Source organism: Lontra canadensis, unplaced genomic scaffold (genome assembly GCF_010015895.1).
Source record: "Lontra canadensis isolate GAN:19392208 unplaced genomic scaffold, GSC_riverotter_1.0 scaffold237, whole genome shotgun sequence".
NCBI lineage: Eukaryota > Metazoa > Chordata > Mammalia > Carnivora > Mustelidae > Lontra > Lontra canadensis.
The window spans coordinates 316,619-460,797 of NW_022631231.1; the positions used below are offsets into that span (position 1 = coordinate 316,619).

At 43.7% G+C, this 144,179-nt stretch overlaps 1 protein-coding gene across 3 annotated transcripts; it reads right to left on the reverse strand.

The window, feature by feature from the left end:
* Positions 1-9,994: 9,994 nt before the first annotated feature.
* Positions 9,995-119,524, reverse strand: LOC116862374 (protein MB21D2). 3 transcript variants are annotated; one of them, XM_032849652.1, is made up of 2 exons: positions 118,771-119,524; positions 9,995-11,541 (listed from the first exon to the last, which is right to left on the reverse strand). In XM_032849652.1, the coding sequence occupies exons 1-2, from the start codon at positions 118,979-118,981 to the stop codon at positions 10,277-10,279; spliced, it is 1,476 nt and encodes a 491-aa protein (XP_032705543.1). In that variant the 5' UTR covers positions 118,982-119,524; the 3' UTR covers positions 9,995-10,276. The 3 variants fall into 3 exon arrangements, with proteins under 3 accessions (XP_032705543.1, XP_032705545.1, XP_032705544.1); XM_032849654.1 differs by lacking the exon at positions 118,771-119,524 and adding an exon at positions 118,431-118,450; XM_032849653.1 differs by lacking the exon at positions 118,771-119,524 and adding an exon at positions 83,870-83,889.
* Positions 119,525-144,179: the final 24,655 nt, after the last annotated feature.

Genomic DNA, 144,179 nt, shown 5'->3' on the forward strand with positions numbered 1-144,179 from the left:
ATGACAATTAATGTTTGAATTTCAAATACTGTCTAACTGCTTTATATACTTCCCATGCTGTCAAAAATTAAAGCAAGAAGTTTCCATTTCCATACAAATTTGCAACGGATATATTTTCCAAGTTCAAATTACACTTCCAGCAGCGCTTTTCAGATCTCAATGTGTGAAAGAACAGAATGATTTGGATTTCTTTATCCTTTATTCCTATATGTCGCCCCTCCCTACCTCCCTTCTAAGAGTCTCCCTCATTCTACACGTTCCCTGGCATCTCCATGGTTTTATGGATCCTCTTATCCTTCGAAGCGTTCCCTAAATGTCTCAGCCTAGGATTCTTAAGCCCAACTCCTGTGATAATTATTATCTGGTCTTTCATTTGACCTTCCTGTATACTGCTTTTTCTGCTAATATATATCCACTATGCAGTTAATATCTCCCTGTATGCACTGTAGGTGCCTTGAGTGGAGAAGCTACAATTCAAAGATAACCCACAGTCCCTGTTGGCAAGATGTGAAACTTTAGAAAATGTTGGTTGATTACCTGCTTGAGCAAGTATTTATAGTTACATAGAAGTGCTTAGTGAAGGGCTATGAAAAGACTCATCGACACTTTGTTCTTACAAATTTAATTCAGCTAATGTTTCCTAGGTATTTACTTGCTTTTGGCTAGTAATAGAAATGAACCTGAAATTATCTCTATCCTCAGGAAGTGAGTGGTAGGGTTGAATTATTTACTCCAGTGGTTCTCCACTAACAACAATTTTGCTCCCCAGAGGATGTTTGGCAATGTCTGACGACATTTTGTCTTCAGACAAAACCGAGAGGGTCAGGATGCTACTGGCATATAGTGAGTAGAGCCCAGGGGTACTGCTAAGCATCCTAATACACAGAGAAGTCATTCACAACACACAATTGTCTGGTCCAAAATGTCAACACCGAGGTTGAGAAACCATAATTTACTATGCCAGTATGGGCTGAAATATGGGAAAATAGTTTTTAATATTTGTTTTCTTCATCTTCTAAATTATGAAATTGTCATAGGGCTTTTTTAAAAAATATCTGAGAATCTAGGGTTGGTGTCTTCCTCCTTATTCATCATCATTTCACTAGGCTTAAAACTTCACAAGATTGGAAACCAGTTCTCTTTCTTTGAAGGGTCCAGTAAATGTTTGATGAGCCTATGCGCTCAATAAATATTTGTTGAATGAATAATTAAGTGTTGAGGTGTTATCTGCTCTTCCTTCACTCCCCAATGCATTGGTCTAATATCTGCTTTCTAGAACTACTGTGATTCTTCATGGATCTAGAAGGACATTTAGAGATAATCTCATCACACACTTTTTACTATTCATTAAGATGGTGACACTTTTTCTAGAAACACTTTCTCATGGAAAATTCTAACATATGAGGCAGATAAGAATAGAGATGTTTTAAAGGTGAGGAATCTGGAGCCCAACCACCAGCAGCACATTGAGGTGTCTCCTAAGGTCAGCATTGAAAAACCAATGCAAATTACACTCAAATGTCAATAGACAAAACTGAAGTAGGGAGAAAAAGTAACCAAAATAAAGTCACATAACTAGGTAGTGGTAGGTCGCTAGTTAAAGCCGCATTCATTCATTAGGTACCCTGAGGTGTAGAGGTGTAGAGCAAAAGTTCCTAGTTTGTTGAATTAACCTAATACCACACTATACTAATGTGTGTGGGGGGGGCAGGGGTGATTAGGAACTCTGTTGTTTATATCTGATCATCTAGGGCTAGTGTTCTCCCCACCAACTTCTCTTCACAGCAGGAATTCAATACTTAAAACATGTGGATTAACTGGGCTATAGAGATATTTCTTTGTGAATCATCTTCCCCTCAATTAAGATAGGTTCTTCAATTAGGTTAATTAAAGCAGAAGAAATTTAGGAAAGTCCTTCAATATCCACTTACCCTTCTATGTAGAGAAATGATTCTTAATGGAAGAGGGTTGTTGCATAATGGTATTTTGGTATTAGGAGAATGTGTAGTTTGAAAAAGCACTGTCTCTAAATTTATTTTTAACACCCCCCCATACCTGTAATTTTCATAATACAAACCTCAGAGAAAGCTTGTCAAAATATTTTTGGCTGGCTGGTGGGAATACTTAGAAGATAGTCATTCTCTAATGAATAATAGAAAAGTGAAAAGGAGGTGTCTACGGATCTTACAAGAAAAGGTTGAAGCATGAGGTTTTTGTGTTTATCAAAAGATTATGGGATATTTGGGGCACCTGGGTGGCTCAGTGGGTTAAGCTTCTGCCTTCGGCTCGGTCATGATCTCGGGGTCCTGGGATCAAGCCCTGCATCGGGCTCTCTGCTCGGTGGGGAGCCAGCTTCCCTCTCTCTCTCTGCCTACCTCTCTGCCTACTTGTGAGCTCTCTCTGTCAAATAAATAAATAAAATCTTTAAAAAAATTTTTAAAAAAGATTATGAGATATTTAAAGGTGGGAGGTAGAAAACAGGGCATTTTATGTAATGACCTAGGGCCATTCAGTGTCCTACATAGCCACTGTTAAAAACAATATAAAGAGGATTGAGTCGGGGCATAGAACATAGAGGAAATAGACAGGCAATGCCAAAGTTCTGAGAACTTCCAGGCTGGGAACTTCATGGTAAAGATGAGGAAACCATTCTTGGATAATGTTATTTTGTTCTATTCCCTGTTATGCTTTGCTATGATCCTTCTCCACACTATCAGCTTAAAAAAAAAAAAAAAAAAACCTACAAAATGACTGGAAGGTCAATATGAGAGCAAGGAAGGATCCCGCTGGCTGGAGTCATGCTGGGATCCTGTCAGCGTCACAGGGTTATCCTGGGAGACATTGCCCCAAAAGTTTTTATCATGAGGTGACCATGCAATAGGTGGAGATCTACTTTACACAGATTATATACGCAATCTAGACTTACCTTCTTTGCACATGAACCACCAAATGTGTTCCTTTCTCTCAGAACTTTTGTATCAAACACCTGAAGACAAAACTGATGTGTGCATTACCTCAGGTCAACGCTTGAGCTACATTTAGTGATCTGAGAGTCAAAAAAGGTTTCAACTTCCCAGGAAAATCCTTCTGTCAGCAATAGCTTTATAAAATGCCACAAACAGAGCTTCGTGGAGGACCCAAAGGGATCTGTACCTATGAATGTGAGATGGGCCCTGGGGAGCTCTCAGAACAATGATGTCATCCAGGAGAGCAGAAGGGAGAAGGGAATAACCAAAAGAATGTTCTATCATTAGTCTCGCCTATCTGAGCACTCTCTGCCCTTTCCGTCTACCTCAGCTCAACCCACTGCTGATCCTACTTACCCGTCACAAACTGCCATTGACTAATCTTCCCTTGTGTCCAGCTTCTGTCTTTATGTTTTTTTTTCTTCCATAGCCAACAGCTCTTCACAGAAGGAGGTGTCCTTAGAAGTCATAGATCTCACTCCTCAATTTACAAACAAGAAGAGCCAGAGTAGGGATAGCCTTTGCCCAGGGTCACACAGCAAATGTTCGAGTGAATCTAGGAGGTTCAGCTCTTGGTCTGGTGTCCTCACTGTTGGTGCCAGTTGTCTCAGCCTGATCCTTCCCACCCTCTAAAGCTTGTTGTTCTTGCTTCACCAGAGTCCTCTTCAGAGGACAGTCATTCGGGGAATTTCAGGAAGCATTATAGAAAGTAGCTGCCAAGCACCGTGAAAAGATCAGATGTACTTCATTTTATTATCACATGAAATGAAAGACTTCTTTGTGTTTATTTAGTCCCATGAATAAGGAAGAGCTTGGCTCATCATGACCAATACTTGCTTCAGTCTATGAAGCACAGCCCGTGTTGAGGCTGGAAGAAACAAGAATCGGAAACAAACGTTTATGTCGTGACTGTTATAACCAGAAAATGCTATCTTGTCCCTTGGGTCCACCACTGAAGTCATCCTTAAAATCATCTCACAGTCTCTAATTTGGTAATAGCCTATAAAAGCTGGTTTAAGAGTTTGGTTACTATGAAAAGATTTATAATTGTAAATGGATAGCGTATTGATTTTTTAAAATGTAAGTGGTGAGATTTTGTAGTAAGTTTCATCAACCGAAGTTCTAGCAAATGCCCAGAAATTTTTACAAACACCATCATATTACAAAAACTCTAAAATACAGAAATAGTTTTAAAAGTACAAGATGGTCTATTTACACATATATCTTTTTCTCAATGCCAACTGACAGATTCATTTAAGTTGTCAGTTGTCACTTGTAGCTAATTTTTAAATGTAACTGAATTCCTGACTTCATATTTTTTTTTTTCTTTTGTGAAGACAATACCTCTCTCCCTACATCTGGGTGGGGGGGGTGGCGGGGAAGAGTAGTATTCTGCTACTGGTAACAGTTCTTCCACTGCCCAGCTGTGAGCTCAGGAATGCAAATGGTGGGAGGGACATTTGTTCATTCCCTACCTCACTCATCCAGAAACTTCCGCAAAAGTGATTATCTCTCTTCTACCAGGATCTGTCGGTGACAGAAAATTAACTTTCTCTAAATAGTCTGTTTATTCTGCTCATAAAAAGCTCTAAAGGAAAGTTTGCCCCAGGTTCTGTTATTTAAGGCTTAACCTTTTATCTAAAGGCTGGTCCTCTATAAATGCACATAATGGAATTTATCCTAAGTGATAGACTCTCAAATGAGAGCAGGGGGGAATCATAGAAAGTTCTTAATTTTAGAAAATGACAATGTGTTAAATCCTGGCTCTGCCCTACCACTCAATTATCTACAGAACTTTGAACAAGTTGTCTGATTTCTGAGTCTTGGGTTCCTTAGATGTTTAGAGACTTAAATAGGTTCATGAGTACAAAGCACCTAGCAAGAACATCTGTACTGGAAAGTACTCAATACATGTTTGCTGTGTCCCACTATATACATGAGTAGAATTGACAAGATTTTTAAAAATAATATTCTGCCAAAATGAATATGCCAGGTTTGTAAACAGGTGGATGTGCCAATCCAGAACTGAGATTATTTCAGAAACAAAGGCAATCTTGGATTGAGAAACCCAGAAAGGAAGAGAATATCTACCCAATTCTGCATGTTACAGATTAAGATACAAAGTCAAAGGATGTAAAATCAAAGTTTAAGCTTCACCCACACTTACCACCCTTTAGCTTCTGTGATTAGTTGGTAAAGAGGATTGTATATGAAAAATGTGTCAATGTGTCCAACCTTACCAAGGTCACAGTTAAGAGTCCGCTCATCCTGAAGAGAGGGAAAGTGGTCTAGAAATAAAACATCCTCATCTCAGCTGCTATACTAAGGGAATATATATATATATATATTTTTTTTTTTTGAGAGGGAGTATGCAAGGGGAGTAAAGCAGAGGAGGAGGGGGAGAGAGAGAATCTAAGCAGATTCTGAGCTGAGCTGGACATGGGGCTTGATCCCACAACCCCAAGATCAGGACCTGAGCCAAAATCAAGAGTTGGACACTTAACTGAGCCACCCAGGTGCCCTAAGGGTAAATATGTCTTTAAAGATGGTTGCACAACAGCACTTTTATATGGGGGGATAAATTGACTTCTCTCAAATTTCTCCATTATTCTAAACCACAAAGGTATATGGCCTCCCTGATGTTTGATGAATGTTGGGACGCCATTGTGGACTGCAAACTGTCAATCCAAACTTAGACAACCAGGATCATGCTATGGTAGTCTAAAAGTTTTGTGCCATACAGCAAATGGTGCACTTTATGAACCAGAATGCTTTTGAATGTACTGCTAATAGGGTATGAATGCTATGATATGGGCATAGAGAAACACAATTATTGTAGTTAAATTATTATAAGCTTGATTTGTACTCTATATAATGTATGTTTTCTTAAAAAAATAAAAAGTATACTTCACCAGCTAATTAACGGAAGGTAGAATTTTAGACATGTTGCCAATAATTCTCCAATGGCAAATACCTATTCTAAACAATGTAGATGTCTTTGTTTACCTATTGAAGAAACTACACACATTCCTAAAACTATTTTTCTCACAGAGGAACACTAATTACATTGATTCAGTTGGTTAAAAAAATACACATTATTTACCTGATATTAATGAAGTAACAGTAACAGAAATGATCCCCATCCTTCTTTGAGTATATGTAGTCATTAGTGCTCCATTTAATGGCAAAAAAGCTTTCATCCTCTGGATCAGAATATGGGATGGAAAGTATGAAATAAAAGCCTTTCCCTGACCCCTAAGAATGACCGGTGGGCAGTCGCCCCCTTGGGTGACTCAAGTTAAGAGGTTTTGGAGGAGAGCAAATCAGGTGGGAAGTTCAGGTACTTCCCCAAAGACCAGCACAGAGATTTGAGGCAGCAGGAAGCCACCTAACCCCAGGATTCTACAGCTGCTGCTAAGTGCCAGCTTCCTTTTCCTTCCCAGCAATCTCTTCCAAGGCTGAACTCCAAGTCAGGAAATTTTTCTCAGCAAAGTAATGATCTGATCCAAAATAATCAACACTTAGCTGTGACCAGCCAACGGGCTCAATCCTCCCTGGAAGTGTTACAAAATAGTCTAGAGAAATTTCCAGTGGATGAAGTGAAGGCAATCCTGTGTGCGTGTGCATAAGGGGGTGGTACAGAAGTCACTCGGAGCTCTTCAACTAGCCCCAGGAGCCTCCCCACTGCTTCCCCACATCCCCACCTGAAAGTAAAATTAGCCACATGTACCCGCCACTCCTTTCTCCGGAATAATTCTGTATAGTAATTTCAGGGGTATTATTTTTATAATTTCTGATCCTAATTGGCTCCTTCCACTCTGAAACCAACCCTTACTTGCATCTTTGGATCATCCATGTTCAAATGAGAAAGGCAAAGTTTAGAAAATAACCTACTTTGGGAATATGTGAAACCAGATCTCATTAGGGAATTAAAACACTATTGAGTTTCAGCTTGTAAATTCCCACAACCAAAAAAATCAGTTATAAGCTATGTTGAAGTTATGACTCGTCTTAATGCATTTTCTATTGTACTTGAAACAGAAGTGATTTTAACCAATCCTCTGGGCTTCAGAAGGAGAGTAGGTTAGTAATTCAATGATTTACTAAGTTTCAGACAAGAAAGGGTACCTGACTACATTCCATTTCTATCCATTCTTCAACAATGTCTGACCTAAGTCCTAGATTTATGGTGCTGATGGAAAATTCCAGAAACTAAAAAATATTTAAGTTTTAAAATTACTAGATCTCGGGGCACCTGGGTGGCTAAGTGGGTTAAAGCCTCTGCCTTCAGCTCAGGTCATGATCCCAGGGTCCTGGGATCGAGCCCCACATGGGGCTCTCTGTTCAGCAGGGAGCCTCCTTTCCTTTCTCTCTCTCTGCCTGCCTCTCTGCCTACTTGTGATCTCTGTCAAATAAATAAATAAAAATCTTAAAAAAAAATTACTAGATCTTAGGGGGCACTTGGGTGGCTCAGTTGGTTAAGCGTCTGACCCTTGATTTTAGCTCAGGTCATGATCTGTCACTCTCCCTCTGCCCCTCCCCTTTCTCTCTAATTAAAAAAAAAAAATTACTGGACTTTTTTTTTTTTTTAATGACGTTTAACCAATACCTTGGAGAAAGTGTTCTTACTAGGACTAGACATAGCAAAAAGAAAAACATGCCAAAGGGATCACTGAAACTAGGTTTTTATCACACCTGGAATGAAATTGTGTCTGCAAACACAGCATCTAAAATATTGTAGATGTTGTTAATTGTATTTGAGAGGCCAATTCAAAGCACAGTTATGGCGGTTTATAGGGACATTAAAGGGAACCAATGCCTTTGAATATGCTTGCTACTTTAGTGGTTGATAACAGTTTCTTTTAATCAAGGAAGTGTACACAATGGTCAAAGTATAATGAATTTTAACAGTCTCTACCAGATGCATATTTATTAGTTACAGAGGCTGTGATACTCTTTGGACTTAATTAAATCAGATAGCATAAATCAGTGTTTAGATAAATTATATAGACATTCCTGATACCTATCCACAGAAAGAAAAGAGACACACAGCAACTGAAATAGTTTGGTATGTCAGTTTAAATATTTTGGTGAGTTGGACCAAATTTAAACTGGCTAAAAGAAATAAATGTTGACTCATTTAATAAGAAAATTCAGTGTGGGGTGGCGGGAGAAAGGAGGGGTGTGACAGTGTCTGATGGCTCATGGATTTCTTTCTCTTCTCTCCAGAGTATCACACAATGTCAGTTTCATCCTCGCGCTGGCTCCAGTCAAGATAGATCTCAGGGTGACAGAGGCCAAGTGCTTCGTCTTCCACATCCAGAGGCCTGCATCTTCCCCAGCATTCCAAGCCAGAATCCTGAGCACGTCATGATTGGAACAGCTCATGTTTTATGATGAATCCCTAGCTAATCACTGTGGCTAAGGAAATGGTTATGTCAATCAGTTCATACCACATCTCTGGGAAGGGAGTCATTTCATGAGAAGGACATAGATCATGTGGAGGATAGGTAGATACTAGGAGGAAAACTGGGGAAATGGACAAAGGAATACTGGAGGTTCACCACAAATAATACTGGATGCTACTGAAAGACAACAGCAAACCCAGCGTTGTATTTACTGAAAATGATTATTGGTTTCACTAATAAGAAAATAGTTTCTGGACCACAAACTACCAACAGCAACAACAACAAAATTCCAAGGCCAGTATGTTTATTATTTTGTGTTTGACTTAGATGGTTGAATGACTTCATTTTCAGTTATAAGCATTACATTAATTCCCATGCAAAAACCCAAGACCGCATATGCCAGATTTCAATTGGCCAAAATCCAACCTGTGAGTCTGGACATTCGAGATCAAATCCAAAATGTTGCTTGACCTTTCCAATAGTAGATATCATGGTCATCCTTTGAGACATCAGCAGGGCCCCTGACCTCTCAAACACCACAGTTTGCCATGAGTCCATACCAGAACAAGGAGCCAATGCCTTGCGGCACCTAAACATGGCAAACGACTTCATTCATGAAGATAAGACACCTCCACACGAAGCTACCACCCACAGATATGTCCTCGTTCCTGCTCTGTAGAAACACCTGCTTTTGAATAGGCATGCTATCTTCTGTTGGAGATTATAAATTCTTTCTGCCAGTTTTCCCCACAACTCCCAGTAGAAGCAAAGAGACTTTACAAAAAAAGCTTACCTCTATAACCCCCAAAGCAGTACATACAAAGACAACTACTCTATCAAGTATACATTTTCTCCGGCTTCAGATGGTCATTTAGCAGGTGTAAAGCTTTGCAAACCTCTCTCAGTGAGACAGGAACCAGGAATATCAAAGAGGGCAAAACAGGACCCCACAATTAAAGGAGAATGAAACAAATGCAAAGAATCATTCTATTGATTGAGAAAAATGGGCTAAATTAAAAATAAATGATAGCATTTCAACAGTGGATGTCAATTTATATTGAAGCACATACATCGGAAACTCTGACAATGGCCAAGATTTCATTAGTGCAAATAACAATTATAATGGTATGTTCTTTAATAGGATTTAAATAAGGCTTCAAATAATTACACACACTAAAACTGCCATTTGGAAACCTTAATTCTGTTTGGAAAGTTGTCAAACACAGCCTCCAAACCATCCAAAGTTCTGATCTGAGGAAAATTACATTCAATGAAGTTGCTCCAAAACACAACTGGTAGCATTAGCACTTCCAAAGTCTACGTTGTTTGGTGGAAAGAGGGAAACTACTCTGGTCACTGGTCAAAAGAAATAAATCCAGCTAACATACCAGGTAGTTTCCAGGTTCAGATGATTCTCAAATATCTGTAGTGATGAAAGCTCATTGAAAAAAATTAAAATTACAAAAAAAAAAAAAAAGACAAAAAAAAATAGCATCCTGAAGCATCAGAAAGGTATCTGTTGCCCTACCCTCATTAACAAATTTACACAAAGCATGAAACAGTAAAAAAACAAGAGAATTCATGGGCATTTCATCTATGGCTCAAGTTCTCCTTAAAAAAACAAACAAAAAACCCCAAAACAAACCCGAACCAAAAACAATGTGACAATAACTACAAAGAGTAAACAACGAAATCAGAGGCAGAGTATGAAATAGTAATATACTGTTTCAGAGCCTGCACCATCCTGCAGAACCAGGAAACTTAAAACGTGTTCTTAACAGATCCAATCTAGGCTGGATATGTAAAAAACGGCAAGTCAGCATCACAAACCACACTACACATTATGAGAGTTTTAGAACCTGGGAAAAGAAAAAAAAGAAAAGAAAAAAGGCAGCAGAATGCTCAGAAAAATTTATCATCAATTCTGAAATGGGGCCTCGTGACATCATCAGGGTTAATAAAGACAGAGATGGACTTCCCCGGGTTCTCAGTCACCAGCTGCTGCAGTTTTTTGGCCAAACGGTCGTCGGGCTGGTTGGGGTCCCCGCCATCGGACTGCGGGGAGGGGATGCTGGTGGTGCTCCCCCGCCTCTGCAGCTCCAGCGTCAGCCGGTTGGCCGCCTTGACGTGCTCGATGGCGGTGCGCAGGTGCTCGGCAGGATCTGAGCGCACGGAGGAGAGCTTCCGCGCGTGGAGCATGACGGTCTCCTCCGACAGGTGCTCCAGCATGTTGCACTGAGGGATGAAATAATTGGGGCACATCTTGTTGACCAGACAGTGTTGTAGGTCATCAATGAGGCCCAGCAAAAAGTGGGCTGCATAGTCTTCTTGGGCCAAGTAGTTAGCAGGAAGTCTGTCACAGGCCCAGAGCATCATGCTCCGCAGGTGATAGGGGCTGATCGCCTTGGGCCGGGACAGGAGTTTAATGATGATGGCTTTGCAGGCCTGGTAGGCCTGCATGAGGCTACCAGAGATGCATTTCTTCAGCTGTACCTCGCTTCTGGCGAAGGACAGCCGCCACTCATTGTCCTTCTTGCCCTTGTAGGAGCAAGCAGGCACCAAGTAAAACCCACTGATGACCTCTTCCTCGGTGATCTTCCCATCCCAAAAGTGGTTCTCCATGAGCCAGCTCTGGGCCACCGCGGGCCAGCCTTTGAAAGAGACCACGGGGACAATATCATACAGCATGCGACTGCTCCCCACGCCCAGGATGATGGAGATGATGGTCCCGTTCTTTTCTACCTTTTCCACCTTGGGCATCCCTCGCTGGGGTTTCTTCTGGATCTCTGACAGGACAATGCTGATGGAGTCATAGAACCAGTCGGCCACTTTGGTTGGGGAGAAGAAGTAATTGGTGGCACCATTGATGTGATCCACGATGGTGCAGCAGTCTTTCCACTTACTGATTGTCCCCTCATCAAAGAGCCGGAGGCTCAGCCAAGAGTGGCACAGGGCTGAGTGGCGCATATCGAGTGTCACAGGCTGATTACGGTCATGTAGCTTAAGGGCTGGCACCAGAAGAGTGAAGTCCATGTCATAGTCTGTCCCTCGGGCATACACATTAAGCTCATCTAAGTCCAGGTCCACCACGCCTTCCCGGACTCCCCCAGAGAGCAACAGGTACTCATTGGCCACTGGAAGTTTTTGGTCCAGCTTTTGCACCATTCCTACAAACAGAAAAAGAAAACACTATTAGAGGAAACACAGACACCAGGGTCCTTTGCATCAGCACAGAACACGCTGAGTTTCTAAGACCCACTGTTTGTTAGAAGTACAAAACCAGATCTTGGCCTGTTGCACGGGTCCAGCCAGCAGCATACTTTGTTCTTGCTCGTCGGTGACAGAATGTGTCCTTTACCAAGTGGGAGAATTATGATCCTTTTTTCTCTTGTGGCAAGAGCCGTATCTTTTAATTTTTTTTTAATTTTTTATTTTTTTTAAAGATTTTATTTATTTATTTGACAGAGACCACAAGTAGGCAGAGAGGCAGGCAGAGAGAAAGGAAGGGGAGTAGGCTCCCTGCTGAGCAGAAAGCCCGATGCGGGGCTTGATCCCAGGACCCTGAGATCATGACCCGAGCCAAAGGCAGAGGCTTTAATGCACTGAGCCACCCAGGTGCTCCAGCAGTATCTTTTTAAATTATAAACTGGGGCTCTTCTTCCCCCAGTCATCACCTTGGTTAGTGGCATTGCCATCCACTAGGTCACTTAGGCTGAACACCTCAGTAAGCTTTGAGTCTTTGTTGGCTTCTACTGCCAGATTTCATCTGTATAACCACTGCGACATTTCTCATTCCTTCCCTGTTCTCCATCTCTGCTGCCCTCATATAAAGCCAGGCTCTTCTATCTCTTGCCCATGCAGCCTCCCACCTTTAGGTTCTTCCTGCTTAAACCTTCCTCTATGCCAGGGATTCTCAGTGTGGGCTATGGGCACTGAATGTGAGACACTGCAAGGGGGTAGTGAGATCACAACTCTCCCCATAATAACGCTAATACATTATTTGCCTTGTTTGCTGTCTTGACACTTGAACTGACTCTTGATGGGACGAAAACAAATGGCGGGTCACAGTGCTAGGCGTTCGTGAAGACAGTGGCACCAAACCACAATGGCAATCACTGGACTCTTTACTGCTGACATGTACCAGCATTTAAAAAAAAAAAAAAAAAAGTTCAGCCACACTGAAGAAAAATCCCTCATGGAAAAGAAAAATGGGTTAATTTTTCTTAAATCCCAACTCTAGAGCTACCTTTCTAATGTTATGTGCAACAAAATGGCAAGTGACCATACAGCACTTCTGCCTCATACTGAAATACAAGAGCTGTCTTCAAGAAAAGTGCCTGTGTTGGAGCTGTGGGCTAAGTTAGTGGCTCTGTTCATGGAAGACCATTTTTACTTTAAAGAACAACCGATCAACTATGGGCATCCAGACTTGGGTATCTGGTAGACATTTTCATTAAAAAATGAACAAAGTTAGCCTGTCTTTGCAAAAACAACTAAAATATTTATTGCCAATGGGGGAAAAAACAAAACAAAACTGGAGATTTCAAAAAAAAAAAAAAAAAGCTGAATTTTAAGAAAACTCATCTCTTGCACCAGGAGCTTAATATCTTCCCAAATGGTCTAGTTTTCTGGTAAGATTGGTGGTGACATAAAAAATGTAATTTTTGGATGTTAATGTGAGCTCTTTAAGAGTGCAGACCATGTCTCAAATCTGTAGTAGGCATGTACTGGGCTCTGCAACAGTACCATACAGCCGGAGCTGTGACTGGATGGCAAAGGAAGAAACAGATGGAATTAATGGGACTTCCCCATGAAGAGCTGAAATAATTAGACTAAATGTACATGTAATTTGATGTACAAATGTCCCCTCCCTGCCAGCTCTGACACTGAATTTAATCTTTTCTCCAAAGATTGCAAAGAACTATCACAAACTAAAATTCCCTTATTCACTGCAATTACTTTTAATCAACATAGTTTATTATTCATAGGACAACTCCAGTGCAAATCAATAAGCCTTGTATGTGTGTTTGTGCTACCATTATATTTCAGAATTTAATACTCAAATGAAATAAAAATGTGTTCTTTTCATTCTTTCAAATCCTGTTTTCCAAACCATACGAACCATGAAAAACTCATACTTAGTACCATTTCCTTACATATAGATAGACAAACATACAGCAAGCTATCACTTTTGTCTTAAAGCAATCAAAAAGTTATCCAACTTTAAAGAATCCACAACTAGGTTGCCTGGGTTAAGCTTCTGCCTTCGGCTCAGGTCACTGTCTCAGGGTCCTGGGGTCGAGTCGCACATCAGGCTCTCTGCTCAGCAGGGAGCCTGCTGCCCTCTCTGGTTCTGCCTGCCTCTCTGCCTACTTGTGATCTCTCTCTCTCTGTCAAATAAATAAATAAAATCTTAAAAAAAAAAAAAAATAAAGAATCCACAACTAGTCAGAAAGAGAATCCAGCGTACTGGACTTTTGAGGCTGTTTCTCACATGCCTTGTGCTGTGCCACCCAGATCCCTTTCCAGTAAAGGACTTCCTGTCTCAGCTGCTGGGAATCTGTCAGTGTAATCCCTTAAGGACTAGCTGCAAAGAGCCAGCTCAACCAAAGTGATGTCCTGTGTTTGGGGTGAGGGTAGGGGGGTACACATCAATGTGAGAATACAATGTTTAGGATACTCTGAAGAATTATTCAAATCCAGAGTTCCCAGGGGGGTTGTGGCCGCAAAGAAACTGGACTTCTCCCTCTGCCTGATCCTGCTTTGGGTCCCTACTTTCTACCACAGTGGCTGATCCTAGAGGGGCTTCTTAATAAATATCCTAGGGGCACTTGGGTGGCTCAGTCGGTTGAGTGCCCAACTCTTGATTTCGGCTCAGGTCATGATCTCATGGGTTGTAGGCTGGAGCCCGGAGTCTGAGATTCTCTTTCCTTCTCTCTCTGCCCCTCCCCACCACCAACTCGAACATGCTCTCTCTCTCTCTCTCTCTCTCAAATAAATAAATCAATCTTCTAAAATAAATAAATAAATATCCTAACTCCATTCGAAGGCTGCTTCTTGAGGAACCCAATCTAAGACACTACATTCTAACCAAGCAAAAACAGCCTTCACTTTAAGTCAGCATGGAAAATTTATCTTCCTTTTAAAAGCGGTTTTCAAAAACCAAATTTAGTAACCAAGGATTGGAAGTTATGGTAAACACCAAACCCAAGATTAATTTCTCAACTGTCATGTTTCAGTATTCACCTCATCTTTATGATGTAACAAATCTTACCACTCAGAGTTTTAGCTATAGCTATGAACAGATAAGATTTGTTTCTCAGAATCCAGGGTAGGTTGGGAAAATCATTTTCACTATATTATAAGTTCACAGGCAGGTAGTTACCTTCAAAGATAAATGTTTGATAATGAAATAATTTATTCATCATTCATTCAAATATGTTTAAATTCTAGCACTTGGTGCCATAAATACACATAGGAACCATGTTGAAATGTGTTATGATTAATAAGTAAGAGCTGAATAAATTAGAAGTGGTATTATAATTTGGATACCAAACCACTGTTCCCTCTTAGGTATCCATGATTCAAAACTCTGTACATTCTATTTTGTCCTAGACAGAATCAAACTGGTTCTGAGCATACTAGCAAGGACTTGTCTAGACAACCAGAATAAGTTGTGCATTAACAGGCTGGGTAGAATTTGTTTACAAACATGCCGCTGAATTTTGCCTTGGACTGTCACTTTTGGTTTGAATAGTCATAGGTAAGAAAAGCTAAAACTCCTTTCTGCCCTCTACTGGATTAAAGAAGTTTTAACATGTTTTTCACTCCTTAGCATATACACTAGAACACTCCTGCTGGTAATAAAATATTCTTTTTCCTCCCAGATGTGACTTTTGCACCTAGTTAAAATGTCGTCCCTCCTTTCGGAAGTCATGAAAGTATGTGGCTAAACTCCATTATCAGGAGTTCGGTTAATTTTGGACACTTACTCCTTTAAAGGACAGAAAGAAGTTTCGCAGCAAAGAAAATATTACTGAGGCTCTTTGCTAAGTTCCTAAAAGGTAGAAAGAAAGTCCCTAAGGCCATGTATTTCTGGAAGCTGATCCCCTGTGACACCCACATTTACATTTAGGCCACCGAAGCCCATTAGTCTGCAGTTTCACCAACGATTTGGTAACACAAACCAGAGCCTGCCCAGCATTCTACTCAAATGCCCTTCTTGAAAAACTTTTCTGGCCTAAGTTTAAATGAAAATGAGCTGACATCAGCTATCATGGCAGATGGGTTGCCACGCAACTAAAACACAGCCACGGGCTGGAGGGAAAAAGGCAGAGGAGAGAAAAAAATTCAACCATATACTCTGAACACAGGCACCAGTTCCAACAAGTGCCTTCTCAGAACAGATCCAAGGATTTCTGTGTAATTACAGGAGGGTGAGAGCAAGCGACTGGCTGTTTAGCTATTACCAATTTATCCAAAACCATGAGTGAGAACAAAAGGAAGAATCACATATAACAATGACCTTGCTAGCCTGAGAAATGGCTTCTTACCCTGGTGGGTCTCTCCTTTTTCATGGAAGCAAGGGCATATGTTTGCTCTTAAAAACACAAAACTGCCTCCCAGTCTCCCCTCCTGTAATGGATTCTTCGATTTTGCTTTATTTAGTTTATTAAGTTTCTACTTAAGAAGACTTTAATATTACTGGTGAAACCGGTAACTAATGAGTTAACAGGGCATATAAGCCAAGCGGCAACTCTTTTACCCAAATCTGCTTGTTCTCAGGAATGCTGTCTGCCACCACGTTTCTGTAGCCTAATATTCTTGCCTGACACCAAGATAACCAAGTGTTAGTTTTGTTGTTTTGCAGAGACTCAAGATTTCATCAAAAAGCCAACCAGACCAGTCAGGACCCTGGCCTCCTCTTTCAGTGTAAAGAAAGGAAGTTAACACTCCCCTGCTCAGTAACTCCCTCTGTCCCCTCTTGACATACCATAGCTCCTCTCCCCTTTACCCAGCACCTTCTCCACTTGCCTTTAGAAATCCTGGCACCTGAAGTGGCTCAGGGGGCTAAGCCTCTGTCTTCAGCTCAGGTCCTGGGATCTAGCCCTGCATCGGGCTCTCTGCTCAGCAGGGAACCTGCTTCCCCCTCTCTCTCTGCCTGCCTCTCTGCCTGCTTGTGATCTCTCTCTGTCGAATAAATAAATAAAATCTTAAAAAAAAAAAAAAGAAAGAAATCCCGGACTCTCCCCCATTTCCCCTCCTCCCTGGGGAGGTGGATTTAAGGCTTGCTCTCCAACCTCCTCACCTGGCTGCCTCTTGAAGAGACCTCTTCCTAGCTGCACACTCCATGTCTCAGTGATTGTCCCTCCCCTGGTGCAGGGGACAGAGGGACTTGGGTTCTGTTTACACTGTTGTGTCACGTTTAAGGAACGATTTCCATGTCATCCACTTAGTCCTTTGCTGATTATCTTTAGAATATCAAGTGAAAAATGGAACTCTGGTCCTGACACCCTTATATTCTGGTGAACAAAATTTTATCACATCCAACCAAATTCAAATTACAAGCCGCCATCACTCAAGCCCATAATGCCAGATTGTTAAGCACACATGAATCAGGTATGGTTTCCAGACTCACAGCTTCTCTCCAGGAGGTATGTGCGGGAGGTAATTTAATAAATATTAAGTAGACACGGGAAATTGGTACTTGTGCAAATTCTGTAAAAACACAAAACAAAACAAAGCTGTCACCTATGTTGGGGGTGCGGAGATAGGTCAAAGAGCTAAAATGTTTATGTCTCATTATTAAGGCTACAGAATTAGATAAATCTTGTCTCTGTATCTTTGACTATGTTCAGCAAAGATTTTTATGTAGATTAAAAAAGACTGAAGTATCTTGACAATATTCTTTTCATTAAAAAATGTTATCTTTTCGGGGCACCTGGGTCGCTCAGTGGGTTTAAAGCCTCTGCCTTCGGCTCAGGTCATGATCCCAGGGTCCTGGGATCGAGCCCTACATCAGGCTCTCTGCTCAGCAGGGAGCCTGCTTCCCCCTCTCTGCCTGCCTCTCTGCCTACTTGAGATCTCTATTTGTGAAATAAATAATAAATAAAATCTTTTAAAAAAATGTGATCTTTTCCACCCAAACTCATGTGGCACACTAATGACAGTGCCTTACTATAGTGGTAACTCAACAGTAGGAAGGGAACAGGGGTAGAGCGATGCTGACAAAGTGCTTCTGTGACTGATATATCTTCTTGGGGAACAGTCTATTGGTTGTTAATAAATAATATAAAACCTTCCTATAAAAACTGATTTATACTTCAAAGAAAGAAATATTTTTGTCAAGCTTATTGACATCTTGAGAAGTAGGCATGGCCACCTTCTAAGAAAGGCACCAAATCAATGGGATTTTTTAAGGACTCCTATTTGGGGAAGATTTTAGTATTTTCTTCATTTGTGGCCAGAAACCATATATGTGGAGTCCCTCACCTTGCAGGTGAAAAATTTGAGGTTGAGAAAGGAGAACTAACTCATTCACAGTCACATAGCCCTAGTGAGAGATTAACAGCATTGTCTTATTCCCACAATTGTTGCAAAAGTCAGAATGGCATATACCTACTGCTTTCCTTAAGACAACAACCTAACTTGGCATAAATGTAGAACGGTCTGAAAGGGAACCAGCAGGGGGTCTCAAGGCCAAGTGTCATCTTCGTGCTTTCATTGGTCAAAGCTGTGGAGTGACCTTGGACAAGCAGCAGCACAGGTCTGAGCATCCACAGTTATCATAAGGAGAACAGACCTTATCTGTCTTGCAAGAAGCTATTAGTATTCTAAAATAAATTGACTGTAAGACACAGGAAATAGAGAAGGAAGACTCCAACAAAGTTCTCAGCTTTTTTAATAACCTGCTGAGTGATCATTAATATTAATAGTTTCAGCAATAATCTTAAGGCAAAGAGCCCATTTTATTTGGCATAATTTCTGAGACAACTGCATGTAACGTTATCTAAATCTTTTAGAAAACTGATTAACTCATATATGGTAATGGCCCACTTTTTTTTTTTTTTTGAGATCTATTTATTTGACAGAGAGGGAGCAGAGAGAGAGAGAGCACACAAACAGGGGTAACGGGCAGAGGGAGAGGAACAGGCAGACACCCCGCTGAGCAGGGAGCCTGATGCGGGGCTCCATTTCCAGGAGGCTGAGATCACTACCTGAGCCTGAGCCAAAGGCAGCCCCTTAACTAAATGAGTCACCCAGGTACCCCTGGTAATGATCTATTGACCAAATACATATAGTCACGGGTCTGATTCAAAAGATGACTCTTCACAAGATGGTCTCTCTTGCTTGTTCCTTCCTTGTTTCTACCCAGATATGTGTGCAAGAGCGTTGGAGTAAGACAGGCTTGGGTTTAAATCTGGCCTTGTCATTAAGTAAGCCAGACAAGTTATTTAACCTTTGAGCTTCCAATTCATCATATATATATTTTTTTAAACATTTTTTTAAGATTTTTTTTATTTTTATTGATTTGACAGAGAGAGATCACAAGTAGACAGAGAGGCAGGCAGAGAGAGAGAGAGAGAGAGAGGGAAGCAGGCTCCCTGCTGAGCAGAGAGCCCGATGCGGGACTCGATCCCAGGACCCTGAGATCATGACCTGAGCCGAAGGCAGCAGCTTAACCCACTGAGCCACCCAGGCGCCCCAATTCATCATATATTTAAAACAAACGAACAAACAAACCATAAAACTGCCCACTTGGAGTTGACAGGAAATGCCTAAGCACATGGTAGATACTTTGTTCATTTTCCCCATATGTTCTTCCCTTCCTCCACCACCTCTAAAACTGGAAGAGCAAACAACACCTATTCCACAGACTTATTCTGAAGACTTAACCAAACCTGTCTAAAGCCTCTAGCACGTGCAAGGTGTACAAAACACGCTAGAGGAAGGGAAGCAAACGGAGTATTCTCTCCCCTAGCTGCACCCAGGCTGCTGCTAGCCTCCAGAGGCTTCCTCTGATGAGTGCCATCGTGTGGCATGGCGCACAGTTTGACAAGTAAAGGGCAGGTGGATTTCAGCCCTTTCTTATTTCTTCTGAAGGAGTGCTCTGCAGAGTAAATAACCTGCAGGCCCCCATGGAGGACCTCGATCTGAATTCTTACATTAGCACTTTCTATGCATATTGAATAGTGGGCCCTGCTCAAGGGTTGTTTTCCCTCCTGAATAGGGTAACAATATAAAGCGTTCGACACACTAATTGGCACAGAAGCTCAGCAAATGGAAGATACTGTCACAGTCGATCATCCATAAGCTTCCGTTGTCAGGTTTCATGACCTCAGTGACTAACACAGATCTTGGGATCAGAAGGCAACTGCTTGTTGAGTGTATGAATGGTTTCCATCAACTCCAATGCCCCAATAACCATTATCTTGGAGATCATAGAATTTGCCACACAATATAATACGAAATACTGTCAGCACATCTATAAGATCACTTAGTAATAATTCAAAAGTCAGAGTGGGAAAAAAAAGCTTAATTTTTCATTATTTTCTTTTAAAAAATTAAAGTTCTAAAAATTGATGAGATTTGTCAAAGTCTACTAAGCTATTTTGAACATAATGAGCATGAGTTAGGCCTAGGTTCAAGTCCGATCCACCCATGACCAACATAATTAACCCACTCTGGGACTCCACTGGGGAATGAAGTTGGGGAATGACAACGAATTTTAGTGGGGTGGTCACAGGGATAAGACAAGAAAATGCACACTAAATTACTCAGCATGTGCTCTGATACCTACTTGGCAACCAATAAAGAGAGGGTTCTAAGCACGCGCACACACACACACACACACACACACACACACCCCATACAACATACATTATCAATATATTTTCCCTATCTCCTAAGTCTTGCCTTTTTTTTTTTTTCTAGTTCTTAAGGTAGTTTAAAAACTCATGGTTTCTGCCAATCAGAACTTAATGGCAAAACCCAAAGGGACATCTTATTAGTCCCACCTGCCAGCTTCCCAGCTGCAACAGGGCCTGAAAGCTACGCATTGCTAATTTATAAGGAGTCTTCACTTTAGAGGGCTCATCCTTGAGAGAAAAACAACAGCCACTAGAAAGCAAGTGTAATGCCAATATGGTATTAAATGGCTATCTACGGACACAGAAACGCCTTAGTGATGACCATATCACCTTTCTCCTGATCTGCAAAAGAAGCAATAAGCTTGCGATGACGTTCAGAATCAAGTCATCTGTAGCCCCCTCGCCTCTGCCTGTGATCCCCGATGGGGGTGGTTTGCACACCTTTTCCCTCTGAGGACGTCTATGCTATGAAAACCACTGAATTTCTCTGAAACTGGAAAGCTGGGTTGGATTGGGGGAGAGGGCTGTCTACATTTTAGAAGAGAAATGATGAAGTAAGCCAAGTTCAGGAACTGGCAGAAACGATGGCGATGGGATTCAAAACTCAGGTTTAATTTATTCATGCATGCAGCACACAGTCTTAGTGTCTCTTCTGAGCCAGAACTATGCTAGCTGGTGAAGAGAAACACACAGCCTCCACTGCATAATGCTTATCATGTAGTGAGAAAGCCTGATATAACTGTATCAGTCAGGAGAGAGGTAGTTAATGTTGAGTAACAAAGTTAAAGCCTCAGTGGCAGAAAGCAACAAAGTCTTCTTTCATTCAGGCTTTGTGACCATCAGGTGTTGGCTGGGGGAGGGGGGGCTCTTCTTTTCTTAATCCAGGACCCAGGTGGATAGAGGAAGCCTTATCTAGAACATCACAGTTACTCTAGAGCAGAGAAAGAAAGCCCTGGAGAATCTCTTTTCAGCATGTAATTTTCATTTCCGGCCTAAAAATGACACCGGTATCATTTTCATTCATAAATCACTGGCCCAAACTAGTCACATGGTCTCACTCACCTTACAGGAGAAAGTCCAATTCTACCTCTGGCTGGGAAGGTAGAGAGCCAGAAATATTTGAAGAGCCATGTGAACAACTCTCACACTGATCAAATAATCACACACTAATGAACATATAATTATAAGCTAAGATAATAACACTTATGGAAACAAATAAAGGTCCTAGCCAAAACATAGAAGAGGAAGAGGAGTGCATATCATTAAGCCTGAAAAATAGAACATTCGAGAAGGCCACGGGATCTGCCTTCAAATATTTGATGAGTTGCCCTGGTAAAGAAATGGGCTTTACCTGTGGGATTCCAGGAAGCAGAAGACAAAGAGAGAGAAATATTCTGTCTCATATGTCAGTGAAAGACCCATCTTAGAGTTTTCTGACAATGCTGCCAGTGGAAAGTGGGCATTTCCTGTCCCAAGGGATGATCAATCAGAATCTTGGGGGGCGGAGCAGGAGACCCAAAATACAAACATGTGAGGAAGCTACTACTGAGGACAGACAACGACAGAGTCCCAAAGCCCACCTGTGGCCATGCCACGGGGGCCCCAGAAACAGTGGCCGGAACAAATCCAAGGCGAACATCATGCTCGACGCTGCTATGGTCTCTCACCGAGTTTATTCATCTGTTTTTAACCTGCAGCCCAGCTGTGATCATATCCTCTGACCTCTGCCAGTGTTAAAAGGGGGAGAGCACAGTACTAGCAATAACATAAGGGCAATGGAAGGAATGACTTTATAGAGCACATTTTCAAAGCACAGCTCTCTCAGAATCAGCTCTACGATGCATTAAGGCATAGGCAGAATTTTTTTTTTTAAGATTTTATTTATTTATTTGACAGACAGAGATCACAAGCAGGCAGAGAGGCAGGCAGAGAGAGAGGAGGAAGCAGGCTCCCTGCTGAGCAGAGAGCCCGATGCGGGGCTCGATCCCAGGATTCTGAGATCATGACCTGAGCCGAAGGCAGCGGCTTAACCCACTGATCCACTCCGGGCCTCTAAGCAGAATGTTTTATCTGTTATCTCATCCAATGCTCTTGGCATCTTCAAGTACATGATATTGGCCCCATTTTACAGACAGGAAAATCAGGATAAATAACAGTCAAATAAGTTGTGGTCATGACAATCCAGCTGGGATCCAAATTCAAGTTGATTCCATAGTCTTTTCATTATCCTATGCTCCTTTCCACCACTAAGAGTGCTCTTCTAAGAGAACAAACAATTTAATATCTTCAAGCCTTTAAAATTGCCATGTACGACACTACAGGAAATAGTGGAAGCTTATTTCTCTATCTAAAAATAAAATGGATTCTATTTTGGAATGAAATGATTTCCAAAGCAGATGAATAGCTGATTTTAGCCATCCCTGAGGAATGAGTTATATGAGCAAAGTGGGTCATGGATCATAGGAAAGGCATGATTAAAAGTGACTAAAAAAAAAAGAAAAGCTACCCAGTGCTGTGACACCTAGCTACATGTGCACGCACGTGTATGTGTTGCACACTTTAACTCTTAGACCATCTTCAGAGAGTATCCCACAAGTGTTTTCATCACAACAACATCCATGGCATTCTTCGAGGACCCCAGGACAAACTCTGAGAACATTCCAACCTATTTAGATGCACAGTCCAACCTACATATTTTAATCTAACAGGAAGCCGTCATTTTAAAGTCAAATCCCCTAAATTTCTATGACTAGATTGGGGAGCCCAATTGATAGTCGCTGAGAGCGTCATGACCAAAGGAAATCACAACCACAAAGCCGTAAGCTCTGAGTTCTGAAGTAGGAAAATCCTTCTCCTCTGACACAGTATCTATAAGAGTCACCCCTCTTCTCTGAGTAAAACTAAGCTCAGACACACTGAGAGCCAGGGGGAAAGAAATATGAGGAATTCTGTGCCTTCTCTAAACACAGCCCCCTCCCCTACCAAAAAAACAAACACCAAAAACCATCTGGTATCCCTGAGCCTAAATGGTATCTTGCTTGTGACCCAGTAGCCTAAGAAAATACAACACTGGGGCACCTGGGTGGCTCAGTGGGTTAAATCCTCTGCCTTCGGCTCAGGTCATGATCTCAGGGTCCTGGGATCGAGCCCCACATCAGCTCTCTGCTCCGAGGGGAGCCTGCTTCCTCCCCTCTCTCTGCCTGCCTCTGCCTACTTGTGATCTCTGTCAAATAAATAAATAAAATCTTTAAAAATTAAAAAAAAGGTCTTTGGCAGTTAGTCCTGAAGTGTTTATGGGTGAAATGGTATGGGATTTACTTTAAACTATGACAGGAAAAAAAAAAAAAAGAAGTGGGCATAAGTGGAACAGCGATGGCAATCATAATTGTTGAAGCTGGGTGTTGGCTACATGGTGATTTGTTGTTTTATTATCTCTACTCTTGTGTATGTTTGAAATTTTCAAAAGTAAAGACCCAAAGACCTTTTTAAAACTGCAACCACCCATTCTCCTATCTAAATAAAATTAATAAAAATTCCTTACTTTTACTGACTTCACTTCATTTTATCTCTCTTCTGACACGTGTAATAGACGAGTGTGTGGTGTGCGTGCTCATGTGCACGCAAGCAGCAGACACTGTCGACACCCTGCCCACTCTCTCGGCTGCAGGAGGCAGTTTCCCGCAAGCTGGCAGCTTCCCTCCTCGGCCAGGGAGTCTTCTCCTTTGTCTGAGTGCCAGATCAACTCTGGCATGACCAGAAAGTCCCTGGGACTTAATGCACAAGGTTGGACACCCCCGGTGGCCGTCCTCACCCACTGGAGGCCACGAATCCATAAGTAAATGTCCCAGCTTCCCCATACCTGCTGGGACAACTCTAAAATGGGTTCTATACAACTTCCCAGAGGGTCTCCCAAGATCACTCTGCTCGTTAGCTCAATAACAAACACTTTATTGGCTTTTCTCTCTCCTCTGTTACAAAGGCTCTATTCCCTTCCCCGTGCTTCTCAGCACTATACTGAGGCAGTTCTGGTTTCTGGAGTGGTGTGTGTGTACGTGCGTGTGTGTGCAGCAGTGCTAGACAGGCTCATCTCTGATAATTCTGGGTGAAATCATAACACGTCAGATGTGTCCATGAGAACAGAAGCATAAGCCAATGAAAATTCCTTGTTCTTTCTCACAATCAAGGTACAGATCTAGGATATGTGGCTTATAAAACTGCATCTGAGCATAACTCTCCGAGTTCATCACCTTTCTTCACTCGACAAGCCTGTTTTCCACTGCATTTGCAGTTCATACCCTGCCTATTCATTTACTGCTCTGTTGATACTCCAATTCTCATTTCCCAAAGGACACACTAAAACCTCTTCTAATTCTGGAAACCTCTGGAGAGATGAAACTTTATATGTTATTTTGAAATAGGCCTTTCTTCCTCAAACTACAAAGAAAATAATGGGGAGTAAGGTTTGAGGAGAAAAAGCCTGGCTTTCCAGTATACTGCAGGAACCAATCTTCAGAATGGAGCTTTGTTCAAGTGTATCAGCCTTATTCATATGGAAAAGGTCAAACCAAATTCACAAACCAAAATAACCTTCTCTTTCAGCCTCCACCTGGGATTATTCTGCCTCTGTGCCTCTAAGTTGTATGGAAAAAATTGCAAATGACCTATTTAGTCTCTCTGTTCAATGACCTTTGTCCACACTTTCTTTAGTGTAGGGCTTGGACCAGTTATCAATGATTTGTTGGCCTGTCGGCATCCCTCCATCTGAAGACCTGTGTATTTCCTAAGCTAACACAACAGAAATTCAACAGATGCCACTTGAATGAAGAGATGGTAGAGACTAAAGACGGAGTTTATAAGAATCTTCCAGGATGAAAACTGCCAGGGTGTTATGCTTAGACTGATAGAGTCAATTTGACATTGTCATTTCTAGACACAATGAAAGACTCCAGAGCCACTCTATCAGCAAGCAAAGGAATCCTTTATCACATCCGCAGAAGAGATGGAAGGGGGAAGCTAGGACCCTGTTAATGAGCTGGCCATAAACTCACTATGCTGTATTTACACAAAGGCATCTCTCATTCTCCAAGAATAATTTAAGTCGAGGACATTTTCCAAAGCACCAGTTTTTAGCCAACAATCAGCCAGAGATTAGAAGAAAAGCTACTATGTAATTACAGTGTGCTCTAAGATCAAAGTCTAATGACTGCTTTTTAAAAAATGAGAATAGTGCATTCTTCTGATGAGCAAGAAAAAACTCCATAAATAAATGGATTGTCTTACCAAGCAATTTCTAATAACTGCCAGGAGATGGCGCCCATACCCTATTCATCTACCAAGCACATGCCACCGGGACCCATCCTCCAAAAATCCGAAAACAGAGGCTTAGCAAGGGGTAAGATTTGATAAGACTGTATTACAAGCAACCCACCGCGGGGCGGGGGGGTGGGGGTGGGGGGGGCTTAATTCAAGATACCACCCAGGGACTCTAGTACCTTTGCCTTTTGGTTTCCCGGAGAAAATCTGTTGGTAATTCAAGAGCTCACAGGCTCCATCTAGGTTCAGCCAAGACTAAAAAGATGCTTTGTCTGGGCAGGCAATGTGATTGACAACTGACTCGCAAAGTATATTGAAGACCTCGCTGTAAGGTACAGGCTAGCAAAGCACAGCTCCACTAATACAGTTTCAGGTGGCAGGAATAAGGGGTACAGAGAAGGTAGAGGAAATAGTCCTTGATGTTATGAGGTTAAGGCCCTCCTCTTTCTGAAAATGGATTCTGTTCTTATTATATGCTTATTCTACGAATAAATAAGTACCCTAAAAGATTTAAGAACAGGTTATTAATAAAAAGGAAACTGATATTTGAACCTCCCTTCAATCGATAAAATCAAAACAAATACCGATTTACACTATGTGTACCATACGCATGTATGTTTTGCAACTTCCAGAGAATGGCCTGTCTTTTTCTCATTTTTTCCCAGCAGTCATTCTGGGAAAAGCATTGTGCAGACATGGGAACTGAGGCTCTTGGCGGATAAGTGACCAGTAAATATAATTGCACAAAATATCTCCATGGTTCTCTGGCCTAAATTAGGTGAAATCTCATCTGATCACCCTCAATAATCTTCAAGAAAGGGAAGTTGTGTCATTTGGATTCCTTACCAGGTTACTAATTGGTTTGCTGCAGGTTGGGCAGGAAGGTCAAGAGAGGTTTTGAAATGTAAAGCCTGTTCTGTTAGGGGCCGTCTACATACCATAAGCCTAGAGGTCTTGGTTATGCCTACACTGGCTGGGTTATTGATAACATGCCCTCTTTCTTTATCTACCAGCAAAATAAACTTAGATCATTCTTAGGAGATAACTAATCTTTAAGTGCCAAGTTAATAGTTATTAATCAATTTTCCATATGGCTTGTTGCTGTAATGCCTAATATATTAATAGTGATGACCCCTTGCCTACATTGCCTGTATCTTCATTTAAATAAATCTTATTTCAAATATTAATACCCTCAATCAAGTTTCCAAACAACAAAGTAGCAACATCCTAAAAATCTGCTATTTAAAAAAATAACTCCGTTAATAAGTCTTAAAAGTTTTCCTGTTATATAAAATCAGAATGTTCCACACCAAAGTCTGCATTAGTATAACTACACCCATACCTGTAATTTAAGGAAGAATATTTCCAAGCAAAACAGACACAGAATAAAAGTACTGACAGTGTGACAGACTCATAAGGAGCAGAATCTACTTCAGAGCCACAATTGTCTACCTGATAATTACTTTCAGTATCTGGGTAAAAACATACTTTATTGTTCGAGCTGGAAAACGTTCACATCAAAAGAAGCCAGACTTTAAAAACAACCAGTCAAAGCCTTGTGCGGAGGTTGAAATTTGCAGTTTAAAAGCATGAGTAGATAATTTGAAAGAGGGTCAAATTGTTTCAGTGTTTTTAAATCAGTGCCTACACAATAAAGAAGGGAAAGTCAAAGAGAAAGTCAAAAAGTGAATCTCTTAATGATGAAGTGGGAAAGTGATATTTGGAGAGATAGCTTTTTTCTTCTACTTCTACTTGTTTTCCAACAATCAAAAAATGGAGCAAGAGTCAGCGGTGTGGGGCTGAAAAGGGCGATTCAATATTCTAGCCATTGTGAACTAACATGGTGGCTATTAAGGGAGAAATTAGGGTTTGTTTGTTTTTTTTAAACTTTGTAGTGTTAAAGATTATTGTTTGAATTGGTTGCCATTTCAGTAACTCTTGGACTCCTGGAGACAAAGTTTTAGCAGTATAAATGGATCACCGATGACTAGAACCAGAACAGACTTTCAAGGTTATATACTGTTATGGGATAGAGCAGGTTGCTGAAGCCCAAAAGGCCAAAGTGACACAGCAGGACACCTGCCACAGGTGCTAGGAATGAATCTCAAGTCCTTATCCTCAATCCAGGGCTCTCTCCACTCCATAGGTGGATCCCTAACCAGGAGTTTGTGGAAAATATGGGTCCCCAGTCCCCACTCGGGACTGATACATAATCTCCAAGGATACATATGTGTTTTAAACTAGCAATATTGAAATGCTTTTAAAAATTGAGACTGTCTGCTCCGTCCCTCAATTTCACGGCAGACAGTTTAATTGCATGGATTCAGGAAAGACAAAACTGGCAAGACAAAGGAGGGGGTTTGTCGTCCCAGTAATTCTCTAAAATCTTTAAGAGCTGAGGTTACCTGTTCTCCAAATCAAGAAAGACACAACTTTGATGAAACTTTTGGAAACATGACAGTATTTGAGATTCAGGAAACAGAGGACATCTCTCATTCCTCACGTCTGGGGGATTCATTAACGCCTGCAACCTCCCACTTGTTCATTTTGCTTCGAATGAAAAAGATCTGGGTTTGGGGGGCTAGATTTCTTCCAGTTTCTTTTTTCACATCCTCTATCTCTCTCTACCCATGAGAAAGTGGCTGATTTTGGTCCTCTACTTTAATCTTAAGCTTGGACAAAGCAATTGTGTAATCAACCGAGAATCCTTGAGGGCTCTTGGCACATGCCTCTCCTCACTTGGGAGCACATATGTGGGGCAGTGAGTATCTGCTGTGGGGCCGACTTGGCAGCCAAGCAGTAAGACCTGTGGTGACGGGCACGATTATAGCTCAGTTCCCGAAACCAAAGGTTACACAGTTCGGATAGAAGTGTACAGTTTCCAAAGCTATCAACTGTCCCAAAGGCAAGCTGAGACACAATGGATTCAATACAGACACTCATATTCATACAGTGGCCCTTCCAAAAAATCCAGTCAGATTAGGATTTATAGGTAAGTGGGGAAAAGACTAAATAATAAGAATTCTTTTTAAGAGATGGTGTGTGCTTGAGAAAGGTCATTAAAAGACTCAAAGCCAAGTGTAGTGTGAATTTGAGATGCAGAAACCCCATTTTTAAGGTAGTGACAAAAACGATCTTTGTGCACAAACCCAAGTCTTATCACGAGAGGAGCTTTCAGGTCAGAAATTCCAGAATTCCATTTTAAACATGGCAAGGAGGTGGTCTGGAGAAGCCCTCCAGCAAAACCACAAGAAGTTTGCAGTGTTTCCACTAGAGGTCGGGCATTCCTAAGTTTCATTCTTTTTTTTTTTTTTTTTTTTTGAACAGTTGGACTGATTCCAACAAAAAAAAAAATAAGAAAAAGGCCTGAAGATTGGATATAATTTTTAATTCACACTTGATTTTACGGAGATGCTTTCAAAGTGAGTCATAAAATGGATTTGGGTTTCAGAACAGCACTAGGCACTGATGAATCCGAAATGCCCACATGCTGTTTGCAGCAAGCCTGTTCAAGTGGTGGGATATCACACATCCACTGACAAAATTCCTTAGCTTTAGGATGAAAAAGGCACACAGAAAAGAAAGATGCCTAAGAAATAATGCGAATGATGTGACAGGGAGCTTATGAATTTAGGATATAGAAAAGGTAGAATGTGAACACTTCCTTCATGATTTACTAGCTATGTGACATTCGGGGAAGTTACTTGACTTCCTGAAACTTTAGTTTCCTCACTTTTTTTTTTTTTTTTAAATGAGGATACTACCACCTCTTTCACAAGACTATTATGAGGCCTGGTGGAGAAAAAGTTTCAAAAAGATTTCAATATAGTTTCTAGAAATTTGCAGATGTTGAGAAAATGGAATTTTTTTTTAAGATTTTATTTATTTATTTGACAGATCACAAGTAGGCAGAGGGAGAGGAGGAAGCAGGCTCCCTGCTGAGCAGTGGGGCTCGATCCCAGGACCCTGAGATCATGACCTGAGCCAAAGGCAGAGGCTTTAGCCCACTGAGCCACCCAGGCGCCCCTGGAATTTTCTCTTTAAAATAGCATCTTTTCACACTTCTCTAAGTCAGTAAAGAACACTGGTCTTACCTGAGCATGTGACTTTTTTAAAAGAAATGTAACAGTATTTATCTATCTATTCAACCATCTCCCTCCCTCCTTGTTCTTTTCTTTTGATTTTAGTTTCCCTGTGCTTTTTAAGTGTCAAGTAATGTGGGTTGAATGAATGAAAGCTCATGACAAACTGTGGCAGTTGTGTAAGGAACAGAGGACACTTTAAATGAAAAGTTACCACAGTGTCCTTGGTTGATAGGATGACAGAGGAAGGGACTGCGGGGTGGGGTGGGTAGGAAATGGAAGAGAAAAAGACAGATGTACTAATTTTTATGGTCAGTTTTAACTTAATACCATCCCTCCTGTTCTCTGATGACTTGGATATACAAGCAGAAGGTGGTGAAATCACAGATGCCAAACAGATTCTGTCTTGTTACCACAGTGGTTTTCTTTCTTTTTTCTTTTAAATTATTTATTTGACACACACACACACACACACACACACACACAGAGGGACAGAGAGAGAGCACAAGCAGGGGGAGCGGCAGGCAGGGGGAGAGGGAGAAGCGGGCTTCCCCCTGAGCAGGGAGCCAGATGCGGGACTCAATCCCAGGACCCTGAGATCATGACCTGAGCCAAACGCAGAGGCTTAACCCACTGAGCCACCCAGGTACCTACCACAGTGGTTTTCTGACGACTATGGAGAATCATCTGGAGAAATTATTAAGACACAGAATCCTGGACCTTGGCTCTCTGGGTTCCTACTTCATTGCTCTGGTGCAGGGTTCAAGAATTTGCTTTTCGAGGAAGCTCCCAAGTGATTCTGAAGCTATTGGTCCGGGACCACACTTTGAGAACCAGTGATTTAGCACAGCCACAGAATTTATAATCCAACTGTGGGAAAGAGAAGGGACGCATGGTAAGAAACCTAGGCTCTCTAGTCCTGGATCTTCCTTTAATTCCCCATGGGATAGGGAAGGTCATTTGCTGTCATACCTGCATTTGCTCACCTGTGAAAGGAACAATGTTTGTTTACCAGTGAGGTCAAATGAAGGTCAAAAAAGAAACAGGTAAATTAAAACTTTGAAAAGTTAGAAAATACTCTGTAAGAACAAAGTACCATGATCAACAATTCCAAAAAGCACAGGGTAGCAAATCTGCCTTTGTGTCAACCTGAGATCATCAGGGAATGCCCGCCCGGATTTCTGGTGGAGTGTTTGTGTGTGTGCCCCTGAGGGTGTTTCTAGATGAGATTAGCATTTGAACTGGGCTAAGTAGATTGCCTTTTCCAGTGTGGGTGGGCAAAGACCAAAAAAAAAAAAAAAAAAAGTGGAGGAAAGAGGAATTTGCCCCTTTTTTCTGCCCCACTGCTCAAGCTCTCATCTTTTCCCATCCTCGAACTAGGATTTACATCATAGACTCCCCCTCATTCTCAGACCTTCAGAGCAAATTGCCAAATCACACCACCATCTTTCCTAGGCCTCCAGCTTATAGGCGACAGGTAGTGGGGCTTCTCAGCCTTCATAAATGTATGAGCCAATTCCTCATAATAAATCTCCTTTTATCTTCTATCGGTTCCGTTTCTCTGGAAAATGCTAACACACAGCCATTACTTCAGAGGTTTTCTAAAAATTAGTGAGTGACAGTCCTAGGTTCTATTCCAGGGTTAGCCTCTGACCTACTCTGGATACACACTTGACCTTTCTGGGCCCTAGTGTTCCATACAGCAAGGGATTTAAAGATGATTTCTAAGGTCTTCCAAAATTTAAAAATGTGTGGTTCTATGGTCAGAACATGAGCAAGGACTGCGGCTCCGGGCAGGTCTCAAAATACGGAACATCATGGCCCCTCCCAGAGCTGGCAGAGATCGCCCAGTGGTAACCCAAAACACACGCTTTCCCCACACTTCAGTATCAACCCATCCCAGAACCCAGGTGCACCCTAGCCCCTGCCAGCTCTCAGCATGAGCTCTCCAACATCCCAGAATTATGCTCCATGCTAGCTATCATTATGATATAGTAAACGTCAGTCATTACTGGAGAGGTACTTAAGTACTAAAGAGGTACTGGATGGTACTAGACCATCCATCCACTCAGGAGATCAACCCTTGAGATTCTGCTGTAAGATGTCTCATATCATGCCCTCCCTGAACGTCCCACTGCCACCATGGGTCAGCATCGTCACCGTGCAGCTCAGGCCCTCACATCTCTCACAGGGACTACTGCCATATCTCTTAATGGGATCCTTCTCCCCAGCACCATCACCCAGCATAACCTGCCAAAAGGACATTCTGACGGGACAGCTCTAAGTCTATCATTTACCTGCTCAAAATTCTTTGATGGTGCTCCCATCCCTCTCAAGGCCTCTGACATTCAGAGGCCAACCTCTATTTCAACCTTGTCCTACTGTTCCCTTATGTTCCTCACCAGCTCCAGCTCCAAAGTGGAACCCCCAAACTATACCAATCCCCCAAATATGTCCTATGCTTCCTGGCTCCCAAGCCTTTGCTCATTCTCTTCTTTTTGCCCTCTGTCTTCACCTGGTGAAATCCTGCCAATTCTACTCCCACAAGCTTTTGCCTCCTTGCCCCCCACCCCCAGACATATTCTTTCCTCTCTTTCCACAGCCTTTGATTCACCTGATAGGAAAGTTCACGAGATTTACGGTGTGACGGGTATTACGGCTTTCTGTGCTCATTCACCTCCCTGTCTCACACAAGATCATGAGGTGGATCTTGAGGACAGGGGTGGAGCCTTATTCATCACCTCTGTCCCTGAGCTCACTGCCCAGGGGTGAGGCTACTGAGCCCTAGAACAGTCTGTCTGGATACAGAATGCATCACTGTAACATGAACTAGCTTGTACAGCCCTGGCATTATGTCCGCACAAGGAAAGTAGTGTTAGGTTCATACGCAATTTTCCAAGAATGTTAGTATTTTGTACAACCAAGGAATAGCCACTAAACAAAACATGCTCGAACACAGCAGAAAGCAGCCATCCCGCAGAAGAAATGATGCTCACGTTCCCCTTCACTCAGACTGGAGTGTGATCTGTCATGGAAATGCTTTTCTTTTGATTATTATTATCCATGATTTTAAGGGCATTCTATCTTTGTCTCCAAAATTCAACAAATGTATTCTTTTTTTTTTTTTTTTCCCTAAAATGCTCTTTGTCAAGCCTTCAACCTTTTTTTTTTCCAAGGTAAAGTCCTATACTGGAGTGATATATATTTTTCAGTATTGCTGTTGCTCTTCTGAACGCCTTGGTTACAAAGTCAAATAGGTCTTGAGAGATCGGCACACAAGCCGATTTGGAAGGCAGTTTGGCAGCATGCGAGGATTTTAAGGAATCCTCCTTATCCTGTCACTGCACTGTTACATAAATGTCTAGACTAGTACTCAACCATGGACAGAAGTCAGACTGCTGTTTGTAAAAAAGGAACCATTACCAAGTCCCGCAATACAATTCCTCTGCATGTCAGTTACTGGGCCAGCTCTCAAGGAACGGAAACTCAGAGAGGCAGGAATGGAGCTGTTCTGCTAGAATCCAGAAATGCCAAAGGAAAAGCTCCTGGGGATGACAGAGCCATCCCAAGCAGCCACTAGAATACAAGTGACTCAGTTTTCCTGGAGAGCTGAGCGTGTCTGGCAGACTGCTGGTGCCAGAGGCCTCTGGGCTTCTGAAGAAGGAGGGGACATCTAAGGGAAAGCAGCATAGACAATGGAAAAGAAAACAAAATTAAAAAAAAAAAAAGATAAAAAGAGAGGTGGGAATCACCACTTACAGTGTATCTGCTATGAACCAAGTTGATTGTTACCTCAATATTTACATGAAAAAAATCCTTCAGTCTGAAGCTTTATACTCAATTTACAAGAAAAGAAAAATCAGGCTCTGTGGTTAAAGGATTTGCCAACAGTGACCAACGCAGGGTTGCCTGACTTGCAAAGTTCACTGGCAGTTCACGGCAATGGTAGCTTCCAAACTGAGCAGGGGTGGGGATGGGGAGCAGGCGTCCCACAGAGTAGGTGAGAAGGGTAAGGAAGCGTCCTCCACCCCAAGGACAGAACCTGGGCCTCCAGCCCCCTCTTCAACCATCTTTTATCTGTTTTATATATCGGGCTTCCTCTGCCACCTCTATTTGAAGTAAGAATACTGCAGCTTTAACAGAGAGGGAAAGAAGGTTTGAAAACCCCTGCATCACATCCAGCTGGCTAGTCCCCAATTCTGCCTGAGGCTGGCCTTCAGCAGAAAAATAAATCAGTGCTTACAAAAGATCTACTCTATACAGAACGCTGTTGGGGGGGGGGGGCTCCTAATTCCCTGCTCTAATCATTCTAAAACTGTCTAAAAAAGACTTCACTTTTTGCCAACTTTACTCGCTCATTTGACTATTTCTACCCACCCCTTCGCAGACCCTGTGAGGCAGGTCAGGGGCTTGGAGAAGCATAGGCAGAATGCAGAGTGGACCCTCCAGCCTCACAGCAATGGGGGAGGGGGTTGGTCAGAGAAGCCGGGGATCCCCAAAGAACTCTGAGTGTGAACCCGGACACCTGACACTCCCGAGGTGCATCAGGGGTCCTCTCTACTTCTCTCCAGCCCACATCCGCACGACCAAGTGAGGTGGACAGACCAGACGGTCTTCACTGCTTTTGCGGACTCTTGGGAGCCCAGACAGAGAAAGGGTGCTATATGCCCAAGTGGAGGGAAAGCAGAGCTGTAGGAACAGTGAGTTTGTAGCAAGGCAGAGCGAGCAGGTGGTAAGCACACGCCTCCTGGGTCTGCACAGAGGCAAACACAGACCCTGCAGACAGATGATTTCTCTCCAACTCATGCGTACTAGGGAACACATGGAAACAAAAAGGAAACAGAGACATACTGAGTGCTGATATAACTTACATGCAGAATGGAACAGAATACGTCTTTAATTCGCAGGAAATAACAACTCCGAACAACACAAGAGGTAATTTCAGACCATTCCAAAGTCCTTTTGAAGTCTAGAGGTGAGCGTGTTGCAGGGAAAAGACATGTGTGGAAGTTTCTTTAGAGCAGTCAGAGAGAAAATAGCAGGTGCTGGATTTACAGACAGACTCTGGGCAATGAACGATCTGGCACCTTCTCTTTGGTATTGATTCTCGCCTCAGACAGGCGATGAAGGCCTGCCAAAGAAAGCGTGTGGTCCCAGGGGCTGCTCAGGCTGGGCGCGAGTCCTCCTCCAGCATCCTGCCCGGGGCTTCTCAGCCGCCTCTCCCGGGAGCAGTCTAGCTGGCCTCATCTGCACACATCTGGAGGTACTACCCCTGGGCTACCTGCATGGCACGCGGCCTCACCACCCGTTTTCTGTTCCCCGAAATTGGTTTAAAACAATCAGAGGGGTCTCTGACATTAGGCACCCTTCAAATAGCAGCATCTGAAACAACAAATCACTTATCTGAAATCTCTAATCGAGGCTGCCTTCCAGGTGTTGCTCAGGCCTCTAACCACCCCTGGCCTCCTATTAACATAACCTATTTACTGAGCAACTTCTTCGGGCCAAAGATTGTTTCTGTATTAATTTTTGTAACGTCCCTGGGTAGTGTGAAGAAATGGACACTCTGAAGTTAAATAATGGCCCAAAGTTTCATAGTCTGTGAATCTGATCCTTGAACCCAGGTACGGGACTTAAAAGACGAAATTGACTTACAGATGTCACAGGGGTAAGTGGTAACGACTGACCCCATCTGCCTTCCCCGTTCCTCCAGCTCATCCTCATAACACACCCTCTACCACTGCCTGGGAGAGGGCTGAGTAACCCAAGCTTTCAAACACTAGGGGGTCCAGAAATGAAAGAAACTGGAAAAGCTAGGGGCAGACAAGGAAAATTTAACCAGGAGACAGACTTCCAGGCCAAAATTTTCTGTCTTTTCCCTCTCCTCTTGCCGGAAATTCTACCAGTTAGGTTCATTTTCACAATTACAAAAAGACAGTGGAATAATGCTTCTTGGGAGTTAAGGCTCAAATTACCCTGTACTCCCAAGTATAAACATGTTCAATCAGAGTGTGACCTTCTCACTGCTGTGGTGACCACCTGCCCTGTCCAAATGGGAGTTCTGTTTCAGAGGGGACAGAGCCATCTGTCAATTAACAAGATACCATGGTGGGACATCAGAGTGCTGGGAGGCATGGAGGACAGAAGTTAAGAGACAAAGAGGCTGCAACAGGGGGTGCCTGGGAGATGACTCTTGTCAATTTCCAAACTGCTCCCTTCTTTCCCTCTCCCTCCCTGCAGAACGAACTCCAGCTCCTCAAACAACAAGCTGGTCAGACTAGAATTATAGTCTGGCTGCAAATGGAGTTAACATGGCACTCGTGCACCTAGGCGCTACTTGGGATGTTTTTATATAAAATACATAATTTGAGGGATGCGTGGATGGCTCAGTCGGTTAGGCATCTGCTTTTAGCTCAGGTCATGATCCTAGCATCCTGGGATCAAGCCCCACATCAGGCTCCCTACTCAGCAGGGCATCTGCTTCTCCCTCTTCCTCTGCTGCCTGCTCATTCTTTCTCTCACTCTCTATCTCTCTCACATAAATAAAATCTTGAAAAACAATAAAATACGTAATTTGATTCTAAACAAATGAATACATACCTATCATATTGTTAAATGTGAGGCTACTAAAAGACATCATTAGTAGCAAGCCATAAGATGCTAATTACACATGCCCCAAACAAGCTTGATGGTATTAATCCAAAGGAAAATAGGGAGTGGAGAATCTGCTTAAATTCTTCTTTTTTTTTTTTTAAGATTTTATTTATTTATTTATTTGAAAGCAAGAGAGAGATTGAGAGAGAGCGAGCGAGCACGGGCGGGTTGAAGGGCAGAGGGAGAAGCAGACTCCCCACTGAGCAGGGAGCCTGATGCAGGGTTCAGCCCTGAACTCCCGGATCATGACCTGAGCCAAAGGCAGATGCTTAACCTACTGAGCCACCTGGGTGCCCCTAAATTCTTCATTCTCAGTAGAAGTTGTTTCTAAATGTAGTTGAGAAGAGGAAGAACCCTGAAGAGTGGCTTCTACTGCTTCACTTTAATCTCTGGTTTTTCCCCAAAACAAGACTCAATAGAAAAAGTATACAGGACCCTAATTTTGATCGCGTGGTGGGACTATTAAAATGGGACTTTGCCAACTGACTTCACTACTCTCACACTTTCAAATGCCCACTAGAAGTTATCCTAACAGACACAAGAGCAAATGCAAATGACCAGGCTTCGTAAACAGTAAAGGGCCACCCCAGGGAGGTGTTCCCAGCGTGGCCGTGAGGACAGCATGAGGTCCAAAGGGATGTAGAGCTCCCAGCCAGCTGAAAGAGCCTGGCCACTCTCATTGAGCTGGTGACTCTCCCAGTCATCGTTGAGGGCTTTTCCTTCTCTGCGTGCATGACGGAAACGCTCTATCACTCACATTCATCTGTCTCCAAAGTGCGTGGGTCCTGAGAAGTTCTAGTGTAACCACTTCATCCAGCACCCATGAAAACTGAATGCCCAACAGGCATGGCAAGTAAAGGAAACTCACAAAGCTAGTGAGTATCTAGATGAAGGTTTCCAAATTCTTCAACCTGTGCTCTGCCATCCTGGTTTAAGAGTCAGGCACTACCATATGGAAGTGGTGAAATGGGCTGTAACTGTACAAATATAAATCCTTTCATGACAGCCTGGCCAACATACTAATGCCAACAATCAGGTGACATTCGACGTCTATACTTTCTACTAAACAGAGATGATAGAATATGGTAATATAATATGATAGATTTTTGACACATTTATAAACTAGTAGTCGTTCAAAGTTAAATCTGCATTTTTATGCATAATATTTTCACACTGAATATTCTGAGCTCTATTTATAGGTGGCCTTAACCAAGCACATTTAAAATGAAGAAAATCAATATTACCTGCAAAGAAATTCTGGTTAGAACAGCTTTAATATTAATTAATGCCATAAAAAATAGATCCAATTGGCTTTAAAAACAGAGTAAATAAATGTCTGATAATCTCTAAAATGACTTGCAGCTGGAGAATGCCTAGCTGCATCTACTCACAGCTTAACAAAATGCATTTCTCCAAGATAAATCTACTCTTCTGACTAAGAGATGAAGAGAAGGAAAAAGATTATTCATGGCTGGCTTGGACTTCAAGATATACAAATTCATATATGTAAAAGGTTAATTTGGAAAGTCCAGGACTCATGCCAACCTATTTTATTCAAATTGATTTCTGGTTTTGAATAAATTAACAGAGTAAGAGGATGAGAAAATATAAAAATCATCGAAATAATAACAAACATTTCTACTAGCAGGGTATCCCACAGACATGACGATCTTTGGTGCAAAAAAGACAAAAATCACCCTACCTCCTCTCTCTGCTGACATGTATTTAGTAGGAATTTGTTTCTGTGGGAACTCTGGGAGTAAAAGTAGCAATGTTTTATGTTGGCAAAACACCCAGCTTCATCAAGAGAATCCTGGACAGTAAGAATAGGGTCGGATCACTGAGGGACTTGAATCCCAAAGGAAGAACTTAAGAGTTCATCCTACGAAACCATGTCATCCACCGGTCCTCAGACCACAAGCTTGCCCAGTGCAAGAATAATGCACCCCAGTACCTAAGGCCCGTGGTATAAAAGTCCAGTGGAGATCTGTTGGGATTAAAGAAGAAAAAATAAATTACTAAAGAATGTCAGGATGTGTAATAAGACTTCAAATAACTTGACAAAAACTATGAGGGAAGGTTTACAGTTGGAGTTTGTTAGCCAAGTGGGAAAGAATAGTGTATGGGAGAAAACTTTCTAGACAAGATAGTATCTTGAGTTAACTTGTGACAAAAGAAGGTGGTCTGGTTATGTGGGGTGATTTCTAGAGCTACTTCTGCTATTAAACTATCTGAATTCTGGGGAAAAGAAACAATGAACTTTTCTGTCCATTAATTGCCTTGTGTATCAAATGAGAAGAAACAACATAAAAAGGATTTTCAGCTCTAACAATTGGACTAAAATAGTTGATGTTCGTAAAGATGTGATCAATCACTTAATTGCAGTACACAGACTACCTTTAAGGAGGGAATTATGAAATAAATATTTTTAAGACTGTCACTTATAATTTTTAACCTTTTAAAAGCATCGGCGCTTTGTTAACTTTTGCCCTCTCTGCTCCAAAAAAATCATTCTTTTTTCTCTCTACTTTGTGTTTCCACATCATGCCATGCCGGTGTTTTAGGACATTCTCAAAATCCCCTTCTAGGAGCCACATACAGAAAAGATGCTCAGGAAGTCCTGGGAGAGACTCAGAAGAAAGTTCATGGAAATACTCCTTCCTCCCAATCTTCACCTTATTTCAAGGGGCAACTTAAGATATTACACGCTCCGAACAGCTTTCCATGAAGATGTCCAGCTTAGGGACCCTCCTCTGTGCCTGGATACTGCTGTGTGCAACCCCAGGATGTCCCTGACCTGCTCTACTTACTTATCTGTCTCCCTGTTACAATAGAAACTCATGCAAGAAGGGGCCTAGTGGTGCCCTGGCCCCCTTCCCACTTTACCAGTTCCTCGCACTGTAACTGGCACATCGTAAGCATCCCGAATGCTTTTTGAATGAAGAAGAAAATGAATGGGAAAACAGAGGCCTGGATAAATGTGTGTGTAGGGGAATGCAATTCATTTCGGGCAGATTCTCTTGCCAAGGAAGGAAAAAAATGGAGCGTGGAAGGGACCTCAGAGATCATCTGGTCCAACCCCCTCATTTTCCAGAAGCCAAGGAATCTTGGCAGTGTGCCCCATGAAAGAGAAAAGAATATTTCAGGAAACATGCAAAAGAATATTAGGGAAAGCAAACATTCTCTCTAATGAATGAGGAGACCAGCCCACACAATCTGCAAGTGGAACTTAAATAATTAAAAAAATGTTCCCGGTGCTAATTTTATTTGGCCTTTATTAGTGCCTTCAGTGAGTCTACCTACCACCCAGCGGTGTCAAGTCTCCATCATGCAGGCTCAATTACTTAGTATGTAGATCAGGCAAGATTCTCCCTTGTCTCCCTCCTGTGTTTCTCCGGCCTTTCAATGCTCATTAGCACCTCCAACAGAAGGCTGAGGAAATGAAACTCCAATTTATCAATGTCAACTGTTGAACCAGCAAATTGCATCAATCCCGCCCCCACATGGAAGTGTTTGGACAATTCTGAATCAACAAGATGTTGGCAGCTGTGTTCCTATGGTTCAGTAATTGCATTGTTTCCTACTGTGCTCTACGGGTTGTGAAATGAATTTATTAAATAACCAACACAAAGGGGATGTGGTGTGGGCTAGCGGAAACAGCCCTGGGCTGGTGTTGGGATTCTGTCTTCAGAGTCTCCCACTTTGACCACCAGCCTTGACAATAGCTTTTCTGGTCCTCAAACTCCTAACCATTTAAGAAGACAATTCTCCCCTAGGGAGTAGAGAAATCTATGGTACCTAAAATATCTTGTGCTTTTCACCCCATGTACAGATTTAACATTGATCATATTCTCTGTCTGTTGGAACCTCGTATGGTTACTTTCAGCTAGGATGATGCCCATTGTGTGTAATACCCATGACACGAAAACAGTACATCATTCTTAACAGGATATACTAGGATCCACACGTCTAACTGGCCATGTCACACTGGAAGACAATGGTTAGAAGAGGACAACCGAGTCCAGGCATGCGAAGCACATAATGGAGGAATCTCAACATCCAATTCTACAGTCTTTGGTAAGTTTGCCAGTTGGTATTTTGCTAGTTGTCTTAGGTGATTAAAACTAGTTGATGTTTTGTAAATCTATGCTGATACTTGCTGTGTGACAGACTGAGAAATATTTCTAAATGAAGATGGAAAGCTTACTTGGTATATTATCTCAGCTATCAAAGAAGAAAAACAAACAAGTTTAATAAAATCAACCCTATTCAGTTCGTCTTGAGCTAGCCTCTGACTCTCAGAAAGCAGGCAGGGTTTGTGAGTCCTGAGAATGTCCGCAGAGGGTCACCCTGCAGAGAAGCAGATGGGAAGTCTCCTTGGCTCTCTGGTTTGAGCTGGGCCCTAACTAGCACAAGGTCTCCTGGGTTGCTGGAGTATTTTTTTCTGGACAAAGAGAGGAGGCCAAGTGAAGATGAGACCAGGGAGGACACCTTCTCTTCAAGTGGGAGTTTCACACTCAGGGCCCTCATTTTGGCCTTGTTTTCCTGTTCTTTCTTAAAAAGGAAATAATAATAACAACGACAACAATGCCTTTTAACAACAACAACAACAATACTTTCTTTCAAACTAAGAAGCAGAATTTCACTCTTCCCAATCTCCCAACCCAGTTATTTTATAAACAGGGCTCAATTCAGATCCGCCATCACTCAGTGCAATCTGCACACAGCGCAGTGGTTCTGGCCAGGTGGTATAATTGCTGGCAGATTATCTACTGTCGGCTGATCATCTCCACAATGGGGATTGTGGCTGTTAAGGGTTCAGATAATTTATGTAAAGCACATGGCCCAGTGATGAATGTACTAGAGAAGTCTATCACACCCAGGCCTGGAATTCTATTTCCCAACCTCTGATTTACACATCGTAAAAACCCTGTGAAGTAGGAATTATGGTCACTATGCTGCAGGCAGAGAAGTTAAGTGGCTACCCAAGGACACGATGTTAGAAAGGAAAAGATTTAGGAACTAAAATCAGGACTGTCTTCACTCCGAAGTGCACCTGCTTTCTGCAACAAGATGGTGTAAATCTCCAGGATATTTTGTTCTTTCTGGACTGACTCGGTGGTGATGTCCTACAAGGCATGATTCCAAATACATTAACATCCTGTTTTGCCATTTTCCCCCTTTCCCAAAAAAGTGGAATGGAATAGACACACAGAGGTTTATTATTGAAGTTATATATTCTTGGATTCTGGCTAAATGCAACGTACTTTTTTTTTTTTTCCTAATTAGGAGCCCTCCAGCCAAACTGCAGGTCAAACAGCCGGATGAGCCTCACAGTAGAGGTTGAGTTTTTGAAAGTCACCCTCAGTGCTGCACTGAGCGCTGGGGATCAGCACTCCCGACCTCTCTAGAACATGCTGTGGTCTATGACAGGAGGCCAAGGTTCCAGCTCACTTCAGCCTCAGGGCTGGGGTGAGAAACCTGTATGCCCAATGCACTTCTACTTAGCAAGTCATTTCCTCATCTGGGCCAAGTGTTCCCATCTGGAAAATGGCAGGTGTGGACTGGTTCATACCGTGTTTACAGAGGTATAACTTACAGGCAATAAAATTTATCCCCTTGATACAGTTTGATGAGTTTGACAAAGGTTTACAGTTTTGTAACTATAGCCACAATTAAGACACAGAAAATTTCCATCGCTCTCCCCACCCCCATTTCCTCATGCCCATTTGCAGTCGATTCCCTTCCCAGGTCCCAGGAGTTCTGACCTGACTTCTGTCCCTATAGTTTTGCCGTTTCCTGACCCGTACATAAATGACAAGGCATATAGCCTTTCATGGCTGGCTTCTCTCACTTAGTGTGACACTTTTAAGATTCATCTGTATCACTAAATCCATCAGATCAATAGCTTGCTTCTTCTTATTGCCATCCATTGCATGGCTATGAGGCTTTGTTCATCCACTCAACAGCTGACACACACTTGGGTTGTTTCTATTTTTGCTACTATGAACAAAAGTGTTGCAAACATCTGTGTACAGGTCTTTTTTGTGGACATACCTTCCATTTCTCTCACAGAAACAGGAGTGTGGTAGCTGTGCCATTTGTTAAGTGAATGTGTTTAACTTTCTTACAAAGTGTCACACTGTCTCCCAAAGTAGCTGTATCATGTGGCATTCCCACCAGCCACATATGGTCTGGTTGGTATTTCATGGGCAGCCTCAGCTAATGACTGTGATGTCTACCCACATCCCATTGGTGTGTGGATTCTTGCATCTCAGTACCCTGCACAGCACCAAGGGCAGGTGCAGACTAAGTACACAAAGTCAGTGTTGACAGCCCTTCCGGCTTTGATAGCATGCCATTCTGTTGTCTTCTCTGGACATCTTACTCTGCGATGGTGGGTACCAAGTAACAGCCCTAGGTTGAAATCACCATAATTTGGAGACAGACTCCACAACTACCACCTACTAGCTGTATAAAGAAACCTCACAGGCTTGGTTTCCTCTTTGCAAACTGGGCGTGATCATTACCTTCCTCTCAGGTCGTTGGAGGATTAATGGTATACATGCTTGGCGCATAGTAAGTACGCAGGAAACAGCAATTTTCAGCTTCTACAGTTATAGACTGGCATGGCTGATGGGGAAGTGGTAGGTGATACACTTGATCCCCTTCCCAAGGTCCCCAGCGACCACTAGATATGTGAAGACGGAGGTCCCTGTGTTCCATCGCAAGTTTCAAGGTCCCCCTTACATGTTAGTATGGTTTATTCACCTCCTATTCATTTATAATGTATGTGTATGTGTGTGGTACGACATAGAGATGAGCAAAAGAAAGAAAAAAAGACACAGCTCCTCCCTTGGAGCTTACAGTCTAATAAGCTCCTCTTAACTGATGTGTAGAAAGACACCAGGCAGGTTTGCCTTGGGCAAGAAGAAAGGCAGAGTGCCAGGACCAGCATTCCAGATCACAGCAAAGCAGCTTAAAGTGGGAGCACTTAGGGGATTTCAGCTCTGATTTTCAGTTTATTCAGGGAAATACATTGTGGGTCTAGAGGTTTCCTGAGTGCTCACGTGTGTGCATAAGAGGGAGAAGGGAGAGGCGAGAAAGGAGGATGAGGAATCCACCGACGGGCATCTGAGCTCTGAATAATGCATTGACACGTTTCATTTCAAGCACTGTTTGTGTTCCATCCCACCCCAACCCCCCGCAAGCTAATTACCTCGCCATTTTGAGCACCCAGCTGTTGCTGTCTGAAACCTGACCTTCACAGGGAAGAAGCTCACAGCTGCAGTGAGCGGTCTACCTAATAATGCAGGGGCTCACATCGGTTTTGTACCTCTCCTTCCCTCCACCAATTTAGTGAAACAGGCTGGTTCCCCTAGTTCCTTCTCCCTAAACTATCTGCCTCTCAGACAAAATGAAAGGAGGAGAGCCAGAAGCAAGGTTATAGGGGAGCTGGTCAGAATGCAGACTCTCAGGCTGTCTTTAAACCTACTGGATCAGAGTCTGTGTTTCAGTAAGGGGCCCAGGGAATTTGTTAGGCACATTAAAATTTCTGAAGTGCCAGAATAGGACATAAATCCCAAAGAGTTTTCATTCATTCCACTTGAGAACCTGACCTAAGAATACGAGAGGGCCAAACTGATCAGGATAGCACGATATTGGAAAAGGAGTGTGGCGTGAAGGCAAGAGCCAGTCCCCAGTGAGCCTCACTTTCTGATATCCGTGCCCTTGTGGACACCCCTCGAACAGTCAGGTCCGTGTGGCAACCTGAACGTGTAAGCGTTGACAACATGCAACTTGGGAAGTTAGGTCATAAAAGGCACTTAACATTTTCTCACCTTGGCCCCTTGGATCACCTGCTCTGGGGGAAGCTGGTCATTACATTGTGGGCACTCTGAAGAACTCACGGAGATGAACTAAGGCCCCCCTCCCATACTGGCATCAACTGGCCAGCCATGAGAGTGAGCCCGCCTGTATGTGGAACCCTCCGGCCCCAGTCAAGCTGGCAGATAAATGTACATCCCAGCTGGTTACTTGACCATTAACAACCACAAAAGGACAGAGCGCTGGGTCTGCGACTGGGCTCCCCCAGCTGGTGGTGGATCTCCAAGGTCACATTACCTTCTTGGTGCCTCAGGTACCTCCTCTGGAAAAGGAGCAACTACAGTTTATCAGACCTTCGACACCTTTGACTAGAAAGATGCAGTTATTTTATATATTTTATATCCCTAAGACCAAAAAAACAAAGTGCCACCAAATTCCTACATCATCAATTCTAAAATGCATACAGATTTTAGAGACGTAAAATGGATGAAATATGGTATACTTGTTTTGCCTACCACGGGGAGATGTTTTCAGGATCTAGGGTGTTACAGATGACGAGGCTCCTGGAGGGGCTGACAGGCAGCTTCCCAAAGCATCGTAGCTCGAGGAAGGGGAGTGACATTAGGGCTCCAGACCAGCAAATTGAACAGGCTCTGCTGGGCTTCGTCCCCTCTCTTGCCTCAGGCTCCTATCACCGTTGATGCTCAAAATGACTGTTACAAAGCCCACCCGAGAAGGAAAAAGTCAAGGAAAACCATTTGTGGCAGTGCTCCCTAAATTTGCTTGAGTATAAGAAATCACCTGGTGCATTTGTTAAATTTGCTTGAGTATAAGAAATCACCTGGTGCATTTGTTAAATGACACCTGGGCCCTTAGCAAGAGACTTTGATTCAGCAAATCTGGAGGAGCATAGAATCCATATTTTGACAAGGGCCCCAGGCCGTTCTTGTGAACACATGGGTTTTCAAACCCCAGTGGAAACAGGGTGATATCTGTCCACTTACTGATATTTTCTCCTTGTATCAAATCATAATAGAAAACTGCAAACCTGGACTGCCTTAGCTATGTCCCCATATAAGAAATACCTTCAACCAAGTATAAGATTTTACCGAAGGTCCACGTAAAAGAGCTGCCTCACCAAGGAGAGTTTGCCATTGGCTGGAAAACTTATGGAAGCTATGGAAACTTCTATGCTTTAATGTTTACAGTATAAAAATCGGTGTAATACATATATTAAAGCATAGATCTCCTGACAGGCTGACCTGCTTTCTTTTTTATCAGTCAATGCAAGTTGCTAGGCAACCCTTCTCCCCTTTTTTGCTTAGACTTCCAGGGATCTTTCACCTAAAATTCATGCCCCCAAACAAGAACAATATTAACAATAGTTCTATACCTTGGTCAAAAAAAAAAAAAAAAAAAAGGCAAACAAAAGTCCAGTTGCTGTTAGACAAAACTTGTGAGGTTTCAGCTTTGTCCTGTATTTTAATGGTGATGTATATACTCGGGTCTTTTTTCTTTCAAGACCTTCAAGTCCTTTTCAAAGGTAGGAAAGGAAACACATTTTACAACCGATCCTGTTAGTTTTGTTCCATTCCTCATCACATTTAGACTGAGCGACTAAAACCCAGTTTCCAGCACTACCCCAGGAACGCTAACTGTGTCTTGGCAAAGAGATTCTATTTCCTGTTCAAGCCAAATACTTAAGAGAATAAACCAAATAATTTTAGAGCATCTCTAAAAAAGCTCTTCTTGTCTTTCTCTGGTGGATAACAGAATATTCTGACAATCTGACCCAACTAGGGAAGCACAGAAAAGCCAATAAGATCCTTCCCTACAAAGACAAAATGAAACAAAACCAAAAAAAAACCCTTTAAAACAAAACAAAATACCCCTTGTACTTCATTTTTAAACGTCTTACTTGTGTGCCTTCAGTTCTGCAACAGAAATTTATCCTTGACCTGAACTTCCAAATATCCCACAAACAATAATTAAGTGGCTAGAACCCCGCTGTGTAAAGGGCATTTTCTGACAGATGGGCAACCAAGCCCGAGCCCGAGAACTGTTTCCTCTTCCCCAGCCTCCCACAGCAAGGAGATTAGGGGCAAGGATTTCCATAGCCATCCTTGGAAATTGGGGTGCATGCCGAATCCCAAAAGTATTTATAATCCCTACATTATAAATACTTGAGAGTACAGAGTAATGTTACTGAGTATGGTCCCAGTGACTATTTCCAGCCTTCATGGATTGTTTCCTACCACGCCGGCTGCCCAGGCTGACATCGCCCTGCTTTCTGGGGAAAGGTCTTTGTACCAGGTGAAGTCCTTCAGGTTGCCCTTCTCCTCCCACCAGGGCTAATCCCGCTGTCATGTGTCTTCCCGTGACACACACAATACAGCGCCACAAACGGCTGCCTCATCGGTCTCTGTGGCTGGGTCGAGCGGCTTCAGGTCCCTGATTCCAGTTAACTTCACCTTTGCATGTCAGGACCGATCAGATTATCTGGTACACAGTAGGCGCTTGGGCAATTTGTGTATATAAGACAATCTAGTTCAGGGACTCTGAGGTCCCTCAGATTCTCTAATTGATGCAAATAAGGCCATGGGGCCCAAAGAAGTAAAGTGATTTTTCCCTGATGTCACGCCAGAAAAAGAAAGAAGACACACAAGAATCCAAATTCTCTCCTTCCCTACCTGTGGTTTCCCATTCTTCCTCCTGCCCCGTGGGACCCTTGCCACTCAGGTGTCCCAGCTGAGCCTCCCCCTTCCCCACCATTTCTCACCCTACAGTGAGGTTCCCAGGGAAGCCTTCCAGCCCGGGGCAGGCCCCTTGGATATCTGCTCCTGGAGCTCCTAGAATCAAGTTCCTTTCTTTTGGGAAATTTAGCCCAACTTGCAGTTTTACTTTCAAAAGTAAAATTATCTTACGAAGGCCTCCCTAAAATAAAAACTCCGAGAGCAGGAGCAGGTCTCTGTGGCAGCTCTTGGCTTCTCTATCAATAGTGCCCCACGCAGGAAGCATCTCTAAGTATTCTTTGAATGAATAAATATTTTTGGAACCCTCTGAAAACAGGGAGTGGGTCTGTGGTGCAAATATTGTGTCTCATGAACAGCAGACATACAATAAAAGTGGCAAATCATTCTTGTACAATACTAAAAGATATCTCTATTTTTGCATTCAGATGATTCACTTTATAAATAATAGGTAGCCAGTGCTTAAACACAGCTGTCCCTGTTTCAGACTCTGGGAAAAGCTGGCCGCCTTTCTCTCAGTAGGTTAACAAGGATATATTATCTTATCATGGGAGTAAGACAAATGGGGACCACCAATGGGAGGCTCACAGAATTCTTTCACAGAACAAATGGAAATGTCTGTTGAATTAGGTAAATGATTGGTTTCTATCACAGAGACAGATACTTGACAGGATTATTCTTATTTGATTTACCCATGATCTTTAAAAAAAAAAATAACTCCTAAAAGTATAAAATGGTATTTGTAAATGTTATTCCACTTAACCCAGAGAAGGTGCCAGGTCACATCTCCGATTCCCAAGCCACTTATGGATTCCAGAAAGAAATAATAACAAATTGATGTAATTTCTTAAAATATTTCAACAGTCTGCTGGATTCTAAAAGTATTTGACATCAAAAATTGTTCCCAGTCCTGACTCCAAAATTAAGCTAAAAAATTTGGTGGATCACTTCTATTACCGTTTCTCGCTCTTCTTCACTGGTTTAAATATAACAAGACTCTGCCATTTTACAGATTTACCACCCTTGATCCTAGATCTCGTGGTGAGAGACCGGCCCCACTCAGGAGACCAAGAAGAAAGTGTTGAAAAAAGCCCTCTCCTGGACAAAAAGCTTTTGATTACAGAATGTCACTATTTTTGGAATGTTCTTAGCACATCCCTGTGAAGTACCATTATATCCTCCCCTCCTTAGAGCTTGGAAAAATGTCATACTGCTCCTAATTTGGGGTGTCTCAAGAGGTACTGGAGGGAAGCACCACTGAGGACAGAAACTATGGTTATGGACTCTGATTTGTCTTTCAGCAGAAGTAATTGGATTATAAATCAAGAGACCTAATTATAAACATAATACAATCCCTTTCTACCCCTCCACCTCCTCTAATGTTAAATAGGGGCATTACTTGAAGGTCCTCTTTACTGATCGCATTCTGTGACTTTGACTCTTCTGACATACAGAGATAATCTCAGAACTTGCTTCTGGAAAAGCCGGGAAAGGACCAGATGTCTTAAAGGGGTTTCCTCTGTTCTACCTCTGCCAAAGACACCCAAGGGGCCCCACACCTACCCCCAGCCAGCACTTCTCTAATAACTGTGAAGGTAATCTGGATGCTTGTTATGGACTGAACTGTGCCCCTCCCAACTCATTATTTTGAAGCTCTCACTCCCCAGGAACTCCAACTGTGACTCTATTTAAAGATGGAGCCTTTAAAGAAATTAAGTTAAAATGAGGCCACTAGGGCGGTTTGACTGGTGTTTGACTGGTGTTCTTGTAAGGGAAGGAAATTCAACACATGACTAGGCATAGAGAACCCACATACACAGAGGAAAGGCCAAGTGAGGATACAGCGAGAAGCAAGCCATCTGCAAGACAGGGAGCGAGGTCTCAGTTAAACCTGCTGACACCTTGATCTTGATTTCCAGCCTCGAGGAATGAGAGAAAATAAATCTGTTGTTTAGGCCACCCAGCCTGCGATATCTTGTAAGAGCTGCCCTAGTCAACTGCGATGATGCTGAACTGATTCCCCTGTTCAGAAGAGAACTTGGATCATCTGTCTACATCTCTCCCTTCTCCAATGAAAAGACTTGAATTGTAAAGCAGGAAAGGACTTTTTCAAAGCCACACACTTACTGAGTGCCAGGTGGGATTTTCAACCAGAGCTCACGGGGGAAATAGGTACACTCTCCCTTTGAAAAATGCAGATCAGACAACAAATATTGACACTTGGCATACACATCCAGACGGTATACATCACAGAAACAACACCCAGGGCACAGTAATAATGTTTGAAGAACTAATTTTATTTGTTTCTTTTGTTTGTTTGTTTTTTGAGGATTGGAGTCATATTTAGGATCTCAGTCAAAATTCACATTTTCGTACAATAGATGTTGTCTGCATTATTTCTCCTCAGCTGTCGTCCATAGGAATACGCAGGTGCAGACTCCAGGCCCAGCTTCATCTCCACCGTTGTGGCAAAGGCCTGTACATCACAGGGCAGAGCCCTACGCTCCCCTAGGGCTCCTGGACCCAGGAGCATCTACGTTGAATGAACAACTGATTTTATATTAGGATTAGAATATTTCATTGAAGGAAAAATACACCTTCAGAATATGCCCTGTTTGTGCCACAACTCTGTCGGCATCTAGTGACCAGACGATGGGATTAGGACTTCTTCCTTCATTTTAGAAGGCCAACAAGTTTCACCCCAGAGAGCGCTCACCATAGCAACCAGTTCTCCTCTACGCTCCTTCCTTTCTCGAAGGAAATTTCTTAAGTCCCTATACATGAGGAGATGCTCAAACATACACACGCCTGATTCTGAGACTAATCTCAGGCATTAGATTCAACATTTACACTGGAACCTGTCTCTGTTCTCGCTCTGGGTCCCATGGAGTGCCTGGACAGGACGTCCCCCACCCCTGGTCTGACGTGGGCTCCATGCCAAGCACAAGACGGAGCTTCGGCCCGGGGCAGTGGGGATCAACCTGCAGATCTGACAATGACTCTTCATTCCGAGACACGTTGCCCTACCGCGGGAGACTCTAAGATAAGGCCCTGCAAGAGAACTTGACACAATTATCCATAACAAACCTTGATGATCAGAACTGAAATACGGAGAAAGCATTCCAGTCCAGTGGTTCTCAAACAATACCCTTGGACAAGGGGAGGCTGTCTGCATCTGAATCATCTCCATTTAAACAAAACAAAACAAAACATAAATTCCAAAACCCTGTCCTTAGGATGTTCTATTTCATTGAGTTAGATTGTGGGCTTTTAAATGATCCCCAGGTGATTATAAAATTTGGGAAACCCTCGAAACTGCTGTGCATTTTTTCAGAGTTAAAAGAAAATAACAGAGGACTAGCTGGTGTGTATAAATCACAGTTGGTATCACTGAGTCACTAACATTAACGACCAGAAACATCATGAGCCTGGAGCTCTTGGGATGAATGTCCATTCGTTTCCATATTAGTTTGTGCACTATTACATAACAGAACCCCCAAAACTTAAACCATTCATTCCTTATCTTTGAGTTTCTGTACAATAGGACTTTGGGCACGGTAGGGCTGGCTATTTCTAACTTAGGGTCCTCTGTGAGGCTGCCATTTAAGTAATTAACTGAAGGCCTAATTGGGGCTAAGTAATCCATTTCCGAGTTGCTGACCAGGGGCCTCAGTTTATCACCACATGGGACTCTACCTAGGACTTCCTACGTGTCCTCGTGACATGGCAGCTAACTTCCCTCAGAGAAAGCGATCCAGCAGAAAGAGCAGGGAGGAAGCCACAGCGCCTTTTATGATCTAATCTCTAAAGATACGCATTGCCATTTCCACTTTTTTTCTCCTTGTTAGAAATGGGTCGTTAAGTCCAACCCACATTCCAGGAGAATACGCTCCGTCTTTTGAAGGGACTGTCAAAGAATTTGTGGACATATTTGAAACCACCATGATTTCCAATGTCTGTCATATTCTGAGCATTGAACCGAAACTAGAAATACAAAAGGGTCTCTGGTCTTGACCTCATGAAATATGGGAGCAGAGGTGGAGGAAAGCAGCAGTAATAGAACGAGAAACGTATCATTCTCCGTGTATGAAGTCAAGCTAGTGAATGCACAGTCAGCTTAGGGACAGAGACAGGTAAGTGTACTAAATGAGAAGTCAAAAAGGCTTGGGTTCTTGGGGGATAAAAAAGGCTTAGGTTTGAAATTCTATTTTCCCAGCTGGAGCTAGGTACATCATTTAGCCGCTGAGCTACTACTAGCGTCTCTCTTTACAAAATGAACAGGACTTAGTGCTTCATGGTGGTGAGGGAGTGGAGCTGGGGGCAGGGATTCTGTGAAGCCAAAGAAGGTAAGACCCACGACAGTACGGGATGAACAGCTAAGTGCTTGCATACACATGATAATGACTGCTGGCAAGTTTAGTATACATACTAGAAGGGACTGAGACCAACATACCAGGTCACCTTTATTCCTTTTGTGTCTACCCTCTGGATTCATGTACTCTTCCTTCTAGGGGCAAAGCAGCCCTTTGGGTGCTAAGGAAATCTTACCTAAAGGGACACTCATCTTGCTGCTCCAAACTGTGTTTTCTTTCTGGTGGGCAAGTCTTACCTATGGCATTCCTAGGAATTGTGTCTGTGTAGGCCCCATAAAATGGACCTCAACTGACCAAAGCTACCTGACCAGGTAACTTCTCTCAAGGATTTAGAGTTGCTCCCCTGAACACTGAAATGCCCACTTATGTCGGGGGTGAGAGTGAGAAGGAACTGCAAACACATACGGACGTTTCTGGAAATACTTGGCACTTGAGGGTATGTCTCCACATAAATATTTAAGTATTATTTGCATATAGATAGAGATCCCGGCAGACCTGAAAACAAAATGGTGATACACAATTCTACTGTCATCAGAACAGGAACTTTCTCAGAGCTCCCGAGAAAAGAATTTGACTCCTGAGTACTCCGCACAAGAGAATGTCTCCATGGAAAACCACTTAAAATCACCCAGGAATATAAAAGTACCTGAGAAAGCTCATTCCCAATTCTTCTTCAAATCCCCTTCTCATCCCCTCCTCCCCCCCAGTGTTTTCAGACTCTTTAAAGAGATCCAAGAAATTCCACAGTTTTGGGGAAACTCAGTGTGGTGAGACATGTAATATTTAAACCACCCCATGGCCGTGACGGGGGTGGGAGGGGAATAAAAAATGAAAAGCATACCTAGGCAGAGATAAGAAAAGAGCTTGAAAAACAATACTAAAAACTTTTCTAGGCCTAAGGAATGGAGGACATACCTAAATCAAGAACATTATAGGAAAAAAAATAAAAGTACCTTTAGCCAGTAAGTAAAAAATCCAAAGGAGCATTACCAGAATAAGTCTAAATGCCCCCTACAGACTTAAAAGATGATCATGAGAGGGAACACAAAAACTCTGAAGGGTTCAAGTTTTCGAAAGCCACCTGCCATGTTCCCCTTTCTGCAGAGAATAAAGGAAGAATGACTGAAATTAGAAACACTTATACTCATTCCACACTTTGAAAGTCAACTCTGGGGGCCAGAGTTCTGTTCAAAATGAAAAAGAAAATCAAAGCTCCTTTAATTCAACCACCAGAACTTTGTGTTCGAGGGTACAGCAAAGACTTTCCTCTTCCTTTTCCCCTTTTTTCTCTTCTTTTCTTCCTGTTCCCCACCCCGCCATCACACCAACCTCCCTGTGAATGGAGTCACAGTATCTAGGACAATTTATCAGGAGATATTCCAGCTTAAATTATGGCTCCAGCCCACCAAACCTAGAGAACCTAGAGTCCATTCTCATTCTGTTTGAAGCAGATGAGTAAGGTTTTGTGAAAGGCAATGTCTTGTGGTGGAAGATACCGGATGAGACCTATGAGACCTGTCCCCACACACCCCCCCCCCCCCCCCCCCCCCCCCCACCTACCCCACCCCCCCGCCGGGAGCACATGTGAAGAAACTCTTGAAACATGGCACTCATATGGGCCTCTTAAGCTTCCCTGCTCAGTACAACAGTCAGATAAATCACAGGCTGTGATTAAACAGTTGCTGAATAAATGAAAGCACAGAAGATGAGGTTTCAGTTGATTAGGACAATGTCTTAGAAACTCTTCCTGTCTTGGAACTGCTTTATAGAAGAAAGACTTCCCTGCATCACTGGGTGCCACCAAGTTGTTCCTTTTAATTGTCACCAAAGCTGATAGGCAAGAAGCAGGTTGTAGCCAATCTTTTACAGAAATCAAAATCAGTAAATTATTTGTAAAATGCAAAAAACGTAAGTTTTAGATCAGGAAGACCTAGGAGTGAATTCACAAACAGTCATATAGTAGCTGATTGACTTACATTAATCCCTCTGGGCCTTAGTTTCCTGCACATGTTTTAATTAATTAGTTTTTTAAAAGCCCAACAGGTTATCATGAAGATAAAATAAGCATCTCCAGGAAAAAGCACTTGGAAGTAGGGAAGCAACAACAGTGAATGAGACCAGTTTCTGATCTCTAACAGTCCCCAGACTAGCTGGAAAAGCAATATATACATACAGAAAGACAAGGCAGGTGCAGTAGTCAACCTCCAGGGTGGCCCCCAATGACCTTGCCCTCTGCTAGTCCCTTTTTCAAGGGGCCATGTTCCACAGTTGGTCAGTGCGCCCCACAGAAGTGATGGTTTTTCCTTCCAAGATGAGGTTACAAAAGGCGTTATTACAGCTTCCATCTTTGTCTCTTCGCTTGCTTTGGATAAGCCAGTTGCCGTGTCATTGAGCAGCCCTATGGTAAGGACCAAGTGGAGAAGGACTGAGGTCTCCTGACAAGAGCCCCTTGAGTGAGCCTAGAAGTGGATCCTCCACGCCAGCCAAAACTTCAGATGGCTGCAGTTCTGACTGACAGCCCAACTACATGCTCCCAAGAAATCCTGAGGTACAAACATACACCTAAGCCACTTCCGGATTCTTGACCTAACACAACCATTTGTTGTTTTAAATTGTGGCATCATCTGTTACACAGCAATAAGTAACCTGTACATGAGGCCACACTAAGAGCTACAAGGTTTGGAAGAGGAACAAATCCCTGAAGGCTGGGAGTTATCGGTCCCAGAAGTAGGCTTTGAAGGGAGTTTGTGAGTTTGTGAGAGATGGGTGGTGGCAACAGGGTGTGGACATGAGTGAATCAGATAGAGGGGCAGGAAGGTATCAGACAAGGTCATCAGGTAACATGGAGGGGGGCTTGGACACCAGGCCTGAGGGTCGTCTTCTCACTCAGACAATGGGGAGCAAGAGAGTATCCTTGAGCGAGGGGATGAGTAGGCAGTAACCAGGACTGCGAGATCTGACTGGTGGGCACGTACAAGATGGATTAGCTATGTACAACCAGAGAGTCAAACAAAATCCTTCTGTAATGACCCAGGGGAGGAACTAAAGAGCAGCCCCGGAGTGCGGCCGACGTAGGAATGGAGAGAAGAGATGAATGAGAGGTACGTCGTGAACATGGTCTAGCATGTCCACACTGGCCTCCCACTGCCGTTTGCCAGAGCCTGAGGTTTGTGAATACTCACTCGGTCACTGAATCTGTGTTCATATTTAGTTACACGCCTGAGGACAAAGCTACCACGGGACACATACTTCAAAGCGCCACCATTCCTGTACATAACATGCTGTTTGGCTATACAATACATTGCCTACAAAATTAATGCCATAAATATCATAGACATTACCGACACAGACTTAGAGTAAATGGGTAAGATTTGTTTTCTCTTAAATCACCTCAACCTCAAGAACTGACTCCAAATTACAGTTATCTTTAATAGAATAAAGTCAAATACTAATAAAAGAGGACCCACTGTGGGAGTGATACACAGGAAATTCAAAAACAATCCTTCACAACAATGGCAGGTCCAAGGAGAAACTGAGAAACAATATTGGTATTATCCATCTTGTCCGGTCATCCTATGTAACGGGAGAAAAATCAGCAAGATGCCAATAGAGATTCGAAGGACTTTTAGACTGTGGGATCTCTGGGGTCTCAGGGAAGTGGATGCTTTCCAATTGGTCGGAGGCTTTTGAAGCTGCTGCTCATGTCGGATGTGCAGTTAGGGCCATTCTAGTGAAACAGACAAAAGGGCCCTGCTCTAAGGCACACAGAATCTTATAGGACTTGAGGCAAGGAAGCCATTGGGGTGGGAAAAGCACACCCAGGTGCACAAGGCTAGGGCCCACCTGGCTTAGCGTGCATAGAGGGTCATCAGGCTCATACTCAACTCTCAGCTGGGGAAACTGAGGCTGCCCTGGCCCAGGTCATAAAGGCTGGTGTGTAAATCAGAACTAGCATCCTGGGGGCACCTGGGTGGCTCAGTGGGTTAAGCCTCTGCCTTCAGCTCAGGTCATGATCTCGGGGTCCTCGGATCGAGCCCCATGTTGGGCTCCCTGCTCAGTGGAGATCCTGCTTCTCCCTTTCCCTCTGCCACTCCCCCTGCTTGAGCTCTCTCTCCTCTCTCACATAAATAGATGAAATCTTTAAAAAACAAAAGAACTAGCATCCTGGGTTCTCTAACTCCCAGCCGCATACTCTGTTCCACTCAATCCTGTGGTGGAAAGGAGCAAGAAGACGAAGGAAGATTCTTCCAAAGAGTCTCCAACGAGTGCGCTGTGCTCTGCGATTTATTGATCCCATGCAGAAACAAAACCTGAGTCCTTCAAGTCAGCAAACGCTGAGCACCTATGACACACCCAGCAGTCTGCAAGATCCTGTGGGACAGGGATCTGAGGGCAGCAGGGACTAGGGCAGCCCAGTAGAGACAGCAAATTGTTACAGCAAACTAACCAAAGGCTGACCATCGAGGCGGAAGCTGAAGCAGACCTAGTCGAGCAGGTGACATCCAAAGGGCAGCGAGTGTCCTGACAGGGGGGCGGTGGCAAAAGCCACTCAGCAAGCCTGGAAGGCTGGCTCTCTGTTGGCCTGAGACGGAGATCCCGGGGAGACCAGGGAGGCTCCCGCCCCGCTAGAGGCTTGGAATTCCAAGAGAAGTTTGAGGCTTATGTCACAGACAATGGTGGGGGGGGGGGGGGGGGACACGGATGCTTTACTTCGGGAGTAACGTGATTCAGCAGTGGCCAAAATGTGGCTCGACCGGCCACACCTGTAGCTTGCTAGAGGGCTGTTTGCCACTTTGCCAGTCCTTTTGGGGGCACTACAAAAGACAAAATACTGAAAGCAAGCTCCTTTCTGCCTCTGGCCTGTTGGAGAAGAATGCTGATCAGCTTCCCAGGGAGGGAAGGCACCGAGAGCCCCGAGGGAGGAAACCGTGCCTCTCGGCCCACTGTGACAAAGCAGGACTGTCATCCCAGCTCAGGGACCAGCTCTGCAACACCACACTGTGTGCACACAACAGAGATGCATCCTTCTCAGTTCAAAAGCAATCAAAGCAGAGACATTTGCTCAGGAAAATTGATTTGTTAAATTCACAGAACTATAAACATATCTCTAGTTGGGTAACATTGGAATCTGTCAAAGAAAGTGTGTCTGTCCATACATACAAACTAGAGCTGGTGAGGGAAGAAAGTGCTCTGGGCACTGAAACGTCACACCTGTTGTCCCACCCTGGGCCTGCTACTTCCCAGCTCCGTAAAATGCAGGTTATTTTGCTTTCCTGAGCCTTGGTTTCCCCATCAGCAAGTAAGAAATAAATACCACCTTCCTTGTCCACCTGTCAAGATGATGACAGGAGAGAGAGAGGTGCCTACACAGTCCTCAGCCCAGGCTTTTAAGCAACCTCAGCCCAGGCCCGCCTCCAAGCACAGCAGATAAGGAGCCTTCTGGAACTTGCTCCCCACGTGCAGATGGAATCCAGTCTGCCAGACTGGGACCAGAGCTCTGTTCTCCTGGCTCCTTTCATACCATGCTTACTTCATCTGCTGATTATGAAATATGCTCTTAGGATCCAGGGTTTGATATCTGCTCAATCCTATCCTATCTTCTAGTTCAGCCTCCCTTGGCCAGAAACTCACACCCAAACCACCTGAAGGGGTCCCTCCCCACCCAGCCAGCCCAAGGAGACACAACAGTGGAGCCAGGCCCTCTCATTTTCCGTGTCCTTGCCTCTGCAGTGATAGCGCCTGGAGGGACGATGGCCATCAATGTTCAAGTTAGTTTTTATACCACTTTCAACCTTTTAGGAGGGAATGAGTTTAGACCATTATTCTCTCTGCAGCCCTCCTCACCTTCCCCTTTCCTTTCCTCTCACTGACTGATGGGTGAATTAGCAGATGATGACACATAGCTCCTGTGACGCCAAAGCTTCAATCGCAATCCAGAAACACAGGTGAGGGAGGTCAACAAAATGGCACCATGCACTGCTGTTTACAAGCGGGTCTCTCCTGTTAGTTCTCTCCTCTGGCAAATGGAGCCAACAAAACCCACTGAGAGAAATTAGATGGAGGCTTCAGATACCCCCATGACAGGGCTCCCAAACTCCAACAGGTTGGGAACTCCAGAAGGAGAGATGCTTTGATACCCTTCCCCCCAACATGACCCCCTCCTGGCATTAACTCCCGTAGCCTGATTCCAGCCTGCTCCTTCACAAGGACACCATTTACCCACACATTTTACTTGAAAAAGAGAAACCTGAAGAAGCAAAGAGGCTCCTCTTTTTAATCTGCAGGAGAAAGTCCACTTCTAAACCTCCCGTCTCTCAACCAGGAGGCTGGCAGCCTCTCTTCTTATTTCCTCCAAAGGAACGTCAACGAGACCAAAGCTCTGGCCCGTCAGTTCCCACTTGGAACTTGTACAGTCGGTGATTAACAGCCTCCTGAACAAGTGTGATCCTCCACTCACTGCAGGCTTGGCTGCTAAGTAAATCGAATTCAAAATTAAAAGAAACACACGCATTCATTGTTCCACTTCCTCGGGAAGCTCAAAAGTTGCAGAGTAAGTGATGAAGAAGCCTGAAGAGTTTGAGAGGATGGCAGGACGACCTAATTTACTGAGTAAGGTTTTCTCCTTTTGTAATTAAGAGCCAGGGGAAAAGAGACTCCAACCACTTTCATCAGTTAGGAGCCGCAGGAAGAACAATGTACCACTCCTAACTTGGGCAAGTGGTCTTGCCCTCCAAAAAGGCTCTCATCACCAAGTCCCTGGTGATCTTTGTGGTGGAGACCATCTTGTGTCTATGACCACGACTGCCATTTAGGGCACACTTTCTCTCCATCCCCTGACGTGGCAGGTGTCCTTAGCTATGCTCCAGTCATAAATCTCCATCACAAGACAGAGGGTCGCAAAGGTGAGGAAAGTCTTGGCCTCCTCAGCCCATGATTCACATCTCAGCGTGTTAGTGTTTTTCAACCCTGCCAGGTTGATCATCTTTGCCATTCCTCCTCCCCGCCACAAAGGCCTCTCGGGAAGGAGGTTCAAATTTCGCCCTGGTCACTCACTTTGCCCTCTCTACCACAGACGATGAACAAGTGGCACCCAAGAGTCCACATTTGCTTTATTGTCTAAAATAATGCCTTCAGCCAAATCATTATAAAAACTTCATTGGATACATCCTTCAACTGTCTGGCTTATACCATAATCACAGCAATCATCATCTAACTCTATCAAGTTATAAAACACAGCATATCTTAGTAATTCAGAAGTCTTTCTCCCATGCACATTTGATAAATATATATTAACAGTAATGGAAGCAATAGCAAAAACCTAAAAAACAGTATCTATTGAGTACTTACTAGATGCCAGACTGAGAACACTTCATATGTATTATTTCAGTAAATTTTCACCATACTCCTATAATGTAGGCTGTTTTGGCATTTCTTTTGTTCCGTTTTTTTTTTTTAATATTTTATTTATTTATTTGTCAGAGAGAGAGCAGAAGCACGGAATGCTGCAGGCAGAACAGGCAGAGCAGGCAGAGGGAGAAGCAGGCTCCCTGCAGAGCAAGGTGCCAGACGCGGGACTGGATCCCAGGACCCTGAGATCATGACCCGAGCCGAAGGCAGACGCTTAACCGACTGAGCCACTCAGGTGTCCCTTCCATTTTATTTTTATATCTAATTGCCTGGTACGCTGCTCCTTCTCCCCTGCCCCAACTCCGCCACGTGACAAACCACACCAATGTACTCACGTGCACACATATAAATCCACACCACTGATCCCCCTCCCATCCACCCACAGCATTACCTCTGATGGAACTCAGAGATTTGGGACCCCAGACAAATCTCTTTCTACTAGAAACACACCAGAAATACCCTGAACCAGAAAGCCAGGCAATTTCCTTTAAAATCAGAGAAACAGCCATCATGTGACCAAGCTGCACTGAGACACTGCTGGAAAGAGCTCCCTAAAATAACAAAAACAGGGACCACCTATCATTCCTGCTCCACATATCACGACCTTTTAGTCTGAGTTTTCTTGGGGACTTAACTAGTGTTGCTTTTCCATCATACCTGTGTCAAGATGCAAGAGTGCGGTACAAGCATAGGCAAGTGTGTGCATGGGCACCCTGATTCTTGCAAACATTTTTATTAAATGCCAATTAATTTATGAGCCCCCAGGTGATCTGGTTTCAGGGTTCCCTGAACCCTTTTATTTGGAGGTAACAATTACAGTTCAGTTGGAGAAGACTTACCACCACATTGAGGCAGGCACTCTAGAAATACCCTAGAAGGAGCCTTCATGGTCTTGGGTCACAGAGCTGGAAGAAACCTAAGGATTTATTCATCCCCAAGATAATCACACAATTATTTCGCAGAACAAGATCTAGATGATGGGTCTCTGAACACCAACATTGCTTAGCTGATTAAGTGTTGAAAATAAAGTCATAATCAGGTAAAGTCATGGGTTCTCCATTAACTATCTAGAGACTAAGAAACATAAGCTCTATCAGACAAAATCTTTTGGGGTGTGCTTAACAAACATGACCTTGCTGCTTCCCTGGAGATAACCAAGACAGTAAAAAGAACACGGGCTTTTAAGTAGATTAGAACTAGGTCCAAATCCTGGCCCTGTCACTGACTTTCTAGGGATCTTGGGACTAGTGTCTCTCAAAGACTAATTTTCCTCATTATAAATTAGGAATACGATCAATCCACCTAAGAGATGAATGAAGGAAGAAAGTATGTGACAGGACCATTCCTGATGCAGAGCAGTGACTTTACCTTCCTTCGTTTTTAGGTTGTAACGATGGTTATAGGTTGTAATACCATTATTCTTCCCCATAACACCCCACAATCAAAGTTCTTGCAGGACCAGCGTATCCCAATTCAATACAGCAGACCGGTCGCCCATACTCTCTGCAAACTCAGTAACCTACCCACTCGGACGACAATTTTCTTTAACTACAATATCCGAAAGCTGTTTGCACAGCACTTGCCCCAGGGAACCAGTGATGGAAATGATAATCTGGACACGCTCTGGAAAATGTAAACACCTGTATTCATGTGACGTTGGGATAATACATTCCAGCCAATAAGGGCAGGTGAAATGGACACAAATGAAGGCTCCGTCAACAAAATTCAAATAGAAACTCCATTTGGGCTTTGCTTCCAAGTCCTGAACACTCTCAAAAATAAAATATGACCAACCAAAGTATATTTATATCTACAGCTGTAACATTAGTGGCAGCTTGTTTACACTTATCGGCCAAGAAATGCTCTTCCATCTGGTCACATACCCAGCATTACACACATATTTCAAAGTTATTCAAATATTTCCTGTGTGAAAACAGAGAGGTTATTTCATGTAGACAAATTTGGAAGAAGTCAAGTGCTAAATATGCTGCAAAGATCCTGCTTAACCCACAGAAACTGACATTTTCCCTTCAGTCTGCCAGTTAAATGCCTACTCTGCTTTTTAATTCATTCGCCCACCTCTACAAACATTTGCATTGACATTTTGCCAAGGAGCTATCCCACAAATCTCTAATGGGGAGGGGAGAAAGCAGTACAACAAATGTAACATGGATTTCAAATACTGGAGGCATATTTGAAAAATTCTGGCCCTGAAAAGGCCCCACATGAAGCCAGACAAATAAATGACATCAGTACTTTTTTACATTTATTCTCTAAGAGGGTGTCCATTCATGGAGGAGATAATGTGACTACTGTCTGATCTAAATGGGGATTGCGTAAAAGACCTAGTATTCTGCAGACTAAAAGTACACTTTTGCATGCATATTTCTTTTTTTTTTTTTTAAAGATTTTATTTATTTATTTGTCAGAGACAGAGGGAGAGAGAGCGAGCACAGGCAGACAGAGAAGCAGGCTCCCTGCCGAGCAAGGAGCCTGATGTGGGACTCGATCCCAGGACGTTGGGATCATGACCTGAGCCGAAGGCAGCTGCTTAACCAACTGAGCCACCCAGGCGTCCCTGCATGCATATTTCTAATCTGGAGAAAACCTTATGAAATGGAATAAATCAACCTATAGCAATTTAATACATCAGTTTCCAGAGGCTACGTGCTATATGCATATATCTGTAATATCTGTATTTCTTTTTTAAAAAAAGATTTTATTTATTTATTTGAGAGAGAGAGAGAAAGCACGAGAATGGGGAGGGTTAGAGGGAGCAGGAGGGAGCCCAAAGCGGGGCTGGGATCCCAGGGTCCTGGGATCATGACCTGAGCAGAAGGCAGACGCTTAACGACTGAGCCACCCAGGCTATATCTATATTTCTTAAAGTATATGCTTAATGTATGTAAATGATTTAGTACTTATTGCTGAGTCTTACTATAGCAAATAAAATCCAGAGACCACTCATAGACAGCCAGCAGCAGGAAAACACATACACTACAACCAAGGTGTGGCAAACTTCTGCGTGAGAAAGTAGGCACTTCCCGCCTTGAGGCTCTGATGACAGGCATGAAAAGAAATGCATTTGGAAGGCCCCTGAAGGTCTAACAGAGGACTCCAGAACTCCCCAGGCTCTGTACCTACCACAGGCATGATTTTTAATTTTTTGAGTAATCTGTCTACTCAAAGAAGTGCACTTAGCATATCACAGATTCAATACCATTATAAGATTCTCACTGCTGCAGCCATGGGGTGATTTTAAAGCTCATGTGCAAATGTGTCACTTCTCCGTTCAGTCCTGAAATGCTATTTTTCGTTCAGAGGAAAAGCCGGAGTCCTCCCAGGGGCAGAGGGCTGATAAGCCTTGCCCCTACTTTCCATCCATGCTCACACTTGCTGTACTCACCTCCCCACCATTCTGTGAACATCTTCCAATTCTCCCCTGGGTGGAAGACTTCCTCTGATGTTCCCACTGCTCATCTTTAACCATCTGCAAGTTTTTGTTTCAACATCGCCCTCTTATTCTATTTAACACTGAGACCTCCTCCCATCCCATTTACTCTTTGTTTAAGAACACTTAATGTGTTAAATAAGAACAAAATGACAATGTGTTATCATGTCAATTGTTATAGTCTGCTTCTCCCCATAGAATGTCTGAGTTCCAAGAGAGAAGGAGTCCTTATCCATTTTGTTCAATGTGTCTCAAGGGCCTTGAATCTACCTGGGCAGACAGTAGGGCCTCCAGTATTTGTTGAATGAATAATTGAATTGCCAGGGACAGAAGTATTCTATCACAGGACAAACCGAAGGACTCCACTAAAGCAAAGACTAGGCCTTGAGATTCCCATCTCCCAGACGTGCACTCTATAATGTCATCGGAAGGGACATGGAGCGTGTCCCCCAGCCAGGTGCTGGACAGAAGCTCCAGCAGCGTACCAGAAATCTGGATGGACTTGGGCGAGACAGACACTGCTCAAGAAGCCAGTATGGCACTGCTGCAGGTTTCCACGCCCCTCAAGGCCCCTACTGCATGGACTCTTTAACTGCATGTTCCAGGCTCTCTGGCACCCACCCATGGTTATCTCTCCTTCATTCCCACACGAGTCACACAGATGATAAGCCGGATGTGACCCTTTTCCCTGCATGTCCTCCTCTACATTCCAGCAAAAAAGAGCAGCTTGCTCTCGAGTTTCTGCCTGCCCAGCCCCACCCAGGTGCACGGACTATCTGAAAACTCCTGGCCTCGGGCTCAGCCCCACCCACCGCCTAAGTCATCAGGACCAAACCTGGCAGTGAATGAGAGCTCCACCCCATCCCCATGTGCCCTAAACACTTTTGCAGGCCTCAATCCACTGTGTGCCATAATCCAAAGGGCATGCAGGAATGCTTCTGAGCACAACCCACATTACATCACCACCTCACAGCACAGGCCACCCCCAACTCTGAGCTACTCACCCTCACAGCAGAACCCTGCATAACTTCCTCCCATGTTCATAATCATTTTTAAATATTTCTTATGTTCTCTAATTTGTAAGGTGGTGGGGAAGGGGCATAGATTGTGTGCTGGGTAAGAACTCATGACTGTAGTCACATCAAGCCTACGGGGCCAAGTACTGGCTGTGTGGCCTATCTCTGCCTGCTTCTTTTGGTATAACATGGTGATTATAATCATGGTTACCAAGTAGGTTTGATGGGAAGATACATGAATTTAAAAAGATACAGCTTGGGGGCCCCTGGGTGGCTCAGTCTGCCTTTGGCTCAGGTCATATCTCAGGGTCCTGGGATCGAGTCCCACAACGGGCTCCCTGATCAGTGGAGAGCCTGTTTCTCTCTCTCCGTCTGCCCCTCCCTCTGCTTGGGCTCTCTCTGTCTCTCTCTCAAATAAATAAATAAAATCCTTAAAAAATATCTAAAAAAAAATTAAAAGATAAAGCTCATGGAACAATGAGGATAGAAAACATTCAAAGATACTACTCAAGATATTACTCCCATAAAAAATGTGATTATCCACACAATGGAATATTATTTGGCTACAAAAAGTAATGAAGTATTACTACGGCCTACACCAGGGTTGAGCTTTGAAACCATTATGCTAAGTGAAAGAAGCCAGACACGAAAGGCCATGTATTACATAATTCCATTTATGTGGAATGTCTGGAATAGGCAAAACCCTGGATTCAGAAAGTAGATTAGTGAATGCCAGAGGGTGTCAGGAAGGAGGGAGGGAAAGCGACGGCTAGCGGGTATGGGCTTTGCTCCTGAGGCGATGAAAGTGTTCTGCAGTTAGATCGTGGTGATCCCTGCACAATTTTGTAAGCATACTAAAACCACAACACTATTTTTTTTAAAGATTTTATTTATTTATTTGAAAGAGGGAGAGAGAGACATCACAAGTAGGCAGAGAGGCAGGCAGAGACAGAAAGGGAAGCTGGCTACCCGCTGAGCAGAGAGCCCGATGCGGGGCTCGATCCCAAGACCCCAGGATCATGACCTGACCTGAAGGCAGAGGCCCAACCCACTGAGCCACCCAGGCTCCCCTAAAACCACAACACTTTTTTTTTTTTATTTATTTATCTGACTGATAGAGATCACAAGTAGGCAGAGAGTCAGGCAGAGAGAGAGAGGAGGAAGCAGGCTCCTCACTGAGCAGAGAGACTGATGCGGGGCTCGATCCCAGTCCCAGGACCCTGAGATCATGACCTGAGCCGAAAGCAGAGGCTTCAACCCACTGAGCCACCCAGGCACCCTGAACTACAACACTTTAAGAAAAAAACGTATCATTCCTCTTTTTTCTCTTCCAGAGCTATTTCCAGGACTGTATCTTAGTCTCATCACTGAATCCCTGACAGTCCCCAACAGAAAGACAAGCTAAATGTCAGAGAAACTAAGTAACCAATGACAAATGTGGAGCCAAAATTTTCTAGGAAATATCAACAAAGATTAGAACAACCAAGCAGCTGTGAGGAAGGATTGGCCAACTTAGGCAAAGTTTTGTCCCCCAGGCATCTGGAGTAGGGCCAGCACACAAGCACACACTCATTCACTGTGGCTGAGGGTCAGAGGCAGGTTCTGCCAACAGGGGAAATGATCAAACAGCAGAACTTGGACAGACCAGTTCAGGAGGAGAGAGGGGAGAAGGGGAGCCTGTCCTACCCTTCCGTCTGAGCGCCTGACCAGAGATGGCGATCGGGCCGCACAGCACCGGTTTCCAACATGCAGCAGGATTTACGGCCTCTTTTTAATCTGTGTAATGGCTACAAAAAATAAATGAACTAGAAAGGACGTTCATAAGGAGACGGAACACCATAGGAAACAGGCCCATATTTCAAAGCAACGGTTTCTTTGCCTGAGCAGGCAGGCCATAAAGAATTCTTAAGTGTCTTCTAGCACTCAGCTGAACCATCCTTGCAACCTGTTCCACAGAGATGTCCTAAGGTTGTTTTCTCAGACATTTTTAAAGAAAGGAAAAACAGAAGAGGAAGTAAAGGGTCACTTCAAATTAGAAGAGGATACGGTCTCTCCATTTTCTGTTGGAGAGGGGAAAAAAAACTTCTTTCGTGCATTTCCTAGAATCCAAAGCCTGTAAATACAGAAAATTTAAAATAATTGGAACAAAAGAAAATGCACCAATGTGGCTGACATAATTCAGGAGACAGCTAAAGAAGCAGGGGAAGCCCAGTTGTCCAGAAAATGCTCAAACCGAGTCTTAGAATCTTCAGAACTCGGTCCCCACCACAGGCCCTCTGCACAGTCTTTGCCAGGTCACTTTAATCACCACGCCCCTGATTCTCTGCCTGTAGCACTCTTCACTACATTTCCACATTAGCCTGGGTTTGCCTATTGCTACTTTGATGACCACCCAGAAATCCAGACCCTTCAAAGTGCTTTTAAACCATCTTATCACCTTTGATTTCTCTCGGCTACTTTTCTTCCCCATCATCACGGCCCACGAGTCCCGCCCTCATCATCTCTCTCCCACTGAGACTGTTTTAATCGCCTTTGACAAAGTTGAGCATACGGACTCTGCTCCAACCTCCGCATACCCCGACATCATAAATGAAAGAACGAGCGAAGGAGTGAAGGAGGCCTCAGTTCCTCAGCCTGGACTGCTAAGCCCAGTCATCCCACCGGCCATGTCAGCCCTCCAAGCTCTTCTTCCATTCAGGCCACTGCAGTCCATGGCCCCATGCCATCCCACAGCCCCTCTGGTCCACGATGGCCCTGTTGGAACTCAACCTTCCTTTCTTTACGGGGCACTTCTGTAACAGCTAGTTTTTCACACCAAGGTAGCATTTAATGCAATGTGATTTTTATCATTTGACACTCAACCAAATTTGGGTTCACCTCAAACTGTAACCACAATAGAAAAATAAAGGCTGCAAATATTTATTCCGCACCATGCTAAATATTTCCTATATGTGTCTGTGTCGGGACTACGTCTGTCAATGCCAGAACCCATTCCCTTGAATATTAGCCTCTCCATCCTCCTTCCCTCCTCCTTCTCCAAGCCCATCCATTTCATGCATAGACACTGGAGCTTCAGAGAAGTCGTAAAGCAAGAAAAAGGGAGCACTGGGGGTCTACATACTGTAATGTTTCCAGCGCTCAGACGAGAGGAAGTGAGGAGAGACTCCAACTGTGCTTGAGAAGGGCTGCCCCCACCATACCCGTTTAGAGGTCAAGTTGAAATACCAATATCCTCCTTGAGCACAGGCTCTACCACTAGCACCAGGGCCTCCACACTTGGGGCTGAAAGCCACCCTCAATTCTTTCTGTGTGAGCTCAGACAACTGCTGTCAGCACTGTGAGCCTCAGTTCCTCACAGGTGAATGAGACTCACGATGCCTCCCCCCGCAGGAAAAATGAGGAAATACAGAGGAATCCAGACTCTCAGCACCGTGAGCACAGAGACCCAGATTCTCTCTCCCACAGCTCTACCCCAGAACCTGGAGTTGCACTTGGCATGTTTTATGAACTTTGGAACATGATTTCCTGGGTGTCTCTCTTGTTCCCTGATAACCTGCTGCCTCCTTGAGATCTAAGTGCAGGAACATACTTACAAAGGAAACACTTTAAAAAAATTTTTTAAGAATCATAAGTGTTGGGGCGCCTGGGTGGCTCAGTGGGTTAAGCCTTTGCCTTCGGCTCAGGTCATGATCCCAGGGTCCTGGGATCGAGCCCCACAACGGGCTCTCTGCTCAGCAGGGAACCTGCTTCCTCCTCTCTCTCTGCCTGCCTGTCTGCCTACTTGTGATCTCTGTCAAATAAATAAATAAATAACGTAAAAAAAAATTTATTAAAAAAAAAAAAAGAATCATAAGCATCGGTGGCCAGACAAGAGAAAGAAATACCTGCATTTCCCACAACTGCATGTTTTTCACCGTGGAGGAGATTTAAAAGGGGAAGAGAAAGGCAAAAATAAATATGAATAAATAGATTAAGAAACCTAACGGATACCCTGAATGCGTAATCAAAAAGAACAGGCCTTGGAATATAAATTGAAAGATCTGCTCAGAGAGAGCCAATTTAAGGCCCAAATTGAACAGCCTCAGCAATTTGTGGCAGCAGAGATATTCTGAAATGGCATAATGCAGGAACAAAGAACAAAGCATTTTTTTCTGGCTCCCGAACAATTAAATGCACCTGCCAATTCCATGTGGAAGACGGGCTTTAAAGAACTGCGGTTGGGTCGGGGGAGCATTCAAAGTCAGTCAGAATTCATTAGTTGCCAGAAGAGAAGCAGCTACAGATTTCCGAACAGGCGTCCCCAACCCTGGCCAGAAGGAGCCCAAGGCAGTCCAGAGCCGCCCAAGACTCAAAGGGAAACCACTCTCTTATCATCCGTCCAACATGAACGTCCTGCCAGCTCCTGGACGAGCTCCTCTCCCCGGAGGCATCCCAGTCCACAGTTATGTGAGCCCCGTGGAACGACAAAAATGAGGCTCATGAAGAAGGAGCCCTGGTTGCAGGTGAGGAAGGCATATGCTTAACTCAGCCTCCTATGCAGAGACAGGAGGAACACTCCTCCCTCCAAGACCATTTCCTCATCTGTGATGTGGGAAAAAGCGGGAATTTTTACACCAAGAACTCGGTTCCCAAATCAATGGGTAAGGCAAAAATCATGTATGTTAAAAGCAGCTCTGGAAATCCCTAGAATCACCCCAAAAGTAGGGACCACATGATTTCATGGATATACCATAAAAGGCTCATGGGACCCAAGACCAAAGGAGAGAACGGGCCTATGTCTCCATCCCCACGTCCTGCCCCTAAGGACACTGTCTCATGGTCGGACTCCACAGTCCAGGCCACCGGCACAACTGAAACTGATTGCTCTTGTGTGTGGTCTCTCTTTGCGAAGTCATATATTTGCATTCTTATCATTTAAAGGGCCCAAAAGGTAATTTCGTATAATCAGTTCTGCCTCAATCACAGGGATGTTTGGGGATCAGTAGGAGAGCAGAACTGAAAGCACCAGGAAAAGAACAAAGTGCACTAAAAATGCTATTATTCATCTGACATGTTATGAACTTCTAGGGGACTCATGGGTGAGGTATTTCCGGTATCTATCACCGGGCCAACTGGCCTCTCCAGGCATTCAATAAATAATGGACAGAGAAATGCATGGAACTATTAGTTAACTCACCCTGAACACAGAGCCCACCACTGCGCATTAGAAACGGGGCAAGGTATGTTCCCAGGCTTGTCACAAGGGTGCTCCTGATCCGGCTGGAGAGGACGCTCTCCTAGGGTGCAGGAGGTGCTCCCTACAGGGCACAGACCGCACCACAGGCAGTGGGGCAGTCCGTGAGCTGGCATCGTCAGCCAAGCATCCTGCACACAATGCGACCTGAACTAGAATTTCATGGTATCAGGTGGAGGGACCTCGGAACTGGAAGCGTGCCGAGGGGCCAGATACTCAACTGCCTTATTTTAAGGTTGAGAAAATGATGCCTTTGGAAGGGACTCTTGTGTGCTGGGTTTACAGAGCAACAGCACTGTCACTAAAGACCACGGACCCAGAGGGATTCCCTGGCCCCTCCTTGAACAATAGGACACAATACAGACTACATCTTGCTTCTAGTTCACTAGGAATGGCAGCGTAATAAGCCAAGTCAGCAATAAAGGCTCCAAAATCACTTCAGAAGCACCAAAGACAAAATGCCAGGCAGCACTGGCAACTGTGTGCACAGCTTCCTTTCTCCTGCCCCCCAACACAGTCCCATCCACATCAGAGGAAGGCAGAGGGAGGACAGTCAGAGGAGGAAGACAGTACTTCGAGCTTCAGATCCTGATTCCAAATATGGCCTTGGCAGGAAGGCCTCACTCCTGGACCATTCCACTCCAGATGACCTCCCCATCCCCACTTTGCCATCTGACATCGTGTATACACATATTCTCTCTCTCTCTCTTTCTTCTGCAATAGAATGGGAAGGCCACAGACAGTGATCTTTTTCTGTTTCTTCAGTGCTGCAGCCATAGCACAGAGCACAGCACTTAGGAGATATTTAATAAAATGTTTACTGAAAGCAATGAATATATCAATGAACAAAAACAGAAATCAGAGGCGGCTTTATGAAGCAGACAACACTGATCTCACTTTTTTTCAAGATTTTTTATTTATTTATTTGAAAGAGAGAGAGAGAGAGAGATCACAAGTAGGCATAGAGGCAGGCAGAGAGGCAGGCAGAGGAGGAGGGAGAAGCAGGCTCCCTGCTGAGCAGAGAGCCCGATGCAGGGCTCCATCCCAGGACCCTGACATCATGACCTGAGCCGAAGGCAGAGGCTTTAACCCACTAAGCCACCCAGGCGCCCCAACACTGATCTCATTTTTAAGTGATGGATGGTATTCAGAAAAAACAAGACACTGATGGGAAGTGAGGGGCCAGAGCAGACATCATAGGCAGAGGGAAGAGTGTAAGACCAGTGAGGGGTTCCTCTGTCTGAAAGGTAAGATGTACAAAGAAAACTAAAGCAGAGATTATGAAGACTGAAGCCCCATGCCTCTGGTAAAATGTATACAGATAATCCTGTATGAATAAGGGCAGAAGGCTATCACCCAACTCAGGAGGCTACTTTGGTGGCCCCCAAAGCACAAAGCCCTGTAAGAGTTTAGCAATCCAGCTGGTGGGAGAGAGGGGCCAGGACTCCTGAAAGCCAGCGAAAACAGCGCAGGCCTTCAAGCCGTTGTGCACAAGGACAAGTGGTTTTCTGAGCCCAAACCCCACCTCCCTCTTCACTCGGTCTGGGTCATCCAGGGTCTCTCCTGCCCTGCAGAGCAATGGTTTTTGTACTCCCATCTAGATTCACACCACAAAATTCCAGGCAGAAATTCACGATAATATACAGAGGGCCTTTTCTTTTTCTCATTCATTCATTCTTCATTCATTCATTCATTCATTCACTTATTTTAATGTTCCAAAAACTGATCTGGGAAACAAGTACATTTCAAAAGGAGAAAAGCCATTAGCATGCATAAAAAATCAAGGCAGTAGAATACTGATTGTGGCAATTTAGGAAATCTGGCACAATGCACCAATTCACGGGAAACTGAAAGAAAATACAGTCCACACAGCCTATGGAAAACAGAGAGAACATGGCCTCAGGATTCTGGTAGTTGCTGGGCATGCAAAGATGGCTGCCAGGGCCGGCCAGCAGAAGTGGGTGACATTACCCAGGTCTGGGGCAACTTCTTCACTTCTGTCCCTGTCCCAGAGGGCATCTGTTGTCCGCTGGTAATACGGACACATCTGAAATACACCCGAAGAGGCTACAGAGGAACTCCATCCATGTTCTGGTGAGGGAGGCATTAAGAACCAATTTTATTTCCCTTTCTTTATTCTCTGAACAAAAGCAGATAGGCAGACAGATGATTTCTGAAGTGCTGGAGAGGTTTAGACCAAAGAGCCTGGTTTGCGGTGGCATACACTGAGCGACCTTGGAGAAATCATTTGACTTCTTTGGGCCTCAGTTTCCCTTACTGACGGCAGCTTAGCGAAAACTATTTGGATCCTATTATCTCATTTAATTATAACATCCTTCTGAGTGGATACTATTATTAATCCTATTTTACAAAGTCATATTTTCCAAAATCACAAATAAACCAGGAGTGCAAATCTGCCTGATCCAGGCTCATGTACTTAATCCAGACCCTATAGTGCCTTTAGGTGAACAGTGCCAAGTCCCTTCTGGTTTTGACCATCTATGGCATTCATTTATTCTAATTCATTCAATGCAAATGCAAATTCATTCCAAGAGAAAGGGTTGGGACCACCAGAGTCTACTTGTATCCAACTAGTACCTAAGTACCAAAGGAGATCCCCCTCACCCCATCCAATGGTATGAAGGAGCCGTCCCCCATCTCAGGAGCTAGAGTGACAGGTGGAAATCCTGATGCCTTTTCTACAGTTAGCGCCAAATCATATCTAGGTTCTGTGCTGGTCAGCTGCCTGGGGATGGAGAAGCGGCACGGTAGCCTCTAACACAGACTCATTTCTAGTGATGGTCCCTCCCTGTACCCTCCCGCAGTGTGATCCATCATCATCCCATGTGCACTGACAACTCTGTGATACAGCTGTTTCAACAGGCTGGGGCTAAGGGCCAGCACAATAGGCCAAGTGCAGCAGAGAAAGTAGAATCCCTCAAAGGCCAGGTCCTACTCGTGGACTCAAGATGGTAAATGGGAGGAACAGGGCTTAGCAGCATCACGTACAACCAAAAGTCAATGTTTCAAGGGTGCATGTTGGCTGCCAAGACAGTGTGCCTGAAGCTACATGAACAGAGGTGGATTTTCTGGAAGCAGATGTGTTGGCTTTGATCTGGGCTCATATCACACCTGGAAGATTCTCATCTAGTTTCACCACCTGACAAACAGGAAGCTTGGTAATGAAACTACAACCTGGATGAGGAGTGACAGAAACAGAGAATTTCAAGAGGGAAACCCTTGGAGGGCAAGAGCACCATCTCCAAGAGCCAAAAGTGACCCTTCCTCCCCCTCAAGGAAGTAAGAGCATATGCCATATTCACCCCAACTGCAGAGTGACGGGGATGGCAGGCAGGTAGAGTTGGGCCCCATCAGAGGAAAAACTCCCCCAACATTGCCACTTCTATACAGAAAATCTACCCCTGAAGGAAGTGACTCCCCAGTACCAGAGATGCTGAAGCAGAAGCCAGACAGTCACTGGGAGGGGAGGCCAGGGAGCTAAGGAGTCAAGATTCCGTGACAGAAGCTCCAAGTGCTGTTGTGGTTGAATTGCTCAGTCCTGACTCCCCAACCCTCTCACCTGTGAACATGACCTTATGTGGAAATAGGGTTTTTGCAGATGTAATCAAGTGGACGTCCTCCTGAATTAGGGTGGGCCCTAAATCCAGGGCCTGGCGTCCTTTAAAGAAGAGGGAGATGTGGACCCAGGCATGCACGGAGGGGAGGCAGACGTGTTAAGACAGAGGCAGGCACAGAAGTGATGCAGCTAGAAGACAGTGAAGGCCAAGGATCACAGGCGAGCCCCAGCAGCTTGAAAGAGACAAGGAAGGACTCTTTGGCACCTTCAGAGGGAGCACAGCCCTGCCAGCAACTTGGTGTCAGACTTTTGGCCTTCCAGAGCTGTGAGGAGGAAGTTTGTTTTCAGCCATCCAATGTGTTCTGTCCCTGTCTTAGGAAAGGAGAGTTGCTTTCCAAGTTGGAATTTGGATGGGGCACTAACATTAATTCTTGAATCAGAAGGAATGGTAAGAAACCAATTTAGCTATTTTTCTTTTTAACTCACTCATGTACTTATTAAAAATCTGCTGAATCCTTAATATGTGGCAAAAATTCTGCTAAGCCTTGAGGACAAGGACAGGTGACATGATTCATACCTTCAAAAAGCTCACTGTCCACTTTCCGCCATAACCTGGCAGATGTCTTCACATCAGTGATGGGTGCTGTAACCAAGGCATTTACAGAGAGGTAAGGAAAAGACAAAATGGTCATCTGTGACAGTGGGAATCAGGGAACACTTTTTGCAAAGGTTACAGCTGCACTGGATCTTTAAAGTTTGTATTCTGGTGACCAAGATGGAAGCGCTTTCTGGACGTGACAACCCATGTTCAAGGGCCTTGACCTAAGCCTGAGATATGGATAGATGTAGGGTATGAGGAAGGACAAGAAATGAAATTCAAGATCTATGAAGAAGCATCTCCAATGGTACACAAACTAGTCTGGGAAACGTCATGGGTGGTTGGACAACTCCAGCTCTGGTTTTGAAGAGTCCTCTTCAGGTCCTACGTGGATATCCAGAGCACCATGTCATTTTCCTGTTTGACCCCTCCATGTCTTCCCCAACACTGGATCTATACTTCCCTTTACAGCTTCAGTGGGAATATCAAAACTTAAAATACTCACTGATGAAAAGCTAGACAGAAGACACATCAGATGGTTCCCCTACCCCAACAGAGTTTTAATCCATTCACTTCTCCTCGCTCTGGCATATGGAGAAGGGAGCAGCAGAAATGAAGCTGACAGCTGCTTCCCAATAGTGGAGGACCAGGAGAGGATGTCAGTGTGTCATACTTGACAGCTGGGAGCGTTCTCAGAACATAATTATATAACCTCTTGCGTATAGTGCTTCCCCCCTTCCAGAGTGCTCTCGCATGTCACTGGGTTTTATTCCTACAGCAGCGGAGGGAGCTGGCAGCATAGATGGGGCCAGGGGGTGGCCCAGGGTTACGTGAACTGCAAGTCAGAGGCTGACCCAGATTAGATCTCAGTTCCCCGACTTTAGGATACCACTGCCTTCCAGGTTTTGTGTACTCTTCTTATGTAGCGTGTAAACAGGCTTCTGGGATTCTATTCTATATGGAGAAAGGGATTCAGAGGGAGTAAGTGGCAATTACTCAAAGACATGAACAAAGAGTTCACTGGAAGGGCAAAGAGAGCAAATCCTACTTTCCTACAAGAGGAGGCATTTCCTGCACAGGCTCAAAATACCCACAGCTTGGAATCTGGGGTCTTAAGAAATGAGTTGAGGGGTGACACAGGGAGCGAAGCTGTGGGATGTATGCAGCTGGGATGGCACCCAGGGAGCAGACCTGGCCTAGAATCCTCTAACTCCTCCTGACACCACCCGCCATCCAGTATATGACCTCTCTGTCCAGTGTAACACTAGATATGGTCCCTTTAAAAAAGTAAGGGCCTAGGAGTATCTGACACCAAGGGTGACAATGAAATCAAGTCATCAGAAACTAAGAACTGAGCCAGGGACACTTGTGCCCCATGAACTTTCCGAAGTAACATTCTATGAAGCTAATTGTTTATCTCCAGGGCTCAGAACTTCTCCCAAATGCTCAGGTGGAGAATGCAACTGCAAACTTTAAATACGGATTGAAACTATCAAGTACAAGTATAAGCAGGAGCCACATTCCTCCTGAAGAACCGAACACATGGTTGGCTCAGTCCCTTCCCTTTGTGAGGATTAAAAAACAAAAAAGGGGCTCCTGGGTGGCTCAGTGGACTAAGCCTCTGTCTTCGGCTCAAGTCATGATCCCAGGGTCCTGGAATCGAACCACGCATCGGGCTCTCTGCTCTGCACGGAACCTTCTTCCCCCTCTCTCTCTGCCTGCCTCTCTGCCTAATAAATAAAATCTTAAAAAAAAAAAACATGAAAAACAAAAAGAACATCCAGTAAATTGCATCTTCTAATTATAGCTGATTAAGGAAATGAATGCAAGGAAACAATCAGGTTGCTTGCATTCAAATAATCTCCTTACCTCCTCCTATCCTCAAGCCCAATATGTGTTTGGGGGATTTCTTTGTGCCCTATCTATAAAGTTAAGGATATGGCGTATCTCTGCGTGCAGGGGTGCGTGCATATGTACACACACACACATCACATGGGATTCACAACCAGAATCTTTGCCAGGTGTCCCAGATTGTAAATAAATTCTAAACTAACGTAATTATCTTCTATTTCCATGAAGACAACGCCTGCTTTGGAGGTATTCTGGGTGATCACATGAAACATAAGGCTATAAAGAACAGTATGTCCTCACACCAGGTACAAGATTTCTCCAAAATGGGAGAAAGCCCGCATCCTTAGAAGAGGGGAGTTCACTGATTTCCACTGAAACCTCCACACACGACCGTATTCTAGACTAGTGTCGTATCCCCTTCCCTCTCATCTCCCAGAGTTTATGCACACACACCACATGGGGCACAGCCACAGGCTGGAGGGAGACAATAAAGTCAGACCACACTGACATGATTAAGTTTTGAAACTAATGATTTCATGCAGAAATCACACTAGGGAGCAGGAGAAGCACTGGATGAGCAAAGAGGCCGCTCAGACGCGCAGCATGCTGGGAGCGTCTTACTTGCAAAGGGGAAGCTAGATACCCGGCCCATGGAGACAGCACAAAAAAAGGTGGCAAAAGATGGTGAGTGCGGGTGTTCTGGCCAGAGAGGGTATGGACTTTTTCCCTCAGTTGTCGTTGGTTTTCATTTTATTTCTGAGAGGAGAGCTCTGAAAAATTAGGTCAATCACAGCTTCTCTGGGGGCTTCTGGTAATTCCATCTGGGAATAGAAGAGGTCCTCTTCCCCTGGAATCTAGGCGGGCTCTCTGACTGCCCGGTCAACCGAATATCACGGAAGTGATGCTTCACAGATCTTCCGGCCCAGGCCTTAAGAAGCTAGCAGCTTCCCCTTGCTGTCTCTTGGAGCATTCTCTCTCGGATCCCTGATCGTCCATGCCAAATGTCTGACTTACACTGAGGCTGTCCTGCTATGAGGAAGGCTACACTGGTCACACGGGAAGACTGGGGTTGTGGGGGAGACTAGAAGGAGCAAGGGAGAGAGATGTCTGGCCAGCTCCCAGCTGAGGTACAGAAACCAGAGAGCAATTATAAGCCATCTTCTGGATGCCCTGCCTGAATTCCTGATTCACAGAATCATCAAATATAAGTTGTTGTTTTAAGCGACTAGGTTTGGGGGGTGGTTGTTATGCAGCAATCAGTAACTAAGACAGGGACCTGAAAAGCCCTCCCCGCTCCAACTCTGTGACCTTTATGCATCTCAGTGGCCTCCACTTCTTCCTCTGTACTCCCTATGACAGCCAAATTCAGAGGCTAGTGGGACTGGGTGCCAAGAAGGCTGGAGAAGAGGCAGAGCTTTGTCTACCCAACCCCCGCACTCACGGCCTGGGCTTCAAATAGATAAAAGGCAGGTGGAACAAGAAAATGGAGTCAATGCAATGGGAAACAGCCACAACAAGGAAAGACACAAGGCCTGATATGGACGTAGGACAACATTTGACTCTTTTCATGTAGCCAGCTGTCCTGGACTTTCCAATGACACAGGTCACCAAAAATGCATATTCTGCTGAAGCAAGTCTGTTGTGTTTTCTGACCCCACTTTGCTGCTACAATGCTGAACTACCAGCTGACAGACACAGGGCTATCACTGGCCCTTGCTGTCTGCCATACCACGCCAGTCATCAGTGGCAAAGAAAGAAGTCATTAAGGGAGACTGATGATGGGAGCACCCACAGGCAAAATTTTTAAACACATCAGGGCTCCATTTCTCTGGTCTTTAAAATGAAAAGATGGGACTGAGCTATTTCCGGGGAAGGAAAGAGCCTAATGTCCCTAGGATTCGGTGGCTGCAGCTTTTCTGGGCTGTGGCAGTGGCCACAATAGAGTGGTGGAGGACTGAGGCAGCCAAGCATATTGGCAATAGTGGCTAGCTAAGGAAACCACCATGGAAAGCAGAGCGCGAAATGGGGTCAATGAAATGAGTTTGGGGACCAGGCTACTAACCAAAAAAGCATCCATCAAATAAAACACTAAAGGATTCAGTAGGCCAAAGACTAGTTGCTAAAATAAATATACTGTATTTAGTAATGAAATAAGAGGAGGAGGAAGAATAATGTGGCGGGATTGGGTGGTGGAGACAGACAGACATGGGGAATGAACAATCCAGAATCTAAAAAGCTGGCTGTGGCTGGGGTCTGAGGCTCTAACCATCCTGTCTCCCCCATCACTCGAACAAAGCCCCAGCACCATCTAGAATCACACAGTCCTGGCGGACCGTAGCCACGCTCAAACTGCAGTTGAGTTTCCGGCTGTGCCATGGGAGAGAGAAGACTGCCAATTACCCTGGTGACACCTCTGCTCTGCAAAGCCCGTATGCCCAGCAGCCCTTGACCTCAGCTTGCAGCAGGGCTGCAGCCAGTTCCACAGGAAGCAGCTGCACCTGCTGCCATCAATGAGCCCATTCCAGTCTGCCCAGGCCAAAGCCGACAACCCGACACTAACATCATGAATAATGGAGAAGACCCCTGCTCTCTGGGCAGCCACCAGCGCGCTCGACAATCGGCTGAACTAGGGAGGGGAACTGAGCAGCAGGCAGCGAGGCGGCTGCAGCCTTCACATTGTATCGGAGGCATGTGGAGCAATTCCCAGAGGAAAATAAATTGTACAGCAATCGTACTTGGATGGATGATGCTTGACTGCAGCAAGGGCCTGTAATTTATCAGAATGGCTCGCTGAAGAAGGCTAATCATCATCATCATGGAATAAATTACACAACCAAATAGCAACGATCTTGGTCCAGGACGGCTCAGACACAGTGATCCCTAAGCCACTCATTCAAGGCTGCCCCTCACAGTCAGTGCACGGAGAGAACCTCCCTGACGCAAACCAGGAAATCTGGGTCTGAATCCTGACTCCTGTTCCCAGCTGAGTCTTCCTGGTTAATGACACCCTCTGACTCTCAGCTTCTCATCTGTAAAACGGGTAAATAAACCAGAACATTTAAAGCGTCGTGAGCATGGCGGGGAAGCACACCAGATCATCTGGGCATTTCGGTGACATGACCCTGGTACTTAAATACGCAAACCCATGCTGAAACAGATAACCACTCATCACATGCTTTGTTTAAGGCAAAAATACATCCGAACGGAGAATGGTCTCCGGCGGCTACTGGAATTCTGTACTGCTCTCCTTCCAGTCAGTGTGGCCCGAGGTCAGCTTCATCCTCAGAGCCAATGTCCGGTACAACTGCTCAACCACACCCTGCTTAGGTGTTGCTAGGAACGTCTCTTGGCTGTAAGGTGAGGATAAAGACGTCTGCTCTGCCAAGTTCAGAGGTTATGACGAAGCCATCCAAGGAGACGGTTTGCAAGTGAACGTTTTTTTATCGTAAAGCTTCACTTCCCAGACTGTGAGCCTGTTCATGAAGCCAGGGGCCGAGCCATCACTTGCCCACACAATCCACCTTCTGCCCACCCGCCCTGTGCCAACCATCACCTAGCATGAAAAGTTGCCATCATGTGCAGATTGAAGATATCTAAGCTTATTGGAAAAGGAAGGCTATATATGATTGGTTAAAAATGATAGTTACCTACAAGTTGTTAGTACTTGCCAAATACAACTTACTAATGTCAACAAAACTTGACTACTGTAAAGGACACATTTCATTTTTTTTCCAACAAATCTTTCTTGAGTGCGCAGTTTGCCAGGCACTGAGCAGAAAGCAGAGGATATGGCAGTAAACAAGAACGATGCAGCATCTGTCCAATGGGGACTATCTTCTATAAAGGAGGACTGACGTTTTAAAAGGGATAGTAAGTACAGGTACAGATGGGAGTATAATGAACAAACCTAGCCAGCCTCACCTCTGGGCTGAAGAATAAGAAGGGGGAGAAGCCAGAGAAAGTACGTTCCAAGGTCTCAAGTCCAGAGTGAGTGAGTCAGGCCAAAGGACCTCAAGGGAAACCCAGAGTGAAGAGAGCAAACAGTATGGAAGGGATGACTTTCAATCTGATGATAATGGGAGCCACAGGAAAGCTTCAAACAGGAGTGACAGGATAGGGACAAAAGCGTCGGTGGGGAGAACAATTAAGGAGACCCTCTACTTCAATAACTAGAAATACCTTTGGGTACTGAACAGAGATAGTATAGGATGCTGAAGTATAAAGAAAAATAATCCAACACTGTGATAGATTAAGGTAGAGCTGACTTAATCATTTCCTAGACATTTCACTTTTTTTTTTAAATACTCATGATCCAAGTTTGTCTCTCATAAAACTGAGGTATGGAAATAATTCTTGCCTAGCTTCCCGACTGTTTAGATTTAGACAAAGGAAAACAATTTACTCATGGATTAGCCAATAACTGAGTAAAGTCCCACCTGTTTCCAAAAAGGATTTGAGGTACCTTACAATATGAGGTAAAGAGAGATGGACAAACCAAAAGATAACCCAAGGTCAAGGGGAGCCCAGGGGCCCCAGGATCAAAAGCAGCAAAGCTTTGACTTTATGGCTGAACATTTCAATAATACTGAGAAAGAATTATGGATAAGAGGATGGCTGAAATTAAGGAGCAGAATCAGTTTCCAGGTTACCCCTAGGCTCATCTCTGTACAAGCTTCTCTGCCTCCATCAGGAGAGCAAAATAGTACGAAATAATGAATAATCAATAACTTAACAGCAGTAAAGACCCTACACTGTCCTTGAAAACAGGAGCCACAGCCAAGGTTTCATGCATTCAGAGACACAGAAACACACACACACACACACACACACACACACACACACACACACACAGAGTTACAGCCCTAAAGATGCTACTGGATTCTGACCATTACTCCCTTTTCCCTTAGGAGGTTCAGCATAACTGATTCATTAGCTCCCCAAAGCCAACAGTTCCCCCAATTGGTGATGCTCAGCAAAGCACCCAATGCAAAATTCACAAGTTTAGAAGACACACAACCCTCGTAAGCATGCCCCCTGCTCCTTGTCCTATACCTCCATCAGGGAGGGAAGTGCTTATCGCGTGCTTCAATCTGGACACTCTCCAAAATGAAACCCTTCCCTCGGCTCCATCAGCCTCCAATGTGGACAGTGGGAAGGCCACTGTTCACACAACTACTACCGGTATGATTACATTTAAGTTGAGTAATGTCACCAGTGCTCTAGTGTATAGCTTTAAACAGTACAGGGAGAATTTCTAGAATGATAGTACTTGATAACCCAAAGATAGTACTTGATACTTCCCAACTGTCATTGTGTCACAACACACAAGAGAGTGCTGATATTTGTATGACACCAGGATGAAGGGGAAGAGGCCTCCAGGTCCATATATAACTAAGCCCTCCCTGTTCATTCCCCTCCCCAACGAGAACCCACCCAGAACCCCAAACTGAAAAGCTCTGGCTGAGAGCTCAACTGAGCTCAACCCAGTCTTCCCACCTGCCCTTCTTCCCACCCCCTCCATTTAGCTAGTTTCAAAGCTGGAGAAACCACATGGTCTCCTTCCTGCCTCTTCCTGTGAGCCCACCTCTGCCTGCCCTGCTCTTCACTCTCTGGAGGCAGAAGACCCCCCACCAGTACAGCACTTCCCTTCTGGTCAGCCCTGAGCACAGCACCTACCTAACACACTGAAGGTACTTGTAAATTGTTTACTTTTAAAATGTCTCCTCCTCTGGCCCTTTAGGTGAACATGGGTTGAAAGTCCCTAGCACTGCGGCACTGCCCCATCCTGGTGTCAATGTCTCTATATGGAATCCTCCTCCATTTACCCTAACTTGGGTGCGTCACCCATTTCCTCCAGAGACCCTGACTGATACAATGATAAAAACAATGATAAAAAAACAAGAAAAGTAGTTATATTACATCTCCAACATAAAAAAACAACGTGTTTATTTGATTAACATGATTCTTAAATCAATTGCAATTTTTTCCTGTTAGGTCTTACTTGTTACCTATGAACATATTACCCACCCAACCATTCCTCTATTTTCCAAATGTTAGCTTTGTAAGGACAGACACTACTATAACCCCTAATACCATGCATTTAGAAGATACTTAGATGTTTGCAAATGGATGAATGAATGAATGAACAAACGAGCAAACAATACAGCAAAATATTTGGTAGGAGAAAACAGAAAAATGAATGTAAATTAGAATTACCATATGGATGTGGAGAGATAGTAAAAGAACATAAAGCTTGAATTTTGTTGTTGTTGTTGTTGTTGTTATGAAAAGACTGTGGGTGGATTTTTAATTTTTAATTTTTCATTAAATTTGCTGTGTTCATATAGCAATAATACTTCAAAAAGAAAACATTTTTGTGCCACTGAAATCTGGAATGAAAATGGAAATGGAGCAAATATGCATTTATATATTTTATGAGTACACAAACGGAATACCAAAATAAACTTTTTCAAGAGACAACCAAATGATTAAACATTAAGGTCGACTTTCCCTCTGTACATAGCTATTAAAGAGTAATTAAGACTTTCCACTGTATTAAGCAACTACTTGCCTAACAAAGTTGCCATAATTGTGTTAAGACAGGGCAGATGGAACCAAATGAGATGCAAATGGGGCACAGTCCCCACGTGGATTTATGGCCCACATTTTTACTATCAGCAGTTCTTCTCAAGCAAGGGACAACATGATTACATAAATATATCTCTACATGTTTTCCACAGGCTACTGAGCCAACAACAGGAATGGAAACACACCTAGGCAAATGAGGAGACTTAGCTGTTAGACCTGGGTTAACCCGTAAGTAGCTCTGTAATCCTAAGTGGGTTGCGCCACCTCTCTGGGCTCTACTTTCCTCATGAGTAAGACTACAGTTCTGACGAGCTGCGCCGACCACCAGCAGGTGCCAGGCCAGCCGACAGCAAAGGTGGAACATCCGTAACATCCCTGGATGTTTCCCAGGGACGTCCACCTCAGTGGAACCAGTGGTGAGCCGTTTCCTTTTGCTTTCTTCACTCTTCCGTGAATGCTCCAGGATATGGTCTTGTACCCAAGAGAGCAACCGAGCCATCAACTTGGATTTCTGCCCCTTCTTCACCGCCCACGTCGACAACACTCACGTGAACAAGTGTACCTTCTAATCGTTCTGGAAAACCTGCCCTGTATTCTCCATAACTGCTGCTCCCACTCCAGTCCGGGCTCCCATCAGCTCACTCCTGGACTAGTGCAACACATTCCTACCTATCTGCCTTCCTTTAGTCTGTCGAGCCCCTGCCCAGCCCTGTGCGACAGTGCTCTTCTGGAAGTGCCTTCCATTTCCCTGCTTAAAGCCCATCGACAGCAACTGTGCTCTCCTGAGGATAATGTTCTACAATAAGGCAGGTGCACAAGGCTCTTCATTCTTTAGCCTCTGTTTACCCTGAAGCCTTGCTTCTGGCCACTTCCTCCATTCACTCCAACTGTCACTCACACTGAACTACTTGTGGCTCCTGGGAGGGCAGAGTTTTCTTTGGGCTCAGTGGCTTTTGAAGAATTTGCCCTCTAGTTAAAATGCTCTTCCTTTCCCCTTCTTTCTTCCTCCTTAGTCTGCTTCTTCCTACTGGCCCTTCAGGCTCCAGCTGTCTCCAGAAGCTCTCTTAGGGCACCAACCCGGGGTAGGTGCTTCTCCTGTATGTGTTGTCATAGCACCTGATACTTCCTATTCAGAACTGTAACAGTCTGTTTTCTGAGGAAAACCTGCAGGCGGTAGCTTGCTTGGCATTTATTTCTGGGATCTAGAACAATCTCTGCCCACAATCATTAATATACGTTTGTGGATGAATGCAAGAAAGAGAAAGAGAGAGAGAAGCAAGGAGGAAGAAGGAGGGAGGGAGGGATGAAAATCCATCAATTTTTCTTCTGTAAGCAAGCCCAGTGCCATGTACTGCACAAGATGTGTGCTAGACAGGACCCAGGGATTCCACTAACGCCTTAGCTGCACGCCTGTATCTTCTTAGTTTTCTAACTAAGGAGATGGAATGAATTCCAGAGATTACCATATCTATTATTTTGTATTTAAACTGTATTACTTTCAAATCATTCCAGATGATTCCAAGCTCATCTTTAAAAGAGCACCCATAACAACATCCATCATAATTGAAAAAAATAGGACCATCATTCTGAGTACTGAGAACTGTTTCAGACAGGTTACCTCCACCAAAGAGGTCATGCATGCACTTTCCCAATATCCGAAACTTAATTCACACCATTCCCACTTCTCTACTCTAAGCTCTGCCCACTTCAAATATAAACTCATCCATGAAGCTTCCCTGGCCACTCATGTCAGAGCCGCTCAAGGAGGAGTTAATCTCGCTGACCTCCCACAAGGCTTCACAGGTATCATCCCATGGTCTATCCTGTTCATCTGTAATGACTCACATACACTGTTTATCTGTAGGTCTATATTGTACATATATATTTTATAACATTCATCCGTACTCAAATGTCTGCTCAAGGAATCTTGTTCAAACTCCTAACCAATGCATATATTTTTAAAATATTTTATTTATTTATTTGGGAGAGAGAGAGAGAGACAGAGATAGCAAGAGAAAGCAGGATCAGGGAGGAGAGGGAGAAGCAGGCTCCCCACCGAGCAGGGAGACTGATGCGGGACTCGATCCCAAGACTCTGGGATCGTGAAGGCAGACACAACTGCCTGAGCCATCTAGGCACTCCCCAATGCATCCTTATTAACAAGAATAAGTAACCACTGAGTGACACTGGCTACTCAGAGGTGGGGGTTGAGGGTCTGGTAAGTTCACAGGCAGGTATTCCAGTCAGATGCATGGTTTGCGTGTCTTTCTCTCCAGAAGTTTCCATGTCTAAATTTGGATGAGTATTTTACTGTCAAAACTTGGAAGGGCCAAGATCCCCAACAAAAACTTGGGGATCCTAAGTAAATCACAACCTTCCTTTCATGCAAACCTATTGTTGGAAAAGGAGGGGAAAAAAAAAACACTGGGAGAGCACATGAGGGTAGGAAGAAGACACGAGATAGGTAGCCACTATCCCTAACAAAAATTTGCCTTTAAGCTGTACCTCCCCTTCTTCCCACCTCCCAGCACCCAAAATGAAAAGTGAACTAAATGACTTCAAATGGCTTTTTTGACTTCGTGGTGTCTTATCTACTTATGAGTTCTCTTCCCCCAGGCAAATTCAAAAGCATGACTAAGTTATTAAAAAGGTGGACACAGATGAGTGGCTTCATAGACCTTTTCCCCCCACAGAGAAAATTGGACAAGAAATAAAAAGCTTAAGTTCTTTGGTATCAGGTCTTTACTTATTACCGTCTATAGAATAAAGATTTATTCAGCAGCATCTTCTGGTCTAGTTTGCCCTTTCATGAAAAACTAACTTTTTTTTATAGCTTTAAAAAGCATCCATTAAGTCAAGCAAGGCTTTTGAATTTCTGCATTCATATGAACTATGACTTGCACACCTTACTGCAAGAGTCCCAATTCCTCCTACAGTCCTGGCTAACGTACGTGCTGATCATGGGGCTGGAGCAGAGGGGGCACGTGGTGCTGAAAAAGAGCAGGAACCCCGGTGTCAGCAAAATTCTAAGGAGAACCTCCACCCACCCACCCCCCAAGAAAAAGACAGAAAAAGGTGCTAAAGAAGCAATGGTCAAATCTTCAGCAGGCCTTCTTATCTCCTTAAAATATACAGGGATTCTGAAATGCACATAGCAGGTCTGGCTAAGGCTAGAGGTTAAAGGCAAAATACATTCAGTCTTGGAGATTAGGGGAGAGCAACCATGACTCTGTCAGAGATGGGAGATTGTTAGAGGCCTTAGAATACACATGGCTCTCCTTAGGCCAGATTCCGCCAGCACAAACAGCCTTGAATCAAAGGTCTCCACAGGGCCCTTGAAGAGAGAGAGAGAGGCAGGGTCCATCCATCAGACCTCTGAGCACTAACCAAGATGACTCAGCATTTTGAGCACAGGCCGTAATTGGAACAAACCTCCTTAGGCCTCAGAAAGACCTCTGCTTCCTGCACCTCCCATCACCATATTTCTTTCCAGCTGATTAGTGAGACTATAAGATCTGCTGGAAATAAAAGCACGATCGGAGAGGTTGTGCAAATAGGGATTTTCCGGAGAGGACACCGTTCATCCTGCAGCAGGTTTGAAGTGGGGGAGGCCAGAGAAGGGGGTAGCTACTGGAGGGGAAAAAATCTTCATCAACTCTTAGGCAGGAACTTTCAGTGGTTCCAGAGAAATGTCTCCCAAAGCAGATAAATCTTCAATGATTAATATCATAAACAACTAAAACAGATTTTTATTGTACAAATACCATTAGCAAGAAAGTCTTTAGAACTTTCCTTAAAACCACAGAGCTATCAGCTTTAGCCCCTGCCTAAGGCCAAATTCTTCCAACCCCACACCTCTGACGAGGGGCAGCGAAGGAGAGTGTGAGCTCACTGAGAGGAGGGATGGATGGATCTGGACATCCTGAGGGCCCTAGGATTCCACCAGCTCCCAGGAGGACATCCCAGCAGCAGGGGTGCCTGCAATGGCCCAGATGGGTTATATGTCTGCCTTTGGCTCAGGTCATGATCTTTAGGTCCTGGGATAGAGTCCCACATCTGGCTCCCAGCTCAGCAGGGAATTGGCTTCTCCTCCCTCTGCCTCTCCCCCTGTTGTGTTCTCTCTGTCTCTCTCAAATGAATGAATAAAATCTTAAAAACAAAAACAAAAACAAAAAACAAAAAAACGACCCAGTGCCCCAGGCTGAGTTCCCCAGAAGCAGAAGGTAAGATGAAGTTTGGAGTTCAAGGTATTTATTAAGGATCAACCCTTGCAAAGGGAGGAAGAGGAAGGAGACTGGGCAGAGGCAGAGGTGGAACAGGAAAGCAACCAGACAGCTTCAGCTTCTCAGCGGGGCCTTTTGGTATCCAGGGAGCCTTCATATCCCGTAGTGCCAGATTTCATCAGATGTCACCAGACGTCACCAGATGCAGATGCCCCAGGGAGCGCATGGCCTAGGGTGAGCAGCTCTGTGCAGCAGCGCAGCCAAAGGCAACTCCCGTGGAGCTGACAGCTAACACAAGGCTGTCTGCATGCTGCCCTCCCCCCAGCTGTCAGCAAGCCCTTCCCTCCAAGGGAACCTGCGAGGTGCATCTTGACAGCTAGCCCACCCGCCACTTCCGAAGACATAACCTGTCCTTACATTTATGATTAAGTAACAACAGTAAACGTTTAAGTTCCATTCCTAGAGATGCATTAATACAAGTAACATACAATCCAAGAGGAAAATACTTCCATGTGTACTTAAAATAAGCTGAGTATCATCTTTCAAGTTAAAGAAGAAACACCTGCAAGAAAATGATGCTCTTCCCATTTACTGAAGATTAGAGAGAGATACACATCTATATCTAAAGGCAAATATAGATACAGATGTAAATACTGAGAGGACTGCCTGGAAGAAAGTTCCCAAAGATGTTCAGTAAAATTATTGCTGGAGTCCATGATTTCGGAGGATTTTTGCTTTCTTCCTGATATCTTGAAGTATTAATTGAATTTTTCTTTAACAAGCATCTCGCACTGGGGTGGCCTGCGTGGCTCAGTTAGTTAGGCATCTGGATCTTGGTTTCGGCTCAGATCATGATCTCAGGGTTGTGAAACAGAGCCTCCTTTCTGGCTCCAAGCCTAGCACAGAGTTTGAGTTTCTCTCCCTCTCCCTCTGCCCCCCACCTTCTCTCTCTCAAATAAATAAATAAAATCTTAAAAAAAAAAAAAAAAAAAAACAACCAACAACAAGCATCTAGCATCTATCTTTGTAAACCAATACAAAGACCCAAACTCAAAAGAAACACATCCTTTCTGGAAGACTTAAATGCCACCAAAAAATGCAGATGGGAACCACCACTATGAAAGAAGGAACCCAAAACTAAACAAAAGCTTCAGATCTAGCTGTGACTCATCACGAGAACAAAGGTTAATTAATATCCGGCTTCTCTGTTTTTTATTCCCAGTGTTATCTGGGAAAGGGGCAAGCCAGAAAGCTCTCTGAGGCTCCTTGCAACTCCATGTTTTATGGTTCTAAGACAAAAGTCAGCCACACCCACCCCCACTATTTTTTAAAAGGAAGAATTAGATTAAACTGGCAAACACCCCAAATATCCTAAATAAGTGTGTGTGTGTGTGTGTGTGTGTGTGTATATGTATATATATATATACATATATATATATACATATATATATACTGTAAGAAAACTGTACTGACAGCCATGAAATTTGAGCCATCGGTTACCTAAACTCTTCTGGGGAAAAGCAGGCAGGTCCTTGCTGCTCTAGAAGTTCCTTAAATTTATGTCACAAACTGGTCTAACCAGTTAGAAGCATATCTATACCTGTGGAGGCAAAAAGAGGGAGGTCTCTGGAGAGAAGTGGCAGGACAGGCCACGGGGGAGCCCTTCACATCAGAAAGCGAAAATTTTATCACTGGAAAGATATAAATGCCACAAGAACAAAAAGAGGTGGCATGGATATTTGTCCGCTCTTACCCCAAAAAGTCCTGGCTCTGGTTGTCATTCTTGGTGATACTGGCATTTTAAACTAGCCTTGTAAGCACTGAAACCCAAAAGGGACGGGGAACCAAAAAAAGATGATTTATTTCCACTGCTTCCCCCACAATGTAACTGATTCCTGGAAAGAACTCCCTGCCTCCCTTATAGGATGTGAATGGAACAGCCTCTGTGCTCCAGGAGAGCAAGGATCATCTGACTCATTCAGTTACAGATAACTCAGTGGCTACGTACTCCCTGGCACAAAATGGACATTCAGTAATTATTAAACAAAAGAAGAAATGAAGGAATGCACACACTCCTTGGCTAAGGGCAACCACAGTGAAGACGTGAGAAAACATGATGCAATGCCTGGAAATAAGGCAAAAGGAAGGCGGGATGTATGTTGGATCCCGTACTAGAGTATTATCTGCCGGGTGAACTCAAGGATTATTTTATTTTCTCGGAGTTGCATCTGTGTTTGGTTTGTTTTTTAATCAATATGGGTTCAGACATTGTGAAGTTACAGGTGAACTTGCAAATTTTTTTCTCCCCACTATGGAGCCATATGACTTCTGATAGGTGGAAATGAGAGCCACAAATGTTATTGTTTTATTGCCCTGTAGGGTATTAACCGGTTTCAGATCTAACCTAGCAATCTTACTTCAATAGTCGTCAGTGCCTCCAACAACAACACAGTTCCTCAAAGGCTCTTTGAACCAGCTTTACTTTCCTGTTGGTTCCCTCATTCATGAGTCAAGTATTTCTTTGACATGTACTCATTTACATTTGTATGGGCGTCACGTTTACAACCCTAACAAAAATTATACATTGACAAGAGAAATACAGGAGAAAAGATCTAGTTTCTAGCCTAGCATGGAAGCAAAACATGTACGTAAACATTTATATTTCAGGTTGGAAAGAGCAGTAGAGGATATACATATAAAGAGATACCAAAGTGCGGGGAATGAGAGAGACGGCCTCTAGTTAGGGTTCACAGCTAGGTTTGGTATTTATTGTCAATGAGGTAAATTTTCAACCATTCCATAAAAGAAGGGGGGAAAGGAAACAATCCACTCGAAGTTACCTTAACACACTGCTTAGTAAGTGTATCTCTCCTACAGTCCAGCGGGGAGAGTCGCAGATGGAAATCTCAGTCCCCGGGGCCGTGACTGTAATTCTAGGAAAAGTCCCTTCTCTCTGAACATCAGCTCCAGCTACAAGGGTCTTTAAATAGTTCCCAGACTAGGAAGAGTTAAATTCACTTCCATTCCAGATACCTCCATTCTCCATTAGAGGCATGTCCTTAAAGGATACCTAGATAGGAAAGTTCCATTTGCTTAAAAAAAAAAAAAAAAATCAGTTCTAGTAATTTCTCAGGCTTGGTCAGTTGGCTGGGTTGTGTCTGTCATAGCAAAGGGGCTAGCCGTGACTCAACACCACTTCGATTCACAGGGACACGGTTTCACACACAGGAAAAGCCAAGCCCAAAGTCCTTGATATAGGAACATATCAGGTATATCCAATGAGACATCCCCTTACCTTTCAAAGTCAGTGTCCATCCTGTATACATGCAACGATGTTAATGTGGGATTGCACTGCATTTCCGTAGCTGCTAGTTTGTACTTTAAATCAGCCATCCCCCTGACGTCTCCACCTTTCAGACACAATCATTCTGCAATTTTGCACTCACCCTCACTCCCTATTAACTATCTGCAACCGAAAATGGAAGTGAAGGACCACAGTGCGAGGAGGACCAGGCTAACAGAGGGACACAGGTGTGTTTCAAGCCCGGCAACTGCTCCATCCCGAGCACAGTCAAACAAAAATGCAGAGGTTGCTTCAAGAATCTCTCTTAGTGCGCAGATCTAGGTGTACATTTCCCCCTTCCTGGGACTCTGTCTCCCTGACAGCATCCGCCAGAGCTCCCTACACAGAAGAGATGCTCAAGAAGCATCTGATGAACACCTGGAGGAGAGGACAAATGCATGAATCCTGGCGAGAAAAGGACGGAGTGTTGCTCTCACTCTAAGAGGGAAGACCTGATACAAAATGATTTAGTGTTGTGCGAGAGCCAGGAAGCCATTCTTCTGCTACATCTGGCACGATTCAGACCCTTAAAAGATAATTATATATGTTTCTGGGAGATTAGAGATATTTGAGAGTTGAGATAAGAGCAATAAATATGATTAAGGGGACAAAAATCGGTCTATGAGGGAAATAAAATCACAGTAGCAAGGGTTACATTAGACTAGAGGCAGACCTCCGGGCTGTCTTCAGGTACCAGATGTGACTACAGTTGTAGGCTCCATTTAATGACGAACAATAAAACAACCACAACTAAGGGATCTTGATGCTAGACAACCTGAATAAGTAGCACATACTGAAGCTCCTGGCATGACATATTCCATCATTCTTGTCAATGGGGCTTAATTAACATGTCTGCTCCCCACCCCCAGCACATCTACTTTGGTTTAAAAGCCCAAATCTTCCCCATTGCCAGAAAGAGCATCCCCGATGAATGGTTTCCAGTCTACACTCATGAATAAATATCAAATGTGTGCCCTTTATCCCTCTAGGCAGGATTATTATAATGAGACCACTGATCAGTGGACTCCATTGGCACAGCAGGAAAACCCGGATGTAAGGAAAAGGTGATTCAAAACCCACAGTCCTCCAAGAAGCGCCTTTCTCACGGCTCTTTGAAACCACCCAGGACTCCCAGGACTCAGAGGACTCCCAGGACTTGGGAGTCCTGCTGTCTACAGATGGGACAGCAGCAAAGGGAACTGAGGGCAAAGTACACCCTCTGTGGGCACAAGATGCTTTTGAGGCTACCCAGCCACAGGGGAGCTGGTACTCTGCCACCTTGAACCTTCCTTGGAAGCAGCAGAGCTCTACATTCCAATGAAATAAGCAATGGCTCTGGTCCACTGTTAAAACGCTTCTGTCCTTCACCAGAATCCACATAGATGAAACGGGTAGGGCACAGAAGATGGACTGAAATTTTGAACGACCCCACACACTTCACAAGTGGCTCTTCCTAATTTTTTTGAAATCTTTTTTTCTAAAGATTTTATTTATTTATTTGACAGACAGAGATCACAAGTAGGCAGAGAGGCAGGCAGAGAGAGAGGAAGGGAAGCACGTTCCCCAGAGAGCCTGATGCGGGGCTCGATCCCAGGACCCTGGGATCATGAGCCGAAGGCAGAGGCTTTAACCCACTGAGTCTCCCAGGTGCCCCTTTTTTGGACAACTTTACCACCACCAGGAGCCCCACCAGTTAAATCATTTTTATAATTTTTGTACCCAGCATCAATTTTTTTTTTCAGCTTCAAATTTTTGTGATGAGCTGAGAATATAAATAGGACCTACTTAATAACATCTTTGAGTGCCTGAGTCTACAAAATATTTGCACATAAACTGGCCAGTTTTTAAAATGTCTTTCTTTTGCAGTATATCCAAACATACATAACAGAAATAATGCCACAGATACCCATCAGGCAGCTTTTGCAAATCTTGACATTTCACCATACTTCCTTCAGATTTTTGGATAATAGAAAAAATCTACAGATACAGTTATTCTATGCTATTCTCCCATTCATTGAGGGAGGGGATTGCTATCCTGAAATGTGCAGCTGTCATTCTGAGGCATGTTTTCACGCTTTACTGCATGTGTGTAATCACAAACAATTTATAGTATTGGTTTTTGTTTAACATTAAATAAACGGTGTCAGGCTGTACAAATCATTCTGCAACCTGCTTTTCTAAACTGTTTTTGAGAATTATCCACACGGGTAATATGACTCTAGTTCATTCATTCTAATGGCTATACAGTATTGCAATTTGATTCAATTTTCATAGAAATCTTGTGACTTGAAAATCCTGGAAGAGTAAATATTTTGCCCAGTTCTAAGAAGCAATGAGTGACACAGACTTTGCTCTTCTTAATCAAAAGTCCATGCTCTTTTTACCTGAAAAACTCTTGATTTCTGAGTGTTGGAAACTACAAAAGCTTCATAGAAAATCCTGGCTACTAGGTGGGAAGCACAAGGCCCGCTCTCACCACTGTCTCTAGATTTTTCACTGAACAAACAAGGCCACCAGCTTTACAGAGAGAAGATGCAGAACCAAATGCCTTGATTCTTTTTTTTTTTTTTTAAGATTTTATTTATTTATTTGACAGATATCACAAGTAGGCAGAGAGGCCCGTGGCAGGGTGGCGGGGGGGGGGTTGGTGGGGAAGCAGGCTCCCTGATGAGTAGAGAGCCCAAGGCAGGGCTCCATCCCAGGACTCTGAGATCATAACCTGAGCAGAAGGCAGACGCTTAACCCACTGAGCCACCCAGGCGCCTTGAACGTCTTGAATTCTTTAGGCTAAACTACAATGTGGGGACTTTGAACTCTGACTGGGGACCCGATGCTGTTAAGAAACTAACGTAACTTTTTTTCAGGTGTGATGGTACTGTGGTTATGTTAGGAAGGAAAAAGATATTTAATGTTCATAGAGTTTCAGTTTTGCATAATGGAAAGAGGTCTTGAGCTTGGTTGCACAAAAATGTGAATGTTCTTAACACCATTGAACTTGCACTTCAAAATGTTAAGATGGCTAAGTTTTATGTTATGTATATTATACCACAAATTTTAAAAAGGGAAAAATAAATATTTGTGGATAAATTATATGGCTGTGATTTGCTTTCAAATAATCCATGTTGGGGTGGGGTGAAGTTGAGAAAATGAGTTGGGTTGACAGAAATTAAAGGTAGGTGGCAGGTAAATAGGAGTTCATTCTACTAGTCTCCCTACTTCTGTGTATTTGAGGTTCTCCAAAATAAAAAGTCTTAAACAAAGGTTTACCCCAACCAAAACACATTTCATTTCATTAGCAAGTTATTTTACTTTTAAGTAGAAATAAAAAGCAGCATATGTTTCAAAGGCTAACAGTTCTGAGACCTGCTTTGCCTGCCCTTGTCTCTATGAACGGTGCTTCTCAAACTTGAATGTGCATATCATTTGCTTTGGGGCCTTGTTAAAAATGTGTGTTCTGTTCAGCTGCAGGGTGGGGGCTGAAATGCTGCATTTCTCACAAGCCCTAGGTGCTGCCTTGGGTCCACGGGTCACACATTGAGGAGCGAGGCGATGGTGGGCACCAACAGTGCCATGTTCTGGAGAGAGGTCTTCCCACCCTTCTACACCCCAGGACCAGGCATCACTGTTCACTCAGTGGTAACCACCAAAACAGAGGACAGTACACAAAAACAGAAGAATCCCAGCAATCAGGTAGGTTTTTTTCACCGCCAGCCCTAGACCTGTAAGCTCATTAAGTAACAATGAAAGATTACTGCCCTGATAGATTTGTTCCTGAATCTTTAAGTAATGACTAAACCAAAACAAAACAAAATAAAATGCAGCACCTGGGTGGCTCAGTGGGTTAAAGCCTCTGCCTTCGCTCTCTCTGCCTGCCTCTGCCTACTTGTGATCTCTGTCTGTCGAATAAATAAATAAAATCTTTAAAAAAAAACCACACAAAAAAAAAAACCCAACCATGTCTAGATGTCAAAGTTCAGAAGCAAAGGCAAGACTTGAGAATCATTAACAAACTGTAAGAAGGTTAAGAGAGCAAAATAATATCTTAGAAACTCTAGTAAATTACATCTGATATAAGAAATAAAATCCATTTAAGCATGAACATTCCTAAACAACCATCAAATCTCTGAAGAACAACAAAATTTCTACTCATAAAAAATCTTGTCCACAAAATACTGTCCGTTCCTCTAATGTTTTATGGTCGTGAGCGAATGTGACCAGTCTTCTGTCCTCAACGACTGCTCTATTATCTGTTAGACTAGGCATGCCCAGAGGGCAGGGATTATCATTGAGGATTCCCTCCTTTAGCTGGTATGATACGTGAGTAAGCCATTCCTATGGGATGATAGGGTTCCCATTTGTTGAGAGCTTGCTAAGTGCGAGGCAAGCACTAAGCAGTTTATATGAATTACTTGACTTAAAATGCTTTGTCTTCACTCGTTGTCTTTTGAAATCTAATTATAAAAGCTTCTAAATCCCTCCCTCTTTGCAAATATGTTTCCTAAAGTGTTAATTCTTGCTTCTCTCTGCAAGGAGTGATACAAAGGAGAAGGCACTTAGCCCTCCGTCCTATGAACTCCAGGTCCAATCTCTCCAAAGTCTAGAGGAACAGCTCAGACCACGCCCCCTCCCTCAGTGTTTGCACAGGCAGGACAGGGACCAGCTACAAGGAAGGGAAGGGGAAAAACCCACACAGTCCCGCCTGTCACAAACCCAGTGAAAAAATCGACAGCAGAATAATTAAAATACAGTTTATGGATCAGCTCAACACACACAAACACACATGCACACACTAATTCCATTCAGAGTTGGCAGAATCCTGCACAAAAGGATTAAGGTGAGGGGCACCTCCGTGGCTCAGTGGGTTAAGCGCCTGCCTTCAGCTCAGGTCATAATCCCAGGGTCTTGGGATCGAGCCCCACATAAGGCTCCTTGCTCCATGGGCGCCTACTTCCTCTCCCTCTGCCTGCTGCTCCTTTGGCTTGTGCTCCCTCTCGTACACTTTCTCTGTCAAATAAATAAAATCTTAAAACAAAAACAAAAAAAAAAGGAATTAAGAAGGTCTTCACTAAAATGGCTTTCAGGCTGGGCCTTAAAATACTGGTGCTTAGACTCCACGAAGGAGAAATACAAATGAAGCCAGGGAAGAAGCCATCGAATCAAGGGAGAATTGAAACCAGTGAGCAGCTTGGAATGGCTGGAATGCAGGGGCCCAGACTGCTGGAGCTCCCAGGAGAAGAAAATTCAATGAACTGGCTATTCCAAGAGGTTTCTTGGCTCTGAATCTCTCATTTCACACTTAATACCTAATTTTTACTTAACACGTGTTACTCTTTTTTATTGTGGTCCTAGAAACATCTCCTTGAGACTGCAGCCTGCACAGAAACTACAAGATCCCTGCCAGGCCAGGCCCCACCTAGTCCTACAGTGGGTCACAGGATGGTAAGAAAAACACACCAAAAAACAGTTTCTGGAGGCTTGTTCCAGGGTGGCTCAAGAGTTAGCCAAAACTGTTACCCCCAAAATGAAGAGAGAAACAAAAAACTAGGCACCCAGAGTACAGGAACTTGAAAAGTATTTTGTGGATTCTTTGCAAAATGTACAAAGTGGCAGGGGTGCCTGGGTGGCTCAGTGGGTTAAGCCTCTGCCTTCAGCTCAGGTCATGATCTCAGGGTCCTTGGCTCGAGCCCCACCTCGGGCTCCACACTCAGCAGGGAGCCTGCTTCTCCCTCTCTGTCTGCCCCTCTCCTCTCCCAGCTCGTTCTCGCTCTCTAATGAATAAATAAAAATCTAAAAAATAAAATGGACAACGTGACAGTAAAACATTATGGTAAAAGTTTTCCCCCACACAAGAAATCACTCTACCATTTGTAAGATTAAATCCAGTCTAAAAACCTCCTCTAAAAAGACATTGGGTCCTGATCACCCGCAGTCAGAGAGTCATCACTCAGTTTCATAAAATAATAAAAATGTTGCTCGGCCAGTAAGAAACCCAAATAATCTGAAGTTTGACTTCAGAAATGTCTTTTCTGTGAAGGGTGGATTTTAAGATATAAGAAATGTCTAATGGGATTTCTGAAACTACAGCTAGTCAGGAAAACAGTTCTTTTTACTTTTCTTTCTTCCCAGAACACACAAAAACAAGAGCAACCTTTTCTTGACATGTTTGGTGCTTCTGGAAAAACGACTCCTTGGAATAAGTAACTAAAGAATGTTCCTGCCTCTATCACAGGAGAAGGAGGACAATCAAACACACAAAGGTAGGTTGGTTAACGGTACAGTTATGTGCACACAAGCACAAAGCCTCATCACTGTGTACTTTATTTTGACAGATCACACTCGCCAGGGGAAATTCCCATCAGAAATAAAAGAAAGGAGAATTTTCCTAATGTTTTCAACTCTCGAGACTTTGAGAAATCATGATGCAGACTGAACCTTTAAAATTCAAGACACTAGATAAACAAAGAGCCTGTACTTGTCCTTTAAAGAAAGCCTGGGTTTTAGAGGGTGGCAGCCTTAGCTTTTAATGCCTGCTGGCCCAGCATGACAAAAGGTAAACCTGAGCCTCCTGCATGATGGTTTTCTGGGTATTGAAAAAGTCTGACGCAGTGTGTTTTGTAAACAATGATTAAAAACAACACACCTTACCTATAAAGTTAACTGTTGGCATATCATGCCTCTTCCTGACTGCAAGGGCACAAACTCGCACATTTGGAAAGCCCTGAAGCCAAGTGATTGTCTTGTAAAAACCTTTGGGTCAAGTGGATTTCGACAAAAATGATATATGGTGTGAGGCTACGGCATGAAGTCCTAATGGCTACCCTCATAGCCCTGGCAGGGGGTTACTGATACAGGATGCACATACCTCTCAGAAGTCTCTAAATATCACGTCTAGGCAGAGCAGTGGAGGGAGCAGAAAGAACGGTGACTTTAAAATATTAATAAAAATGCAAAGATTGTCTTGAGTGGGAGAAAACGATGGTCGACGTGCTCAAAGTTCTTGCATTTTTAGAGATAATTTTCGGTAGTTCTTAACACCTTATCTCAAAGAACAGGACCACCACTGAGCAAAAGGTGAAACTAGAGATTTATTGGGAATACAAACACACCATCTTCTCACTTGTCAGAAGCTTTTCTGGAAGCCCCCTGCTCAATTATCTCGGTGGACCATTTTACCTCCAGTAAGTAGGTAAGGTGATGAGGGTCAAGGAAGTTAAGACTCACGCCAACAGTCTGATGGGAAAAGGCAACGCAGGGATTCAGATCAAGGACTGAGCAACCCCAGGGTCCCTGTTCTTTGCTCTTACCACATCTCTACATAGCATTAGGAACGAGGAAGTGATGAGCCTGATGGACTGCCAAGGGCCCTTCTAGATCTGTCCTGTTATTTCTAGTAGTTTAATCTCTCGGTCCAGAAGTCCATGCATCTGAACTCACGTTGCCCCTAATTGCCTGCCCGTAGCAAGATCCGGATGAGAAAGGCCAGCAATCCGAGCAGAGCAGCTCGCCACTTGTATGAGTCTGCTTTTGTCCATCCAGCGTCCCACACACAGCTTAGGGCTCCGTGGCCTCCTGTCACCTGCATGCCACACACCTGCCAGCCCTCTGTCCTTTTCATCCAAGAACAAAGATCGTCCCCTAACCCGTGTCCAGGAGAAAGGTTTAGAAAACAGTCTAAACTAAAAACTGCAAGCTAACATGTGCTGCCTCTCCGCTCGACGTTTTCTGGGCATTAGCTCAGTAAGGTCGCAAAAATACCCATATCTACTTCTTTATTTAATCACTTATCCAGCATAAATATTGAGCACCTTCTCTATGCCAGGCACTGTCCTGGGTACTGGGAGATAACATAAGCTAGTTGTTTGTTTTTTTCGTTGTTTTTTTAAATATACCTACTAAAAAGGCTCAGAGAGCGTAAGTGGTTTGTCGAGCAAGGTACAAAGTGGCGGACAGCAAAGATTTAAATGTCTGTCTTAAGCTTGAAATGATGATAAGGTGATAATGCTCCCAAAACATCTCCAATAACTTACTGCTGAATACTCAATAACATACAAACCACTTTCCCATACATTATCTCATTTAACTCATCAAGTCTGAGATTTGTTTTAAAGAAAATAGTTTCCTCATATTCCCAAACGCTGACTAGTCCAATAAAAGTAGTTTTATCAAAAGTAGGTCTAAGTACATCTTTTTGCTTTTGATGAGTCATAAACCTTCAAGCAGAGGGATAGAGGCTTTCCTCCCTTAAATAATAGATTAAGCCTAATATGCCCATCTGTCCAAAAAGTATCATGAAAGCCAGTCAGCTCACAAAGAGCAAATATTCTCTTACCAAACTAAGACTATTTCTTAATTCAATTCAGCATACACTTCCTAAATTTCTTCTCTATGCCCAACTTTATTTGCTTTCCTGTCTTACGTAAAGTATACACTCCTAGGTACCACAGTCTGATAGTTACATGGGGGGTGGAGAAAGGAGATAGGGAGGAAAAAGTGGAGTCCCTTTCCAGTCTAGAGGGAGTTGTCTGATGTTGGCAGGTGGATAAGCAAATCCCATACTGCCACAGTTTTTCATAAGAAATCCTAAACCTAGATGTTTTTTTAAAGATTTTATTTATTTGACAGAGATCACAAGTAGGCAGAAAGGCAGGCAGAGAGAGAGGGGGAAGCAGGCTCCCTGCTGAGCAGAGAGCCCAATGCGGGGCTCGATTCCAGGACCCTGAGATCATGACCTGAGCCGAAGGCAGAGGCTTTAACCCACTGCGCCACCCAGGCGACCTAGATTTTTTTTTTCCAGTCACCTGAATTTTCAGATCTAACTCAATTTTGTATTTGTATTGAAGACAATCAGGGCCACGTATGAGAGGTCTACAAACCAAATTCAGATTGCAGATGGATGACATGTACCACGTGGATGAGGAGAGGAAGAGATGCCTCGTGAAGAGGTGACATTTCCAGGTCAGGAAGAGCAAAATAAAAGGGAGATGTTGCAAATGGACGGCGAGGTGAGGGAGGATGAGAGGAGTTTGCCGTGGGCAGAACACAGGCCAGGGTCTCCTCCGTGGGGAGCGGGCCACCAGATCAGATTCTGAATGGGCATTACTCAACACGGGGCCTGGCACCGGTGATCCAGTCAAGGCTTGTCGGCATGCTTTTATTCCCAGAAGTACAGAAATGGCTCAGCTGGGCCGGCCACGCTAGCTGTGTGACCTCCGGCAAGCTCTTCACGTCCCTGGGCCTCAGTTTCCTCATCTGTAAGATGTGCTGGCTGAGGCACATAATAACGCAATAAACCTCAGTTGTTATTATTGGAAGAATATTGTTAATATTGGATGGAAGACCTTCCAAGGTCAAATGGGACAATGTGACAAACGAGAAAAGAAACGCTCCAAAGGCTGTGAACACTGTCCAAAAGTTTAGCAAAGTATTTTCGAGCAGTTGAATCTGATTTTAGGCCTGTGACATAACCCATCTGCCCCTGAACTCTGCAGTGGGCTGTTAAAACAAAAAAAAAAAAAAACAAACAAAAAACCCCACTTACCTCAGAGAGTTTTGGGGTTACAGGTACTGTGCATGTGAGGATGTATCCAGCCAATATAACAACTATTAGCCCGAATAGTAAGTATAAAATTTCAATTCACAAAACACACATGGAAGACGGCCCGGAAGCCCAGGACAAAGTGGCAGCCCCTTGTTGCTGGAGGAACTGTGCTAAAGAGCGCCTTCCACCGCTTGGCATTTGTCCACCCATCATCAGCTTCCAACATGCTCTCACACCGAACAGCCTCTATGGCCCTCGCGTCCACTGCGAGTTTGTGTCCCCCCCACTCAGAAACTGGGTCTGTGAACTCCTAGCCCAAAGCGCACCGCCCCCCATGGATCATCCTCCCACCTGTAGTGAGTAGCCCGTAAATGCGAGGGAGAAAAGCTTGGAAAAAATCTTAAATTAGGAGCCTGCTGAATTCTTTTTAATTTTCTGTCATTACTCATTAATATGGCCAGTACAGGCAGACTGAGGGCTAGGATCCTAGCAAATGAAAAGCAGAAAGTAGCTCTATAATTACCCTAATGTTTCTAACAGAGTCACACAATGGGCACAGAATTATGTACAGAGGGGGGGACTGTGTTAGACATCTCTGAATCTCTGAAATGGTGTTACTTGGAACCTTGGCAAATGAGCAGAAAGTATTTAAAGACGATAAAGATGAAGTCTGTATTTGGTGTCCTACTTAATTTGCACAAAGATACCCAGTTTTCACCGTCAGTGTAAACGGTCTTCTCTGTGCCTTCCACGCCGCACTCATTGCACCGAGCCCACAGCCTCGGGCTTTTGTAACACTAATAGCATCAGGGGCCAGGTCACCAACCCCTACCAGGGGCCACACTGCTCTAGAGTCAGGGAGTCACTCTTCAGGGGGCCACAGGGGGGGATCCGGGCTTCCCTGTTGAGTCCTGGGACTTGACACCATGACTTCCTCCAATGAGAACAGAAACCACTCTCCATACCTCCCCTGCAGAAATAAGTACCCCCAAACCAACTACCCCGACAAACCTACATGTTAAGCCCAGGAATCTCAAAAGTATAGCTATCTGATGCAAGTTTTTGGTCTCAATGAGTAAGATGGTTCCACTTCCGGGATCCTAAAATCATAGACTCAGGCAACCCAATTTCCTCATTTATTGATGAGAAAGTGAGCACTGGAGATGGGCAGCGACTTACCAAAGACAACACAGTAAGCAGGTAAGCAAAGTCTCAAATGCCTGTGGTATCACAGGACAACCCTCCAACTCCTGAAACACCTGGGAAGCATCCTTAGCAATTTCTAGTCTTGTAAAGCAGGCTAGGCTGTCCCATCCTCAGGCCCCTGCTCGGTTCTTCCATCCCAGCTCGTTTTTGAGTAGAGCCTGGTCTCCCCAGCTTTAGGCCCAGCCCTCCACCTGGCTCCCGCTGATGACAAGTGCATCTCTTATCTCAGAGATCTCTACCACTCGTAACAGCTGAGAGACAAACAGGTAAAGGAAGCAACACACCCAAGAACATTTAAAAGCCACCAGAACCTTGCAAACTTGTTGCCCATGACCCATAACGCTCAGTCTCATTTCTTTTCTGAGGAAGTTACTAGAGTTCTGCTTCCATCCCTGAAAACTTCTATTCCTGAAATGAGAGATGAAGCTCTGCCCCTCCATTCCTTAAGAAGCCATCTTCTCTGCCCACACAACACCCCATCCCGCCCTCCCCTGCCCAAGAGGGAGCATTTTGTTGAGGGGTAGGACGACTTCACAGGATAGCTCTTCCTCAAGGGAAAGACTTCCTTCCAGCTTTTTTCCACCCAATTATAAGACAAAAATGTAAGATTAATAAGAAAGAATACTGGTAAGAAATCTCTTCTTTGACATCTCAGAGAACATCCGGAAGTTCTTCTCAGTCTCTTCAGGATCCTTTCTGGTATCCAACTCATCATCAACTCCAAGTTCACCAACACTCTTCACAAAACGAACCAGTCACAAAGTCCCGGAGGCTGGGTGATGGGTAGGTGAGTGTGGGATCTGCTAGGACCTCTCTGCATGGCCCCCACTTCTCAAGAAGCCTGGAGGAGCAGAAGTCTCTTCTTAATACCCTAACTTCGGGTACAGGGCCCACCTCCTTCATTTCACTAGCAGGTACCCAGCCTCTAGCACCACCCTAAATTCTCAGATGTATTAGTGTAATTGTAAACTCCTATGCAGACTTCTGAGTGTGTGTGCTACATTCTCCTGCACCTCTGAGCATGTATCCCACTCATCTCCATGTTACATCTCCCCTACATATGTCCCTCTCCCTCTCTTCTGGGTGAAAATCATTATGGAACTCGAATTTAAAATCTCTACTTTATTTCAATTACTTTAATCCAGGCAGCCCATCACTGTGGCATTGGTGGGGGAGGGGGCCCTCAGTTCCCTTCCCAAAGGCCCCATGCACTGGCTTTACAGAGTGGCTGGAATGAGCATCCTATTTGGCCAATCCTACCCTTTTCTGAAACGTCTGGGAAATGGGCTCCTGGGTGGCTCAGCCAGTTAAGCATCTGCCTTTGGCTCAGGTCATGATCCCAGGATCCTGGGATCTAGCCCTGCATGGGGCTTCCTGCATGGTGGGGAGCCTGCTTCCCCCTCTGCCTTCACCTGCCACTCTGCCTACTTGTGATCTCTCTCTCTCTCTGTCAAATAAATAAAAAACAAATAAAGTAAGCTGGGAAAAAAAGAATATTTCAAATAAAAAAGAAATGTCTGGGAAATTATTAAAGGAAGAAAAAATTTCTTTTGGTTTCCTGGAAAATCTACCCTGGTTTATTTACAAACCTTTAAAAAATCATTTGGTGTTCCATTCTACCTAGGCAAGAGAATGCAGAACCCAAATGTTTGCACAAAGAATCACACTAGATCTCTATTCAGACAAATTTATGTTACTTCTCTGTTTATAGGCTGACCCGCTAATCCTATTTAAAGGAGGGGCAAAAAAAGGATTTTCAGTGGAAAAAATGGATGAGAAGGACAGTTTCATGTACAGGCACACATTCTATTGTGCTTCCTTTTACTGCACTTCGCACATACTGTGGTTTGTTTTTGTTTTTTTATAACAAGTTGAAGGTTTGTGACAACCCCGCAACAGGCAAGTCCATGGGCTCCATGCTTCCAACAGCATCTGCTCACTTTGTGTCTGTGTCCCATTTTGGTAATTCTTGCTGTATTTCAAACTTTTCCCTCATTACTATCTTAGTTACCATGACATGTGATCAGTTAACTTCCACTCGCTGAAAGCTAGGATGATGGGTAATTTTTTAGCAATGAGGTATTTTCTTTTTCTTTTTTTTTTTTAAAGATTTTATTTATTTATTTGACAGAGAGAGAACACAAGTAGGCAGAGAGGCAGGCAGAGAGAGAGAAAGAGAGAGAGGAGGAAGCAGGCTCTCCACTGAGAAGGAAGCCCGACGAGGGGCTCGATCCCAGGACCCTGGGATCACGACCCGAGCCGAAGGCAGAGGCCCTAACCCACTGAGCCACCCAGGTGCCCCAAGCAATGAGGTATTTTCTAACTAAGGCATGTGCACTGTCTTTTTAGACATAATGCTTAACTGCACACTTTGACTATAGTATTGTGTCAACACAATTTTATATGCAGCAGGAAACCAAAAAATTCACTTAACTTGCTTTACTGTAATACTCCCCTTATTACAATAGTCTAGAACTGAACCTGCAATATCTCCAACGCAGGCTTGCATAAAATTAAAAGATGAAACACGTTCTTTTATCCCTGTTTGATTAACAATGAAACAGGCTCAGAAAGGATAGTCTGCTCAAGGTCACACAGCTATCCTGTAACAGACTCAGGTTTGCCGGACTCCCAAGACAACATTTTTTCTTTTCCCCATGTCACCCTGTTTCATGTAATCACAGAGGCTGACACTCCTATTTCTTTCCTCTTCTGTGGCACTGAGGCCTACCATCCCTTGAAGATCCAGAAGGACAAAAGCACCAGTATTTTCCTTTCAAACCGTACAATTTACCACAGAACGACAGATCTTGCCTACAAGGACAATGTCACTGAAAACTAAATCCTCCATGCCAGCCTGGTATCCTGTTAGGGTCTTACAGGTGTTAGCAATGCCTCAGTTGGCTGGTTACAGAATATCTCAACAGGCAATAATGCAATGATTTAATTCTTTGCTATTTGGAGTTCAACTCAGAGGTGTCTTGTGTGTCACTGCTGCAGCTTGCTTGTGGCTATGGGACCCCCTCCCTTCCCCGCAGGAGCAGAAGACATGGGATGAAAGGAGTGGAGCTGCTCCAGACAGGACAGGGGTAAAAAGTGGCTGGAGAGAGAAAGCAGTGGAGAATCCACATCTCCCTTCTAGTATTCCTAAAATGAATATCAAGGTACAGCAATAAAGGATAGATCCCTCCATGAGAGACAGTCACAAGGAAAGAGAAGATGAGGGAGTTAACAGCAAACATGTCCCATTGTACCAACAGACCACACAACTCTGCAGGGTCCAGGTGGTATTAAGTTGGTTGCAGACGACCAAACCAAGGCTTGGAGAGATCGCCTATCTTATTCAAGATCAGCAAGCTAGTCAGTAACAGCAGTGGGACAAGGACCCAGGTTTGCTGACACCAGGCCCAGGGTTCTTCCTGATCACAAGTCTCTATAGAGATGGTCAGAAGGCCTTCTTCACCTCAGGCTGAGGTCCAAGGTTTCTAGGCCCCATCCTACCGGTCACTTGCTATACAGCAGTAGAGAGAAGCGAGCACCATGACAAACAAAAGAAAGCGTGGCACTTCTAAGGAGACACTTACTGCTCAGTACCTGGCGACAAAGGCCATATAGGAAATAGGGCCCAGGCCCTCTAAGTTTTCAAGCTGGAAATCTTGATTTTGTGAAAAATCTCCCAACTTTTTAAATGTTTGCTCTAAATTTGTAGAAACACTAAGTCCAATTAAATACACATGCAGAGGTGCACCTGGGTGGCTCAGTTGGTTAAGCGTCTGCCTTTGGCTCAGGTCATGATTCCAGGGTCCTGGGATTGAGCCCCGAATCAGGCTCCCTGCTCAGCAGGGAACCTGCTTCTCTCTCTCCCTCTGCCTGCTGCTCTGCTTACTTGTGCTCTCTATCTCTCTTTCAAATAAATAAATAAAATCTTTAAAAAAAAAAAAGGGGGCAGAGAAAAACTGAGCTCGCAGGTAACCAGTTCTAAATCTGATGTAAATGTAAAATAAGGAGCCAGACTGGATGCTAGTTCCTGAGAGATCACAGAAGCATGGAGGTATGGGTGCTACAAATCCATATGCCCACCAAGTATTCGCTCTAATGCCTAGACACTACTGTTTTTCAAACACACGTTGATACGATTACAAAAAAATTCAAGGTAATTTGCATGGTTAACTAGATCCATTGTAGCTTTCCATAACTACTCATTTTTCTCCAACAAACTGACAGGAAAACTATAACCACTACCATTTAAAGCTTTGTAATGTTTTTCACTGGAAAGAAAAAGACGACCCTTATGTTTAGAAAAGGTTGGAAATGACTGGACTAAGTAATTTCTAAAGTCCACATTTTTTTAATTCCATGCCTACATGCTGCAGAGAGGTGGGAGACAAGGAGAGGAAGGAAGACAAGCCCCCAACCACACCAAGGTATATTCTCAAAACTCACTACCTATGGGGCCATCACGAACTCCTCATGCACTGTATGTCCCCTAACTGCAGGAACGAAAGCAAAAGAGCCAACAATGCCGCCAATACTTACTGAGCCCCTCCCAAATATGTCTCGAACAATCGCATTCCAGGCAAACAAAAAAAGAGGAAGAAAACCAGATACCCCATAGACGAGCATCAAGCTTTTATGGCAGTGGGAAAAGTCAGACATCGGTCACGAATAATTACAAATTCATAGCTGACCAGTGCAACTAAGACACCCGTGAAGGCAGAATGCCTGCTTAAGAGAATTTGGCTTATTCGGGGATGGCCTGAAAGGCCTCCCTAGGAAGAGTTGATTTGATGGTGCTGAGATCTTCCGGGTAATAGAAGTCAGTGAGCTGTGTGGGCATGTGGTGGGAGGGATGGGGCATTCCAGCAAAGGGCCTCCGTGGGTGGCAATGTGGTATTTCCCAAGAACTGAAAGGCCAATGTGACTGCAACCAAGTCAGTGAGGACATCTGAGGAGATGAGGCCAAAGAGGCCATGGGAGACAGGGCACTGAGGCCTTCCTGTCACACTCAGAATGTTTGGGACTTTACTTTGAGAGAGAACAGTGTCCGTGCCTCATACAGGGCCCGCCTCACAGAGGGTATACAGGAGATAAATGGTAGAACTGGAAGAGGATGAAGCCAGAAATGGGAGCGGCGGGGTCTCCAAAGGCCTTGTGAAACAGGAGTGTGAACTTCACGTGAAGAATGACAGGCTGCCCCCAGGGGATTTTGGCATATTTAAAAGATGACTCAGCATGGACAATGGATTAAAAAGATGCAAGACTGGAAACAGAAAACCCAGGGAGCAGATTACTGCAGTAATCCAAGAAACAGATGGTAGTGGCCCCCACTAGGGTGGCGATGAGGGGAATGAAGAGAAGGAAGTGAGGTCTTAAAGGAGGCAGAATTGACAGGCCTCCTTTCCTCGTCCGCTCTGGGACAGGAGGACGAGCCAGGGAGCTCAGGATGACTGCCAAGTTCCTGTCACGGGCACTTGGGTGAATAGTGGTGTGGCTGACTGAGGAGGAGCTGCTCTGGAGCATAAATTCACTTTGAACACTCAATTTGTGGCACCTTGGGGTCACCCATGTGGAACTGTCAAAGAGGCAGTGAAGAGTTCCAGGCTGACCAAAAAATAGCACCGAGAGACAGCTCAGAGACAGTGAAGGAAGAAGAGACAGAAACAGTCACCAAGGGTTGGACAAAAGAATTCAAGTCTGTCCTTCACCTGGAAAACTGAGAAAAAGGCAAACACCAGGAAGAGTATGTTGCCACAGACGCCACAGGAAGAGAGCTCAGGAGAACATGGCCAACCGCGCCAAACTGGAGAGGGAACGAAAAATCACAGCAACAGGTTGTGCTTTGTCTGGGTTCTTCCTTCCGGACTTTGGTCATAATCTGTATGGGTTTTTTTTTTTTTTTCATCGTCCACCTCGTCCTAAAACGTGTGTCAACAACGTGAAGGTTTGTTCCGCGTGGTAGTTCTACTGCCTTGCGGAGAACTTGTTGTAGAGGTCTTCCAAGATCTCTGGTGAAAAAACAGAGAGCACTCGCACGGATGTCTCAGAAGGAGAAACTGTAGTCGAAGGGGGCAGAGATAATCTCTAGGGCAGAGAGCTGAGGCGGTCCACAGCGAGAATGGGATCCAGGAGACAGGAACAGGGGTCAGTCGGTCTTGAATGACAAAAATACTGAGTAAAATCATTTACCATCCGTCCTCTCTTCCCTAGGAATTAAGGATGATAAAATCCTCTCCCAAGAGCTGCTGCATTGTGCAGATGGGTTCACCAAACCAGGATGCTTCCATGCCCACCAATTCTTCGTTGCGGGAAAACCATGAGTCAGTGGGCGGGAATGAGGCTGCCCTGATGATTCCAACTGCAAAGCTCAGTAGCGTGAGGACTAGGATCTCAAGAGGTTGCTTCATCCTGATGACTGGCTTTGTAGCACATGCTGAAGACAAGTCAATGTACAAACATCTGTCCTGACAGAGCAGGGGAACTGGACAGGGCTATTATTTACCTGAACAAATAATTACTCGCTTTTTAAGAACAGCCCAACACTAAAGAGGCAGATGCTTTGGTTCACATAAAGCCGAATTCAACGTATCAATTTTTATTTCAAAGTAACTTTGTCAAAAGCACATACGGCATCTGCCTTTCCCGAAGAAAAGATCTGCTCCCTATTCTCCCCACAACGATAGACTACATTAACTATGTCCTAATTAAATGCTCTAAATCTGGAACGAAACCCACCGGGGAGGGGGATGGAATCAGGAAAGGGAGGGGAAAAAGGCTTCACAAAACTGCCCTAATTTACTGAATATCAAGGGCCCAGTTGACCTTTATACAGCTTTACGTCAATCACTTAGCTGGGACACACCTTCCTTCTTTCAAAATGAGGAGACTGGGGATGAGATGAGATTTGATACAAAGGACTTTCCATAAATACAAACCACAAGTATGAGTGTTGCCGATGAAGGCTAAATGGCGAAATGACGAGACTCTGGACCAGGAACCCAAAGAATGGTATGAGCCACCAGTCTGCAGGGTATCAGGATCACTATCTTCTCCACCCTGCCCAGTCTTCCCTTCTTTCCAGCCTCCCCACGCTTCCATGCCAGCAATCAACAAATAGCCTGGGCAAGTAATGCTCCTTGACTTTTGGAGAGGTGCAAGGAGTGGAAGAGGCAGGACTCCTGGGTTGGAATGGCGCCCCTATGGCCAGTTTGAGCAAGTGACTTAACTGCTCAAGTTTCCTTATCAGGAAACTGGGGATGGGAACATTTCCCTCATCACAAGATCGCTGTGGGGATTCAATGGGTTAATGATTTTAAAGCACTTGGAACAATTCCTGGCCAACAGCGGGGGCATATTTCCCACCACCACTACTCTGACCTTGAGCAAGTCATTGTCCACCATGGGGTTAAATTTCCCCACCAGCAAAATGCTGGGGTGGGTGAACTGATCTGAGGAAGATCCCCACTGGCTTAACTCCTCTATAATTCTTTGAATCCTATTACAACTCTCTAAATCCTCCTAAAGCTCTGAGCCCTCAATCCAGCAGCGGGGAGCAACGGTGGTGGTGGTTCTCTTTTAGGTCCCAAGAAGGCAATCCTAGCCCCTGGAGCCTCCCCTCGTCCCAACCACAGGCTAGCCCGAGTCCTGGGTCCACCAAGCCAGCCCCTCCCTTACTACACATACAGACTGTTCAGAGAGGACAACTTCATAATGATGCTCAAAGCTGTGGAAACAGCACAGGTGTGAGAAAAGGACACACTCCACGGGAAAGAAACCAGACAGGAAGAGACAAGGAACTGTCAAAAGACAAAGGCAAACACAACAGACCGTGAGGTTCTTTACTTAACATCCTTCCTCTTATAGCAATTAAGAGAACTGCAAATGATGCAAGGGAATGTTCCCTACCTTGAAGCACAGCCCCTCTTCAGTGACTCGCCGTCCCTTCAAACCCAGATGGACCCTTCCTTCTGGGGGAGCAGAGGCTACCAAGTGACTGCACTCAGGGGCAAGCACCTTTCTCAGGAAGCAATTATTTGCTGGACACTTACCTAACCTCCACTCTGCCCAAAGGTAAAATCAGCATTCGCGATGTTTAAGTCCCCTCTCCTTTCTGGGCCTCGTTTCCACTTCTGAAAAATGGAGGAGGGAGGAACTCGGGCCAGGTAATTTCCAAGTTTTCTAGCAGCATTAATTAAAACTAATATTCCATCAGTGATTTCCATTTTGCAGGAGGAAGGGGTTTTTTGTTTGTTTGTTTAATGAGATACAAAAGAAAGTTTGTAATTATTTGCTGCTTTCTGCCTGAAACTAGATCTCTGGGGTTCAAATCCCCATTTTACCAGTAACTCTGGGACACTGGGTGACTGTTTAACCTCTCTGTGCTTTGGAATGCTCATCAGAAAATAAGAATAGGAAGATGACCTTTCTTCACAGGAGTGTGGTTAGGACTAACTTAGTCAACATATAAAGTATGAAGTATTTAGAACTATGCCTGGAGCATGGTGAAAAAAAATTAATTTCAGTATGATTATTTTCAAAGTTATGCAGACAGTTTTCCATGCAAAGGAAAAATTTATTTGGTATATTAGCATAGAGAGTGTGCTAGGACTAACACACAAACACACACACACGTACATTTGGCTAGTGGACAGAACACCTGCGTTCTAGTGGTGATTCTGCCCCCAAACTAACCGCATACTATTGATAAACTACTTACTGCCCCTTCCTGGGCCTCCGTTGCTAGAGCAGACAGCACAAGGATTTCTCTGAAAGTATTCAGATCAGAGGTGATACACTGGGAGCCACAGTATACTACGGGACCTCCAGTTTTAAACCACATGATGTTCCTTTAATATTTTAGTAATATTCAAAAATGAAACATTCATGTAATGAATTCATGTAAAATCCAGATCTACTGGGTCTCTTAAAACTTCCAAAGTCAGATCAGCCCTGCCTCCTCAGCAGTGGTTCTTCAAGAATGTGGGCTCTGGACCAGCAGCAGCAGCGGGGCAGCCCCCGGAAACTCAGTAGGAATGCAAATTCTCAGGCTGGACCCCAGACCTCCTGAAGAAGCAGCTCTGGGAGCGGGGCAGGCCATTTGCTTTAACAAGCAGGAGGCTGGTACACCATAAAACACAGCATCGAGGTGGGCTGCCAGGCACAACGCCCTCCCTTTAGACAAGACGGGAGAGTGATGGCTGGCGTCCCCCAGTGCACTGCCCACTCCACAGCATCTCTGATTCGGGCACCAAGGACCAGCTGGCATTGCTCGAGCTGCCCACCGCACTCGCTGTCCTTACCACCCGGTCCCTGGTGGGCTTTTGGCTCACCATCCCTGATCTTGAGGGACTGCCCCTTCTGACAGGAGGGCAAGGGGTCCTTCCACATGGTGCACAAGCAGGACTGCGTTTTTCCGAATCCCGAACAGAGCCCGTCTGGGAGCGGGGCTGTGCACACCAAGGGCACAGTTGAAAGAACAAACTGTTGAGTTTCCTTTATTAATCACAACACATTCCACACAAGCAGCTGCTATTAAGAACAGCTGCGGCTGCTAAAAGGGTGATCTTGAAGCAGCCTAGAAAGTGCTTACAAGTTGAATATCGGGACCAGGCACGTCTATTGGGACCAGGCACGTCTATCGGGACCAGGAACAGGACCACTTGCAGTCTATTGGCTGGGTTCCTCCTCCTGACCCCACGTGGGAGCCTCTCTCGCGACCAGAAATCCTACTGCCTCCAACATCCTGGGATGAAGTAGGGGTGGGGGCAGGGGAGAAGGTTTTTAGAATTAGCATAATACAGAGAATCCAGGGTGAGCCTCAAAGGGCTGGAGTTGGATCCCACCTCAACCCTGCAGTAACTGTGAGTTACTTAACTTCTTTGGACCTTGGGTTTCTTCCTCTGGGAGAGGCAGAAACAACACCTACTTCAGAGGGTTGTTGTGAGCAATCAAAACGAGATTAGGCATCTGGAAGTATTTCGTAGACTATGCAGGACGAGGTACAAGTAAAGCCTTATTAGGATCCCATGAAAACTGCCGTTTGACCCATAAATCATCTAAGATAGGACTCACTGTTTCCAGCCTGGGGCTATCAAGGGTGAAATCAGAGAATCACAAGACTACAAAGGGCCTTTTGAAGACCTGTAATCCAACCTTCCTACATTGTCCTCCTCCCCCTAATCCCCGACACTGCGAGCAAGTGCCTGGCCAAGGGTGGCTCCACCTGGAAAACCTCGACCTGCGGGAGTTCCCCATAGTCCAAAGTAGGCAGCCCATTCCCTCTACCTCAAGCCGAATCTGCACACAGACCACTGCGCCTTGGAGAGGCCAAGTCAGACTTGCTATCATTTAAGCAGCAAATTTACCCCCACCTAAGGGTCTCTGTATATGTTCTGTCTACCTAGAATACTCCTAATTTACTTAGTCTTTGCTTCAAATGGTTGGCTCCTTCTCATCTTCCCATTTCAAATGTCTCTGCTTCACTCCAGCCCACTGAGTCACACTCTCTAGCATAACTTTCTGCACTTCTTTGATAGTGCACGTCCCTGCTTATTTGCATACTGAAATCTTACAAAATCTCCCAGTGAACCATAGTCCCGTGGAGGCCGTGACCTTGCTTCTCTCATTCAGCACTCTGCGCACTTACACAGTGCAGTAATGAACACCAGCACACAGTAGGCACTCCCAACTGTGTTGAATGAATTCACGAACGGATGCTTATACGATTCTACACACATTGTAGCTATACAAACGCTAGTTGGGAGAACCAGAAAAGAAAACAAAACTTATACCACCTCCCATTACTGACTCAACTCACCAATACTAATCATGTCTTCTTGCATTGAGGGAAAAATACGAAAAATAAATAAATTGAACAACAGCTCCCCATGCTAGCTTTTTTCATAGCAGCACTGTACCTAGTTATCTGTCCCTTTATCTTGTGCAGAGGGCACTTATGAAAAGACACTTAAGTGGACAAAAAACCAAGTAGCTCTTTCCTAGAGACAGGGCCTCACATAACAGTATAATTACGAATGTCCTTAAAGAGATCACACAGCGGCAAATCATCACCCAGGTCCATTGTGAACACCATCACAGACCCTAAGAACAGCTGGGCAAGGCCTAACAATCAGACCTGGAGAATGCAGACCTATGGGGCAAGTACTTACCCATCCCGATCTCAGCCAGCATCACTCACTAGCTATCCTTGGCCCAAGGGGAGAGCAGAAAAGCCCAGAGGGGAATGAAAACTGCTACCCTTGTCTGGGAATCCAGACTCAGCTCAGCAACTCATGGAAGACATCTAACGGTGGAAAAACCCACTGGCTCTTTGCAGACCATGCACTGTAGCAGAAGACACTAGAGATCTGGGTTGAGTCTTGTTCCATGACAACATACTCCATGACCTCCAACTCATCACAGAGTCTCAAGCACCCCCACCTGTGAACGGAGGTTAATAGTTCCTACACTACTTCCGAAAGGCCTGTCCAGAGAATACCCTTCCACATCAAATGCGAACATGATTATAATCTATAAGGCACTGCACAAAGCTAACTTATTATTACTGATGGCAAGGAATAGTAGTCTATAATAAAGAATTGTTGGAATTCAATTTCAGAGTAGGCATCTGGAAACTTGGAAGCTGCCTGATAAGCCTATGAAAAGCCTTCATGTGAAAGATGACTTACGCCCTCTCTGCATTTCATAAAGCCCCAAAGGTGGAACTTCCATGCAGGAGTTCCACGAGGACCCCCACTGGCTATGGAAGAAAAGTCAGGATCTACAGGAAAGGGGACATTCCCACAACTCACTGTTTGCTGTTCTTGGTCAAAAAGCTACAGCAATCTGGGTGGCTCAGTGGGTTAAGGTTCTGCTTTCCACTCAGGTCATGATCTCAGGGTCCTGGGATTGAACCCCTGCATCGGGGTCTCGGCTCATCAGGAGGCCTGCTTCTCCCTCTCTCTCTGCCTGCGTCTCTGCCTACTTGTGATCGCTCTCTCTCTCTCTCTATGTCAAATAAATAAATAAAATCTTTAAAAATAAAAAGTTACAGTAATCAGTTGGCACATTTCTTAAATAGCCCTATGATAAGTCTTAAGGTTATTATTCTTGGAATGGAGAAAAAACTACCAAATAAAAAGACTGGATCAAGATTTTCTTGACTCCAGAGAAGACCACTTAGCATGGCTTTCCAGAAAGGAAAATTCTTAGAGACAATGTCAGAAAGTGCTCACTCCTGAAATTGAGGCTGAAATAAGAAGCTTCAGATAGAAAGACTCTTTCAGAGTGAATCAAAGAACTTAACACCAACTGTGTACCTCACTGAGTGCTGGAAAGATAAATAAGCCTTAGATTCTTTAACCTAGCCAGGGGAAGAATGTGCGAAGGGCTATAAAGGTGGGGGGGAAGGCTGTTAGAAGAACGCAGAAGCAAGGTAAATTTTTTTTCTCCTTGGAGAGTTACAGGAAAACTTCATGAGTCAAGTGGCCTTGGAGTTGGAGCTGAAAAAGGCAAAGGAACCAGAGGTAAGGTGTCATTGCTTAGCAGCTAAAATGCTTTAACCGTCTCTGTGACAGAGTTTATCTTGACAGGCTGGTGAGGCCTATGGGCTTCTGTAAAAAGAACAGTATATTTAGATGAAAATGATAAAAGTACACAGGACTTTAAAGCAAATCAATATTAAAGCAAAAACATACATTTAAAACGTACATTTGTGATAGAATACAAGTGATTCTTTACTACCGCATTACATGAAATCTCGCAGCAAGTCTAAGAGACACCATCATTTTACAGCAGCAATAAACAACTTTTTGAGATACCGGCAAGAATTATAATGTGAACTGAAAATATTTGATTTCTAGTGGCAAGAAACAGAAAAAAGATAGGTACTACTAATACTCCTATGACTCAGTACCTCCTTTTATAATGGAAGAAAAGTATTATATTTCAGTTAATTAATAAATTAATATTTATTTAATATTTAAATTAAAATAAATTAATAAATTAATATTTATTTAATATTTAATTTTATTAATAAATTAATCAAAATAAAGCTGTCGGGTCACCTGGGTGGCTCAGTGGGTTAAAGCCTCTGCCTTTGGCTCAGGTCGTGATCTCAGGGCCCTGGGATCGAGCCCCACATCGGGCTCTCTGCTCGCAGGAGCCTGCTTCCCTCTCTCTCTCTCTCCCTGCCTGCCTTTCTGCCCACTTCTGGTCTCTGTCAAATAAATAAATAAAATCTTTTAAAAAATAAATAAATAAATAAAGCTGTCATTTTTCCCATTCAAGTTCACACAGTCCATGTTATTACTGCCATAGACCTAGGTTAAGAAGTTCTCATAGAGAAAACAGTCGGAGCAAAAGAAGGAAATGGGACGTGGGTAGATTCTGTAACAGTCCAGAGCATGTGAAGATGCAGCTAGGAGATGGCCCTGGAAGGAAGATAAAACCCTCACGAATCAACAGCATCAAGGTTCAACAACTATTAAATCAGATTATTAAATCAGATTATGTGCTCTAAGTTCTGGAACAGTATCTTCTTTTGGAATAAGAGATGAATGAAAGAAGCTAGGAGAACATTTGTTTTAGATTAGAACTCCTTTTTCTAAAGCGTGGGAGATGACAGCATATCGATAAATTTACCAAGAGAAATCATGCATCCATATGATGTAAAACTGTGTGCACGTAAGTATGAGTGGGTTTACGTGTGTGTATAAACACAGATGTCTAGGGAGAAAAATGCATGTCAAAATATTAATAGTGATTCGAATGGGGGAATGATTTTGCTTTATTCTTTGTATTTTCTATAATTGGAAAATGGGCAAAAAGAAGTTCCAAAGAGGCTAGGAGACTTATTCTGGGCAACACACATCCCACACAGTACAAAACAGAGCTGGTACTAGAACTCAGACATGTCCTTCGTTTGTCCCGCACAGAGATTTTCAGATTTAGAACTTAATGCACCCGAACACATGAGATGACTATAATTATTTGTCCCAACTTACATATTCAGAAATTGAGGCTAAGAATCTAAGTGACCTGCCCAAAGTCACACAGCAAATAACACAAACAGTGGGGGCCAGAATCCAGGTCTCCTTCCACTCTTGACAGCAGAGTAGTATCTTTGTCAAAAGCAACGGTTTCATCAGCCTGACCCCGGTTAAGTCCTAGCTCTGCAACTTCCCTGCTGGTACACTTGGGAAGTTCCTGAATTTTACCCTGTAATTCTTTTTCCAAGGGTTATGGTGACAATTAAATGATACAATGTTGTAAAGACCTATAACAACCTCTGGTACGGTCGCCATGCCTCCCTGCCTCTGTCCCAGGTGGAAGGACTCTGTTTCCAAGAACAAGGAGGCATGTCTGCTCATTAGGCTCAGCAGCCTGGTCCTAGGCTCCATGTCAACTGGAATCATATTCGTTGCGTAAAGGAGCAGTTCTGTTGGATGGGAAATGCGCGGCATCAGGCCTAACACAGGACAGGATATCAGAGTGCTGATCAGACAGTTTGAGGAGCTCCCAGAATTCAGATTCAATAGGTCTGAAAGGGGATCAGAGATTCCAAATTGTTTAAAAACAAACAAAAAAAGAGCTGCAGGAGAGTCTAAAGAGCTAATATTCAGTGACAAGTTCTCAGCTTGACAAGAGAGAATCTAATGTTTCTATGTAAGCAAAAGGGGGCCTAGTCTAATCATGAGCAATGCATTATCCAATGGGCAACAGAACAAGGCATCGTGGGAAGACCCAGAGTCAACAGTTCTAGGACTCTTCTGTCAAGGGCAAAGATCAACAATGCCCAGAACCACCAAGGAAGTATTGAGACCAACTGAACGAGCAGCAAAAATAAATATCCAGAGGGCTCTCCCTGCCCGAGATGCATAATACTTTCAATGCTGGAGTACGCTTCAAAGATGTTCTTGCCCGTTATTCAGATACAGCACATTAGTGACTAGAACTCTAAGGGGCTTACCAAGACTTGGAGGCCCACGAGGCAACGAGAGAATAAATTCCCTCAGTAAATATTGCTGGATAAATTTATTAAGAGAAAAATGGCATTCAAACATGAGCAAGGCCGGGCCTCAAAATGGTCTACTCAAAAGACACAGAAAGTGCCTAAAAATATGGTAGGCCTAGCAACTCTCAGAAGCACCACACTCTAGGATTTTGAGATGGCTAAGATGTACTTATGGACCGAAATGGACACAGAAGCCAGTAAACTGCTTTCAGGGAAGTTGTAGGCAAAGGAGAAGAGAGAAGGGTCTCCAAGGGTCTATGTGAATTTCTCCAAGTTTCTGCTCACTATGCTATCCTCAGGACCCTGCATCTTGTTTGGCCACCAGTATAACATTTGGTAAGTATTTGTTGAATGCAGAGGCATGAGAATACTTATGTGCACAAATTTTTGGAAGAAAATGACAAACATTGATGGATTTATGCAAAGTGGTTAGCACAATGGCCAGAGCATGGTAGGAGGTTAACAAACGGCAGTGCAAGGTAGAGTTAGCAATGACTTCCATGGCCAGAGCCCATATTCTCTTAGGCTGCCTCTAGTGGTACTCCCTAGTTCTTTCTGAAGCCAACCTACAGAAGTAATCCCAGCCTAAATTCACTAGATTTTCTAATAATGCCCATTTCTTTAAATAAATAATAAAATCATGTATACATTCCTTTTCAGTTTACAAAGCTACCCATGTTTAATAGATGAAAAAACTAGGACCACACAACTAGCAAAGCAGCAGACTAGGACTAGAACCACAGATTTCCACATTTTATTAGAATGACCATTTTCTCAACCAGAAATTCAAACAAGTGCTTTTATTATGGAATAAAATACTTGAACTCGGGTTGTTCCAGAAATCAGCTCAGATGCTGCCTGGATCACTCTAACAGTGATCGCTGAAATCAGAGACAAAATCCTGAAAGAAGAGGTAGCATTTTTTTTTTTTTTTTAAACAAAACCCGTCCTCTGGATGTAATGCATTTATTCTTAATAGTTTCTCAAGCAGGAGAGGAGGAACATGCCTGAGAGGCAGGGTATTGTGAGTTTGAGCAACATCTGTACGATTTATTAGCCCTGAGACCCTGGGAGGGCCTTAACCCCAGGAAATTTCAATATCCTCATCTGTTTAACGGGAAAGTAATACCTACTTCTAAGACCATGCAAAGTTCTTGGCACTAAGAAGGCAATCATAAATAAGAGCTGTCCTAATAACTCTGCCATGGTATCTACCATTTGGACTATAGGGTAAGTGACTGCTTGTCTCTTCCCTGGCTTCTAGTTTCTGCCTAGCCCCTGTTGTGCATCTGTCCAATGGGGACACAACCAGGCTCCCTCCAACCTCGCAAGGGAATGAAGATAACAAAAGAGCTGGCAGAGACATTATGCAAATACCAAATATTATTAAAACATTAATGAACTCTGGCAATTTCCCTGAATTTTGATAAATGGTGTTTATTATGCACTGCCAGCCTCTCACACAATCTGGGCTCTCAAATATTAACTAGATAATAACAGCAATCAGTCTCCTAACAGACCAAGGTATAGAGAAATAAAGAGTGAGTCTAGAAGTTTCCAGCCAACATCAGCCTCAAAGGAATCAGAATATCTGTACAAACACAGAACGTCAGGACAGATCACAGAGACTGCAGTGACCACCAACAGCCTCAGACCAACCCACAGCCTATCCAGAACTCTGCTTTGATAGAACAATGGACTTTCTTGGGGCTGACAGGTCACTGGTGATGACAACTGTCTACCACCACTTTATACTCTTCTGCACAAAGTTGCCTCCAAAGTAGACCCTACAAAAAAGGGCCTGAGAACAGGCCTTCGGTCCAGACTAACAATTTTATACAGAGAAAGTAGCTGCTCCCCACCACCCCAGCCGCCTGAAAACAGAGGTAGCGTTATCCACAGCTCCATTAAAGGGGCTTCCACCAAATGCCTCTACCATTTCACTCCATGCGAGGGGATAATGTTTTTAAGCTGCAGACAATCCTCAGGTACACACAGCTCAGACAGAGGCAGAACAAAGCCAAGATGAGTTGTGCCTCCCTGCCCCCCAAAAACCTCCCAGAAATGAGGGCCTGGTGCCACCCCAGTGACACCTTAACAAGCTGAGGGTCATTAAGACACCTCATTTGCATATTCATGAAAGACTCAAGGCTGTGGCAAGTGAAACAAAGTGCACAAAAAGAGATTTTGTTTTTTAAGCCAAGCGAAAATCCGCTTTAGAAAAAGTAAATCCACACGGGGACCCTGGCTGTCGCCAAACCTTCACTTGTCTAGAGCAGCCAGCACCTCATTAAAGGAAGGCAGGGAACTCACTAATGAATGCAGCACCACACACAGGCAAAGCCCATTTTGCCATCTGCCTTCTAGTGTCCAGAGGGGCAAAAGGCTTAAATGACACTCTCCTGAATTTTCTCTCCTGCAGGTGGAAATACCAAATTCCCCGGGGGACAAGAAAGCCTTCTCTCACAAGGTCAACCAGATAAAAAGGGATAGAAGGTAATTTAGCTTAACTGTCAACACAATACCTCTGGTGACATCAAACGCAGGTATACATTAAGCACCCTGGAATAATTCACCCTTCATATATGGGTGAAGGTTTGGCTCAATCAGTGTCTCAGCCATGGGGTTAGCATAGAAGTTCCTAATGAGGTGGGTATTTAAATTTACTCCTCCTCCCCTCCCCTCCCATTTTCTGTTGCAGGATTATCCTGTGTGATGGTGACCCAGAACCTTTCTCTAGAAAACCACCTAGAGCAGAAGACACCAGAACTGACGCAGGGGGCTGTAACAACACAATGGCAGACTTCCATTATTTATGTCAAAGAGGAAGGCCATGATTAAGCAACTGAAATCACTGCCCTGAGCCTTCTCTGCGTATCCCCACCCTTCTGCCAATCACTGTACCGGTTTTCAGATCTGCAAGCTCACTCCCACCAGGTTAGGGAGTTGTTTAAACAACAACAACAAAACATTTAATTCATACAGACGGTTGAATGGCAGAGTAGCTCAAAAGAGAGCTTTTCAACCCCATACAGAATTTAGGGCAACTTGGGCAGTTTGGAGCAAAAGGTAAAATCCAGCCCCAAGTTTTCACATACTTTTTCCAACTTCCCAAAGCATTATTATTACCGGCCCCCAAACGTTCAATCTGTAAAACCCGCGACTTGGACTTGGGCTTCGGAGAAGAAGAAAACCCAGAGGAAAGAAGGTAGCCTAATGACAGAACCAGCAACGACCAACAGCCGGCTGTAATCCAAGTAAACTGGAGCAGGAAAGCAAAAGATTCTGTCTTCCTCTGGGGTCAAAGCCCTTTTTCAAAAAAATTTTCCACGACCTGGAAAACTGGCTGAGGATGGATTTGTAGAGGGCACAGAGGCGCGTGTTAGGACAGCTCTACACTCGAATCCCAGTTCTGCGCAACGTTAACCGTCAGGCCACGTACTGCATGCCCCCAGGGTTGCACTAGTGGAGCCGCAAGCTACGTGGGAGGGAGGCTCCCAGCAGCGGACACTCCTACACCCCAGTAGCAATCATTCGAAGGACAGACACTTGCGGAGGGGGTGGGTTCCGGGTCTGCTTAATTATTTCCCTTTACACACCATCCGACAATCTGTTGAAGGACCAGTAGGTGCCGGGCTCCGGGGTGGGAGTGGCGGCGTTATTCTATCCCCCCGGCGTCTCCGGGATTCGAAACTCAGGGCGCCTCGCCCGGCCGGCGCATGGACAATACACAAAGAGGAGGAGCCCGGCGCTTCTTGGGGTCCGAGCTCTCAGGCTGGTCATTTTCGAGCTGGGAATCAGAAATTCCGAGCTCAGCAAGAGCCCTGGAAAAGCACAGGAAATGCTTCCGAGCGCTTCAAAGGGAAGTCGATTTGCAAATCAAAGTTGCACGAACTCCGGGCGCCCAGCCTACTTGAGCGGGTTACTAGGGAACACCCAACAAGTTTGGTCACCGGGGGCTTGGCATGACAGCGCCGCGCCGCAAGACTAGAGAAGCAACTTGTCGCTCGGGCGCGGAGCCAGAGCCCCGAACTGTCTCCGCGCCCCAAGCTCCGGACGGGACCCGAGACTCGGCGCTCATCGGAAGGCGCAGGTCCGAACCTCCGAAGCCAAACCCCTGCATCGAAAGGCGCCTCGGGGTCTCACCTGAACCGCGCCGCTTCCAGGGGCTTCCCTCCAACAGTGAGATGTTTCACCACGAACCCTTCAGCTGCTTACAAGCCCCCCCGGCCGGTGAGAAATTAACAAAAGAGCCAGCGAACGGGAGTAAAAGGACCCGGCGCAAAGTATACTAAAGAAGGGAGCTCGGCTTGCGGCGGAGAAAGAAGGGGAGGCGGAACAGGGATGGGTTCTACCACAGGCACCCGGCTCCGGGAAGGAAACCAAGAAGGAAAGAGAGCACGAGAAGGGGGAATGGGTTCTCTACCCCGCTTCCCATCACACACACACACACACACACACACGCCTCCCCCTTTTTCCTTCTTACCCAGCATGGAAAAGATGAAATCCTTGGCGGTGTGAATCTCCAGCGCTCTCTGGTCGTCGTATTCCCGCTGGTCGTGCTTCGTGAATTCTTGGATGAGTTTGTTCAATTCCTCCACCCGAGCTCCTGACCTGAAATCCAGCTCCGGGAACGTTGGCTTGTTGTTACAGCCCAGGGAGGCTGCCTTGCTGGCGGTGGGAGCCGCCATCTTCATGCAAAACGCGCCGAGTAGCAGCTCCGCGGCGGCGGCAGCACCCACCCCCGCCCCCCACCCCGCCCCCCCGGGCCTCCTCCCCTCGCCGGCTCCCTGGCTGCGGCCCCGGCCCGTGGGCGGGCTGGCGGGCGGGCGTCTAGGCGGGCGGTCCCGGCTCGGTGCGCTCCGGGCGTCCCGGCTTCGGCAGCAGCTGACTGCAGCGACGGTGCGTGTGTGGCCCCGACACCCTTCCCTGCGGCCCCACACCGGCCTGGATGCTGCAGGTCCCTGTCCTCCCCTGGCCCTAGCTGGCCGCGGCGACAGCGGTCGTAGAGCCTACCGGAGCCTCCCTCCGAGCGAGGAAAGTGAAGTGGAAACAATGTGAAATTCACCAGCTCTGAAATCAACAAGCTGCCGGCTCCGCGGTTACGGAGCTAGCGCCGGCGTCCCCATTTAAAGGGACAGCGCACCCAGTGGAAAGAAAAATAAATAAATGACAGAGGTCTGCGCGCCTATGCCACTTGCCAATCTGTACTCGGGCAGACGTGCGAGTTGTGGACGTATTCTTTCTCAACCTCCACCCCCTTTGGGGGCAGGGCTTGCCAAGCTCATTCAAGGAGAAGGGAGTCTTCCTCTGTCTGATTTTAAGGGCGGTGCTCTGATCGAGGGCATCTCTACGGGGAGCATTTCCATCTCAAAAACTCCCAGTGCCTCAGATGGTGAAGGAACCTGCCTTAAGAAATGTGAAACCAATCTTCTGACCTTTTCTGCGTAGATAGCCAAACGTGATAGAATTAAGCATGTCAAAAAGAGTGCCCACCACGTGCCATATAGATACTCCCATGAAGCACTACAATACCCCTATCTTTGCCCTAGGTAATGAATTTTCCTGGATAACACCTTGTCCAACTTAACATACAATGAGTTAACGAGGCACAGCCTGCTCTTTAGAAAACCCGAAGTGTGGTTGAGGGTTATGGGGGAACAGAATGAATTGCCCCAGGTTCCCAATGAATGTTGAATGTCCAGGTGAGAATTCTCTCGGGGCACCTGGGTGGCTCAGTGGGTTAAGCCGCTGCCTTCAGCTCAGGTCATGATCTCAGGGTCCTGGGATCGAGTCCCGCATCGGGCTCTCTGCTCAGCAAGAAGCCTGCTTCCCTCTCTCTCTCTCTCTCTCTGCCTGACTCTCCATCTACTTGTGATCTCTGTCTGTCAAATAAATAAATAAAATCTTTAAAAAAAAAAAAAAGAATTCTCTCATTCAACAAATACCATTTGAGCACCCACCCTCTGCCAGGCAGAGTGCCAGAATCTGGGTGGATGGACAGGGATAAGATAAAGGATTTCTTGCAATGGAGTTATACTTACTTGACCCGGTAGCTTCCGTCTGAGTCATGGTCCTTTTAGAATAAGATCTTACAGATGTTTTCGTGTTTATGATGCAAACATTTAGAAGGCCTGTTGGTTCTCAGAAACCAGTTATCTTCCTAATTCTCTAAAATGCATCTCTTCTCTATTCCACAGTCCCCGATTCAGATAGGAGCTTTTTCATTTTCTCACGAGTTCTCACTGCCAAGAATACAAACTATTTTGTGAGTCCAGGTTCTGCTATGCCTTTCCCCATAAAATGGAGATGGTAATTCCTATCTCAGAAATTGTTTAATGATTATGTGAAATAAAGTGGGTCAATTTCTGACACAATAAGTAATTAATTAAATGCTAGCTGCTACTACTGTTGTTATAAACTTAATTCTTTCCCTTCTCCAACCTGTTCTCCATGTTGTTGCCGGGAGCGATGTTTACAAAACACAGATCTGGCCACTGACATTACCTTGGAATTTCTCTCTCCTCCTTACTCTCTCCTCAACCTTACACCAAAGCCAATTCCATACCTGCCGCCCCCCACCCCAAAGCCTTCCCCGACCCCTCCCCAACCCGGAGGCAAAGTCCCCTCCTTAGGACCTCCACTGCACCCTTTCAGAACTTTCAGGTGACACTGATGAATTTTGACCTTGCTTTATCACTGTTAATGCACGTTTCAAACTATGAGATTCTTTAGGATAAGAACTACATCATATCCATCTTCATGTTTCCAATGGCATTTAGCCCTGTGGGAACGTCCTCAAAGTTTATTGACTCGAGTAATGAATGAAGAACTTTGACAGAACCAGTTAATTTCCTTTGGTTTCCTTCTCCTTGAAACAAGCTCACCCACTCAATATTAAAAAGGATGCATGCCCAAATAAATGCTGGCTTTGGCAGGTCTGCTACGCTGCCCTGACTGACTTCTCATCTGAGAGGGTTATTACCATTACCTGGGCAGTGGTATAAACTGTGCGAGTGATTGGAACTCCAGCACAAATCGATCCGCTCCCATCTGTCAGTGTTTCTCTCATGATCAATGGTAGGCATCTGTGAGTCAGCTGACTGAGGTACAGTCATTCCACAGATAGGAAAGATCCTAGTGCACCCATGCAAGTAATAACCTCCAACCTACATGCTAACAGTTTGAAATAATCCCGGCAAAAAAAGTCAAGAAAAAAAATTGTTCTTCATTAATTTCCAAAAGCATAAACAAGGCATTACTCTTTTCTTGTTTCTTTTCTTGTGATACTTCTATTCACAGACAGAAAACAGGTTGCTAGCAGAAATTGCTCTGATTGAGTCTTAGCCCTGGCCCTTGGTTGTTTTGAATGAGTGAGTCAATAAATGGTCTCTCTGTTCTTCGGCACTGTCTGTTCTATTTTACATGAGCCAGATCAGAATTCTATGAATCACTGACCTTTGATGAGCCTATATGTTTAGAGGATGTCCTGAAGAGAAAATGAATACCTTTTATATGATCTTATAGAACTCTGATAACATGGTATAAATATCTCTTGTCGAATTGGCAAAATAAGAAAGAGGATCAGAATTCATAATTTCCTGAATTGGGCTTTTGGGAGGATTTTTAATCTCTGGGCCCCAGTAAACTCATTGAGCTCCTCAAGGGCAAGCTTTGTAAACACTGTAAACACGGCATTTAATACAGTTTAAAGTGTAAACACGGCATTTAATACAGTTCCTGGCCCATCTTATGACCTTAATTAGTATGTTTGAATGAATAAATAAATGAATGAATGACAAATTAATATCTCTCAAAGTCTGGGAAATCAGCATTTAGGTAATTTTTGCTACAGTTTCATGACTCAGTGTAAGCTTTCTATGGTTTCCCAACAATCACTGAAGAGTTGTTATAAATATAGGTATTTCTGCTTGAATTTCATTAAATGCTTCTTTTTTCATGCCTCACTCCGTGCCCCCCACCCATACCATATATGTTCCCCTCCCTAAAAGAAGGAAGGGAAATAGAGGGGAAAGTGAAGTGAGAGAGGGAGAGATAGAGAAATTTTGAGAAGATATTAAATGTCCCAGTTCTATAACAAAAGTGCATGTTCCAGAGTGTTGACAAATGACCCAGGAAAGGTCAATGGAGTCGGCCATCTAAACAAGCACTAAGGAGGGTCATTCCTCCAGCATCACACTGAGCAAAGAAACTCACTGCCTTGCCACACTGCTGTCCCACTTAGAGGTAAAACTTGCCCCTCTACTTTCCCTCTCCAGAGTTTTATTAGCTTGTGAAAGTAGTGTTCTTATTGCTTCTCTGGGGCTGTTTGCTTTTAAATTCAGCTCTTAAGTTCTGTGGCAAACTCTCAGCCCTGAATAACTGGGCTGTTCAGAGCATGTATTAAAAATAGCAAGCTCCACATCCACATGATGGATTAACAAAATATAATTTTAAACAAAGTTGCTTTGGTCTCACAGAGATTTAAATAGCAGCCCAGGCTACAAGATCTGGCCTTCTAGGGCGGTTGGATTTTCATTAAAAGTCTAACACATGGAAGTGGCCCGAGCTTCTTAGATTTGAAAGTGTAGGCAGCAGGAAGAGAGGCAAGTATCACAGACATGCGGAATGTTGACGGTGGAGGGACTTGGGGAGAAATCCCATCCACCATCTCCGTTTTGCAGATAGGAGAACTAGGGCACAGAAAGGGAAAGCAGACCTGCCCAAAGAGTAGAGATGGTGTGGTTTCTATTTCTCAAATGAACTTTGAATTTAGTAAACATTTAATATGTTTCCAGGCCACCAGAGGGGGCATGGAAAATCCCCTAAAATTTGACCAAAATTAATAAAACAAGAAGAGGAGACTGACCCCTCGGCAAAACGAACTCCTTGCTCTTTAAAGTTAAATCTCAGTCAACCAGGAATTGCTGACATTTGGAACTGCTTTTGCCCAGCATCGGGATGAGCTGAGCTGAGTCTCCTGGGAATCTCACAAAGTTGTTGAGCGGCATGCAACCCAGCTGGGGGAATTTTATCTCTGGTGAGACTGGGCCACAGAAATGTTAGTGAGGTCCCCAGAACAGTGTAGATAACCGTTTGACTCAGACTGTTTTCTAGCAAGGTGAACCCCAAGTGAGGTGCTCCCTCTCTGACCCATGCACCTGGTTCCACCTTCTGCTTTCCCCCCCACACCCCCCACCCCCGTGCCCAGTAGCCCTGAGGGCCTGGGGGCTCTAGCGAAAAAGAAACTGTCGTGGTGTAAATCTTTGCACCCAAATCTGTCCTTTTATTCTCTGCTTCTGCTGTGCCCAAGGAGCCAGATCTGTACATGTGGAAAGAAAATAGAGTCTAAGAATGGAGATAACATAATATCTGATAACAATTATTAACAATTGTCATTTCTTACAATGATAGAGCACTTTACAGTTCAACCGAGCACTTATCACAAAAATCTGTTTGTGGAGCCTCACAACCTCCCACTAAAGCAGGTGACTCAGGACTGTTATTCTCATTCCAGTTTTAGAGATAAGAAACTGAGGCTCGGGGAGACGAGGAGATGGTGATTTCTGAGAGGCCACCAGCTAGTAATTGTCATCCTTCAGCTCTCTGGTTAGATGTCATTTCCTGCAAATGGCTTTTCCGCAACCTCTTCCACCTGCACACCTCTAAGTCTAGGTCCTGTGGGCTCCTTACAGCCACTCACTGCCTCTGGTTCTGTCAAACGCTGTTGTCCCCTCCTGACAACTTGTCTGTCTCCTCCACAAAAATATACACTGCTTGTGTGCGCTGGCTGAGTCCATTTTGATCACAGATGCCTTCCTAGTGCCTATCGCTGGTGTTGGCACATAGTAAATGTTCAATAAATGTTTGATAAATGAAAGAGGAAATGAATAAGCTGGTAGCTGGTTGCAGCCCCAAACTCAGTTTCTTTGTGTCAAACCTCAGACTGTATTGTTACCAATCATCTGAGTATCCAGAAAAACAACAGCAATCTCTTCAGTCTTAGAGAGCCTTACATTTTACCCAGCATTTCCTCCCATGGTTGGATCCCAAATCTCCATTTAAGTTTCATCATGGCAAACAAAATATTTTATTCCCCTCTCTCTCTACCTTAAAATCTGAGCAAAGGCCACTTGTTCAATAAATTTTCTGACAAGATAATTTTTTAAAATTAAGTCAAAATTTTCAATTTTCCCTTCTTTTGGGGAAACCCACTCTGTTTGATCTCATACATTAGGCAAGAAAAAGCAGTTGATTAATTGCTCTAGAAATCCTCTTTCTACAAGTGCCTTAACCTCATTAGCTGTTCTGGGGAAACTGTGGGGTCCCCCTTACCAATCTCTGGACACTGTTCTATCTCCTTCTAGCTCTTAAACTTGCCCCAAAGCCCAGCCCCACACCTTCCACATCAATCCTGTCTTATATATACCTTGGGTACTGGGTCACTGGCTAAGGGAAGAGCACAATACCTTGTCAGTGTAGACTGGAGATGTTTGTTTTGTTTTGCTGCTAATGATCAAATGAAGGGCTATCACAGGGAAAATTAATTTTTTTTTCTGGATGTCTATGGAACAAGGAAAAAAATGTGTGGTCATTACAGAAATACAAGCTTCAGCTTAGGATACAGAAGCATTTTCTAATGAGAGCCACTCTGCCCAGAATATGCTGCCTTATGACTTCATAAACTCCCCATCAGGGGAGGTATTCGGAGCCATGTTACCCACTTGTCAGAGTTATGATAGAGCAGGTTCCTGAGTTGGTCAGGAGCATAGACTCTGACCCCTGAGGTGCCTTTCGGCCCTGAAAAGCTATGACTGGATGACTTTTTGTCAGTTACTATAACAACTGAGGATGCTTTTCCTTCAAGGATCCATCTCACAACAGAACCATGAGTTCTGAACTCTTCACACGAAGTGTTTTATGTCCATTTTCACATAAGGACCCAAGATTGAGGATTGTGTCTTTCTTTTTCTTAAAATGAATTCGTATTTCATTGTTTCTGTCCAATTCTAGCAGGCTATTTTTTCCACCCCATGGTATAGACATGCCACAGACATCACACCCACATCCCACACCCAAATCCCCATTCCAGAAACTCTCATGGGAAAGAAAAAATAGGTATTGCCTTTAACACATTTATTTACACACTTATTTTATAATGATAGAAGCCGGCTCTCTGAGCAACCTAAAATTGAGCAGGGAATGGTAGTGATGCCTGTTTTGTTTTCTAAAGCCTGTTTAAAAAAAAAAAAAAAAAAAAAAAGTTCTCTAAACCCTGCAGTATATAACAAGCTTATTTGAGAAGGTTGGCTTTTCCCCCATGCCCAGTGCAGTACATAAATAAAAGGAATTATTTCTCCTGATCCAAGACCTGGTGGGTTGAGCTGTGGTCCAAAGCTCATTTTAAATTTCAAGTTGCAAAACCTGGAGAAAGGGCATCTGATGGGAGCACTGACTCCCTTCCAGCTCCGACAACATTATCACACACAACCCTAAGTACACTTCCTGGACCTTGCCTTCAAATTATGCTTTCTCTATTAGTAGTTTCTGAAGATAAACACATGCCAAAGAAATCCTCAAATCCTCTAGTGCGTCTAAATAGTCTAGTGGGAAAATAGGAGAGAAAAGAAAAAAATACATAAAAAAGGAAGAAAGACAGAAAACCCCACAGCCCCCTCTCTCTATTTAATTTCTAATGATTCATGTCTATTTAAACTGCCCTGGGGATGTGAGTATGTGCATTTTATTATGATTTGCCTCATAAAATTTTGGGGGAGAACCAGGGTATATAGATATGCATTATGAAAAGATACATTTAGATAAAATCAGTGGAACGGAAGCCAAGAGACTGATGGCTCCCTGGCTCTCGCCCATTAGTTAGTTCCCTGATCAGTGGAAAAACCTCTCCTCATCTCCGAAACTCCTTTTCCTCAAGTGTCAATGTATAGAATATGGTATCACCCCGGCGTGACATTCTGGAAATGTGACTTTGACATGAAAAGACAAATAAAGCAATCCTGTGCTGGGTACAACTTCTTGGTACATTTTGTTTACTTGTTTATTTTTCTGCAGTCTACCCTTGCACAGTTTCACATTCCATGATAGGATGTTCCAGGAATTTTTTGCTTTTAGGACCCTGGCTCCGAAAGAATTAGCCTGAAATGAGGAGAGGAGAACCTGTAAGTGCATTGAGACCCCCTCCTTGGCACCTCTTGGCTAATAGCCTCTTATTCTCTGCTGGTGGAGGTTGAAGCAAGACTCGCAGCTGAAATTTACTCAGCAGCTTGGCCCCAGGGCATAGACATATGACCTCTGTGTTCTTAGGGCCCAGCAAGGGCCCAGCAGGTACGTTCAGACTCCAGAAATCCTTTTCCCCACTGGATGAGAGGAAACAAAAGGTACCCAAAGAAAGCCCTGCAGGAAGCATTTCTAACAGGCTGCAAAACAGCTATAAAATAATTTCCTGGCCCTAAAATTAGAAGCAATGGTTTGAAGATCTGAAACCTAGGTGCAGGATAAGTGAATATAAGGGCCTTTATAGCTGACTTGTAAAGCACTTGTGGACAAGGAGTTACAGTTCTGGTAAAGACCTTAGGGAGTGTATTTATTGCCTTACAACTAAGATATGGCAGGAGTCCAGTCTTAGAAATGGAGGCTGAAACTGTCTTTAAGTACTCTGTAAAAGAGCAACTTTATAAAGCTCATGTGGTAATTGATGATAGTGTGATTCATAATGAAAGAAATGACTATCATGCAATAAATAATATTCCCGTGTGTTGGATGACAAAAGAAAAGATGCAACATTGAAGATATAATAGCCATGGATCAAAATGAAAAATGTCGAAGAAGGGGGTGGGGGGAGTTGAGAATTCTACCAGATCAAATCCTAATCATACAGATGAAGAAGATAATAAAGTTCAGGGAATGGAAGTGGTTTGTCTTTGGGAACACCCAGAGAGGAAGGACTGGGATTTTTTTCTGCCATGAGCATCAGCATAAGAGGCAAGGTATATGAGGGTGAGTTCAAACCTAGTCAATAGCCAGCAGTGGTGTTTTCCAGAAGGCTGTCTTTTTTATTCCTTCATTTATTCAGCAAATATTTATTGAACTTCTATTACGTGTCAGGCACTGTCCTAGGCACTGGGATACGGCAGTCAACAGAGGAAAGTTTTGTGTCCTACTGGAGCTTATGGTTAAGTAAGTCCCCTCATTTAAATGATAAACAGGATATATTGTGCTATCTCTATCAGTCAATGTTCTCTGGAGAAACAGAACCAATAACACATACATATATAAAGAGAAGTACGCAAGGAAAGGGCTCATGTCATGGAATTGGGAGGGTTGACGAGCCCCAAATCAAAGCAGGCAAATCCAAAATCTGTAGGGTGGGTTGGCATACTGGAAAGTCAAGCAGGAGTTCATACTGCAGTCTTGAGGCAGAATTTCCTCCAGAAACTCTGGTTTTGTTTGTAAGATCTTTCAACTGATTGGCTAAGGCCCACCCACATTAAGCTCAAGCATAGGTGTCAACCACATTTACAAAACACTCTCTCAGCAATACTAGATTAGTATTAAATAACTATTATAAATGACTAAATTAAATAACTAGGTACCATAACCTAACCAAAGGGACACATAAAACTAACATAATACTAACCATCAGGGGCACCTGGGTGGCTCAGTGGGTTAAAGCCTCTGCCTTCGGCTCAGGTCCTGATCTCAGGGTTCTGGGATCGAGCCCCGTATCGGGCTCTCTGCTTAGCGGGGAGCTGCTTCCCCCTCTCTCTGTCTCTGCCTGCTTCTCTGCCTACTTGTGGTCTCTCTCTCTCTGTCAAATGAATAAATAAAATCTTAAAAAAAAAAAAAACATCACACAATCTATCCAACAAATATTAATTAAGTTCTTATTACAAATTAAGTTCCATGACCAATCATGCTGAGTGCCTGCCTTCTAAAGGAAGGGCATAAGTCATGTACTCAAGGAAATACATAAAGATATGAGGCTCTACCAATCCATAAGGGAGGAGAGAACAAGAGCTCTCTTTGAGGGTTTGGAAGAAGAAACGGTACTTCTAGGTAATGAAATCAGGAAAAGCTGAAAACACAAAAGACAGTTGACCTTGTCCTTAAGGAATGGGTAAAATTAGAACAAGAAACACAGGAGGGTGGATTCCTAGTGGAAGAAATGGCAAAAGCAAAAGTGTAGAGTCAGGAAAATGTGTGATGTATATAGAAACACTGAGTGGTTCAGTTGGGCTGGAAATATAGAACGTTCATCAAAACCTCTTTTATTTAGCCAGTGATTACTCAGTGCTTGTTCAAGTACTCATTCCAAGATATTAAAATATTTGCTGATGAAACAGAGAGATCAAGAGCCTCCTCCAAAGTCACACAGAAAATCTTCACATACAAGTCAATGCCATTTTCTTTTGGAAGCTAGATACTGTTGACTCTTCAGATATGGAGTTTTACTGTGCCTGAGAAAGGAAGCTATGCTTTATCTTTGTTGTTTCAGTTTAACTACCTTTAAAAGAAGTCATTTTATTCCTTGATACATGAAAGAAATTTATTGGGACCTAACTTTCAATGCACCTATAAGTCTCAGTGCCCCAAACAAGATGCTCAGAACTTTATATATCATAAAATTAAAACCCTACTGCTTTTACCACTCAGTTGAGGATATTTCTTGGGGATTTTTTTGGTACTATAATTAAATTACTAGGGTCAGGGAAATGGCATGCACGGAGAAAGTATACATAGGAGCTACAAGGGTCACAAGAAAGTAAAAGTCATTCATTACGTCTTTTATTTCACAATCGTGTGCTTTGTATACACCACTAATTACAATTTTTTCTCCGTCATCTTGTTTTCACGCCCCGCGCCCCTCCCTCCCTTTTTTTAAGGAAAAGCTGTTGGTCTAGAAGTCATACATGGGCTGTGACTTATTCCACTACTGGCCTTTCCCATCCTTGCTTTCAACTCCATCATCATTTTACCTACATAAGAATTCATGTTTTCATGCGGTGCATAAACAATGAATTCTGGTACACTGAAAAGAAATTAAAAAAATAAAAAATTAAAAAAAAATTCATGTTTTCCACTACTGAACTAAGCATACATGGGTTTGTTCCCCAAATAGATGGTTTTATGGCTCTCAAAAAAATGTGCTCGGCTTTGAGGCTAATGTAACATTTTTAAAAATTAAGACAATTATAGGCATTAGAGGATTTCAGACACTTTCCAAACAAGTCTTTATTCTGTTTCATACCACTGTGAATTGAGCAGAAGCAAATTGTACCTCTCCTTCCCCCTCTGTCCCTCCTACTTCCACTTTATGAAAGAGAAGCTTGAAGACCCAAACCAGGAAGTGACATCAGGAAGTGCCTGGTTTCATATCTCCATAAAGTGCATTAGTTTAATTAAAACCATCAAAGAGGCTAGTAAAAGGGAGACTGGGGAGACATGAGGTTATTGATCAGAGGTATTAAGTAGATGGACATCACCAAGGAGTGGAAGTTCAAAGGTACATGAATTCCTCAGGGAGGATCAAAGTTCAACTTCCTCAGTGATAGCTGAATATTTGTCTTGTGGTCATGTTCTTCTATGATTTCCAAGGGTGAGCGGATCTAGAAAGTGTCTGAAGGCTTAGGATCATAACTTTACTTCAACTTTACAGAATGCTTTAGATTTATTCTATACTTATCTAGTTTTAACACCAATCTTTACAACAACCCTGTAGGATAGACTGACCATTGATTCGTAGACTGTTGGAACACACATCGGAGGGAGGACAGAGTTTGGCCCTCCACAGCACGTGAATGGCTCCTGGCATGTGTCTAGGGAGGTGTCTGTATATATTTCAGAGGGACAGATGTGGAGAGATAGACCTGGAGCATCTTGGGGAAGATAAATGGTAATCACACCAACTAACTAATGGTCTTTGTTAAATAAAATTTCTCCTCCAAGAGTGAGTATTAACCTATTGTAATGGGTTTAGTGTATTGTGTTTTACTCAATACAGGATAAAGTCACATCCCTTTGGATAGGTAGAGAGCAGAGTTTCCCTTAAAAGAGTAAGACGTTCTTAGAGACCATCATCAGGGCAGAGTCAGAGCCTCACAAAAGGACCTGAAGGCAGGTGGAGGCATGTAGAAAAGAAGCTTCCCTCAACTGGGATTGAGACTTGAAGAATATCAGAACTCAAAATTCACTTCCAGATGGTTCAGGCTCCCTTTGCCTATAATCATAGGCGATTATCAGCAGGGTGAGGCATCAGTTTCTTTGAGGATGTGCCTGCAACACAAAGTAGGGTGAGAAAAGCTGCAGGTGTAGCTGATCATTAAAGGAGAAAGTTCTGTGGAGATGTGCAACCAGTGATTCAGCAAGAAACGTCCACAGGAATAGGAAATTTCCAGTGGCACAGGATTAGCAGAGATACAGCTTCTCCACTCTGGGATCCTAATCCTGCCATCACGCTCCTTAGGTGATCTTAGTCCAAGTTTCCTCGGGTGGGGTCCTTCGCATATTCACCCAAGGATAATAGTTCAAGAATAGTATTATGGAACTGGGGCCAAAGACCAGCAACGTCTTCTTGATGTTCCCCAAAGAAGGAGCCTTTCCCATAGTCTTAGTCCTTCACAATACATTCAATAGACAATATAGTCTATTTAAAGATAGATTGAAGTCCAGCTTTCAGACCTGCAAAATCACTCCATGTACCTGGGTAGCTCTCCATTTCCCTGACAGTTTTATCCTTAATAGCTGGTATTTTCAGAACACTTATCAAGTCTCGGCCACTGGGTCATTCAATCCTTACCATCTCTATAGGAGGCTGTAGGAAGATTCCTATTTTCAGAGTAGGAAACTGAGGTTTGAATCTTGTAACTTGTTCAAGGTCACATGGTACTAAGTGACACGCCTGAACTTTCACCTATGTCTGCTTCAGTCCAAGTCTGTGGTCTTGACCACCACCCTGGTCTGCCTGCCTGATAAGCCTCCCAGAGCACATGATGATGTAGTAGGTAGGATACTGGGTAGTGCTGACACCTTGGGTCTCTTGCTTGTCAGCTGTATGACCTTTAGGTCTCCTAGACTCTCTGAGCCTCAGTTTGATCCTCTGAAATATGGATGTTATTCTTCTTTTTTAGCTCCAAAGTTTTCATGGAGGGCATGGGAAAAAATGGAATCTGAATAAAAACTAGAAAAATACTTAAAGATATGGGGAATTATACCATGATTTTATACCTTGATTTTATGTTTTCCTAATATTTATCAGGAATAAATGATGTCCGGGGTTGAGGGAAAGAACCCAAGGGAAGGAGGGGATCGTTTATTCATTTAACAAATACTAGACACCATGGCACGCCAGGAGTAGTGAAGAACAGATATTTAACAGCTTTGGGATAGCTGATGTGTGAAGATCATTTCACATTTAAAAGGGACTACCACTTGGATCACTTCCTGGGAAACCCTGTCTGAATTGCTAGCTGAGCTATAACTGTGTTGAAAATGAAATAAAGAAAAAAGTGACCTTAATGCTGGCCTCCAAGAAGGCTTTGGTCAATTCAGCACCTTTTTCAAGCTGTAAATTCACTTCCTAAATTGTCTTCTTAGTTTTTCCCTTCTCAGAAGGAAAAAATGTAGACTGTTCAAATTAAAAGTCTGCTTCCCAAAGAAATATCACCATGGAAATGTAATTCAACAAGTATTTGCTGAGTGTTTTATGGGTTCTGTACCATGCTAAGAATTGAACTGTTGCAAGGGGGAGGGGTATAGCTAGTGATGTTGACTACCCTTGTCTGTGAGACCTGGTTCCAGCCCCCAAAGCGGTAATAATTTCCACGGGAACCTTGCGAACATACGTAAAATTTTAGAAGTCGAGACAGGTAAAGATAGAAATGGACTAAAACCAGATGTCAATGTAAGAAACAAATGCTTGGGCATGCTAAGGTTTATGTTCTTGGATGAGGAAGGCGCACCCTTTTGGTGAAAGGTTCTGAAAGAGAAGCAGAAGAGCTTTAATTCAGCTTTGTGGGCAATTAATGAGCCCATTAAAGGTTTTAGAACAGAAGAGTAAACATGATGAAAAGATATGAAAAATTCAAACCAAGGGTCCTAGTGGGGACCTTTTTAATTTTGAAGGTTTTTTTTTTAAATTTTGAAGGTTTTATTATCAGAAATAAATCAAATTAAGCAAAGACAAAAAAGGTATAAGTGGAAAAATTTACTGCCTCATATATAACTAGAAAGTTCGAATAGTGGACTTCGGTCTTATTGTCCAGGCATTCAAATACTGGCATCAGCTTTCTGATTGGCTTCATTCTTGGGCTCACCATGTAGTTGCAAAATAGCTGTCAGTAGCCTCAGGCTTACAGGTTTTAGAGATGATGGCTCTAGAGAAAAGTGTCTCTAGATAAAAGGTATCATAGTGAGCTCTGATTGGTCGGGCTTAGGAGGAGTGCTTATCCCTGAAAACTCACTATGCTCAGAGGCATGAAAATGTTTGGTTGCTGGGGACTGATATGTAACCCTGAGGAAGGGAGGTGACCCTGGTCAGTTCCCACCCCCACCCCCATCCCCCCCCACCCCTGCTCCTTTAGCTGCAATTAGTAAGATATTTGCAGAATGAGGGTGAAGTAATTTTTCAAAGCAAGAGATACTGGACACAGACACACACACACACACACACACAGGAACACATTACCCAAGCTTGGCTTTAAAATATTTATAATCTAAAATAGAACACCTCTCCTTTCTTTAAACTATAGTTTGCTCCTTTAAAAATTGCTTTTATTCATTCATTTCATAAAATGAAGGCATTCAGTGCTATGAGTCACGGTTCTTATTTTAGAGTACATACCACAGAAGTTTCTCTATTTCTCTATATGCAAATAGGTTAGGTTCTGAAAAGTTCATTGCAAATCCTTTTGTTCGTAACTGGGATGAGCAGGTATGGCCGAGCGGGACAGGTGACCTCTGCCAAGAACTCTGTCCTAGCATAGGGTTGCTGTTAGGGTGTGGTGACCAACCTGGCGTTGTCTTTCCTGCTCCTGCTCCCCTGTATCTCAAGTGGGAGCTATCTGGCTAATTCTTGCCAATGGGAGGAAGTGATTATGTGTCCCTTCTGGGTGGGATGGTGAGAGGTGGATGTGCCTTCCTGCACAACCCTTTTTTCTACCTTTTAGGACAATGGAGAGACTCCTGGGACCAGTAGGAGGACAGGGCCATGAGACAGAATGCTCCTGGCTTCCTGCACATAAACTGTCAACCCCACCCCCCGCCATGCATCATCCACATTGAATTCTTACGGGAGTGAGAAATATACCTTTATTATATTACGTCAATGAGAGTTAGAGTCTTACCTTAACAAATACAGAATGGTTTCATCTTATTGTCCATATCCTCATTTCCACCACATAGAATTGTGAATGTGACCTTCAAAATTTTAAAACCAAGTATTATTCACTCTTCTTAAAGATATACCTTTTCTCCATCTTTTCCAAAAATAACCAATTTATTTCATATGCTGACAATCTGTTGAGTCAGGTCCTCTCCCTCCTTGGTAATTCCTCTAAGTATGGTGGGGGAATCTGTTAGTAGTTACAGTGCCTACACTCACTCCTTCTTCACTGAGATCCTTAAACCCCCACAAACTCTTCATAGTTTGTGACAGGTCCAATCAGCAAGGTTATCAAGGATCAGCTTTAAATTATTTAACAAACTCATGGCCTCCTCCTGAATGAACATACTTTTGTGAATGCTGGTGTCCATTCAAATGATATTCTGGTTCATCGATCACTTTCTTTTGCTCTTAAAAATTATTGCTGATTGCAGAGGTATAGACAGATCCTTGCACCTGCTTCATGTATAGCTCTTTGTCTTTAGAAATTTCCCTGCAATCTAGTGAATCATGCCACTTAAAAATTTAAAATACACCCTTCCTTGCTTACCTAATTACCATGTATCTTTTCTTATTAGCATTTCTAACACTTTCATTGCTTTGCATTTGTTGGATATTACGGATCAATAATCTTGGGAAAATGACACAAACCTCAGGTACATGGGGCAAATATGTAATAGAATGTGAAAAAAATGCCAGTGTTGGTTAGCTCCATGACCAAAGACTGATGTCCCTTGTTGGTGAAGATTATCTGATGTATTTGTACATTACTCTTAGCTTTATGAATGTGGATGCATGTCCTTAAATTGTACAATCTTAGAGCGCCAGACCTAGAAGGGCTTATCTCATGCAGTTAAATACCTATAGTTTACACATGAAAGAGAGAAGGGGTGGTGAGATTGAGAGAGGGGAGTTACAGATTCTTGGTCACATGACTAAAAATTTAATACAAATGTGAATGAAATGGAATTCAGTATTATGTGAGGGTTTTCTAGATTTCTTCTAGTCAACTGCATCAACTTTTAATAAAGACATTTCTTTTTCCCCAGCACAGCTGCTCACCCCAGTAATCTATGAAAATCTTACCTTTCCTCACTTCCAGAAGGGAGCAGAGAGAGCCAGTGAGCCACCTGGAGACATGTAGCACAGGATCTGGATTCTTGTATGTTTCATCAATTATTAGGCTCTAGGAAGGAGTGGGGGAAAGCAGAGAAGCTGAATAGGTTAAATGATTAAGGAGAAAAAAAGTGGGGAAGATTTTGGTTTGGGAGAGACTGAAGAACTCTGAAGGATCTGATGCTTTGGAGAGAATTCAAAATGTGAAACCTATCATTTTCCCCTTTGCTCTCAGAATCCAGTGCTAATTAGTTTGAAAGATAGCCATTTCTGAATGAAAGCCAATTATTCCCAGTATGACTGAATATTCCAAATATCATTGAATAAATTAATCTATGCAAAGGGCTCCTTTTCAAACTTTTATCTCTTTGATATGAGGAATTTAAGAGGCAGGGCAGGAGTTTCCGGGGTAGGCAATGAAAAAATGAAACAAGATGGGATTGGGTGGGAGACAAACCATAAGAGACTCTTAGTATCAGAAAACAAGCTGAGGGTTGCTGGGGTAACGGGGTAAGGAGACAGTGGTTGGGTTAGGGACATTGGGGAGGGTATATGATATGGTGGAGTACTGTGAAATGTGTAAGCCTCATGATTCACAGACCTGTACCCCTGGGGGAAATAATACATTATAGGTTAATAAAAATAATTAATAAAAAAAATCCCTCATGTCAATGGAAACAGAAGTTTTATTTCTGGGTCTGGGATCAAGCCCCTATAAAACCATTTCTGTGGCTTTTAAAATACATAGGTTAAACTATATGCAGCTGCCAGTTTTTAGGCCAAAAATGGTTGAATATTGGTAATCACATATCGTTCAACCGAACACAGGAACTTTTTCTCTGTTCACAATATGCATGTGTTGATTTTAATATTAAGATAGGATTTCAAATTCTTTATCTTTGAGATTTTATGGACAGAAATGTATATCATCTTCAGCCAGTGGCTTTGGGGGCCCTCTGGCAGTTCATGGGTGGGAGAGAAGCAACAAACAAGCTTCTCACAGACACCAAGCCAAGCAACTTAAGAACCAGCAGGAAGGGGCCTGCTTGATTCAAAATCAAAGCATGATGGGCCTTGCAGGATATTAAGAGATCGGGGTGTAAGTGAGCAGAATGAAGTCCTCCCAAACAATCTGACCCCTAATTTTTTTAGTCTTAATGCCTCCACCACACTGAGTATGCCCTGTGTCACTCATTCCTGGACAAAGTGCAGAGATGCCCAGTGTGGAGTTTTCAGAGACCAAAGGTATATACTCTTAAGAGCCTGGTATATCTGTTTTGTCTTCATTGCTTCTTCTGGTGTGTATGAATGAGTGTGTGTGTGTACACGAATGAGTGTGTGTGAGTATAAATGTGGTAGAGGAATTGCCCTGTGTAAAAATAGAATAAAACTTTGCTGGAATAATGAAGGTAAAGGGTGAAAAGCAAAGGGGTAGAAACTGGACACAGGCTCTGGACTCTGCTCTATTTGGTAAGATACTAGAAACTTTCCACCTTTCCCATGTGGTTTTTGTTAGCTGCTATCTGCTCCCTATTCTAATTGGTAGTAAAACTTTTAAATTAAAGCCCTGGTGTCATATGCAAGTGATAGAGTGGGAAGTGAAGGTAACATCTAGAAAGAGAGAGACAGTAGGCTAAGTTGTTTGAGGTCTAAGGCGAAGAAGATGAAAAGATCCAAGGCTGAGAAATAGGCCCAGAAACATACACTTGGGGGAGCAGGATTCCCAAAAGCCCTGTGAGGGCCTGAATACTTTTCCCTGACACTGGTCATGAACATGCCAGTTTTGTGGGTGGAGAGCCCAGGACTCACAGGCCAAACCTAGAAGGAGCCCTTCCCAGAAATACCAGAGCATCCCTATACAGCACTCTTGGTTCCTATAACCCCAAATGCCAATGCCCATAAAAGAATAGAGAACAGAGAAGGGCAGCCTCATGAGAGAAGAGAAAGACGATTTGAAACCCAACTAGCAAGAGAAGGCAGCCACAGTTTTCCTTTTAAAGATCCAAATGAATTCAGGAAGTGGGTTTTTCTATTTTTCAGAGTCATCTCCTGATGTTAGTTTTCACCCAGATCTTACGGGAAGGGGACCGCGGACAAGAAAATATTTTGTCTATTCCAGAGAGTCGTACTGAACACTCTGTACTCAAGTACTTATTTTATTTCCAAATGAGTTTTTCTGCATTCTTGGGTAAAAGTTGATGCTTCTTTTTCACTTTATTTTCCTGGTCACTACCAGGACTTTAGAAAGAGCTCTCATTTGATTTTTAAAAGATAATTAGCAAACTGGATATCTATACAAAAGTAATTTCGTATGTCCACCAAAGAGTGTAGTCAGCAGATAATTCACTCTTGTGGCTTTTCATTAGCTAGCTCTCCCTTGGGGCAATTTAGAGGTTAAGGCCCTAGTCATCTGTGTTCTCAGCTGCTGTTAAAATTATCTCCACAATTCACCAGGTAAGGCAAAAAACCAACCTCTCACCAGAGCTAACCCTTGTAATGAGGTAGATGCCATTCATTTCTTCTACGTTATTCCTTTAATTGTAGGCATATTATTTAATCTTCTCAACAATCGCATGAGTTAGACTTATTTTAACGAGAAAGAAACAGGTTTTGAGAAGGAATATCACAAATCACACAGTTAATAAATGGCAGAGTTGTCACAGTCTTTGTGACTCTGAAGTCCATTACCTTTCTGCCTGGCTCCTTGGCCTTACAGCAACCCTCTCCTTTAATCTCATGCATAAGATAAAAAAAAAAAAATCTCAACCACCATTATGGCTCCTGGGATTAAGAGATTCTAAGAGGAAATGTAAACACTGTGTCAGCTGTGGGCAATACGTGACTCCATTGCTATAGTAGTTTTCATATACTTTAATTCAGTAAATCTTACCCAGAACTTGCTTATAAGACAGAAGCACATTTTATTAGTGTACATTTACTTGGTAAATCCAAATGAATAACATTTGCTTAGCATAAAGAAGGGAGCTATTTTTGTAAATATGAAAATTTGAAATTGGGGTAAATGTGGTATTTTTACTTTTTTATAAACTTGACTATTAATGGAATGCAAAATATTTGCATACCTCCAAAAGTACCTTCTAAAGATCATTACTTCAGAATCCTTTCTTCCTTCCTTCTTTTCTTCAATACATACCAACCATCTTTCCGTAAGAACCCAAAATTGGGAGAATGAGGGAAGACATCCTGCTCTTAAGAGCTCATGTTTTGGTCAAAAGAGACATAGCATGATCAGGTAACATAAGGATGAAAAGTATCAAGTGAAGTACAAAATATTCTGGGAGTTTGGAGCAGTAGTGACCATTCAGCAGGGCATGGGCTGGGGTTCTTGGTAGACTTTGGAAACAATGTAGCTTTTCAAGAGTGGTGGGAATAATACATGTGGTGATGGAGAATGGCTTTTGGATGGAGGAAGGGACATGATGATGGAGGAGAAGAAGACAGATGATAGAGGGAAAAGATAATCCCAGTCTTAAGTGTAGGACTGCAGAGGTGAACTGGAGTCAGTGTGAAAGTCTGTGAATGTCTTCCTAAGGAAGTGTGGCCCAAATGTGGTTCTTAGGCTATTGGTAATAAGGGCCATCAAAAGTTTTTGAACAGGAGGTGCCTGGGTGACTCAATGAGTTAAGCCACTGCCTTCGGCTCAGATCATGATCTCAGGGTCCTGGGATCAAGCCCCACACTGGGCTCTCTGCTCAGTGGGTAGCCTGCTTCTCCCTCTCTCTCTGCCTGCCTCTGCCTACTTGTGATCTCTGTCTGTCAAAAAATTAAAAAAAAAAAAGTTTTTGAACAGGGAAGTGAAGATAACCGAGCTGTCCTTTTTTTAGGAGATTAACCTGACAGGAAGCTCTTGTGGAAAATGGATGGAAGGAGGGACGGCCTATTATCAAGGAGAACAATGAAGATGATTATCATGACTCCAGTGAGGCAGAGTCATTTGAGGGGGAAAGATTGTTCGTGATGAGGGCAGGAGATAAGGTCCAAAGATGGGAGGAATAGGGCTGGAGATGTCCTGGTGTGCTGAGCTGAATAGTGTTCCTTCGAAATTGACATCCACTTAGAACATCAACTGTCAAGGTAACCTTATTTGGAATTAAGGTCTTTTCAGATGTAATCAAGTTAAGATGAGGTTATACTGGATTAGGTTAAGCCCCAAATCCAATGACTTATTCTCTTATAAGGAGAAGAGAGATTTGGAGACATGGAAAGACACACACTGAGAGGGACAAAGCCCATGTGATGATAGAGGCAGAGATTGGAGTGATGTCAACAATGATCAGAAGATAGGAAGAGGCAAGGATCTATCCTTACCTGGAGTTTTCAGAGATTATGGTTCTGCAGAGACCTTGATTCTGGACTTCTTGCCCCCAGTAGCATGAGAGAACACATTTCCTTTGTTTTAAGACATCACATTTGTAGTAATTTGTTACAGCAGCTCTAGGAAACTCATCCACCTAGACAACCTTGGAAAGAGGAGATAGTAGTCGTCACCCTCAGGGACAAGAAGAGAGTCCTAAAATTTTAGTATACTAATGAGGAGAGGGCTCCCTCTTATGACAAATTCCATAAAGAGCTTTTGAGGGTATATAGAGATAATAAACAAGGCATAGCTACTAACTCAGACATCTTGCACCGCAGTTAGAGGAGCCTATGAAGAATTAGTAAAAAGGACTGTAATGATGGGAATGGATGAAGAAACTTGTACTCAACAAGAGAGTAACTTACTAAAAACCATAGGAGTGTCAAAAGCAGAATGGGGCTTGAACCCATTTCTCCTGCCTCCTACTTTGGTTCTGAAGACAGATTTTTATAGGAGTGAAAGTGAAGAGAAGGAGGCCTCTCCTTTTTGGAATGTAGAAAAATGCTTAGGAAAAGGAGGCTAGAGATCCTTAAGATTCAGTCCCTGGGTTTTTGTTTTGTTTTGTTTTTTGCCCTGTCCAAGATGGAAATATGGTAATCTGTTCCCTAACTAGTGTCTGAGAGTGTTATCGTCTTTCTTTTAAATGTCCAGAAATGACAATGATGACTTCATCTGTTTGGCCATTTTAATCTCAACTGCTAAAAGATTAAAACTTAGAATCAGTAGGTCACCATGAATTCAGAACAAATATGTCAAATATTTCAGAAGCTCCAGCCTTAGAAGACAACAAGATGTGTTCCCCACTTGAGATAACCGCTGCCTTGAGAGAGACATTTGACGTGTGTTCTCATTATACAAAGTATTACAAACTGTTCAAATTGTGGGGGAAACCCCACCAGGTCATTTAAGTTAATCTCTCCTCCTTTTGGGAAGGACTAAAACATGAGCCATCCAAAAAGAAGAGAATTTGTTGACCAAGACATTTCTTGGAGTCTCTGGTCAAGGAGCATGCTTACTTGTTTCTAGACTCATAGAAACTCAGAAGATGTAAAACTCTCACTGACCTATTTAGAGAATTGAGGTAGAACTCCTATAGGTACTGTCTCAATGCTCAAAACCACCTTGGAGATCTCAGCTTACCTGTTCATTTGAGGCATGATAAAGCTGATCCCCCAGAGAGGGGAAATAACTTGCTAAAAATAAAAGTAGCATAAGAGGAAATCACACGAAAAACACTTGGAAAACTTGTTGGACTTACTTAGTCAGTAAAGAAATATTTTTAAAAAATTTTGTGACACTACTTCATGTCTATCAAACAACCCAAAATTAAATACTTTATACATAATTTTATTTTTATCTAATGGTGATCAGGGAAGGAAAGAGGTGCGCACACTCACACATTGAAGATCTGATAAATGCATGAAATTGGTAAGATTATTTTCAGAGGCAATTGTTCATTTCAACCACAAATAATACAATATTTGTATTATTTCCCCTCCCTGGGGGATCAGCTTTATCGTGCCTCAAATCAACAGGTAAGCTGAGATCTCCAAGGTGGTTTTGAGCATTGAGACATACAAATGGTCCTACTGTATGATCTAGTAGGTCTAATTTCTGGGTTTACATTTCAAGGAATTGTAAGTTAAAAAAATAGATAATATTTGTTCCAAAAATTTTTAGGATAATGTTATTCAAAATATGAGAGCTCTAAGACTATGTAGTCTGAGCTCTTACAAAAACACATAAGCAAGTCAAAACTCATACAGAAATGATTTTCTAAGTTTTTGAGCCATGTCAGAATCAAAGATTCCTGTACAGGGTGTCTGTGTGGCTCAGCTGGTTATGTGTCTGATTCCTGATTTCAGTTCATGTCATGATTTCAGGGCCATGGGATCGAGCCATGCTGGGTGTGGAGTCTGCTTGAGATTCTCTCTCTCCTTCTCCCTCTGCCCGTCCCCACAGTTTCTCTCTTTTTTTCAAAAGAAAGAAAGAAAGTAATAAAGAAAAAAGAGATTCCTGTCCAGTAATCTCTTTGTATGCTCTGAAGCATTTCATTGAAAACTTGAAAACAACGCAGATGTCCCGAGATCAAAGGACTGGTTTAATGTAATTGCTAAGAGCCTGTCTTTCTGGGTTCAAATGTGTCTCCGTCAGTTACTAGCTAAGTGGTTTAGGGCAGGTACTTCATCTCTGTCTCGTCTGTAAAACCAGTGCAGTAATAGTATCTCTTGTCTCTTCCAGCCATTACTGCCACACCAGGTTAATGTGGGTCATGATCGTCAACCCAGTGACTGTGCAGGCAAACTACAGAGTACCTCACCTCAAACCCTCAATCCTGAGGCTCCCTTGCTGATGCTGAGGTGTGCCGTGTGCCAGCCTAGAAGAGTGTGTGGATAAAAATTGTTGTGGGGCAAATGACAAGTGGGAGATAAGCAGTTCCTCTGTACTCCTTCTGTATGACTGTTCACGAGGGAGTTGATGTGGCTTTTGGCAGGATGGTCTCATGAGAGGATGGCCTTGGAAGCTAGGGCAATTGATCACAGTTGGTGGTAACCAGCTTGATAATACAGCTTCAAGTTGACTTCTCCTTTCCTTCTTCCCTCACCCCTGCTTCCTTGGGATGGCACCTTGAACAAAGTAGTAAGTGGAACCCTCTGCTTCAGGCTCTGCTTTCTTTTGAAGCCAGACTAAGACAGATGGTACCCACCTCATAGGATCGTAGGGAAGAAACATTAAATGAGTAAAAATAGGTAAAGCACTTGCTTGACATACAGTAATTACTATGTAAGTGTGAGCTATTCTTATTCTACTGTAACACTGTGTAACTCTGTAAAATGATAAATATTTAGACTCTGCTGCTCCATGGAAAAATGTATGTGAAATAATGTTAAGCAAAAACCAGAACACTAGGAAGCAAGCATCACATGGATTATAACTCCATAAAAATTATATATACACACTGATGATAAAGGGATGACATAGAGCTGGAAATTGTTACTCTGTAATGGGGAAGAGGTGCTATGTCTATGTTTCCCCAGAGGTGGTTATTTACCCAAAGTGGAGTCTAAATAAACAGAATGAACACAGTCTTTTGGAGACTCTGTACACACCTCTGATGAGAAATACAACACAGGGTTTATAACTCCTCATAGTTGGAAAATCCTTTCATGTAGGACTTTCACTTTCTATACTGCAATGTTAAGTCAATTTCCTTTAATTCACTGTTTATGAAGACTGGAAACCATGGAGAAGTAGCTGTAATGAAGCAACTCACTCTCCCTGCAAGCAGATGTACGTGTCTACTTTTCATGGAGTTATGACGTAGCAGGCTCCTGTCTGCCACTTGGGGCTCCCCACCAGTCCAGCAAGAGACTGAGAGTGACTTCCTCTCTCTTCTCAGTCCCCTGAGTCCATGTGAGGAGAGGTGATATACAAATTATGAGAACTGAAGCCCTGAACTTGGCTTGTGTACAGAAAAACTTAATGTGGGCAAGGGATATTTTTCCATGGGGATGAGGACTGGGGAGACTCATTCTACTTCCCTGTCCCCACGTGTTTGTCTGAGAGCCCAGTAGATGTCATGACTCGTCTTGGTTTAAACTCTTTGTACATGGGGTGCCTGGACGGCTCAGTTGGTTAAGCATCTGCCTTTGGCTCAGATCATGATCCCAGGGTCCTGGGATTGAGTTCCACATCTGGCTCCCTGCTTAGCAGGGATCCTGCTTCTCTCTCTGCCTGCTGCTCCCCTGCTTGTGCTCTTTCACTCTCTCTTTCTGACAAATAAATAAAAATCTTAAAAAACCACAACCTCTCTGCACACTATGAAGATAATGAAAGACAAGCAGCTAACTCTATTAAAATATTTGTGAATCGTATTTCTGACAAAGGACCTGTATTTAGAATATATAAAGAACTCCTAAAACTCAGTTGTAAGAAAGCAACTCAATTTAAAAAAATGGGCAAAAACTTGAACAGACATCTTGCTTGAGAGTAAATATAAATGTCAAATAAACACATAAAGGAATGCACTAGGAAAATGCAAATTAAAACAACAGGAGACACAACTATGAATTTCTTAGAATGGCTAAAATTTTAAAGTTTTAACAACAACTAATGGGGTGCCTGGATGGCTCAGTCAGCAAAGTGTCTGACTCTTGATTTTGTGTCAGGTCATGATCTCAGGGTTGTGAGGTTGATCTCTGTGTGGGACTCCACACCCGGTGGAAGATTCTCTCTCTCCCTCACCCTTGAGCCCCTCCACCCCCCCCACCCCCCAACCCGACTTGCACACAGTCTCTCTCTCTCAAAGGACAACAAGGAGGACAACAGCACACAACAACAACAGCTAACAATATCAAATGCTGATGAGGGTGTGGAGCAACTAGAGTGCTCTTGCACTGCTGGAGAGAAAGGAAAGTGATAAAGCCATTCTGGAAATAGTTGGGTGATTTCTTATAAGATTAAACACTTACCTTATGAGTCGACAACCCAGTCCTCAGTGTTTCCTCTAAAGAAATGAAAACTTACATTCAAACAAAAAACCTATAGATGAATGTTTATAGCAGCTGTATACATGGTCACTTATTCATCATCTATTCATATAACTGAAAATAGTGCAAACTTTTTTCAACAGTTGAATGGACAAGCAAATGCAATACATCCATAAAATGGAAAACTACCCAGCAATAATAAGCAACACTATGGAAGGAAAGACATGGATGAAGCTGATCAGCATTACACTGATTGAAAGAGACCAGTTTGAAAAACATAATATACTGCATGATTCTACTTATATCACATTCTCAAGAAGATGAAACTACAGTACAGAGACCAGATCAGTGAGCACAGAGGTTGACACGGGAGGAGGGCATGACTACAAAAGCGAACTATGAGGGAACTCTTTTTTAGAGCGATGGAACTCTTCTATGTACTGACTATGGTGGTGGTGATGTGAATCCATACATGTGTTAACATTCATGGAGCTGTATACCCCAAAGCTCAA

Coding starts and splice junctions, on each gene's coding strand:
- LOC116862374 (XM_032849652.1), bottom strand. CDS start 118,981: ATGAAGATGGCGGCTCCCACCGCCAGCAAGGCAGCCTCCCTGGGCTGT. Junction 11,542..118,770: donor TTTCATCTTTTCCATGCTGG/GTAAGAAGGAAA, acceptor TTCTGTTTGTAG/GAATGGTGCAAAAGCTGGAC.